This window comes from Physella acuta, unplaced genomic scaffold (genome assembly GCF_028476545.2).
Source record: "Physella acuta isolate Inbredline_101_S28 unplaced genomic scaffold, ASM2847654v3 ptg000607l, whole genome shotgun sequence".
NCBI lineage: Eukaryota > Metazoa > Mollusca > Gastropoda > Physidae > Physella > Physella acuta.
The window spans coordinates 698,547-842,725 of record NW_026732126.1 but is presented as its reverse complement, the minus strand read 5'-3'; the positions used below and the strand labels follow the sequence as shown (position 1 = coordinate 842,725).

The 144,179-nt window shown below is 41.8% G+C and overlaps 8 protein-coding genes across 18 annotated transcripts; 4 read left to right on the top strand and 4 right to left on the bottom strand.

Moving 5' to 3' along the window:
* Positions 1 to 34,380: 34,380 nt before the first annotated feature.
* On the bottom strand, positions 34,381 to 40,381 carry LOC131947786 (uncharacterized). The gene is made up of 4 exons (XM_059309107.1): positions 40,280 to 40,381; positions 39,918 to 40,018; positions 35,214 to 35,342; positions 34,381 to 34,920 (listed from the first exon to the last, which is right to left on the bottom strand). Exons 1-4 carry the CDS (start codon positions 40,332 to 40,334, stop codon positions 34,438 to 34,440), a joined length of 768 nt encoding a protein of 255 aa, XP_059165090.1. The 5' UTR covers positions 40,335 to 40,381; the 3' UTR covers positions 34,381 to 34,437.
* Positions 40,382 to 42,275: 1,894 nt separating this feature from the next.
* Positions 42,276 to 46,293, bottom strand: LOC131947787 (uncharacterized). The gene is made up of 4 exons (XM_059309108.1): positions 46,185 to 46,293; positions 45,405 to 45,493; positions 44,896 to 45,024; positions 42,276 to 42,799 (listed from the first exon to the last, which is right to left on the bottom strand). Exons 1-4 carry the CDS (start codon positions 46,219 to 46,221, stop codon positions 42,320 to 42,322), a joined length of 735 nt encoding a protein of 244 aa, XP_059165091.1. The 5' UTR covers positions 46,222 to 46,293; the 3' UTR covers positions 42,276 to 42,319.
* Positions 46,294 to 50,820: 4,527 nt separating this feature from the next.
* LOC131947798 (uncharacterized) lies at positions 50,821 to 53,194 on the bottom strand. Its single transcript, XM_059309122.1, has 3 exons — positions 53,006 to 53,194; positions 51,551 to 52,035; positions 50,821 to 50,917 (listed from the first exon to the last, which is right to left on the bottom strand). The coding sequence occupies exons 1-3, from the start codon at positions 53,192 to 53,194 to the stop codon at positions 50,821 to 50,823; spliced, it is 771 nt and encodes a 256-aa protein (XP_059165105.1).
* A 1,264-nt stretch (positions 53,195 to 54,458) lies between these two features.
* On the top strand, positions 54,459 to 55,667 carry LOC131947797 (ovarian abundant message protein-like). Its single transcript, XM_059309121.1, has one exon. The coding sequence runs from the start codon at positions 54,459 to 54,461 to the stop codon at positions 55,665 to 55,667; it is 1,209 nt and encodes a 402-aa protein (XP_059165104.1).
* Positions 55,668 to 58,559: 2,892 nt separating this feature from the next.
* LOC131947788 (uncharacterized) lies at positions 58,560 to 69,064 on the bottom strand. The gene is made up of 5 exons (XM_059309109.1): positions 69,020 to 69,064; positions 66,563 to 66,674; positions 65,017 to 65,087; positions 61,607 to 61,732; positions 58,560 to 59,082 (listed from the first exon to the last, which is right to left on the bottom strand). Exons 2-5 carry the CDS (start codon positions 66,588 to 66,590, stop codon positions 58,603 to 58,605), a joined length of 705 nt encoding a protein of 234 aa, XP_059165092.1. The 5' UTR covers positions 66,591 to 66,674; positions 69,020 to 69,064; the 3' UTR covers positions 58,560 to 58,602.
* LOC131947785 (HAUS augmin-like complex subunit 1) lies at positions 62,907 to 74,250 on the top strand. Of its 4 annotated transcripts, none has more exons than XM_059309105.1 (10): positions 62,907 to 62,924; positions 70,670 to 70,736; positions 71,123 to 71,297; positions 71,482 to 71,614; positions 71,978 to 72,112; positions 72,243 to 72,366; positions 72,558 to 72,623; positions 73,145 to 73,216; positions 73,453 to 73,500; positions 73,755 to 74,250. In XM_059309105.1, exons 2-10 carry the CDS (start codon positions 70,710 to 70,712, stop codon positions 73,803 to 73,805), a joined length of 831 nt encoding a protein of 276 aa, XP_059165088.1. In that variant the 5' UTR covers positions 62,907 to 62,924; positions 70,670 to 70,709; the 3' UTR covers positions 73,806 to 74,250. The 4 variants fall into 4 exon arrangements, with proteins under 4 accessions (XP_059165088.1, XP_059165087.1, XP_059165086.1 ...); XM_059309104.1 differs by lacking the exon at positions 62,907 to 62,924 and adding an exon at positions 69,075 to 69,121; XM_059309103.1 differs by lacking the exon at positions 62,907 to 62,924 and adding an exon at positions 69,122 to 69,246.
* Positions 74,251 to 75,421: 1,171 nt separating this feature from the next.
* LOC131947783 (nostrin) lies at positions 75,422 to 109,464 on the top strand. Of its 6 annotated transcripts, XM_059309097.1 has the most exons (17): positions 75,422 to 75,610; positions 78,536 to 78,559; positions 96,182 to 96,267; positions 98,050 to 98,130; positions 99,397 to 99,459; positions 99,881 to 99,962; positions 100,231 to 100,293; positions 100,427 to 100,522; positions 100,642 to 100,758; positions 101,315 to 101,422; positions 101,959 to 102,081; positions 102,663 to 102,771; positions 102,879 to 102,967; positions 103,056 to 103,184; positions 105,125 to 105,251; positions 105,480 to 105,575; positions 106,186 to 109,464. In XM_059309097.1, exons 1-17 carry the CDS (start codon positions 75,584 to 75,586, stop codon positions 106,287 to 106,289), a joined length of 1,524 nt encoding a protein of 507 aa, XP_059165080.1. In that variant the 5' UTR covers positions 75,422 to 75,583; the 3' UTR covers positions 106,290 to 109,464. The 6 variants fall into 6 exon arrangements, with proteins under 6 accessions (XP_059165080.1, XP_059165081.1, XP_059165082.1 ...); XM_059309098.1 differs by lacking the exon at positions 78,536 to 78,559 and having other exon boundaries at positions 75,423 to 75,610; XM_059309099.1 differs by lacking the exons at positions 75,422 to 75,610; positions 78,536 to 78,559 and adding an exon at positions 86,426 to 86,613.
* A 393-nt stretch (positions 109,465 to 109,857) lies between these two features.
* LOC131947782 (ubiquitin carboxyl-terminal hydrolase 40) lies at positions 109,858 to 139,366 on the top strand. Of its 3 annotated transcripts, none has more exons than XM_059309091.1 (34): positions 109,858 to 109,905; positions 112,162 to 112,368; positions 112,508 to 112,575; positions 112,814 to 112,927; positions 113,214 to 113,339; positions 113,484 to 113,522; positions 114,170 to 114,316; positions 114,440 to 114,526; positions 114,694 to 114,750; positions 114,927 to 115,052; positions 118,076 to 118,213; positions 119,087 to 119,155; positions 120,141 to 120,310; positions 120,920 to 121,080; positions 121,434 to 121,515; positions 122,181 to 122,355; positions 122,826 to 122,910; positions 123,304 to 123,374; positions 123,553 to 123,723; positions 123,934 to 124,055; positions 124,851 to 124,953; positions 125,311 to 125,349; positions 125,460 to 125,571; positions 126,339 to 126,448; positions 127,004 to 127,127; positions 127,958 to 128,097; positions 128,562 to 128,682; positions 128,970 to 129,073; positions 129,751 to 129,914; positions 130,834 to 130,899; positions 133,240 to 133,456; positions 134,079 to 134,180; positions 136,409 to 136,515; positions 138,628 to 139,366. In XM_059309091.1, the coding sequence occupies exons 2-34, from the start codon at positions 112,188 to 112,190 to the stop codon at positions 138,722 to 138,724; spliced, it is 3,795 nt and encodes a 1,264-aa protein (XP_059165074.1). In that variant the 5' UTR covers positions 109,858 to 109,905; positions 112,162 to 112,187; the 3' UTR covers positions 138,725 to 139,366. The 3 variants fall into 3 exon arrangements, with proteins under 3 accessions (XP_059165074.1, XP_059165075.1, XP_059165073.1); XM_059309092.1 differs by having other exon boundaries at positions 109,870 to 109,986; positions 126,360 to 126,448; XM_059309090.1 differs by having other exon boundaries at positions 109,870 to 109,986.
* The last annotated feature ends 4,813 nt before the right edge of the window (positions 139,367 to 144,179 follow it).

Below are 144,179 nucleotides of genomic sequence, written 5' to 3'. Positions count from 1 at the left end.
GTAGCTCGAAAACCGTAACCCGCAAACCGTAGCTCGAATACCGTAACCCGCAAACCGTAGCTCGAATACCGTAACCCTCAAACCGAATACCGTAACCCACAAACCGTAGCTCGAATACCGTAACCCGCAAACCGTAGCTCGAATACCGTAACCCGCAAACCGTATCTCGAATACCGTAACCCGCAAACCGTAGCTCGAATACCGTAACCCGCAAACCGTAGCTCGAATACCGTAACCCGCAAACTGAAGCTCGAATACCGTAACCCGCAAACCGTAGCTCGAATACCGTAACCCGCAAACCGTAGCTCGAATACCGTCGCCCGCACACCGTCGCCCGAACACCGTAGCCCGCACTCCGTCGCCCGAACACCGTAGCCCGCACACCGTCGCCCGAACACCGTAGCCCGCACACCGTCGCCCGAACACCGTAGCCCGCACACCGTCGCCCGAACACCGTAGCCCGCACACCGTCGCCCGAACACCGTCGCCCGCACACCGTCGCCCGAACACCGTAGCCCGCACACCGTCGCCCGAACACCGTAGCCCGCACACCGTCGCCCGAACACCGTAGCCCGCACACCGTCGCCCGAACACCGTAGCCCGCACACCGTCGCCCGAACACCGTAGCCCGCACACCGTCGCCCGAACACCGTAGCCCGCACACCGTCGCCCGAACACCGTAGCCCGCACACCGTCGCCCGAACACCGTAGCCCGCACACCGTCGCCCGAACACCGTAGCCCGCACACCGTCGCCCGAACACCGTCGCCCGCACACCGTCGCCCGAACACCGTCGCCCGCACACCGTCGCCCGAACACCGTAGCCCGCACACCGTCGCCCGAACACCGTAGCCCGCACACCGTCGCCCGAACACCGTAGCCCGCACACCGTCGCCCGAACACCGTAGCCCGCACACCGTCGCCCGAACACCGTAGCCCGCACACCGTCGCCCGAACACCGTAGCCCGCACACCGTCGCCCGAACACCGTAGCCCGCACACCGTCGCCCGAACACCGTAGCCCGCACACCGTCGCTCGAACACCGTAGCCCGCACACCGTCGCTCGAACACCGTAGCCCGCACACCGTCGCCCGAACACCGTAGCCCGCACACCGTTGCTCGAACACCGTAGCCCGCACAACGTCGCCCGAACACCGTCGCCAGCACACCGTCGCCCGAACACCGTAGCCCGCACACCGTCGCTCGAACACCGTAGCCCGCACACCGTCGCTCGAACACCGTAGCCCGCACACCGTCGCTCGAACACCGTAGCCCGCACACCGTCGCTCGAACACCGTAGCCCGCACACCGTCGCTCGAACACCGTAGCCCGCACACCGTCGCTCGAACACCGTAGCCCGCACACCGTCGCTCGAACACCGTAGCCCGCACACCGTCGCTCGAACACCGTAGCCCGCACACCGTCGCTCGAACACCGTAGCCCGCACACCGTCGCTCGAACACCGTAGCCCGCACACCGTCGCTCGAACACCGTAGCCCGCACACCGTCGCCAGCATACCGTAGCCCGCACACCGTCGCCCGAACACCGTAGCCCGCACACCGTCGCCCGAACACCGTAGCCCGCACACCGTCGCCCGAACACCGTAGCCCGCACACCGTCGCCCGAACACCGTAGCCCGCACACCGTCGCCCGAACACCGTAGCCCGCACACCGTCGCTCGAACACCGTAGCCCGCACACCGTTGCTCGAACACCGTAGCCCGCAATCCGTCGCCAGCACACCGTAGCCCGCACATCGTCGCCCGAACACCGTAGCCCGTACACCGTCGCCCGAACACCGTAGCCAGCACACCGTCGCCCGAACACCGTAGCCCGCACACCGTTGCTCGAACACCGTAGCCCGCACACCGTCGCCCGAACACCGTCGCCCGCACACCGTCGCCCGAACACCGTAGCCCGCACACCGTCGCCCGAACACCGTAGCCCGCACACCGTCGCCCGAACACCGTAGCCCGCACACCGTCGCCCGAACACCGTAGCCCGCACACCGTCGCCCGAACACCGTAGCCCGCACACCGTCGCCCGAACACCGTAGCCCGCACACCGTCGCTCGAACACCGTAGCCCGCACACCGTCGCCCGAACACCGTAGCCCGCACACCGTCGCCCGAACACCGTAGCCCGCACACCGTCGCCCGAACACCGTAGCCCGCACACCGTCGCCCGAACACCGTAGCCCGCACACCGTCGCCCGAACACCGTAGCCCGCACACCGTCGCCCGAACACCGTAGCCCGCACACCGTCGCTCGAACACCGTAGCCCGCACACCGTCGCCAGCATACCGTAGCCCGCACACCGTCGCCCGAACACCGTAGCCCGCACACCGTCGCCCGAACACCGTAGCCCGCACACCGTCGCCCGAACACCGTAGCCCGCACACCGTCGCCCGAACACCGTAGCCCGCACACCGTCGCCCGAACACCGTAGCCCGCACACCGTCGCTCGAACACCGTAGCCCGCACACCGTTGCTCGAACACCGTAGCCCGCAATCCGTCGCCAGCACACCGTAGCCCGCACACCGTCGCCCGAACACCGTAGCCCGTACACCGTCGCCCGAACACCGTAGCCAGCACACCGTCGCCCGAACACCGTAGCCCGCACACCGTTGCTCGAACACCGTAGCCCGCACACCGTCGCCCGAACACCGTCGCCCGCACACCGTCGCCCGAACACCGTAGCCCGTACACCGTCGCCCGAACACCGTAGCCAGCACACCGTCGCCCGAACACCGTAGCCCGCACACCGTCGCCCGAACACCGTAGCCCGCACACCGTCGCCCTAACACCGTAGCCCGCACACCGTCGCCCGAACAACGTAGCCCGCACACCGTCGCCCGAACACCGTAGCCCGCACACCGTCGCCCGAACACCGTAGCCCGCACACCGTCGCCCGAACACCGTAGCCCGCACACCGTCGCCCGAACACCGTAGCCCGCACACCGTCGCCCGAACACCGTAGCCCGCACACCGTCGCCCGAACACCGTAGCCCGCACACCGTCGCCCGAACACCGTAGCCCGCACACCGTCGCCCGAACACCGTAGCCCGCACACCGTCGCTCGAACACCGTAGCCCGCACACCGTCGCTCGAACACCGTAGCCCGCACACCGTCGCTCGAACACCGTAGCCCGCACACCGTCGCTCGAACACCGTAGCCCGCATACCGTCGCTCGAACACCGTAGCCCGCACACCGTCGCTCGAACACCGTAGCCCGCACACCGTCGCCCGAACACCGTCGCCCGCACACCGTCGCCCGAACACCGTAGCCCGTACACCGTCGCCCGAACACCGTAGCCCGCACACCGTCGCCCGAACACCGTAGCCCGCACACCGTCGCTCGAACACCGTAGCCCGCACACCGTTGCTCGAACACCGTAGCCCGCAATCCGTCGCCAGCACACCGTAGCCCGCACACCGTCGCCCGAACACCGTAGCCCGTACACCGTCGCCCGAACACCGTAGCCAGCACACCGTCGCCCGAACACCGTAGCCCGCACACCGTAGCTCGAACACCGTAGCCCGCACACCGTCGCCCGAACACCGTCGCCCGCACACCGTCGCCCGAACACCGTAGCCCGCACACCGTCGCCCGAACACCGTAGCCCGCACACCGTCGCCCGAACACCGTAGCCCGCACACCGTCGCCCGAACACCGTAGCCCGCACACCGTCGCTCGAACACCGTAGCCCGCACACCGTCGCTCGAACACCGTAGCCCGCACACCGTCGCTCGAACACCGTAGCCCGCACACCGTCGCTCGAACACCGTAGCCCGCATACCGTCGCTCGAACACCGTAGCCCGCACACCGTCGCTCGAACACCGTAGCCCGCACACCGTCGCCCGAACACCGTCGCCCGCACACCGTCGCCCGAACACCGTAGCCCGTACACCGTCGCCCGAACACCGTAGCCCGCACACCGTCGCCCGAACACCGTAGCCCGCACACCGTCGCTCGAACACCGTAGCCCGCACACCGTTGCTCGAACACCGTAGCCCGCAATCCGTCGCCAGCACACCGTAGCCCGCACACCGTCGCCCGAACACCGTAGCCCGTACACCGTCGCCCGAACACCGTAGCCAGCACACCGTCGCCCGAACACCGTAGCCCGCACACCGTAGCTCGAACACCGTAGCCCGCACACCGTCGCCCGAACACCGTCGCCCGCACACCGTCGCCCGAACACCGTAGCCCGCACACCGTCGCCCGAACACCGTAGCCCGCACACCGTCGCCCGAACACCGTAGCCCGCACACCGTCGCCCGAACACCGTAGCCCGCACACCGTCGCTCGAACACCGTAGCCCGCACACCGTCGCTCGAACACCGTAGCCCGCACACCGTCGCTCGAACACCGTAGCCCGCACACCGTCGCTCGAACACCGTAGCCCGCATACCGTCGCTCGAACACCGTAGCCCGCACACCGTCGCTCGAACACCGTAGCCCGCACACCGTCGCCCGAACACCGTCGCCCGCACACCGTCGCCCGAACACCGTAGCCCGTACACCGTCGCCCGAACACCGTAGCCCGCACACCGTCGCCCGAACACCGTAGCCCGCACACCGTCGCTCGAACACCGTAGCCCGCACACCGTTGCTCGAACACCGTAGCCCGCAATCCGTCGCCAGCACACCGTAGCCCGCACACCGTCGCCCGAACACCGTAGCCCGTACACCGTCGCCCGAACACCGTAGCCAGCACACCGTCGCCCGAACACCGTAGCCCGCACACCGTAGCTCGAACACCGTAGCCCGCACACCGTCGCCCGAACACCGTCGCCCGCACACCGTCGCCCGAACACCGTAGCCCGCACACCGTCGCCCGAACACCGTAGCCAGCACACCGTCGCCCGAACACCGTAGCCCGCACACCGTCGCCCGAACACCGTAGCCCGCACACCGTCGCCCGAACACCGTAGCCCGCACACCGTCGCCCGAACACCGTAGCCCGTACACCGTCGCCCGAACACCGTAGCCAGCACACCGTCGCCCGAACACCGTAGCCAGCACACCGTCGCCCGAACACCGTAGCCCGCACACCGTCGCCCGAACACCGTAGCCCGCACACCGTCGCCCGAACACCGTAGCCCGCACACCGTCGCCCGAACACCGTAGCCCGCACACCGTCGCTCGAACACCGTAGCCCGCACACCGTCGCTCGAACACCGTAGCCCGCACACCGTCGCCCGAACACCGTAGCCCGCACACCGTCGCCCGAACACCGTAGCCCGCACACCGTCGCCCGAACACCGTAGCCCGCACACCGTCGCCCGAACACCGTAGCCCGCACACCGTCGCTCGAACACCGTAGCCCGCACACCGTCGCCCGAACACCGTAGCCCGCACACCGTCGCCCGAACACCGTAGCCCGCACACCGTCGCCCGAACACCGTAGCCCGCACACCGTCGCCCGAACACCGTAGCCCGCACACCGTCGCCCGAACACCGTAGCCCGCACACCGTCGCCCGAACACCGTAGCCCGCACACCGTCGCCCGAACACCGTAGCCCGCACACCGTCGCCCGAACATCGTAGCCCGCACACCGTTGCTCGAACACCGTAGCCCGCACACCGTCGCCCGAACACCGTAGCCCGCACACCGTCGCCCGAACACCGTAGCCCGCACACCGTCGCCCGAACACCGTAGCCCGCAGACCGTCGCCCGAACACCGTAGCCCGCACACCGTCGCCCGAACACCGTAGCCCGCACACCGTCGCCCGAACACCGTAGCCCGCACACCGTCGCCCGAACACCGTAGCCCGCACACCGTCGCCCGAACACCGTAGCCCGCACACCGTCGCTCGAACACCGTAGCCCGCACACCGTCGCTCGAACACCGTAGCCCGCACACCGTCGCTCGAACACCGTAGCCCGCACACCGTCGCTCGAACACCGTAGCCCGCATACCGTCGCTCGAACACCGTAGCCCGCACACCGTCGCTCGAACACCGTAGCCCGCACACCGTCGCCCGAACACCGTCGCCCGCACACCGTCGCCCGAACACCGTAGCCCGTACACCGTCGCCCGAACACCGTAGCCAGCACACCGTCGCCCGAACACGTAGCCAGCACACCGTCGCCCGAACACCGTAGCCCGCACACCGTCGCCCGAACACCGTAGCCCGCACACCGTCGCCCGAACACCGTAGCCCGCACACCGTCGCTCGAACACCGTAGCCCGCACACCGTCGCTCGAACACCGTAGCCCGCACACCGTCGCCAGCATACCGTAGCCCGCACACCGTCGCCCGCACACCGTCGCCCGAACACCGTAGCCCGCACACCGTCGCCCGAACACCGTAGCCCGCACACCGTCGCCCGAACACCGTAGCCCGCACACCGTCGCTCGAACACCGTAGCCCGCACACCGTTGCTCGAACACCGTAGCCCGCAATCCGTCGCCAGCACACCGTAGCCCGCACACCGTCGCCCGAACACCGTAGCCCGCACACCGTCAATCGAACACCGTAGCCCGCACACCGTCGCCCGAACACCGTAGCCCGCACACCGTCGCTCGAACACCGTAGCCCGCACACCGTCGCTCGAACACCGTAGCCCGCACACCGTCGCTCGAACACCGTAGCCCGCACACCGTCGCTCGAACACCGTAGCCCGCACACCGTCGCTCGAACACCGTAGCCCGCACACCGTCGCTCGAACACCGTAGCCCGCACACCGTCGCTCGAACACCGTAGCCCGCACACCGTCGCCAGCATACCGTAGCCCGCACACCGTCGCCCGAACACCGTAGCCCGCACACCGTCGCCCGAACACCGTAGCCCGCACACCGTCGCCCGAACACCGTAGCCCGCACACCGTCGCCCGAACACCGTAGCCCGCACACCGTCGCCCGAACACCGTAGCCCGCACACCGTCGCCCGAACACCGTAGCCCGCACACCGTCGCTCGAACACCGTAGCCCGCACACCGTTGCTCGAACACCGTAGCCCGCAATCCGTCGCCAGCACACCGTAGCCCGCACACCGTCGCCCGAACACCGTAGCCCGTACACCGTCGCCCGAACACCGTAGCCAGCACAACGTCGCCCGAACACCGTAGCCCGCACACCGTAGCTCGAACACCGTAGCCCGCACACCGTCGCCCGAACACCGTAGCCCGCACACCGTCGCCCGAACACCGTAGCCAGCACACCGTCGCCCGAACACCGTAGCCCGCACACCGTCGCCCGAACACCGTAGCCCGCACACCGTCGCCCGAACACCGTAGCCCGCACACCGTCGCCCGAACACCGTAGCCCGCACACCGTCGCCCGAACACCGTAGCCCGCACACCGTCGCCCGAACACCGTAGCCCGCACACCGTCGCCCGAACACCGTAGCCCGCACACCGTCGCCCGAACACCGTAGCCCGCACACCGTCGCCCGAACACCGTAGCCCGCACACCGTCGCCCGAACACCGTAGCCCGCACACCGTCGCCCGAACACCGTAGCCCGCACACCGTCGCCCGAACACCGTAGCCCGCACACCGTCGCTCGAACACCGTAGCCCGCACACCGTCGCTCGAACACCGTAGCCCGCACACCGTCGCTCGAACACCGTAGCCCGCACACCGCCGCTCGAACACCGTAGCCCGCACACCGTCGCTCGAACACCGTAGCCCGCACACCGTCGCTCGAACACCGTAGCCCGCACACCGTCGCTCGAACACCGTAGCCCGCACACCGTCGCTCGAACACCGTAGCCCGCACACCGTCGCCAGCATACCGTAGCCCGCACACCGTCGCTCGAACACCGTAGCCCGCACACCGTCGCTCGAACACCGTAGCCCGCACACCGTCGCTCGAACACCGTAGCCCGCACACCGTCGCTCGAACACCGTAGCCCGCACACCGTCGCTCGAACACCGTAGCCCGCACACCGTCGCTCGAACACCGTAGCCCGCACACCGTCGCTCGAACACCATAGCCCGCACACCGTCGCTCGAACACCGTAGCCCGCACACCGTCGCTCGAACACCGTAGCCCGCACACCGTCGCTCGAACACCGTAGCCCGCACACCGTCGCTCGAACACCGTAGCCCGCACACCGTCGCCCGAACACCGTAGCCCGCACACCGTCGCCCGAACACCGTAGCCCGCACACCGTCGCCCGAACACCGTAGCCCGCACACCGTCGCCCGAACACCGTAGCCCGCAATCCGTCGCCCGAACACCGTAGCCCGCACACCGTCGCTCGAACACCGTAGCCCGCACACCGTCGCTCGAACACCGTAGCCCGCACACCGTCGCTCGAACACCGTAGCCCGCACACCGTCGCCCGAACACCGTAGCCCGCACACCGTCGCCCGAACACCGTAGCCCGCACACCGTCGCCCGAACACCGTAGCCCGCACACCGTCGCCCGAACACCGTAGCCCGCACACCGTCGCCCGAACACCGTAGCCCGCACACCGTCGCCCGAACACCGTAGCCCGCACACCGTCGCCCGAACACCGTAGCCCGCACACCGTCGCCCGAACACCGTAGCCCGCACACCGTTGCTCGAACACCGTAGCCCGCACACCGTCGCCCGAACACCGTAGCCCGCACACCGTCGCCCGAACACCGTAGCCCGCACACCGTCGCCCGAACACCGTAGCCCGCACACCGTCGCCCGAACACCGTAGCCCGCACACCGTCGCCCGAACACCGTAGCCCGCACACCGTCGCTCGAACACCGTAGCCCGCACACCGTCGCTCTAACACCGTAGCCCGCACACCGTCGCTCGAACACCGTAGCCCGCACACCGTCGCTCGAACACCGTAGCCCGCACACCGTCGCTCGAACACCGTAGCCCGCACACCGTCGCCAGCATACCGTAGCCCGCACACCAACGCCCGCACATTGTCGCCCGAACACCGTAGCCCGCACACCGCCGCCCGAACACCGTAGCCCGCACACCGTCGCCCGAACACCGTAGCCCGCACACCGTCGCTCGAACACCGTAGCCCGCACACCGTTGCTCGAACACCGTAGCCCGCAATCCGTCGCCAGCACACCGTAGCCCGCACACCGTCGCTCGAACACCGTAGCCCGCACACCGTCGCCAGCATACCGTAGCCCGCACACCGTCGCCCGCACACCGTCGCCCGAACACCGTAGCCCGCACACCGTCGCCCGAACACCGTAGCCCGCACACCGTCGCCCGAACACCGTAGCCCGCACACCGTCGCTCGAACACCGTAGCCCGCACACCGTTGCTCGAACACCGTAGCCCGCAATCCGTCGCCAGCACACCGTAGCCCGCACACCGTCACCCGAACACCGTAGCCCGCACACCGTCAATCGAACACCGTAGCCCGCACACCGTCGCCCGAACACCGTAGCCCGCACACCGTTGCTCGAACACCGTAGCTCGCACACCGTCGCTCTAACACCGTAGCCCGCACACCGTCGCTCGAACACCGTAGCCCGCACACCGTTGCTCGAACACCGTAGCCCGCAATCCGTCGCCAGCACACCGTAGCCCGCACACCGTCGCCCGAACACCGTAGCCCGTACACCGTCGCCCGAACACCGTAGCCCGCACACCGTCGCTCGAACACCGTAGCCCGCACACCGTCGCTCGAACACCGTAGCCCGCACACCGTCGCTCGAACACCGTAGCCCGCACACCGTCGCTCGAACACCGTAGCCCGCACACCGTCGCTCGAACACCGTAGCCCGCACACCGTCGCTCGAACACCGTAGCCCGCACACCGTCGCTCGAACACCGTAGCCCGCACACCGTCGCTCGAACACCGTAGCCCGCACACCGTCGCTCGAACACCGTAGCCCGCACACCGTCGCCAGCATACCGTAGCCCGCACACCGTCGCCCGAACACCGTAGCCCGCACACCGACGCCCGAACACCGTAGCCCGCACACCGTCGCCCGAACACCGTAGCCCGCACACCGTCGCCCGAACACCGTAGCCCGCACACCGTCGCCCGAACACCGTAGCCCGCACACCGTCGCTCGAACACCGTAGCCCGCATACCGTAGCCCGCACACCGTCGCCAGAACACCGTAGCCCGCACACCGTCGCCCGAACACCGTAGCCCGCACACCGTCGCCCGAACACCGTAGCCCGCACACCGTCGCTCGAACACCGTAGCCCGCACACCGTTGCTCGAACACCGTAGCCCGCAATCCGTCGCCAGCACACCGTAGCCCGCACACCGTCGCCCGAACACCGTAGCCCGCACACCGTCAATCGAACACCGTAGCCCGCACACCGTCGCCCGAACACCGTAGCCCGCACACTGTTGCTCGAACACCGTAGCCCGCACACCGTCGCTCTAACACCGTAGCCCGCACACCGTCGCTCGAACACCGTAGCCCGCACACCGTCGCTCGAACACCGTAGCCAGCACACCGTCGCCCGAACACCGTAGCCCGCACACCGTCGCCCGAACACCGTAGCCCGCACACCGTCGCCCGAACACCGTAGCCCGCACACCGTCGCCCGAACACCGTAGCCCGCACACCGTCGCCCGAACACCGTAGCCCGCACACCGTCGCCCGAACACCGTAGCCCGCACACTGTCGCCCGAACACCGTAGCCCGCACACCGTCGCCCGAACACCGTAGCCAGCACACCGTCGCCCGAACACCGTAGCCCGCACACCGTCGCTCGAACACCGTAGCCCGCACACCGTTGCTCGAACACCGTAGCCCGCACACCGTCGCTCGAACACCGTAGCCCGCACACCGTCGCTCGAACACCGTAGCCCGCACACCGTCGCTCGAACACCGTAGCCCGCACACCGTCGCTCGAACACCGTAGCCCGCACACCGTCGCTCGAACACCGTAGCCCGCACACCGTCGCTCGAACACCGTAGCCCGCACACCGTCGCTCGAACACCGTAGCCCGCACACCGTCGCCAGCATACCGTAGCCCGCACACCGTCGCTCGAACACCGTAGCCCGCACACCGTCGCTCGAACACCGTAGCCCGCACACCGTCGCTCGAACACCGTAGCCCGCACACCGTCGCTCGAACACCGTAGCCCGCACACCGTCGCTCGAACACCGTAGCCCGCACACCGTCGCTCGAACACCGTAGCCCGCACACCGTCGCTCGAACACCATAGCCCGCACACCGTCGCTCGAACACCGTAGCCCGCACACCGTCGCTCGAACACCGTAGCCCGCACACCGTCGCTCGAACACCGTAGCCCGCACACCGTCGCTCGAACACCGTAGCCCGCACACCGTCGCCCGAACACCGTAGCCCGCACACCGTCGCCCGAACACCGTAGCCCGCACACCGTCGCCCGAACACCGTAGCCCGCACACCGTCGCCAGCATACCGTAGCCCGCACACCGTCGCCCGAACACCGTAGCCCGCACACCGACGCCCGAACACCGTAGCCCGCACACCGTCGCCCGAACACCGTAGCCCGCACACCGTCGCCCGAACACCGTAGCCCGCACACCGTCGCCCGAACACCGTAGCCCGCACACCGTCGCTCGAACACCGTAGCCCGCATACCGTAGCCCGCACACCGTCGCCAGAACACCGTAGCCCGCACACCGTCGCCCGAACACCGTAGCCCGCACACCGTCGCCCGAACACCGTAGCCCGCACACCGTCGCTCGAACACCGTAGCCCGCACACCGTTGCTCGAACACCGTAGCCCGCAATCCGTCGCCAGCACACCGTAGCCCGCACACCGTCGCCCGAACACCGTAGCCCGCACACCGTCAATCGAACACCGTAGCCCGCACACCGTCGCCCGAACACCGTAGCCCGCACACTGTTGCTCGAACACCGTAGCCCGCACACCGTCGCTCTAACACCGTAGCCCGCACACCGTCGCTCGAACACCGTAGCCCGCACACCGTCGCCCGAACACCGTAGCCCGCACACCGTCGCCCGAACACCGTAGCCCGCACACCGTCGCCCGAACACCGTAGCCCGCACACCGTCGCCCGAACACCGTAGCCCGCACACCGTCGCCCGAACACCGTAGCCCGCACACTGTCGCCCGAACACCGTAGCCCGCACACCGTCGCCCGAACACCGTAGCCAGCACACCGTCGCCCGAACACCGTAGCCCGCACACCGTCGCTCGAACACCGTAGCCCGCACACCGTTGCTCGAACACCGTAGCCCGCACACCGTCGCTCGAACACCGTAGCCCGCACACCGTCGCTCGAACACCGTAGCCCGCACACCGTCGCTCGAACACCGTAGCCCGCACACCGTCGCTCGAACACCGTAGCCCGCACACCGTCGCTCGAACACCGTAGCCCGCACACCGTCGCTCGAACACCGTAGCCCGCACACCGTCGCTCGAACACCGTAGCCCGCACACCGTCGCCAGCATACCGTAGCCCGCACACCGTCGCTCGAACACCGTAGCCCGCACACCGTCGCTCGAACACCGTAGCCCGCACACCGTCGCTCGAACACCGTAGCCCGCACACCGTCGCTCGAACACCGTAGCCCGCACACCGTCGCTCGAACACCGTAGCCCGCACACCGTCGCTCGAACACCGTAGCCCGCACACCGTCGCTCGAACACCATAGCCCGCACACCGTCGCTCGAACACCGTAGCCCGCACACCGTCGCTCGAACACCGTAGCCCGCACACCGTCGCTCGAACACCGTAGCCCGCACACCGTCGCTCGAACACCGTAGCCCGCACACCGTCGCCCGAACACCGTAGCCCGCACACCGTCGCCCGAACACCGTAGCCCGCACACCGTCGCCCGAACACCGTAGCCCGCACACCGTCGCCCGAACACCGTAGCCCGCAATCCGTCGCCCGAACACCGTAGCCCGCACACCGTCGCTCGAACACCGTAGCCCGCACACCGTCGCTCGAACACCGTAGCCCGCACACCGTCGCTCGAACACCGTAGCCCGCACACCGTCGCCCGAACACCGTAGCCCGCACACCGTCGCCCGAACACCGTAGCCCGCACACCGTCGCCCGAACACCGTAGCCCGCACACCGTCGCCCGAACACCGTAGCCCGCACACCGTCGCCCGAACACCGTAGCCCGCACACCGTCGCCCGAACACCGTAGCCCGCACACCGTCGCCCGAACACCGTAGCCCGCACACCGTCGCCCGAACATCGTAGCCCGCACACCGTTGCTCGAACACCGTAGCCCGCACACCGTCGCCCGAACACCGTAGCCCGCACACCGTCGCCCGAACACCGTAGCCCGCACACCGTCGCCCGAACACCGTAGCCCGCAGACCGTCGCCCGAACACCGTAGCCCGCACACCGTCGCCCGAACACCGTAGCCCGCACACCGTCGCTCGAACACCGTAGCCCGCACACCGTCGCTCTAACACCGTAGCCCGCACACCGTCGCTCGAACACCGTAGCCCGCACACCGTCGCTCGAACACCGTAGCCCGCACACCGTCGCTCGAACACCGTAGCCCGCACACCGTCGCCAGCATACCGTAGCCCGCACACCAACGCCCGCACATTGTCGCCCGAACACCGTAGCCCGCACACCGCCGCCCGAACACCGTAGCCCGCACACCGTCGCCCGAACACCGTAGCCCGCACACCGTCGCTCGAACACCGTAGCCCGCACACCGTTGCTCGAACACCGTAGCCCGCAATCCGTCGCCAGCACACCGTAGCCCGCACACCGTCGCTCGAACACCGTAGCCCGCACACCGTCGCCAGCATACCGTAGCCCGCACACCGTCGCCCGCACACCGTCGCCCGAACACCGTAGCCCGCACACCGTCGCCCGAACACCGTAGCCCGCACACCGTCGCCCGAACACCGTAGCCCGCACACCGTCGCTCGAACACCGTAGCCCGCACACCGTTGCTCGAACACCGTAGCCCGCAATCCGTCGCCAGCACACCGTAGCCCGCACACCGTCGCCCGAACACCGTAGCCCGCACACCGTCAATCGAACACCGTAGCCCGCACACCGTCGCCCGAACACCGTAGCCCGCACACCGTTGCTCGAACACCGTAGCTCGCACACCGTCGCTCTAACACCGTAGCCCGCACACCGTCGCTCGAACACCGTAGCCCGCACACCGTTGCTCGAACACCGTAGCCCGCAATCCGTCGCCAGCACACCGTAGCCCGCACACCGTCGCCCGAACACCGTAGCCCGTACACCGTCGCCCGAACACCGTAGCCCGCACACCGTCGCTCGAACACCGTAGCCCGCACACCGTCGCTCGAACACCGTAGCCCGCACACCGTCGCTCGAACACCGTAGCCCGCACACCGTCGCTCGAACACCGTAGCCCGCACACCGTCGCTCGAACACCGTAGCCCGCACACCGTCGCTCGAACACCGTAGCCCGCACACCGTCGCTCGAACACCGTAGCCCGCACACCGTCGCTCGAACACCGTAGCCCGCACACCGTCGCTCGAACACCGTAGCCCGCACACCGTCGCCAGCATACCGTAGCCCGCACACCGTCGCCCGAACACCGTAGCCCGCACACCGTCGCCCGAACACCGTAGCCCGCACACCGTCGCCCGAACACCGTAGCCCGCACACCGTCGCCCGAACACCGTAGCCCGCACACCGTCGCCCGAACACCGTAGCCCGCACACCGTCGCCCGAACACCGTAGCCCGCACACCGTCGCTCGAACACCGTAGCCCGCACACCGTTGCTCGAACACCGTAGCCCGCAATCCGTCGCCAGCACACCGTAGCCCGCACACCGTCGCTCGAACACCGTAGCCCGCACACCGTCGCCAGCATACCGTAGCCCGCACACCGTCGCCCGCACACCGTCGCCCGAACACCGTAGCCCGCACACCGTCGCCCGAACACCGTAGCCCGCACACCGTCGCCCGAACACCGTAGCCCGCACACCGTCGCTCGAACACCGTAGCCCGCACACCGTTGCTCGAACACCGTAGCCCGCAATCCGTCGCCAGCACACCGTAGCCCGCACACCGTCGCCCGAACACCGTAGCCCGCACACCGTCAATCGAACACCGTAGCCCGCACACCGTCGCCCGAACACCGTAGCCCGCACACCGTTGCTCGAACACCGTAGCTCGCACACCGTCGCTCTAACACCGTAGCCCGCACACCGTCGCTCGAACACCGTAGCCCGCACACCGTTGCTCGAACACCGTAGCCCGCAATCCGTCGCCAGCACACCGTAGCCCGCACACCGTCGCCCGAACACCGTAGCCCGTACACCGTCGCCCGAACACCGTAGCCCGCACACCGTCGCTCGAACACCGTAGCCCGCACACCGTCGCTCGAACACCGTAGCCCGCACACCGTCGCTCGAACACCGTAGCCCGCACACCGTCGCTCGAACACCGTAGCCCGCACACCGTCGCTCGAACACCGTAGCCCGCACACCGTCGCTCGAACACCGTAGCCCGCACACCGTCGCTCGAACACCGTAGCCCGCACACCGTCGCTCGAACACCGTAGCCCGCACACCGTCGCTCGAACACCGTAGCCCGCACACCGTCGCCAGCATACCGTAGCCCGCACACCGTCGCCCGAACACCGTAGCCCGCACACCGACGCCCGAACACCGTAGCCCGCACACCGTCGCCCGAACACCGTAGCCCGCACACCGTCGCCCGAACACCGTAGCCCGCACACCGTCGCCCGAACACCGTAGCCCGCACACCGTCGCTCGAACACCGTAGCCCGCACATCGTTGCTCGAACACCGTAGCCCGCAATCCGTCGCCAGCACACCGTAGCCCGCACATCGTCGCCCGAACACCGTAGCCCGTACACCGTCGCCCGAACACCGTAGCCAGCACACCGTCGCCCGAACACCGTAGCCCGCACACCGTTGCTCGAACACCGTAGCCCGCACACCGTCGCCCGAACACCGTCGCCCGCACACCGTCGCCCAAACACCGTAGCCCGTACACCGTCGCCCGAACACCGTAGCCCGCACACCGTCGCCCGAACACCGTAGCCCGCACACCGTCGCCCGAACACCGTAGCCCGCACACCGTTGCTCGAACACCGTAGCCCGCACACCGTCGCTCTAACACCGTAGCCCGCACACCGTCGCTCGAACACCGTAGCCCGCACACCGTCGCTCGAACACCGTAGCCAGCACACCGTCGCCCGAACACCGTAGCCCGCACACCGTCGCCCGAACACCGTAGCCCGCACACCGTCGCCCGAACACCGTAGCCCGCACACCGTCGCCCGAACACCGTAGCCCGCACACCGTCGCCCGAACACCGTCGCCCGCAATCCGTCGCCAGCACACCGTAGCCCGAACACCGTAGCCCGCACACCGTCGCCCGAACACCGTAGCCAGCACACCGTCGCCCGAACACCGTAGCCCGCACACCGTTGCTCGAACACCGTAGCCCGCACACCGTCGCCCGAACACCGTCGCCCGCACACCGTCGCCCAAACACCGTAGCCCGTACACCGTCGCCCGAACACCGTAGCCAGCACACCGTCGCCCGAACACCGTAGCCCGCACACCGTCGCCCGAACACCGTAGCCCGCACACCGTCGCCCGAACACCGTAGCCCGCACACCGTCGCCCGAACACCGTAGCCCGCACACCGTCGCTCGAACACCGTAGCCCGCACACCGTCGCTCGAACACCGTAGCCCGCACACCGTCGCTCGAACACCGTAGCCCGCACACCGTCGCTCGAACACCGTAGCCCGCACACCGTCGCTCGAACACCGTAGCCCGCACACCGTCGCTCGAACACCGTAGCCCGCACACCGTCGCCAGCATACCGTAGCCCGCACACCGTCGCCCGAACACCGTAGCCCGCACACCGTCGCCCGAACACCGTAGCCCGCACACCGTCGCCCGAACACCGTAGCCCGCACACCGTCGCCCGAACACCGTAGCCCGCACACCGTCGCCCGAACACCGTAGCCCGCACACCGTCGCCCGAACACCGTAGCCCGCACACCGTCGCCCGAACACCGTAGCCCGCACACCGTCGCCCGAACACCGTAGCCCGCACACCGTCGCCCGAACACCGTAGCCCGCACACCGTCGCCCGAACACCGTAGCCCGCACACCGTCGCTCGAACACCGTAGCCCGCACACCGTCGCTCGAATACCCTAGCCCGCACACCGTCGCCCGAACACCGTAGCCCGCACACCGTCGCCCGAACACCGTAGCCCGCACACCGTCGCCCGAACACCGTAGCCCGCACACCGTCGCCCGAACACCGTAGCCCGCACACCGTCGCCCGAACACCGTAGCCCGCACACCGTCACCCGAACACCGTAGCCCGCACACCGTCGCTCGAACACCGTAGCCCGCACACCGTCGCCAGCACACCGTAGCCCGCACACCGTCGCCCGAACACCGTAGCCCGCACACCGTCGCCCGAACACCGTAGCCCGCACACCGTCGCTCGAACACCGTAGCCCGCACACCGTCGCTCGAACACCGTAGCCCGCACACCGTCGCTCGAACACCGTAGCCCGCACACCGTCGCTCGAATACCGTAGCCCGCACACCGTCGCCCGAACACCGTAGCCCGCACACCGTCGCCCCAACACCGTAGCCCGCACACCGTCGCCCGAACACCGTAGCCCGCACACCGTCGCTCGAATACCGTAGCCCGCACACCGTCGCCCGAACACCGTAGCCCGCACACCGTCGCCCCAACACCGTAGCCCGCACACCGTCGCCCGAACACCGTAGCCCGCACACCGTCGCCCGAACACCGTAGCCCGCACACCGTCGCCCGAACACCGTAGCCCGCACACCGTCGCCCGAACACCGTAGCCCGCACACCGTCGCCCGAACACCGTAGCCCGCACACCGTCGCCCGAACACCGTAGCCCGCACACCGTCGCTCGAACACCGTAGCCCGCACACCGTCGCTCGAATACCGTAGCCCGCACACCGTCGCTCGAATACCGTAGCCCGCACACCGTCGCTCGAACACCGTAGCCCGCACACCGTCGCTCGAATACCGTAACATGTAACCCGCCAAACGTAAACGGTAACCCGTCACGCGACTGCCATCAGGTGTTAGAGCCTTGTCGTGGCTTGGCAGCTTGTGTATCTCGATGACCCCAAGAGCTATACCAGCGGGAGTGTAAACTCCTGGTAGGTTCAACCAAGCTGGGAAGATCTTCGTGGGTAGGGATCAGACCAAAGCTAGCACACTGGTCCTCCAGGTTGGGGGTTGAAATATAAGGCTTGCAGCCTTATCTCGTTAAAACAAGAACTGCTATAGAAACTGCAAGTACATAAGTACAACATTAGTTCGAATTTTTTTCAAAACGCCAAAGACCAAAAACCTAAAACCTAAATATAAGCACCTAAAGCCTCAAACCTAAATCAATAAACATAAACCATAAAACATTAAAACTAAAACCTGAAATCTAAAACGTTTAAATTGAACCTAAAACGGTAAACCTAAAATGTTAAACCTAAAACGTTAAACCTAAAATCTTAAACCCAAAACCTACAACGTTTAACCTATAATGTTAAACCTAAAAGTTAAACCTATAACGTTAAAACTTAAAATGAAACCCTGAAACGTTAAACCTAAATTAGAAAACCAGAAATCTAAAACCTAAAACCCAACACCTAAACTGCAAAAAACGTAAAACGTAACCTTAAACACGTAACAGACAATTCGTAATTCGTAACCTGTAACGTGCAGTTCGTAACAAGTAACCTGCATCTCGTAACTCGTAACCTGCAATTCATAAACTGCAACCTACAACTCGTAACCCGTAAACTAAAACTTTAAACCTAAAATGTTCACCCTAAAACGTTATACCTAAAACGGACATGAAATCTAAAACATAAAACTTACAGTTTAAGGCGTAACCACTTGACTGCAAAAACCGTAACACGTAAACTGCAACTCGTAACCCGTAACCTAAAAAGTCAAACCTAAAATGATCAACCTAAATCGTAAAACCTAAAACGATAAACCGAAAACGGAAAACCTGAAATCTAAAACCATAATTCTAAAACTTAAAACGGAACCTGTTAGCTGCAAAAATCATAACCTGCAACTCGTAACCTGTAACCTGCAACTCGTAACCCGCAACCTGCAACATGCAACATGTAAACTAAAACGTTAAACCTTAGTTATAAAACCTAAAATGTTAAACCTGCAGCTCATAACTAGTAACCTAAACTTTAAACCTAAAATAATAAACCGAAAACTGAAAGCCTGAAATCTAAAACCTAAAACTTAAAACGTAACACGTAAACTGCAAAAACTGTAAACCGTAACCTGCAACCCGTAACCTGCAACTCGTAACCCGTAACCTAAAAACGTTAAAAACTAAAATATTATACCTAAAAGTTAAACCAAAAATGTTAACCCCTAATCGTTAAACCTAAAACCCACAATATGAAATCTAAAACCTAAAACCTAAATCATAAAGCCTAACTTGTGTCTGAAAATGCTAAACCGTAACCCATAACCGATAATCCGTAACTCATACACCGTAATCCGCAAATCGTAACCCGTAACCAGTACTCAGAAAAACCGTTACCATTAAACCGTACCCGTAAAACGTAACCCTCAACTCTTTACCCGTTACCTGTACACAGTAACCCGTAACCCGCAAAATCTAACCCGTAATCCATTACATTCATATCGTTACTCGAAAACCGTAACCGTCAAACCGTAACCCTTAACTCGCAAACCGTAACCCGAATACCGTAACCCATAACCCACTTACCGTAGCCCTTAACAATTAACTCGAAAAACCTTCAATGTCATGCCGAAACACATAATACGTAATCCGTAACATGTTACCCGTAACCCGTATAAGAAAAATCGTAACCGTCAAACGAGAAACTGTAATCCGTAACCCGATTACGTAACCCCTATTACAAAAAAAAAACGTAACCTCCAAACCGTGACCCGTAATCCGTAACCGTATACCATAACCCTTACATCGTAAGCCGTAACGTTTAACCCGCAACCCGTACAACGTAACCTTTAACGCGCAAACTGTAACCCGTAACACATAATCCGAAAAACATTACCTGTCATACCGTAACTCATAAATCACAAACCGTAAGCAGTAACCAAATACCCGTAAACACGTCACTCAAAAACCGTAACCGTCAAACCGTAATCCGTAACCTGCAACTCTTAACCCGTACCATAAAACATTAAAGCTTAAATATTAAACCTAAAATGTTAACGTAAAACATTACACCTAAAACTTTGAATTTATAACGTTCAAAATAAAACCAAAATTCCGAAATCAGAGAAACCTAAAACCAAAAACTTGAAACGTAACCCTCAAACTGCAAAAACCATGACCTGTCACCTGCAAATCATAAACTGCAACTGGCTGTTCGTAACCTGGAACTAATAACCCTAACTAGAAACCCGTAACCTAAAATATTAAACCTAACCCGTTAAACCCAAAATATTAAACATAAACCTTAAACCTAAAGTTAAACATTAAACTGAAAATGTAAAACATAACCGGTAAGCTGTAAAATCCGTAACCGGTAACCGTGAAACCGTAACCCGTAACCTGCACCTCGTAACCCGTACCTCGCAACCCGTAACATAAAACATTAAACCTAAAATATTAAACCTAAAACTTTAAACTCAAAACGTTAACAGTTAAACCTAAAACTTATAGCGTAATCCCAAAACTGCAAAAACCTCAACCAGTAACCTTTAATCTGCAATTCATAAACCCTAACCTGCAAGTCGTAACCCGTAACACGTAACCTGCAAATAAAAACCCGTAACTCAATACCTACAACTCGTAATTTGCAACCTGCAATCTGCAACTAGTAACCCTTAACTTAAAATAATGTTAAACCTAAAATGTTAATCTTAAAAAGTTAAGCCGAAAACCTGAAATCTAAAATATCAAACTTTAAACTTATAACAGATATTCTGCGAAAACCATAACCCTTAACCTGCGGCTGTTAACCTGCAGCTTGTAATAAAAAAAACCGTAACCTGCAACTCGTAACCCGTAACCTAGATCTTGTAAACTGAAACCTGCAATTCGTCACACGTTATATAAATGGTTAAACCTAACATATTAAACCGAAACGTTAAACCTAAAATGTCGACCTAATACTTTAAATTTAAACGCGACAACATAAAATCTAAAACCTAAAGCTTAAAGCGTAACCACGTGACATAAAAAAACCTAAACCGTAGTTTGAATACCTTAACTCGTAACCCCAAACCATAGCCCGAATACCGTAACCCGCAAGCTGTAAATCACTACACGTAATTAGAAAAACTAACTGTCAAACGGTCACTCGTAAATCACAAACCGTAAACAGTAATCGAATACCCGTAAACACGTTACTCGAAAACCGTAACCGCCAAATCGCGATCCGTAATCCGTAACACGTAACCCGTAACATGTAACCTTTAACCCAAAACCTTAACATGTAAACCGAACCTGTAACCCGTAACCTGCTTACGTAAACTGTAACCCTTAATACGTAATACGTATCCGTTGACCGTATCCCGTATCCCAGAAACCGTAATCTACAAACCGTAACCATTAACCGGTTATCCGTAACCGTATTCCGTAACCCTCACCTCGTAACCCGTAATATGTAATCTCCAACCCGTAACAAGCAACCCGAAAGTCAGTACACCGTTAATCTTTACACGTACCATGTAAGGCATTATCCGTAACACGTAACCCGAAAAACCGTAACTCTCAAACCGTAACCTATTAACCATGAACCGTAACCCGTTATCGATAACCCATTACTTGTAACCCAAAATCAGTAACCGGTAAATTGTAATCCGTAACCCGTTACCCGAAAATAGTAATCGTCATACCGTAACCTGTAACGAGTAACCCGAAAACCTAAACCGACAAACCGTAATCCGCAACTAGTAACCGGTATACCGTAATCTGTAATCGACCAACCGTAAACTGTAAACAGTAACCCGTCACTCGACTGCCATCAGGTGTTAGAAACCTAAGTATAAAATAAACCTAAGTATAAAAACCTAAAACATAAAACATAAAACCTTAAACATTAAACCTAAAACCCAAAACGTTAAACTTTAAACCTAAAACGGTAAGCCTAAAATGTTAAACCTTAACCGTAAAACCAAAACGTTAAACCGAAAAACGAAAATCTGGAATCTAAAACCATAAATCTAAAAATTAAAAAGTAACAGGTAAACTGCAAAAACCATAAACTGCAACCCGTAACCTGCAACTCGCAACCATTAACCTACAACTCGTAAAATAAAATGTTAAACCTAAATTATTAAACCTGAAAATTTAAAACCGAAAACCTTAACCGAAAACCAGAAATCTGAAATCTAAAATCTAAAGTCTAAAACATAAAATGTAAGCGTTAATCTACAAAAACTGTTCCCCGCAACCTACAACACGTAACCAGTAACCTAAACGTCAAACCTAAAAAATAAACCTAAAACGTTAAATTTAAAATTTTCTCTCTGAACCGTTAAACCTAAAATGAACAAAATAATATATAAATTCTAAAATCTTACCCGTATACCAAAAAACCTAAACCGCCAAACCGTAACCGGTAATTCGTGACTCGTACTACGTAACCCGTACATCGTAACCCGTATCCAATAATTCAAAAAACCGTAACCATCAAACCGTACCCGTAAACCGTAGCCCTTACCTTTTTACCCATAACACTTACATCGTAACCCTAACACGATAAATGTAACCCGTAACCCGAAAAACCGTAACCGTCAAACCGTAACCCCTAACCGTAATCCGTAACCCGTACTTTATATCCCGTACGGCATTACCCGTAATTTCCATAAACCGTAACCCGCAACCCGCTACTTGCAAACCGTAGATCGAATTCCGAAACCCTCAATCCGTAGCCCGAATACCGTAACCCGTAACCCAGAAACCGTAACCGTCAAACTGTTTTCCGCATTGTAATCCGTAACCCGTACTTTGTAACCCGTAAACGGTAACCCGTAAACCGTAACACGTTTACCGAAAAACCGTAACTGTCATTCCTTAACTCGTAAACCGTAACCCGTAACTGAATATCCGTAAACACGTAAATTCGAAAACTGTAACCCAATAACCGTAACCCGTAACCCGCAAAACTGTTGCCCGAGAACCGAAACCCAAAAACCGTAACCGTCAATCGGTAACCGTTATAGTTAATCCGTAAGCCGTACTTAGTAAGCCGTACTCCGCAACCCTTAACCCGCAACACGTTTACCGAAGAATCGTCATAACGTAACTTGTAAAACCGTAACCAAATACGCGTTAGCCAGAATACCGTAACCAGTAACCCAGAAACCGTAACCGTCAAACTGTTTTCCGTAAACGGTAATCCGTAACCCGTACTTTGTAACCCGTACACTGTAACCCGTAACACAATTACCGAAAAACCGTAACTGTCATTCCGTAAGTCGTAAACCATTACCCGTAACCGAATCCCTGAAAACATGGAACTTGAAAACCGTAACCAAATAACCGTAACCCGCAACACGCAAACCATAGCCCGAATTCCGTAACCCAGAAACAATAACCGTCAAACTAATTTCCGCAATGGTAATCCGTAAACCCGTACTTTGTAACCCGTACGCCATTACCCGTAACCAGAAACCCGTCACCCAAATTCCGTCACCCGAATTCCGTAACTGTCAAACCGTAGCTCGTAATCCGTAACCGGTAATTCTTTACCCGTATTTCGTAACCCGTACACCGTAACCCGTAAACCGTAACACGTTTACCGAAAAACCGTAACTGTCATTCCATAACTTGTAAACCGTAATCCGTAACAGGCAACACGTTTACCGAAAAACCGTAACTGTCATTCCGTAACTCGTAAACCGTAACCCGTAACCGAATATTCGTAAACACGTAATTCTAAAACTGTAACCCAATATCCGTAACCCGTAACCCGCAAATCTGTAGCCAGAGAACCGTAACCCGTAACCCAAAAACCGTAACCGTCAAACCGCTTTCCGTGAACGGTAATCCGTAAACCCCACCTGCAAACCGTAGATCGAATTCCGGAACCCGCAAACCGTAGCCCGAATACCGTACCCCGAAACCCAAAAACTGTAACCGTCAAACTTTTTTTTGCATGGCAATCCGTAACCCGTACTTTGTATCCCGTACACCGTAACCCGTAACACGTTTACCGAAAAACCGTAACTGTCATTCCGTAACTCGTAAACCGTAACCCGTAAACGAATACCCGTAGCCCGAATAACGTAACACGTCACCCGCAAACCTGTAGCGCCAAAAACCGTAACTGTCATACCGTAACTCGTAAACCGTTACCCGTAACTGAATATCCGTAAACACGTAAACTCGAAAACTGTAACCCAATAACTGTAACCCGTAACCCGCAAAACTGTTGCCCGAGAACCGAAACCCAAAAACCGTAACCGTCAATCGGTAACCCGTTATAGTTAATCCGTAAGCCGTACTTAGTAAGCCGTACTCCGCAACCCTTAACCCGCAACACGTTTACCGAAGAATCGTCATAACGTAACTTGTAAAACCGTAACCAAATACGCGTTAGCCAGAATACCGTAACCAGTAACCCAGAAACCGTAACCGTCAAACTGTTTTCCGTAAACGGTAATCCGTAACCCGTACTTTGTAACCCGTACACTGTAACCCGTAACACAATTACCGAAAAACCGTAACTGTCATTCCGTAAGTCGTAAACCATTACCCGTAACCGAATCCCTGAAAACATGGGACTTGAAAACCGTAACCAAATAGCCGTAACCCGCAACACGCAAACCATAGCCCGAATTCCGTAACCCAGAAACAATAACCGTCAAACTGTTTTCCGCAATGGTAATCCGTAAACCCGTACTTTGTAACCCGTACGCCATTACCCGTAACCAGAAACCCGTCACCCAAATTCCGTCACCCGAATTCCGTAACCGTCAAACCGTAGCTCGTAATCCGTAACCGGTAATTCTTTACCCGTATTTCGTAACCCGAACACCGTAACCAGTAAACCGTAACACGTTTACCGAAAAACCGTAACTGTCATTCCATAACTTGTAAACCGTAATCCGTAACAGGCAACACGTTTACCGAAAAACCGTAACTGTCATTCCGTAACTCGTAAACCGTAACCCGTAACCGAATATTCGTAAACACGTAACTCGAAAACTGTAACCCAATATCCGTAACCCGTAACCCGCAAATCTGTTGCCAGAGAACCGTAACCCGTAACCCAAAAACCGTAACCGTCAAACCGCTTTCCGTGAACGGTAATCCGTAAACCCCACCTGCAAACCGTAGATCGAATTCCGGAACCCGCAAACCGTAGCCCGAATACCGTACCCCGAAACCCAAAAACTGTAACCGTCAAACTTTTTTTCGCTTTGCAATCCGTAAACCGTACTTTGTAACCCGTACACCGTAACCCGTAACACGTTTACCGAAAAACCGTAACTGTCATTCCGTAACTCGTAAACCGTAACCCGTAAACGAATACCCGTAGCCCGAATAACGTAACCCGTCACCCGCAAACCTGTAGCGCCAAAAACCGTAACTGTCATACCGTAACTCATAAACCGTTACCCGTTACCAAATAACCGTAACCCGCAACACGCAAACCATAGCTCGAATTCCGTAACCAAAAAACCGTAACCGTCAAAACTGTTTTCAGCAATGGTAATCCGTAACCCGTATTTCGTAACCGTACACCATAACTCGTAATCCGTAAACCGTAAACCGTAAACCGTCAACCGTCAACCGTCAACCGTCAACCGTCAACCTTCAACCGTCAACCGTCAACCGTCAACCGTCAACCGTCAACCGTCAACCGTCAACCGTCAACCGTCAACCGTCAACCGTCAACCGTCAACCGTCAACCGTCAACCGTCAACCGTCAACCGTCCACCGTCAACCGTCCACCGTCCACCGTCAACCGTCCACCGTCAACCGTCAACCGTCAACCGTCAACCGTCAACCGTCAACCGTCAACCGTCAACCGTCAACCGTCATCCGTCCACCGTCCACCGTCCACCGTCCACCGTCAACCGTCCACCGTCCACCGTCCACCGTCCACCGTCCACCGTCAACCGTCAACCGTAAATCGTAAACCGTAAACCGTAACACGTTTATCGAAAAACCGTAACTGTCATTCCGTAACTTGTAAACCGTAAACCGTAAAAGGCAACACGTTTACCGAAAAACCGTAACTGTCATTCCGTAACTCGTAAACCTTAACCCGAAGCCCGAATACCGTAACCCGTCACATGCAAACCTGTCGCTCGAGAACCTTAATCCGTAACCAAAAAACCGTAACCGTTAAACCGTTTTCCGTGAATGGTAATCCGTTACCCATACTTCGTAACCCGAACACCGTAACCCGTACACTGTAACCCGAAACACGTTTACCGAAACACCGTAACAGTCCTTCCGTAATTCGTTAACCGTAACGCGTAGCCCGAATACCGTAACCTGTCACGCGCAAACCCGTAGCTCGAATACCGTAAACCGTAAACCGTAAACCCTAAACCGTAAACCGTAGCTCGAATACCGTAAACCGTAAACCGTAAACCGTAAACCGTAAACCGTAAACAGTAAACCGTAAACCGTAAACAGTAAACCGTAAACCGTAACCCGCAAACCGTAGCTCGAATACCGTAACCCGAAAACCGAAAACCGTAACCCGCAAACCGTAGCTCGAATACCGTAACCCGCACACCGTAGCTCGAAAACCGTAACCCGCACACCGTAGCTCGAACACCGTAATCCGCACACCGTAGATCGAACACCGTAACCCGCACACCATAGCTCGAACACCGTAACCCGCACACCGTAGCTCGAACACCGTAACCCGCACACCGTAACCCGCACACCGTAGCTCGAACACCGTAACCCGCACACCGTAGCTCGAACACCGTAACCCGCACACCGTAGCTCGAACACCGTAACCCGCACACCGTAGCTCGAACACCGTAACCCGCACACCGTAGCTCAAACACCGTAACCCGCACACCGTAGCTCGAACACCGTAACCCGCACACCGTCGCCCGAACACCGTAGCCCGCACACCGTCGCCCGAACACCGTAGCCCGCACACCGTAGCTCGAATACCGTCACCCGCACACCGTAGCTCAAATACCGTAACCCGCACACCGTAGCTCGAATACCGTAACCCGCACACCGTAGCTCGAATACCGTCGCCCGCACCCCGTAGCTCGAATACCGTCACCCGCACCCCGTAGCTCGAATACCGTCACCCGCACCCCGTAGCTCGAATACCGTCACCCGCACACCGTAGCTCGAATACCGTCACCCGCACCCCTTAGCTCGAATACCATCACCCGCAGCCCGTAGCTCGAATACCGTCACTCGCACACCGTAGCTCGAATACCGTCACCCGCACACCGTAGCTCGAATACCGTCACCCGCACACCGTAGCTCGAATACCGTCGCCCGCACACCGTTGCTCGAATACCGTCACCCGCACACCGTAGCCCCAATACCGTAGCACGCACACCGTCGCCCGAACAACGTAGCCCGCACAACGTCGCCCGAAAACCGTAGCCCGCACACCGTCGCCCGAACACCGTAGCCCGCACACCGTCGCCCGAACACCGTAGCCCGCACACCGTCGCCCGAACACCGTAGCCCGCACACCGTCGCCCGAACACCGTATCCCGCACACCGTCGCCCGAACACCGTAGCCCGCACACCGTCGCCCGAACACCGTAGCCCGCACACCGTCGCCCGAACACCGTAGCCCGCACACCGTCGCCCGAACACCGTAGCCCGCACACCGTCGTCCGAACACCGTAGCCCGCACACCGTCGCCCGAACACCGTAGCCCGCACACCGACGCCCGAACACCGTAGCCCGCACACCGTCGCGCGAACACCGTAGCCCGCACACCGTCGCCCGAACACCGTAGCCCGCACACCGTCGCCCGAACACCGTAGCCCGCACACCATCGCCCGAACACCGTAGCCCGCACACCGTCGCCCGAACACCGTAGCCCGCACACCGTCGCCTGAACACCGTAGCCCGCACACCGTCGCCCGAACACCGTAGCCCGCACACCGTCGCCAGAACACCGTAGCCCGCACACCGTCGCCCGAACACCGTAGCCCGCACACCGTCGCCCGAACACCGTAGCCCGCACACCGTCGCCCGAACACCGTAGCCCGCACACCGTCGCCCGAACACCGTAGCCCGCACACCGTAGCCCGCACACCGTCGCCCGAACACCGTAGCCCGCACACCGTCGCCCGAACACCGTAGCCCGCACACCGTCGCCCGAACACCGTAGCCCGCACACCGTCGCCCGAACACCGTAGCCCGCACACCGTCGCCCGAACACCGTAGCCCGCACACCGTCGCCCGAACACCGTAGCCCGCACACCGTCGCCCGAACACCGTAGCCCGCACACCGTCGCCCGAACACCGTAGCCCGCACACCGTCGCCCGAACACCGTAGCCCGCACACCGTCGCCCGAACACCGTAGCCCGCACACCGTCGCCCGAACACCGTAGCCCGCACACCGTCGCCCGAACACCGTAGCCCGCACACCGTCGCCCGAACACCGTAGCCCGCACACCGTCGCCCGAACACCGTAGCCCGAAAACCGTCGCCCGCACACCGTAGCCCGAAAACCGTCGCCCGCACACCGTCGCCCGAACACCGTAGCCTGCACACCGTCGCCCACACACCGTCGCCCGAACACCGTAGCCCGAAAACCGTCGCCCGCACACCGTCGCCCGAACACCGTAGCCCGCACACCGTGGCCCGCACACCGTCGCCCGAACACCGTAGCCCGTACACCGTCGCCCGAACACCGTAGCCCGCACACCGTCGCCCGAACACCGTAGCCCGCACACCGTCGCCCGAACACCGTAGCCCGCACACCGTCGCCCGAACACCGTAGCCCGCACACCGTCGCCCGAACACCGTAGCCCGCACACCGTCGCCCGAACACCTAAGCTCGCACACCGTCGCCCGAACACCGTAGCCCGCACACCGTCGCCCGAACACCGTAGCCCGCACACCGTCGCCCGAACTCCGTAGCCCGCACACCGTCGCCCGAACACCGTAGCCCGCACACCGTCGCCCGAACACCGTAGCCCGCACACCGTCGCCCGAACACCGTTGCCCGCACACCGTCGCCCGAACACCGTAGCCCGCACACCGTCGCCCGAACACCGTCGCCCGAACACCGTAGCCCGCACACCGTCGCCCGAACACCGTAGCCCGCACACCGTCGCCCGAACACCGTAGCCCGCACACCGTCGCCCGAACACCGTCGCCCGCTCACCGTCGCCCGAACACCGTCGCCCGCACACCGTCGCCCGCACACCGTCGCCCGAACACCGTAGCCCGCACACCGTCGCCCTCACACCGTAGCCCGCACACCGTCGCCCGAACACCGTAGCCCGCATACCTTCGCCCGAACACCGTAGCCCGCACACCGTCGCCCGAACACCGTAGCCCGCACACCGTCGCCCGAACACCGTAGCCCGCACACCGTCGCCCGAACACCGTAGCCCGAAAACCGTCGCCCGCACACCGTCGCCCGAACACCGTAGCCCGCACACCGTCGCCCGCACACCGTCGCCCGAACACCGTCGCCCGCACACCGTCGCCCGAACACCGTCGCCCGCACACCGTCGCCCGAACACCGTCGCCCGCACACCGTCGCCCGAACACCGTAGCCCGAAAACCGTCGCCCGCACACCGTCGCCCGAACACCGTAGCCCGCACACCGTCGCCCGCACACCGTCTCCCGAACACCGTCGCCCGCACACCGTCGCCCGAACACCGTCGCCCGCACACCGTCGCCCGAACACCGTCGCCCGCACACCGTCGCCCGAACACCGTAGCCCGCACACCGTCGCCCGAACACCGTAGCCCGCACACCGTCGCCCGAACATCGTCGCCCGCACACCGTCGCCCGAACACCGTCGCCCGCACACCGTCGCCCGAACACCGTCGCCCGCACACCGTCGCCCGAACACCGTCGCCCGCACACCGTAGCTCGAATACCGTCACCCGCAAACCGTAGCTCGAATACCGTAGCCCGCACACCGTCGCTCGAACACCGTAGCCCGCACACCGTCGCTCGAATACCGTAACATGTAACCCGCCAAACGTAAACGGTAACCCGTCACGCGACTGCCATCAGGTGTTAGAGCCTTGTCGTGGCTTGGCAGCTTGTGTATCTCGATGACCCCAAGAACTATACCAGCGGGAGTGTAAACTCCTGGTAGGTTCAACCAAGCTGGGAAGATTTTCGCGGGTAGGGATCAGACCAAAGCTAGCACACTGGTCCTCCAGGTTGGGGGTTGAAGTATAAGGTCAACAACCTTATCTCGTAAAAAAAAATAATTGCTATAGAAACTGCAAGAACACAAAGCCATTTACTCGAGCGTTAAACTTTAAACGTAAAATGTTAAATCTGAAATGTCAAACCTAAAATCTAAAACCTAAAACTTAAAGCGTAACCCGTAAATTGCAAAAACCATAACCAGTAACATGTAATCCGTAACCCAAAACCTTTAAACGTAACCCCTAACCTGCAACTCGTAAACCCGTAAAATGGAATCAGTAAACCAAATAGTAACCCGTTTATTGTAACCTGATACCCGTAACCGCAACCATGCTACCTGTAAACCGGAAACAGTAATCAGTAACCTATAACGCGTAACATTCAACCTGTAACCTGTAAACCAGAAAAAGTAAACCATAAATTGTAATCAGTAATCTGTAACACGCAAACTTTAAGCCTAAAACTTAAAGAATAACCCGTACATTGCAAAAAACCGCAACCTGCAACCTATAACCGGGTAACCGGAAACAGTAAACCATAAACTGTTTTCAGTAATCTGTAATCTGTAACCTGCAACCCGTAACCCGTAAAATGTAAAACCTGAAACCTAAAACTTAAAGCGTAACCCGTAAATTACAAAAGCAGTAACCTGTAACCGGCAATCTGCATCCTGTAAACTAGAAAAAGTAAACCGTAATTGGTAATCCGTAATCTGTACATCGTAAGCCGTACATCGTAACCCGTAATCGGTAACATGTAACTTGAAAACCGTAACCGTCAAAACGTAACCTGTAACCCGTAACTTGCAAACCGAAACTCGAATACCATAACCGTTAACCGTCAAACCGTAAAAATTAACCCGAAAAATTGTAACTGTCATACCGTAATTCGTAAACCATCAACCTTAACCCGTAACCGTACACCCGTAAACACGTAACTCGAAAACAGAGTTTCTTCCAGGCATCTCTTCGGGGGGAGGCAAAGCCCCCCCCCCCCCCCCCCCCCGAAAAATTTTTACCGCCCCCCCCCCCCCCCCCGAACGAAATGAAATTTATATAATTTATATAGAAAATATATACTTTTAACAGTGTCCGCCCCCCCGAAGAAAGTTTACCGCCCCCCCCCCCCCCGGAGAAAAAAGTCTGGAAGAAACACTGCTCGAAAACCGTAGCCGTCAAACCGCAACCCGTAACCCATATCCCGCAAAACGTAACCCGTTTAGCGTCACCCGTAACCCGCTTAACCTAACCAAAAAAGCGTAACAGTCATACCGTAACACCTAACCCATAATACGTAATCCGTAACCCGTATCTCAGAAACCGTAATCTCCAAACAATAACGGTAACCGGTAATACGTAATCCGTACACCGTAACTCGTACATTGTAACCCGTAACCTGTAACCCGCAAACCCTAACTCGTAACCACGCAAACAGTAATCCGTGATCGGTAACCCGAAAAACCGTAACTGTCAAACCAACATATAATGTGAGGGCTGTCATATGTTTTAACATGATGTGTTTGGGCTGTCATATAATGTGTTATGTATTAGATTGTCATATATTGTGTTAACATTGTTAGGGCTTTGATGTGATGTGTTAACATGTGTTTACACATTTCAGTACATAATTAGGACGTCATTACACATCCCTGCATATAATTAGAACGTCATTACACATTACAGCATACAATTAGGACGTAATTAAAACTCACAGCATTCAATTAGAACGTCATTAAACATTCCAGCATACAATAAGAACGTTATTACACATCCCAGGAGAAATGTAATACGTAATTACACATTCCACTATAACATTAGGACGCCATTACACATCCCAGCATACAATTAGGACGCCATTACACATCCCAGCATACAATTAGGACGTCATTACACATCCCAGCATACAATTAGGACCTCATTACACATTCCAGCATGTAAGTAGGACGTCATTCCATATTCTAGCACATAATTAGGACGTCATTACACATTCCAGCTTACAATCAGGATGTCATTACACATCCCAGAAGGAAATTAGGACGTCGTCATACATTTGCCACTTCTTAGGGATATCTTTCTTGAGAACCTAGAGGAAGACTTGGTTCAGTCGGAACTAGATTCTATATTATGTTATTGTGAGTGGTCCTGTGTGGACTACTGATGTAGTGAGTTGCCCTGAAGTGGACTACTTCTAGACTGTTAATATTTTTTTATTCATGCTTTGTATATACCCTTTTTGTTTCTTTCATTGTTGGCTTAATGATGTTTTGTACCTACCCTTTTGTTTTTATTATCCTTCTCATTTGTGCAATTATCTTTTCAGATTTGTTGTTGTCCTATAGGATGTTTTGTCGCTTTTCGTTTTTTTTTTAAATTGGTTCCATTTTTTAAAATAAATTTTATAAACTGTTTGGTTTTTTGTTTTATTTTAGTTAAGGCTAAGGTTAGTATTTTAACCTGATAGTTTAAATTTAAGCCTAGGGATGTAGATTAAGCACCCTCTCCCCATTAAGGGTTTACATCTATTTTAGAATTTAAAAAAAAAACATTTGAGTGGTGTTAAATTCATTTATATTAGTTTAAATTAAGGTATCTGATTTATCCTAGTTCGGTTAAGGACATGGGCGGGTGTACTTTTCGTCATAAATCCACTAAATCATCGATTTCCCACTTTTACTTGATCTATACAGAATAACCATCGTTGAATCTAAAAATGACATTATGACCTTAAAAACAGTATTTATTTATGAAAAACCGGGTTCAATGTAGTGTGTACAGGGTCTTTTGTTTATTTTTTTTGTAAAAATAGCAAGTTTTCGACCTAGAAAAGTACTATTAGGCTTCGCGGAAACCTAATGTGTTTCATATCAATGGAAAGGCCGTGACCTCCTTTCTTTATTTGTTCTAAAATTAAATGACCAATCAAAATACCTATTTTAATGTGATTATTTTTCTACGTCATAAAGTTGTTTATTTTACTCAGTCGGGTTTTTCCGGTATGCAAATTTTTTACCTCAATTTTTTCATTGGCATACAACTGCGGAAGCTAGTTAGCGATTGGTCGTTTCGCTTCGGAAGTAAACATTCCCTTAGTTTCAGCGCGTTGCTAAGTTTGATCTAGTTTCTCTAAGCTTCTGTGAAATACTTACATTATTTTAATATATAATTATTTCAATTAAATATACTATTAACAGTTTAGACTAGTTTGTGTGAATTATCATAAGCAGAGAGACGATTTAATTTGTTTCTCTTTCGATAATGGGTAGAACAAAACACTCGCTAAAAATAGATACACACATCTAACTAATTTACTAAAGCTAGAGCACGTCCGAATGCAACTGATTGCAGCTACCTCTACTCAATCTAGCACTATTCAGACAAGCACTGGTGCAGATGTAATTTACTAAGAAACTGCGGCAATGTAAGACAGTTTTTACAGACAGAAGAAAGCACTGTTACATCTAGTACTGGTAGTGCTAATTGTAAACCACAGCCATGCAGAATTATTGTCGACTGTGATTTGCTTCTTGATGTAATCAATATATTTCCTCGCCCACTGTGATGTAGTGACTACTATTGATGAAAAAAGTGTAAAGGGTTTGCTTCAAGCATGGTGTGGCAGTAATAAAAATGTTGAAAACCGTAAGTATACAACTGCAAAAGAATCCAGAACAAGGCCTTTCACAATAAACAAAGACATTGTCTTATCATAATTGGCTTTAGACATGAGACCATGCAAAATATACTGCTGTTTCTGCGATAGCATAATTTAATTTTGGGCCCAGGCATGCTATGGCATTGCTGTCAAAAGAAGGAAACCATAGTCGAAGACCCAGTGAAGGACGCCAAAAAAGACGCCATGACAACAGCTTTACTACAGCTCTAGGTAAAACAAACAGCGCCAGAAAAAAAGAAAACTAACTGCTGAACAAGCTCAGAAGGAATATATTCAGCAGCACCATACTTCAGGCTATAAATGTGGTCGATTTTAGTGACATACAGCGATAAATTTTCATTTTTTGCAACTTTTTGTTAGTTTTTTGCGTTTTTCTCAGTTTGATGTTTTTTTGTACAATTGTTGAAATAACTTTGTTAAACAAATTAAATTAAAATCACAGTAGAGAAACACGAAGATGTTAAAAAATGTATAGAAATGTTTTAGACAATAATGTCAAATTTGAAATATTTATTTCAATATGACCAGTTCCAGTGCATTGCCACGATCACATCAAGGCATGTCGTAGTATTTAACAAAGATGGCAAACATGTCAGCTATACCCACATCGCCAGTGGTCCAGTTTTCTGCCTGATTCTGTCTGGCGTATTTGAAGACTGGAAATGTGCTGGTTGTCTCCCAGTCACAACTGTAACTGCTTCCAGCTATATCTATAGCGACGAACCAACCTTTGTCATTGGGACATCCATTGTAAATGCTGTTGACAAAGAAGGTTCTCTGTACTGCTTTTACTGGTATATACCCTTCAATTGAGAAGAAGTTAGTGACGTCTGTCTTAATTTGGTTCCACGTAGAAAACTTGACCCTAGCCTTGTTGAACCAGTCCATGTAGGTTGATCCTGAGCCGTCAAACAAAATTTCTTTGACTTTTGTGTAGTTAGAGTACACGATGAAGGCGACTTTCTCTACACGATCCCAGCTGTCGAACACTTCTTTGTTTCTGTAGTGGTTGGAGCAGGGCAGTGGCTCTGTCACCTGTAGAAGATACACTGCTTAACATAATGTAGCCGTGCGAGTTAGGAAAAATTTCGAAATTAAAAATTTGCTTCGTTGCAGCAAAAGATTTGAAATACTGAAAGATGTTTTATTTTAACTATTCTATCCTCGACGATACCACATTTAAACGTAATTAATTTTCAAAGAAGTAACGAAGTTTGAACTAGGTCTTGATTCGACAAATTTCATATACACATCAACGACCTTATATAATAATTTAATACATGTAAATGATTAACAAGGTGTAATTTCTGAGCCTTTTTTTTTCTTACCTGTTTACATCCCGGCTCTACTTCACTTGGTATCCCAGTACCGTTCCGATAGGCGGCAAAAACAGATTTTCCTACGTTAGCTGTGCCACGAAACGCGAGTGTCCATTCTTCTCCTGAAGCTAATTTGGCCTAAAATTATCATACAACTTCAGTTCAATTAATAAAATACACTCTTATTCAATGAGATTGTGTCTTTGTCAGCCTAATCAAAATACATACAGCTATGCCTCAAATATAATTGCATTTGTATGTGAGCGGCTGGGGTGTATTTTTATTATTTGTAACTTAGAAGGCGAATGTATCGTTTCGTTTCATGTCGTAAATTGTTCGTCGTTTTAGTTGTGTTGTCCCGTATTATGGCGCCGCTGTCTCACTGTTTATGTCCCTGGTTATAGCTAGTTTATATATATTTCCTTTATATTGTTGTCATTGTTTATATTTAGTGTCTTTTTATAATATTCTGTTGCATGTTTCGTCGTGTTTGGTTTGTTATCCGTGAATTAGGGACTATTTGTTTACGAGTAGTGTGTGAGGTGTGTGGAAGTCGGTTTCCGGCTTGTTCAACTCTGTCTTTTGTGTGGAAAGCAGCGGTGAAGAGAGCAGGCAGTCTCTCTGGTCATCCAGTGAAAAGAATAGCAAATTCGCACCATCCAGCCTTATTTATTTTGTGTTTGTGTTCGTCGTAGTCCTGGACGAAGTCCGAAATTGGGTGTTTTGTTTGATGTAAAAAGTTTGTTTCGTTCGGTTCTGTTTTGTGTCAGTTTATCTATTCTTTTTTTTAACTTTTGGGTTCCATATTTTGTTGAATAAATCTATATTAGTCATTCTTGATAAATAAATTTTATTAACTGTAAAAGTTTTTTTGTTTTATTTTAGTAGCTTATTATTTAGACTAAGGTTAGGGTTTAACCACTGTGGGTTCTACCACGGTTGCACTGACCGGACAGATTAGTTAGTTAAGCCTAGAAGGGTAGATATTAGGTATCCCCCCCTAGCAGGGCTTACAAATTGGTAGCACGAGTGGGGTCAGTGCTTTAGTCTAGGTAAATTTTTGTCTTTTTTTGATAGGGCTAGGTGTAGCTTAGTTTAATTTTTGTTCTTGATAGGCCCTTTATGGAACCATTTGTGTTTAGTTTTTGTTTAGTGTAGGAACCGTTTGTTGTTTAAAACACCCAATTCGGACGAGATGGCAGAGGTGGCACCAACCATCATCATCGTTCCACCCAGGGAGATCCTCATCAGGAAGTTTCATGGGGACAGCCATGGCTATGAGGTGGACCGGTTCATCAAAGAGGTCCAGTCCCTCTGGAGGGCCAGGGGAAACCTCTCAGTAGAAGAGAGGAAGGACCTCCTCTGGCAGTACCTGGGGGAAGCGGTGAGAGACGAGCTGAGCTGCAGGGGTGATGACCTGCAGCATGACCCAGAAGCCACCCTCAGGCTCCTCAGAGAGGTGTACGGCGAGAAGAGGAGAGTACCGCAGCTCATGGCCCAGTTTCAGATGGTTGTACAGGGCCAACACGAGTCGGTGAGGGCCTACTCGCACCGACTGCACAGGGCCTTCAAGACCCTGGTTACGAGGCAGAGTGCCCTGCAGGTCCCACAGACTGATGCAGGGTTTCTTCGAGACCAGTTTGTGGAAAACCTGAGCCAGGCCACAGTCAGACGCCATCTGCACGAGCTGATTTTCCGGGACCCCAAGATCCCCTTCCTGGCCATACGTGATGCGGCCATTCGATGGTCTGGAGACGAGGACCCTCTTGCTGAACCTGCCTACGTGGCAGCAATAAATGCCAGGCCCATTGAAAAATGTTCGTTCAGGTCCAAGCTGGAGGACAAAGTCAACAGGCTCACAGAGCAGCTTGCTGCTCTGCTGAAGCACTTTACGCGGGACCCCAAATTTTCCAATGTGCGCCAAGCACCTCGCAAGCGCACGGAGGTCCAATCAAAGGGCTGCTTTAACTGTCACCAGAGGGGTCACCTCGCCCGTCATTGCCATAGGGCAAAGAAATATGTGCCCAAAGGGAATCAAGTGACACCGAAGGTATGGCGAGGGGACAAGGTCCTCCGCCCCCGCGAAAGGACTCTGGTGCCTGCCAAGGGTGTACCAACCATTCAGGCGACGGAAGGAGACTCCAGAATGAAGGACGACAAGGTGGTACAGCCATTAGACCAACCTTTTCACCCAGATCCGTCAGTGGTATCAGGCCCAACATCCTGCCTACGCGCCAGCATAACCAGTGTAAAGGTGGACCAATCTGAGGAACTAGAGGCAATGGTTCCACCTAACCCATCCTTAATTAAGGCACCAGGTGGTGGTGCTGGGGCATGCCCCCAGACAGAGTCAAGCAAGAAGGACAAACAGGTCAAAATGGCACCTGTAGCTGAACTGGCCATAGGCGACCTGGTCCTTCTGAGACAACCCCCACTAGGCAGACGCAAAATGGCAGACCTGGACGGCCCGACAGTTTATGTCGTGGTCGAATTACCTCCGATCACCGGCGGGTGTTACGCCATTAAAAAGAAAGATGGCCCTTCTGGCACCCGCCGGGTGGCCAGCACACAGATTAGGAGATATGTGCCTCCCAAGGCTCAACCACCCTCCCCAAGGCCGGTCAAAGTGATACCGCCGGCTACTCCAGGCTACAGCCACATAATTTATAAGGTCCAATTGCCGGGGACCAGAGCAGCCGGTAACCCCACAGTACCTGACATACCTCTGCGTAGGTCGGTCAGGGAGCGCAGAGTCCCTAGTAGGCTAGACTTGTGATTGTGCCCTGTGGGCTGATTTTTTTGACAATGTTTTTTTGTAAAATTTATGATTGTGCCCTGTGGGCTGATTTTTTTGCAAGTTCTTTTGCAAAGTTTTTTGTTTTTTTGTAACATATATGATTATGCCCTGTGGGCTGATTGTCTGGCAAAGATTGTTTTTTTGTAAAATTTATGATTGTGCCCGGAGGGCTGATTTTTTTTGCAAGTTCTTCCTGCAAAGTTTTGTTTTTTTGTAACATTATGATTATGCCCTGTGGGCTGTTTTTTTCAAGTTTGTTAGCTTGCGGTGACCGCAAGCTTTAAGGGGCGTGTATGTGAGCGGCTGGGGTGTATTTTTATTATTTGTAACTTAGAAGGCGAATGTATCGTTTCGTTTCATGTCGTAAATTGTTCGTCGTTTTAGTTGTGTTGTCCCGTATTATGGCGCCGCTGTCTCACTGTTTATGTCCCTGGTTATAGCTAGTTTATATATATTTCCTTTATATTGTTGTCATTGTTTATATTAAGTGTCTTTTTATAATATTCTGTTGCATGTTTCGTCGTGTTTGGTTTGTTATCCGTGAATTAGGGACTATTTGTTTACGAGTAGTGTGTGAGGTGTGTGGAAGTCGGTTTCCGGCTTGTTCAACTCTGTCTTTTGTGTGGAAAGCAGCGGTGAAGAGAGCAGGCAGTCTCTCTGGTCATCCAGTGAAAAGAATAGCAAATTCGCACCATCCAGCCTTATTTATTTTGTGTTTGTGTTCGTCGTAGTCCTGGACGAAGTCCGAAATTGGGTGTTTTGTTTGATGTAAAAAGTTTATTTCGTTCGGTTCTGTTTTGTGTCAGTTTATCTATTCTTTTTTTTAACTTTTGGGTTCCATATTTTGTTGAATAAATCTATATTAGTCATTCTTGATAAATAAATTTTATTAACTGTAAAAGTTTTTTTGTTTTATTTTAGTAGCTTATTATTTAGACTAAGGTTAGGGTTTAACCACTGTGGGTTCTACCACGGTTGCACTGACCGGACAGATTAGTTAGTTAAGCCTAGAAGGGTAGATATTAGGTATCCCCCCCTAGCAGGGCTTACATGTATAGACAAATTTCATTAAAAAAAACGTTTTAATAACAAGCTTGTATGTACTAATGCACTAAAAAGTAGAAAATAAATTATACACTACTATTTAAATAACTATAAAGAAAAGCGTGGGTCTCTTCCTAAACATTAATAAAGGTATCCAATAGGTACTTAAGTGACCCACGCTTTTCTTTATAGTTATTTAAATAGTAGTGTATAATTTATTTTCTACTTTTTAGTGCATTATTACATAAAAGCTTGTTATTAAAACGTTTTAAATGATTTTTTACAAGCTTTTAATTACATTTTTTGCAGTATTAGGACCTATTGTGAAGCAAGCTATAATAAAATGATTTATTCGGTACAGCATACTAATTTTTTTATCTCTTAAAATTTCGGCAAATAGTATCGCCTTCTACCTATCCGCCCCGACCCTATACTATTTTACTGATCGAATAGCGATACAAGAGTCCGTGATATTTATTTCTCTATAATACAGTTATCCAGGCAAGATGTTAGGCAGTCAAGTAAAAGAATCTGACCTCTCACCTTAAGTCTCGAGTTCGAATCCGGCTTCAGTAGACCGTCCCTGAGTCCACCCAACTCTGATTGGTACCTAACTCACGTTAGGGAAAGTAAAGGCTGCTGGGCATAGTGCTGGCCACACTATCTCTTCATATGCCGAGGTCACAGAAACAAGTGAACTCTACTTCACTTTCCCTTTAGACCATTCAGGTTTGAATGGGAAACTTAGTAAACATAATTTAATTACATTTTAAATATATTATCTGTAAAATAATTATTATTTTATCACGATAAGATACGGAAATAATTAATGCATTTGAATAAAATAGAGATTTATTACATTATTTTTTTACCTCTATGTTTTGAAATTTTGTTGCCAGGTGGTTGATTCTGTCATTTAGCTTTGCCAGTAATGGTAGCAAATCAAAATAGGACGAATCGTCGGAATGCGACCCTATGCGAACAAAGTGGTAAAACCAAAGGATTGAACAAAAAACTAAAAATAAACACACCCTTAAGTCTCGTCAGATCACCACTCCCTAAATAAGAGTAAGCGTAACCTATTCAGTATCATAGCTGGGTGGGTCTGGACTTCCGTTATCCAGTTGATAACTTTGGTCGTATAGTTAAGCATTTATAAACGATTTTAATAGTATAAAGTTTACATCTATCTGACATCATGACAACAACGATACAAGCGAGAGACTGAGTTTACCTTTGCAAAGAAGAAAGTCCGCAAAGATCACGACCAGGAATCTCAACAGCTTCATGGTGAATGTCCTTGTCTTGTATCTCCCCTCTACTACATAGCCAGCTGTTTCGGACACTATTGAAACTCGATGGCTGTTTAAATTCATAAATAATTAATTACTGTTTCTAATTAACCACTTTAGATGAATCTATAACTAATTAGACGAAAGTGGATTGTTTGCACAAATCAATTTATCGGCGATGGTGACCGTAAGTCTTTTGGCTTGAGTAATTTCTTAACACTGTTGCATCAAGTAATTGTTTCGTATATGTTGCTTTATTTTTGGAATGCTTATTGTTGTGATTGTGAATGTTTATCATTTTATTACGTTGTATGTGATAGTTTATAATTTCCTTTTACTTTTGTCATAACGGAATGTGTTGTGTAATTTTCCACCACACTATCTAGAACATAGCCATTTATTCCATACTATTCATTCTTGATTTTGAAAATATCAATCTTTTTATATACGTATTTGCTTGACAAAAAGAAATGAAACAAAAATAAAAGTATTTACTTCAATCTGCACTGTTGTACGCTATTCATCCATTTCGCAAAACCATTTGTTTCTTTTGATCAGCACTTCTTAAAGTATTAATTACAAGAACATGTAATGAAAGTACAGTTACGCTGTTTTACTTTTCCTATTTAGTAAATCAAAACGGAGAAAATCAGAGAAGTGTATCGACATATGAATTTCCCAATGCGCTATCGTACGTCCCAACTTTTTGTCTTTAAATATACAATAATATGATTTTTCTTTGCAAGTCAGCACTGGACTTTGGTGAGATGCTCAATGACAATACTTCTATGTATGTATTAGAGGACATTGTACACACTTGAAAGCCAGCAACAAATTCGTGCCCATTCACTTGTCAACTGGGCAAAAAATGAACAAAATGCGGCTTCATCCCGGTAAAAATCAAAGCAATGCCTATCAATACACAAGAAGAACGTCACTTTCTTCTATCCATTTCAGAACATACTACTGTAGAAAAAAGATCATCGAAATAAGATCAGCTACAAATCCCGAGGGTTAGTTATTGCTCACACAAGATCTTACCTCATAAAATATATTTATCTGAACGTTACTTTCCAGATAGCAAGGTCTTAACGTACTCTTAAATATAAAATAATATAGGTCTGCTACGATGCATACACTTAGTCAAGCATATATTATGTTTCATTAATCTAGAGCGACGGATTCATAACCAAACTGCGTCCTCTCTTAATAAAAATAAATTGAGCCTTTAGACGGGTGCCTGGATTAAGTAGTAGATTCTTCCATTAAAACTAAGGATTTATAAAAAGTTAAAAATAAACCCCACCGAATGACTTTTGTATATTAGAATATTTCACAAGCAAGCCGCGTTTTACTTTCTGACCTATTTTCTTTCAACACAAAACAAAATAGTAGTCTTGCTATACTCAAGCCATTTAAATGTTTTTTTTTGTTTTTTTCTAAAGACATAACTTCACTTATTCTGCTAAACATTTATGGAGAAATTCTTTTACTATAAGATACTCATGACAGTAAATATATTCCAAACAAAAAAAAAAAAGATTTAGTGACCTCCGAAAGAGGGTTTTTACAATGTTATTCATAATATTACTACTTCTACTGCTACTTTTACAATTACTACTACAACTATTATTATTCCTCAACACAATGTAATAATTATAATAAATATCATTACTGTCGTGACATCAGCTATCACGAAGTTGTCTTTCGCTTTACCATGGCGCCAGTCTCTAATAAAATGACGTCTCATCTATTTAAAATGGTAATTTTTAAAAATAATTTGTGTGGTGTTAAATTTATTCACATTTGTTTTTGTTTTAATCGAGCTTTCTGATTTATACTAGTTTGGTTAAACAAAATCAAAACAGGAGAATCAACAGCAACACAAGATGTTAACACATCTATAGAAATGTAATAGACAATCGTTAAACTTTTACAGATTTATTTTAGTCTGAAAAATGTAGGGCATTAACCTCACGATATCAAGGCATGTCGTGGTATTTAACAAAGATCGCAAACATGTCAGCTATACCCACATCGCCAGTGTTCCAGTTTTCTGCCTGATTCTGTCTGGCGTATTTGAAGACTGGAAATGTGCTGGTTTTCTCCCAGTCACAAAAGCCTCCAGCTCTATCTATAGCGACGAACCAACCTTTGTCATTTGGACATCCATCGTAAATGCTGTTGACGAAGAAGGTTCTCATCAATGCAACACCTGGCACTATTTGCCCTTCAATTGAGAAGAAGTTAGTGACGTCTGTTTTAATTTGGTTCCATGTAGAAAACTTGACCCTAGTCTTGTCGAACCAGTCCATGTAGGTTGATCTTGAGCCGTCAAACAAAATTTCATGAACTTTTTTGTAATCGGAGTATACAATGAAGGCGACTTTCTCTACACGGTCCCAGTTGTCGAACACTTCTTTGTTTCTGTAGTGGTTGGTGCAGGGCAGTGGCTCTGTCACCTGTAGAAGATAGACTATTTAACATTCTATGGGAGTGAGTGTTGAAAAAACATTGTCTAAAATAGTTATTTGCTTCGTCGCGGTAAAATATCTGAAATTTTATTTGGGATTTTGCGATCCACGACCGTTATATTTTTTGCGATTTAAGTTTTAAAGTGTGTCGATCATGACGTTATTTTTTTATCAGGTTTGCTTTTCTAAATTTTTTAAAATTTTGTGTTAACGGACAATAAGTATTTTAATTGTGGAAAAACAATCGTCGGTTTACACCTTCCTTAGTCGAAATAGCCGTTTTGCAAAATTTATGTATATATACATGAATGTTTGTGTGCCAGATAACTTCATAAATAATAATTCGATCCAATATATCTATAATATAAGCGGCTAGGTAGTGTGCCATTCATTCCGCCAGTCATCACTATAGATTTTGAAACAATAGTAAAACATTACATGTCGTGTGTTTTACTTACATTGCAGTGCCTTATTATACGTAACAGAGTAGGGTTTGTTTAAACAACTACATAAATTTATTGTATGGTGGCCATAGTTTTAACACATTTTAATAACATGAAAAAATAATAAATACACGCACGTTGCTAAAACGTATTCAACGGATGAATGTCAGATATCATTTTTTGTTTAGATTACTAGAAAAAGTGGATACATTTCTATAACAGTAGGGTCGAAAAAACTAATTAGTTAAAATCTTTTAATAGTTATGTCAGGGGAGGTAATTTGAAAATAAATTCAACTCACGCTAATAAAAAAAATGTGAATGCAAAATCTCCAAGAGGGAATTATTGTTGGAATAATAAAATTAGCAAAATGTGAACGCAAAATCTGCAGACGTGTATGAGGACATTATTGTTGGAATATTGTAATTGACATGGATTGATAAAAGGCAATCTTTCATTTATTTTATTCACTGAACGTACTGTTTACTTATTATAATTTTTAATCAACTATTCTGCACTATTATACACGTGTCATCACGTTCATAAGATGCGCAATGGTTTTAGTCCTGTAACTCTATTTTACATTTTAAAAATTTTAAGTACTGAAAGAAAAAATGCATGTGTTGATAAAGTGCAATATGGTAGGTAAAACACGTATATTTTAAACACTGCCTTTTATTTATTTTCTATCTTTCTGTTTGCGGACAAGCTGGGGTTTTTATAGTCGCTCGGACAGGGTGCGATTTGGCGCCACGGACTGGACTGTGAGCACTATGCGTTTATGTTTGCATTTAAGTTGCGTTTATGTTATGAGTGTTGTGTTTGTGTTTTCGTTTGAGTTTTTTTGCGTTTACATTTGTGTTTGTGTATTCATTTGTGTTTTTATTTTGTTTGTTTTTTCTTTTGTGTTTGTGTGTTGCGTTTGTGTTTTCGTTTTCGTTTGTTTGCATTGTGTTTGTTGGCATTGTGTTTGTGTTTTCTGCTGCGTTTGTGTTGTGTTTGTGTTTTCTTTTATGTTTATGTTTGCGTTGTGTTTGCGTTGTGTTTGTGTTGTGTTTAGTTTTGTTCTGTTTACAAGTTGGGACATTTAAAAAAGATTTACCGTGGAGGAGCACGGGTAAGAAGCTAGTACATCTTTAACACTTTAGAGATTTCTGGTTACTGAAAGTTCAACTTTAAACTGTTTTTATGGGAACTTGAATACCATTTTAGTTAGGTGCACGAAAATTCATACTTATCTATCAAATCATATTCCTGGATTTCTTTCAACTCTTTAGAGTACTATGTTTTATGGTTTGATGATTTTATATCATGTTCTCATAAAGCAGCATAATTAAAGAACATTTTGTCACTGTTCATTTTCTTAATAAATGAGGCAATTTGTCATAAATTTATTTATCATTTCTATCGCCCGATTCTACAGGAAATGATCCCTATCTTTTCCGTCATATACGAATATACGAGAAAATTCAGGGGAACTTACTTAATTTTAATTACAAACGATTCTTTATGTTTGAAAAAGGGCATTTTTCACTTAAACAAAGTACTTGATTCTATGAATACCCTATAAAATATCAACGATCAAATATAATAAATCAATACATATAAATGATTAACAAGGTGTAGGTTATATTTTCTAACCTGTTTACATCCCGGCTCCACTTCACTCGGTATCCCAGTGCCGTCCTTATAGGCTTCATAAACAGATTTCCCTATGTAAGCTGTGCCACGAAATGTAAGCGTCCAATCTTCTCCAGAAGCTGACTTTGTCTGAAAAAAATATATTTCAATTACTATGAATAAAGTAGCAATATTAACAGAAAGTGATATTTCAACGCCAAGGGTAGAAAAAGGTACAGAATATAGTCCAAGTAGAGACAGAGCAGTCAAACGTAAAGGGATCCGAACCTACCTATCCACGTGGCACCAAATCGCCTCGCCGTCCATGCATGAAAATTTCATGGCAGACCACTATCATAACTTGTGTATAGAAGACGCGAGCAGACGTGACCTCTGACCCCGAAGGTTCCGACATCCAGCCTCATAAACACAACTAGGACTAGTTTTCGACCTCACAAACGACACACAAGTACAGGGACGATAGTACAGACAAATAGGAGTAGCTTACTATAGCCTAATGGGTAGATTACCTTCTGACATTGACCCTTTGCTGACAGCTGGTTAATTAGTTCAAATGTTTGTTGACAGTTAAAACAAACTGAAGACTCGTCCCCTAACACTGGGAAACAAAAGTCGTACAATTGTTAGAAAGGTTGTGTATAGAGTCTGATAAGGGAATGCACTAATCCAGAATAATACAATGGCATTATGGTAAACACACTGGAACACTTCCAGAACGTAGATTAACTAATGATAATGTTAGTAACATTAGTAAGGTACATAGCTGTATTAAAATTTGTTAAATGATCAAGCTAGATTGCGGTTCTTGTAAGTCTGCATAGGTCTATGTGTATTGATGCCTCATCTTATGTCTATTTGTCTGTCTGTTGGTTGCAAAACTTTTAAAATAGTTATTTAAAAAGAACTTCAGTATAAAATTTAAAGAAATTTTTTTTTAAAGTTATAGATTATTTAAAAGAATAGTTATTTTAAACGTTATCAATATATTTTTTTTCTGATTTTGATGTATTTTAAAGTTGTTTTTTTTTATCATCAATGTTTTTATGCTTGTCTATAGTTTCTCTTTAAAGTAAAAATTATACGCCTATAAACTCGATTCATTTACCTTATTAACATTTTCTAAAATGTGTTTCAATCTTTTCCTAAATGTGTTAATAATATAACTTATTCTCAAATGATTACACATGTTAAATGAGATATATTTATTTAAAGTCAATAAACATAACAATGATATTTAGCAGACGACCAAGCATAATGAAAGCATTCAAGTTACAAAGAGATGGGTTTACCTGTAACAACCAATGTTAAAAACGTCAACAACTTCATTGTGAGCCTCGTCAGTTTAAATCTTGTCTTGAGTGTTTTGGCTAGTTTGTAGTCATTAATGTACTTCACAAAGTTGTCGGTACTGCCTTTTATTCTGGATCGTGGGAAGCAGTAATTAATTAATCAACAATGGCATAGGCGGATACAACTCGATTGGTGTAAAAACAAACTGTATTCGTGTCTTTCATATTTCGTATTTTGTTATAGTTTATTTAAGCCACAACTTAAAATATACCCTTTGTATATCAACTCCCAAAAAATGGAGATTAATTTTAAGTCAATAGTGGTAAATATTGAGATCGATAGCATAAACATCGAAAAGACAGAACCCAACCAAACTTGGCCACTATCCGCCACCGAGCAGTATTTTTATTAGGGTCTGTGAACACAACATGTCTGTTCAAACATAAGTTTATTTCATCGGTAATGACAGTAACATGATCAGCGTCAAATCTTTTGAGAGTCGTGACGATATCAACATCAAGCCTTATAGTAGTCGTGATGATAACAGCATTGTCTTGTGATCAACATCACAGTGTGTAATTTTCGTGATGGTAGCACTATACGATAAACGTCAAAGTTTGTAACAGTCAGTAGAAGATAAAAATATTTTAAAACAAAGCTGAAATGTAAACAGATCTAATGGAAAGTAGCAAGAAAATAACAAGAAAATCGACAATAGACTAGGGTGATTTTTTTTTTTACATGTACTAACATGTAAGTTCTATTTCGATATGATTTATACTAAAAAATAGTAACATAAAACCAGAAAGAGTAGACGTGAGTGAAGCGAAGACAAAATTAACTATGTGAGTACCGCTGAGGTAAAAAACTTGGGCACTTTGTGTGTGATGGTTCTATGAATATTAGGATACCGAAAGAAAGAAATAGACATAAAACAATATGGTATCTAGTTGTATAAATACATACATGAATACAAGCACACACACACACACACACACACATATATATATATATATATATATATATATATATATATATATATATATATATATATATATATATATATATATATATATATCAACTCAAACCCCCATTACAGTTAAAAAGTAAATATTAATAAGGAAATTAATAAATATCAAATAATATTTTCTAGTATAATTTCATTACAAAATAAAATAGATAACAGATACATTAATTTAAAAAAAAGAGTAGTGTTGAAAATCCACTCTCGCAAATCTAAGCAGACACAAAGGAAGTAAAACTCGATAGACAAAGCAATGTCACGATTTGGGTATGATAGTACATACCAAACGAAAATTGTGCAAACAGGTTTTCTTTAAACAAGGTACAGACAGTGTTACTTCCAGACTTTTTTTCTCCGGGGGAGGGGGGGGGGGCGTTATAATTTTTTCGGGGGGGGGGGGTGGGGAAAGGGGGGACTTCGCCCTCCCCCCCCCCCCCCCCCAAGAGATGCCTGGAAGAAACTCTGGGTACAAGCCGCGGAATTATTCCGCAAATGCAAGCATTCATGTTCTGGAAAGCTGGCAACATCAAGGGAAGTTTCTTCTTTCAGTTCAGGAAGGCAACGCCGCAACTCTTGTTCAAGAGATTCGAGATGCTCAGGAATCTCCTCTTTCAAACTTTTATTTATTTTATATTCGTATTCATCTAACACCCTGCAGTTTCTCAAACATGGCAACATTTCCAGGGTTATCTTTACTTCGCCAATGTTACAGCTTGGATAAAACTGCCCCAAGTTTCAGAGACATTGGTCTGTTAGAAGTGGTCGAAATTTCGCTCAGCAGTTTTTATCAATGACGAAGTAAGCACAACAGACAGACAGAGGACGCAAGTTAAATATAAGCTAATAATAAAAGCTTGTAAAATGAAGATGGTAAAGAAGGTGTAAAACAGAGAGCTTTCTTGTGAAAATCTTTTGATTTTTGTGTACTACTACAAAACTGCCTAAAGTTGTTTCTTTTACGTCCGCATGTTTGAAACGTATATGGTTTAATTTGAATGGTCGTCTGCTACCTGGGTTATGAAATTACGTCAACAGTAATTTGGCCGTGAGTGTTCCACTTTTTTAAGTGTCCACTCGCTCACGACGCATGCCCTTGTTATGGAGCACGTCGTCTACCAAACGATTACCTCTGCATTTAGTTGTGGCTAGAATCTTCTAAAGAGTGCAGTCGTGTCCTTGGTATTGAGCTCGCGAAGTAGCAATGGTAATCGTGTGAGCGTGTGGGCAGAACACACATAGGCGGACGCTGAAGCGTAGTAGCAGCACCCGGGCCATCCTAACGGCTCAGCGCCTTGGCGTGGTGGGATGGCTTGTGTGCCCCAATGACCCCAATTTCTATGCCGGTGGGAGCCTAGTGCTCCTGGCAGGTTTAACCTTTGCCGGACAGATCTTCGTGGGTAGGGGCCAGACAAAATGCTGTGCCCTTGTCCATCCAATATTTAAAAAGTTAATTAAATAGTTTTAAAAGGTCAGAAACAAAACATTTCGCAAAAAAAAAATTAAAAAAAAAGTTACGAGACATACACCTGTCAAATTTTTACACTGGTAATTAGGAATCTACGGCAGCAATTCAACATTCAAATAATTAGGCTTATGTAACAGGCAACATTTTTTTAAAATGTCGCCCATATTTTCTATATTTGTTACGATTTTACAAATCATTTTACAAAACATAAACCCTATTAGAGTTAGTAAGAAATTTTTAAAATATTTTTTTTAATACTCTTTGTTGGGTTATATTTTTTTCAATTCTGAAATATTTAAATTTCATCGTAATATAATTTCTTTAGTTCTGGTTATAAATAATTTTAGCATTTTGCTAATTTTCAGAAAAATCATTTTATATTTTGGAAAACTATACATTTAAAACTTAACTAATTAACTTTTTTAGGAACATTTAATTTTTTTAGCGTCATACATAAGCCTTTTAAAATACTGTTTTACAAGTGTGATCATAATCACTATGGTAAAAAAATGTATTTGTATAATAGGTGTGTTTTTTTTTTTGGCTAATTTTTTGTTAATTTTTCGTTGTTATGGTGATATTGTCCGCTTATTAACAAGCTTTTAAATATGCACAAAAAATAAAACAAAATAAAACCATTTCACTACTAGAATATACCCTTCAGTATCGCTACTAGGATTATTGGACTCCTATTCAAAAGTTATCAGTGGGTCCCATGAAAAATTTGTCAATCGTTAGGCTACAACGGAGTTAAACAAGGGCAGGAAAGAAATCAACTATTACTTAAGAAGGAGGGTTTTAAATAATATAAATACTCTGTACAGTAACACCATATTGATTAAAGATAAAATTGTCAGTTAAACTTTAAAACTAGTAGTAGGGAGTGAATTTCCAAGTCAGTTGAGGTTTGTAGCGTTGTACGGGTGTTCAGTGCCGTATCTCACAAAAAATTCTATGTTCAAGTTTATTTATAGGCTAATTTTCTCAATGTCTTTGCCTACAATGCAACAACATCTACAGTGTTTTTAATGCTGATGGGCCTTGTCTCAACCCTCTCCCCCACCATCACTTAACATAAACTGCCTTTTTTGCTTTTTTGGGAATTTTAAATTATTTCTAGAGCAGAAAAAAAACTGGAATTCCATTTTCTTTTCAAAATTATTTAGATTCTCAAGTCAACTTATTTTATTTAACCTTAGAACATTAGAATGTCTATTTCAGTTCGATTTATACTAAAAATAGTAACAAACAAAAAAACAACAGAAAAAGTAGACGAGAGTGATGCGAGAACAAAATTAACTAAGTGAATACCGCTAAGGTATCTTTGTTATGGTTCTATTGATATTAGGATACCTAAAGAAAGATATAGACGGAAAACAATATGGCATCTAATTGTATACATACATACATGCATAAATGCATACACACATACACGTATACACGTATGTTTGAGTTTATATATATATATAAAATACATATATATATATATATATATATATATACATACATATTATATATATATATATATATATATATATATATATATATATATATATACATATTTTATATATATATATATATATATATATATATATATATATATATATATATATATATATATATATATTATAATATAAACTCAAACACTCCTAACCAAAGCATTTCAGTTTGTTATACAATCACTGTCGCAAGTGTTGGATAATAAAAAAAAATGACTCTCACACGTTTGTAATTGTAAACTATTGATAGTCACACGCTGGTGCTAGGAAAATAAACTACCTGTTTCACACAGTTGTAACAGCTTTTACTGGAGTGTGTGGTGCTCCTGCCCATCTAACTACCCCATCGCCTCGCCGTGACCTCCTCTAGACAGAAGATAAATAAAATAACGAGACAAAGATTTAACTCTTCTTAAAAATAAAAAATTTACAGGTAATACAACATCGCAAATACTCGAGCCCCCCCCCCCCCCTTTCTTTTGAACACCCTTAGAATTTGGATCAGCACCGTTGTAGTAGACAAGCACTAATACAAAATTAATCTTGGCAAGTAAAATTTTGTAATAAAGATGCAATAAACTTGTAGAAATAACTTATGGGTTGGGGGGGGGGGGGGGGGAGAGAAGGAATGATGATGAAAAATTAATCTAGTAACCATTCGGACAGGTGTAGTAATTAGTAATTCGTTTATTTGGTTCCCAGGCTCTAGTCCATTTGATGTCATTGTGTCCACGTATCCCGTGACTGGGAAAATGAAAACACAGTTGTGATCATACACCCTGCTAATATCTCCGCACAGTGAACTCTGTATGTTAGTGTGTTATATAGTGAAGCATTGTTTAAAATTACGTGTATACGTGTATTTTTTTTCTTCTATTCTATAACCATTCATGATACGAAATTAAAAAACACAACTTTAACATTCAAAGTATAAAAAACCAATAACATTTTATTTGACTTAATCTCGTTCGAAACGAGATTATCACGGGACATTAGGGGTCGGCGTGGTCGAGTCGGTAAAGCTCATGGTTGCTAAACCGTAAAGTCTCGAGTTCGAACCCTCGGGCAGATGAGGCTCGTTAGCTGTGGGACAGCCACTCTTCTAGGAGAGACAACTCCAAAATTAAACAACTGCTGCCTTGTAGTTTGTTCTTGGTTGGACAAAGGCTATGGAAGCAAATCCAAAAAGAAAAGCAGGCTGAAATCGGAGTCAATGGCCTCAATGCGCATAACCAGTTGACACGTAACGCTTAATTGTGTTGGATGCGTGGTCGAGTCGGCAAAAAGCTCATGGTTGATAAATTCGAACTCGAAATCTCGAGTTTAAACCCACTGGCAGATAAATCTCGATCCCCTTCAACACTAATAATTAAGAACGAAGAAGAAGAAGAAGACGGGACATTAAAATAACGAACAAAGATGGCGATGTAGTCTGCAGTAGTGGTTGCACTGTTCCAGTTGCTTGCCGTGTCTGTGTAGGAATATTTAAACACGGGGAGGGCCAAGTTATGTTCCCAGGGACAATAGCCGTGCGTGTTGTCAATAGCAACGAACCACCCCACGTCGTTAGGACATCCGCCATAACGCACGTTCATGAACATCGTTCTTCTGAACTGTCCTTCTTGGTGTCCAACTAGACTAAAGTGGTTTGAACCGGAAGTCTTTAGATCTAACCAGGACGAGTCCTTGACCCTGTTCTTGTGAAACCAGTTCATGTACGTTGAACCCGAGCCGTCAAAGATGACTTGTTTCACTTTCTTGTGGTTTTTATAAATAGCGAAAGCCACTTCGGAAATTCCACGCCAGTTATTAATAACCGCGTTGTTTCTGTAGTGATTTGAGCAGGGCGCTATCGAGCCCACCTAAAAATAGAAAGAAAAATGGAAACATCAATATATATTATAATTCTCCTCAAGAAACCAGTCTGGTATTGATTTAAATATGTAAAGACATGGATTATTATTAAGCAATCATATACGTTATTAAGAAAAAACTATATGATCTAATATTTCAAACAACTAATTGATGCCATTGTTCTGATCTGTAGTGTAGGTACAGAATCGAAAAACCCTGCGCTAATAATAAAGTTCACTTTTCGAACCTTACGATTCATGGAGCAAGTTAAGTAGAGTTCACCTGTTTCTGATGAGGTAACCGACATTTTTACTGTTAATATAAACTACCAAAAAATCTTTTAAAAACCTACTTGCAGCCATTTTCCACATAGTATGGGATGCCTGTACCATCTTTATAAGCGAAGTAGACAGATCGTCCTACGCCCGCGGTGCCTCGGAAGGCCAGTGTCCATTCCCTCTTCTGTAGAGTGTCTGGTACTAGGCACTCACTCTGTACAGTCTTGGATGACGAGAAACGAACAGAGAGAACAATTTATGTCTAAAAATATTTAACAGGAAACTAGTAAACTATTAAAAATATGAATGGTGAGCCGGTACTTGAAATTATAATTTGTCAGTTCGGGTTCGTCACTGCTTTGATGTCACACTTCAGTGAGGGAGGGAGGGTACTTACATTTGTGACATAGTGTGACGAGGTATGAGTTAAAATCTATAATTTAACACTTTTGTCTTTTAGCGTGTAATAGTAGTATAGCGTGACATTATTGATAATAGTGCTATTATGGTAATCTTTTTTTTTGTTTTTTAAATTTAAACCATGAAACATTAAATGTTTGATTTTTAAAATGCTAAATAGATATAAGAACGTAAATGATTAGAAAGACGTGTTGTTGAATGATTTCACTTTCATTGCTTATTTCTACATAAAGAGACACGACTTAACCTGACCTTACCCATAAAATAATACGTACGGTACCTTCATGAATCTGTCAACTGATTGGCTGATCTGTTGAGCATTAGAGTTCACTGATTGGCTGATCTGTTGAGCATTAGAGCTCACTGATTGGCTGATCTGTTGAGCATTAGAGCTCACTGATTGGCTGATCTGTTGTGCCGTAGTGCTCAAAGCATTCTGGAAAGTACTTTTCAAGTCAGCAACTGCCATGGTGACGTCATGGCTACATGCATCGTCTGGAACCCTCGCCCGGACTACAGCAATCTCAGATTTTTTGTGACCTTTGAAATCTGAATATCTCAACTCACACAGAAACGCCCCCTTGTCACAGTCCTTCCGGTTCTTCAGCTGTACTGATAACAATGCGATACTTGGCGTAAATTGCCGATCAGTGACCACCACATCGGGATCTTTCGGCGTTTCAGTCAAGAGAAAGGGGGGAACAAAAGTCAGCAGTGAGCCATTTGAGGCCAGGTTTAATATTTGCAGAGCGGAGATTGTCGTTACTCTAGCAGTCACGCGCTGGTAGCATTTCGGCTGAGAGCAGACGAAACCATTTGAAGCAGACGGCACAATTTTCGTCAGGTTAAGCTATAACCCTAAATGATGATTTGATGTTTTAAAATAAAAACAAGTACATTTAACAGCACGAAATATGAACGGTCAATATATAATACAATTTTAGAAGATTATGTTTTCGAAATTTTAAAAAATCTTTGAATAAACGAGTGCAAAAATATCAAGTTATGAGTTTTGTTCTCAGCTTGAGATTGTAGACCGTACCTGGGCAGAACTGCCCCTCACAAGTAAACCTGGTGGGAACATTTAGAAAGTAAGAGAGAGAAAGGAATGGGGAGGGAGAGAGAGATAAGATATTTTAACTGTCGCTCAAATTATTAAACAAAAAAAAACTTTTTTTTTCAAACTGAAAAGTACAGACCTCGAGAGCTTGAGAGAAAGAAAACAATTGTAAACAAGTCCAATCTAAGTCGCAGTTTGTCCATTTTAGTTACATTTTCCTGTTATCTTCAGGTCTAGCTTTTATAGCCTGTCGAAGTTGTTTTGATATCGCTTTATTGCAGTGGCGTCACTAGGTCGTGTGACAGCTGATGTGATAAGTCAGGGTGTCACCCGACTGACTCTGTATGCTGTTGTAGATGGATCGGTGTTTGCTGTTGTAGATGTATTGATGTAACCCGACTGACTCTGTAAGCTGTTGTAGATGGATCGGTGTTTGCTGTTATAGATGTATTGGTGTCACCCCTTTCTAGTCTGAATAATATCATTTTATGTTTTATAAAAATAAGGTACCCTTTCGATCCAGACGCTCAACGAAGTAGAGTTGTTTTAGTGAACTCTGCACTGTTCAACCGCCTTTAATTTCTCTTATGTAAGTAAGGACGGCTACCCATGAGAGCTGGGTGGACTCAGGGACGTCTTACCGACTCGAGCCTGGGAGCCGAAGTGCTCTACCATGCGACCACCCCGCCCCTCATTTTATGTCAAAGGTATACACTGCTTTATTGAGTTGTTAGGTAAACTAGACACAGCAGAATTTCTCCATACATTAGATTTTTTTTTCGTTGGTTGGTGTCGTCTCATTGGTTGTGTCATCCCACTGATTGGTGTCATCCCACTGATTGGTGTCATCCCACTGATTGGTGTCATCCCACTGATTGGTGTCATCCCACTGATTGGTGTCATCCCACTGGTTGGTGTCATCTCACTGATTGGTGTCATCCCACTGATTGGTATCATCTCACTGATTGGTGTCATCCCACTGGTTGGTGTCATCTCACTGATTGGTGTCATCCCACTGATTGGTGTCATCCCACTGATTGGTGTCATCCCACTGGTTGGTGTCATCTCACTGATTGGTGTCATCCCACTGATTGGTGTCATCTCACTGATTGGTGTCATCCCACTGATTGGTGTCATCTCACTGATTGGTGTCATCCCACTGGTTGGTGTCATCTCACTGATTGGTGTCATCCCACTGATTGGTGTCATCTCACTGATTGGTGTCATCTCACTGATTGGTGTCATCCCACTGATTGGTGTCATCCCACTGATTGGTGTCATCCCACTGATTGGTGTCATCTCACTGATTGGTGTCATCCCACTGTTTGGTGTCATCCCACTAATTGGTGTCATCTCACTGATTGGTGTCATCCCACCGATTGGTGTCATCCCACTGATTGGTGTCATCTCACTGATTGGTGTCATCCCACTGATTGGTGTCATCCCACTGATTGGTATCATCCCACTGATTGGTGTCATCCATTTGCTTGGTGTCATCCCACTGGTTGGTGTCATCCCACTGGTTGGTGTCATCTCACTGGTTGGTGTCATCCCACTGGTTGGTGTCATCCCACTGGTTGGTGTCATCCCACTGGTTGGTGTCATCCATTTGGTTGGTGTCATCCCAACGGTTGGTGTCATCCCACTGGTTGGTGTCATCTCACTGGTTGGTGTCATCCCACTGGTTGGTGTCATCCCACTGGTTGGTGTCATCCCACTGGTTGGTGTCATCCCACTGGTTGGTGTCATCCATTTGGTTGGTGTCATCCCACTGGTTGGTGTCATCCATTTGGTTGGTGTCATCCCAACGGTTGGTGTCATCCGTTTGGTTGGTGTCATCCCACTGATTGGTGTCATCCCACTGATTGGTGTCACCAGCTGATTGGTGTCATCCAACTGATTGGTGTCACCAGCTGCAGTCCACATCCCACCTCCCCCTTATGAAGCTCCTATTGTAGTGTTTTATTGCTCTACGCCAGGGGTCTCCAAACTACGGCCCGCGGGCCGGATGCGGCCCACGAGGTCCTCTTATCCGGCCCGCGGAGATCTTTTTGTCCACGGAAAAAACGTTTGTTGGTAATGGCTGAGGAACTTTGCCCAGAAAATCAAAGACATGCCTGAAAGAAACTGGCCCCCGAACTGAAAATTGATAGTTAATGCGGCCCTCTGACTGAAAAGTTTGGAGACCCCTGCTCTACGCAAACATGTTGTCGTTTATCTTGATGAGATTTACTACCTGGCTCATTAATTACGATGTTTTGGTAATGTGAAGGTGGTTACAGCAATATTCAGAGGATGGAGGTAAATATCAAGTTACCACTAGTTGTTTTATCTCGTTGAGGAAAACATACAATAGATAATGTTTTGTAGGTTTTCTTTCCCCAGCGGTGATCAAACTTTAAAAAAACTGATTAAGGACCTTTTTTAAAAGGGATTTTTTCTCGAAAACACCTTCTACTTTAAAACACAAGATTAAATGTTTGGGGCAGGGCGTTCAGCTGATTTCCTATCCATGTTATTGTGTGGGTGGGTAGCAAATCGATACAACAGATCAATGGTGTGCTCAAACAAGTAACTAAAGATATGCACTCTGATATGTACTCTCGACCTGTGCTGTAGTTTGGTAGAGATACCAGTGGTTATTGACATTTACAAGAATAAGTGTTGTCTGAATGAAATATTATGAAAAGAAAGTTAAACAATAATAATTTCGCAATAAGTTAACTTATCACAACACTATACTACCGTTATGCTTTGATAAATAGTATATATGTAGTTATAGTTTTATTCAGCAAAGCCCAGCCACAGTATTATAATCTTAATGTATTACGAATTCTACTTAGAATTACAATTAGATCCAGATCTAGCAGCTAAGTCAGTTGAGTAATGTTCTCTAGTCTTCCCTGGACTAACTGTAAACGACAGACAGACAGACAGACAGACAGACAGACAGACAGACAGACAGACAGTCAGACAGACGGACAGACGGACGGACAGACGGACAGACGGACAGACGGACAGACGGACAGACGGACAGACGGACAGACGCACAGACGGACAGACGGACAGACGGACAGACGGACAGACGGACAGACGGACAGACGGACAGACGGACAGACGGACAGACGGACAGACGGACAGACGGACAGACGGACCGACGGACCGACGGTCCGACGGACCGACGGACCGACGGACCGACGGACGGACGGACGGACGGACGGACAGACGGACGCACAAACGCACAAACGCACAGACGGACGGACACACATTCGGCTAGAATTGCAAAGTCCAGTTTTTCCGACTAGATGACAAGTAAAATGCCGAGATTTTGTGTAATTAGGCTAATAGTGGGAAATGTTAGTACTTTTTGAGCGCGGTCAGAGAAAAGAAAGGTTCTCTGTGTGAGATAGAGTTTAAATTGTCTGTGGCGGTAAATAAAGAAAATGTGTGCTCTATATTTCTGTGTTGCTGGTATTACTGGTAAAGTAGTAAAGTTTTTATTGTACTTTTATTTTCTATATTTCTTCATGACATGGGATAATTCTGTCCATATAAGTTTATAATTTGTTGAAAACTCGAGACTGTTGTAGTTCAGAGGCGTAGCGGGGGGGGGGGGGGACATATCCCCGGGCGCCGACCTTAGGGGCGTCAAAATGGGTTGGAAAAATAAATTGAAAGATTGAGGGGGGTGCATATCGAATATCGAAAATTTGAGGAGGGGGTGCAAATCGAAAGTTTGTCCCCGGGCGCCGGTAAGGGTCGCTACGCCTCTGTTGTAGTTTCAGGCCACGGGGTGGTTTAATGGTCTGGTAGCATACCAATTTATGTAACGTTATAAATTTATTTATATTGTATATACCCATTATATTCCTTATGACCTGTTTACTTTTTAAAGATTTTTACTAGTATGTTGTTATATCTTCAAGTTTTGTGATAATCCTCTTGAGTGTTTTGTACATTTTTTTTTCTACAATTAGTGTATTTTGTATTTCTTTTGTATCAGATTGTAGAATAGTAATGCATTTTTTTTAGAAAGCTTTAAGTTTGGTTCCCCAATTTTTTCAGTAAAAATGTATTAGTAGTTAATCATCTTTTGTTTTCATTTGACTAAGGTTACGGTAAACCACTGAGGCTTTACCACAGTTGCAGTGACGTCCAATAGTTTATAGTCCTTAGGGGTAGATTAGATATAAGCTTTACACTACCCCCCCCAACCCCAACAGGACTTACATCTAATTTTGTTTTATACGCGTTTGGTCTGATATTTTATTACAAAAAAATAAACAACCGTAAAACGTATGTTCTTATGTTGTCCTAAGGGTTTAAATATTTGTTCGATTGAAACTAATTCAAAGGACAGAGGATTTTTTTTCTAAATTTGAGATGTTAAGATCCCTAAAAATATGAGGTCCCAGGCTGCTGCCCGCTAAGCGCCACCTTTAAAACGCCTGTGCCATCACCTTGCCTGCGCCAACTGCAAATCTTAATACATAAGCGAGGTCATCGCTTGAAATTTTCGGGGGGTTGGGGGGGGGGGGGGCGGACTAAAATTTCTGATTCTTTTTCGTTCGGAGGACGGTAGACTTACTTCTTCCCCCCTCTCCCCCCCTCCCCCCACCGAAGAGATGCCTGGAAAAAACTTTGGTGTTTAATATTTAACTTTGATGTACCATAGCTCATACAAGGCTTATAAAGGTATCCTATGTTTAAAGAATGAGCTTTTTTTTTACAAAATATATACAAAATGGTTTGAGAAAAGCTTTAGTGTGTTATTGATTTATAATTTATTTCACTCTGAACTTCGTTAAGCCTCTTTATCAAGGCATGTCGTAGTATTTGACAAAAATGGCAAACACGTCAGCTATACCCACATCGCCAGTGTTCCAGTTTTCTGCCTGATTCTGTCTGGCGTATTTGAAGACTGGAAATGTGCTGGTTTTCTCCCAGTTACAATGGCCTCCAGCTCTATCTATAGCGACGAACCAACCTCTGTCTGCTGGACATCCGCCATAGAAGTTGTTGATGAAGAAGGTTCTCTTTACTGCTTTTACTGGTAATATATTTCCTTCAATTGAGAAGACGTTAGTGACGTCTGTCTTAATTTGGTTCCATGTAGAAAACTTGACCCTAGTCTTGTCGAACCAGTCCATGTAGGTTGATCCTGAGCCGTCAAACAAAATTTCTTTGACTTTTGTGTAATTGGAGTACACGATGAAGGCGACTTTCTCTACACGGTCCCAGTTGTCGAACACTTCTTTATTTCTGTAGTGGTTGGAGCAGGGCAGTGGCTCTGTCACCTGTAGAAGATAGATTGTTAAAATATGTAAGAGATCACACGAGTGAACAGTAGCTTTTATTGAAGAAAGCAAGTTTATTTTATTTTCTTATGTTGATGAATTTTAAAAGCTTGGTATAGGGCTTGTAAGTAAAAGCTATCTTAGGCTAGCAAATACTGTTTTATTTGTTGTAATAAATTTTAAATTTGAGGGCCTAGAGCACAAGTTTAATTTAGTTATAAACTCTATCATCAATTCATTAGCTATTAGATTCGGTAGTTATACTCTCATATCCCGATAGTGGTAACTAGGCCTAGTAGTACATCGAAGCTAGCCAGTTTTGATCTGGGGCCTAACTATAGTTAATTAAATTTTAAATCATACTAAATCTATTGTAGAATCTTGATCTAAAATGTTTTTAAATAATGTAAGAGGTTTAATGGGCGACCAAGGCTTTTTAAAAAAAAATAAGGCAGGTTTGTTTTAGTTTCTTACTTTCAGTGCATGTAAAAGCTTTTCTTAACGGGTTTTAGATTTGTTGTATTTCAAGCTTTTATGTATTAAAGTTATTAGGCTATTTAACTTGATTCATCAGGCGGTTTTTTTATCGTGCCTTTTACTTAGTCCGCCATGGGCCGGAACTTGTGAGCCAAATGTCGACAACTTCTACCAAATCTATTTCTTTCAAACTTGAAACGTTTGTCAAGACTTGGAATATTACTTTTGAAAGTCTGCATTTTGTCTTGGGGGAGATTTCTTCGATCCTCATACTTTTTTGTATGGCTGTAAAGGTTTGTTTGGCTTTAATGTGTGATTTAATTTCAGTTGTGCAGTCTTTTTCATAAGTGACAATGCTGCCTAAATAAGTGAAATCTTTTGCCTTCTCTACTGGTGTGCAGTGCCGGCGCCAGGTAATTTGGCGCCATAGACAAAACTTATCAAAACGCCCCACAGATCCTGCACATTTTTTTCGGGCTACCATATAATATATATAACCTATATATATATATATATATATATATATATATATATATATATATATATATATATATATATATATATATATATATATATATATAATATTATATTATATAAACAAATAAATAACTAAATATATATTTATATATATTAAGTACATCCACAATAAGACAACAAACCACACAGAGATAGGCTGAAACTCATTTCTGGTCTGAAATAATCTAGTTTTAAAATATCGCATTTATGCCCGCCGAAAGTTTATGAATAATGTCATGGAAGTGGTTTAAAAGTTTGCCTATTTTACTTACTTTATTTTGCTTTCTTATTTTTTACCTACGCTACAGTGTGTATTAGTAATTTAGTTACTTTAGAAAAATCGCTTCTGCGGTCTATGTGTTTTTTGCTTTCACAAAACCACTAGTTTATCAAGGTGCGAAAAAAATATTTTTTTATGTATCGGATTTTGCTTCCCCGCCCCCAAAACGGCATGGCACTCTCCCCTTCCTCGACCATTACGGGGTCGGGCGGTATAGTAGTTCCGCCCCTGTAATTAATTTCAATTCTCAAAGACTGCGCTCTCAAAGAAACAGCAACATGTGGTACACTATCTTCCAATTGTGGTTGTACTATAAAGAGAAGCACGTCTGAAGGTGACATATGCTTATGAAGCTACTTTTTGGCATTAAAGGCTTATTTAATTATTTCACCAACTCAAATAACTATCATAGGCCTAATATGAGGCGGAAGCGCGAAATTGATAGTTCGTTCTGGACACTTAAATAGATCGCAACGTTTTTGTATATTACCCTGTCTATAGTTTATATAGTATAATCAAAGCTGTTAATTATTAGGCAATTTTTTAATAATGACAATTACATATTTTTGCGCCCCCTATGGATAGCGCCCTAGGCGACCGCCTAGTTCGCCTTTTGGTAGCTCCGGCCTCGTGTGCTGCTCTTTTTAATTGATCCTTTGCTAGTTTAATTCGGTTTAATATTTTTGGTTTTGATAGTTGTTTTTTTTAATTTGAGTCCAAACCCATTAGCGAAAGAAAATGTCTTTTTTATTTTTCTTGCACATCTTTTTGATGTAATGATAGTAATGTCGTCTCAAAAATCTAGTTTCTTAAGGCTAGTTTTTGTGTCGCACTGATGGCTTTTGCTTTGTCTGAGGTTTGCGTCATCAGCCAGTGTGCACATATCTATCTCTCACCCTCTCTCTGTCAGTCACATATTTTCCGATGCTATACGATCAGTATCTTCAGAAACATATGGAGAACTTAATGACAACAGACTTTTGTTGAACATAATATATTGAATGCACTAAATGTATAAACTAAAATTTTTATTTAAATTGGCAACGGCAGCAGGATAGAAACGAGACACACAACACAAGGAATAAACATCATCACCTCACTCACTTGCTTATATATATAGATTATATAGATTATATAAGTATGAATATATATATATATATATATATATATATATATATATATATATATATATATATATATATATATATATATTCATACTTATATAATCTATTAACATGCTATAACTCCCACCTGTTTACATCCTGGCTCCACTTCACTTGGTATCCCAGTACCGTTCTTATAGGCCGCAAAAACTGATTTTCCTACGTTAGCTGTACCGCGAAACGCGAGTTTCCATTCATTTGTAGTTAGCTTGGTCTGAAAGTATAATGCGATTTCAATGTGGGGGAAAAAAAGCTTATTTTCAAGCTGTATCGCTAATAACTACAAATACTGAATCACTTTATTCAATTACATATTCATGATGAATAAACATGAATTAATTTATGAGATAATTCTGTATAGTCCAAGTTTATAATCAACATCATTTCAAACTATTCTCATGCACAAGAGGAAAACAAATTTTGTGGATTATTATTTTATTTTATTGTGCTCGTAAAGCTCAACAGCTAATGGTTAAGCTTTTTTAGTTGCACAATGAAAATGTATATGTTTTTTTGGGTTTGTGGCATATCTCGTAATTCAGTTTTGACTAACTTCTAATGCAGCGATTTCGTTTCCAGATACGTTCGGTTTTTATGACAGTGCATGCAAATTTAATTTTTATTCTAATTAGATATTAAACTAGCTGTAGGGGTCGGCGTGGTCGAGTCGGTAAAAGCTCATGGTTGCTAAACCGAAAAGTCTCGAGTTCGAACCCCCGGGCAGATGAGGCTCGTTAGCTGGGGACAGCCACTCTTCTAGAAGAGACAACTCCAAAATTAAACAACTGCTGCCTTGTAGTTTGTTCTTGGTTGGACAAAGGCTATGGAAGCAAATCCAAAAAGAAAAGCAGGCTGAAATCGGAGTCAATGGCCTCAATGGCGCATAACCAGTTGACACGTAACGCTTAATTGTGTTGGAGGCGTGGTCGAGTCGGCAAAAAGCTCATGGTTGATAAATTCGAACAAAGTCTCGAGTTCAAACCCACTGAAAAGCACGGGCAGATAAATCTCGATCCCCTTCAACACTAATAATTAAGAACGAAGAAGAAGAAGAAGAAACTAGCTGTAACAATAATATAAACATTACTATATTTTACGAGACGATCCCCGGCTTAGTTTTAAAGTGTTAACAGTTAATAGTAAAGATGTACATCTATTGTCAATTATTAATATAGGTGGATTAACTCTAACTAATCATTAATTAAACATTTCAAAAAGCATATTTTGCAGCTTTTCGCCGTGGTGTCACCCCCCCCCCCCTAAATGGTGTCACCCAGTGCGGTCCGCATCCCTCGCGACGCCTCTGCCCATACAGCAACACCTATTTTACTCGGGAGTTCAACAGGCGCACTTTGGTTGACAAGGAGAGATTACAGGAAGATCAGATGATGCGCTAAAATAAAAAGGTAAAAAGCGGCAAAAACTGTCAAATATTCATGATTTATGTGAACGATTACAATACTTTATTTGCACTCTATATACGAGATAGCCCAAGACGATTTGTATAAGCTTTTATTTAAGTTGCTTTTTCTGTCTATCGTGGGTGGCGCTTAGTGCGCAATTCTTCGTCATGTGTAAAAACTACCGATCGAGATATCAACCACTTCTAACCGACGGACTAGTTTCGAGCTTGACATCACCCTAGGTAGCCGGGTTCAACCCTTGTTTCGTTTCCTTAGAGTAGGTTGCCCTTGGGATTGGTGTCATCCGTACTCGGGGGCATCGGAGGTCGCCCTTGTTCCAGTTTGGCCGTTGAATCAAGTAGTATTCTTGACTCATTAAAGCGAATATATGCGCCTTAGTGCTCACGGGGGAGCTCGAAGCGCACCGGGTCACACGACCTGAGGGGCACCGGCTGATGCGCCTAGTGGAGTTTGACCGTTAAAGCAAGTAGTAACCCCACCCCATGCAATTCGAAATAAAATAAAACTTTAATGGCAGAAAACTTTCCAGGAGTCAGAGGTTCTTTTAGGCATCTTTTTAAAAATGTCTACGAAAAAACACTGCCTAGAGTTTTCTCAACGACATCCTAAAGTTTCTTGTCGGTTGGATGAATAGTATATTAATTCCTAATGGACAAACAATTAAAACTAAAATCTTATAGTTACAGTCTAATTGTCATTAAGGTTAAAACTAGTAGACAAACATTTACAATTGTTGGACTTAGCTTGATGTGAAAACACTGTCCATGGTTGTTAGTGTTATCCAAAAAATTGGTTCAATTTTAATCACAAGGGAGGTGCAGGTCTGTGGGGGTAGGGGTGGGAGGGGCGGGTGGTATAGGGAATTTTCCACTCAGTCGAGGTATGTAAATTTACGAGTGCCGGATACTGTTTCTGACAAAGGATTCACAGTTATAGTTTATTTATAGGCTAATTATCTCAATGGCTTGCTCGGCAATGCAACAGCACCTGTAGTGTTATTAATACGGATGGGCCCTGCCCCCCCCCCCCCCCCACACACACACACGGAATGCCACTACATATACACTTTGAAAGAACTAGGATCTTTTTAATTTAAATTTTAAATTATTTCTAGGGTAGAAAAGAAACTGGATTTCCATTTTCTTTTTAAAATATTTTATACAAAACAAATACTAACATTCAAATGTAAAGTTTTAATTTTCTAAAGAGGAAAATGGCCCGTATGTTCCTTGAGGCCTCTATGCCTTGCTTAAACTAGCTTTACGAAAGCTACGCCAATGGTTCTAATTTTCGTAACCTTTCCTCCGTTTTGGAAAAGTAACGTTTTTTTCTTCTTCTCAAAGCGAATTAATTTTATGACGACGATATATATCCGTTTTCCTTTCACATTAGCTCCATTCACCAATATTTATGCTAAATTTCTCGAGAGCTGTTGGGGTTCATCCATAAATGACGTCACGCTTTTTTTTTGGACGAATTTTTACCTCCCCCCATCCCCTCCGTCACACATCGTCACAAAAAGCCAGACCCCCCTCCATTAAAAAGACGTCGCACCTCAGCCTACAACCCCCCCCCCCCCCCCAAAAAAAAAATTGCAGTTGAATTTCTCTTAAAACATCGATATTTTTCCAAAATCTTATCTGTCAACATAGAGTATTTTAATCAATTCCTATTACAATTTATTAAAACAGTTTTCTAAAACGCGAAATAAAGGCTAAAATTTGTTTTCTAACATTGCTTTTTTATAATGCAACAGTGTGACGTCACACCATCTAACCCCCCCCCCCCCCTTCCCTTCATCACACGCCGTAACAAAATTACGGACCCCCCCCTCCCCCCTATGAGTGTGACGTCATTTATGGACGACCCCTTGGCAGTTGATTCTTCAGCAATACAAAAGTTCTATAACATATTCCACAGTTTAAAATTCACCATCCTACGTATTCGACAACTTCAACGAACGAGATAAGACTAGCAAAGTATTTTTTTTAAAGCCAGAATATTATACTAATAAATGAAATGCTAACGAGTACTGTTAAAATAATTGAATGATATTTTAACTAACTTTATTTACCTCTGGGCATTGAGCATTGGCTGTAAGTTGGTTAATTAGTGCAAGTGTTTGTTGACAATTTTCCCCTATTGCTGGGAATCAAAACAAAAAAAGTCGGTGAAATGTATACAAATAGGTTTATAATTAAGTTAAGTCCAGTGTTTTTTCCAGGGGGCGGACTAAAATTTTCGGGGGGGGGGGGGGGGGCGGACGGCGGACACTGTTAAAAGTATGAATCGTCTATATAAATTCCATTTCGTTTTGGGGGAGGTAGACTTTCTTCGGGGGGAGGGGGGGGGGCGGAGCCACCCCGAAGAGATGCCTGGAAGAAACTCTGGTTTAGTCGGACATTGGAATAAATTAATATAATTATATAAGGACAGAGTGTAAGTAGCCGAATTGAATATTCAACTGGGTCATGGGATCAGGCTTAGCGTTAACAAGAAAGATGGCTGCCCAATAATTATCTAATTCGATAATACAAGAAATAAATAGACGTAAGCTATTTGTTAGGTCTGTTCTGTCGGAGTAACTCAAATCTAGTTTTATTATATAGTCCATATAGGCTAGTTAGTTGCACAAACCAAGAAAATATGACGTCACAGTCTCAAAACCTTTCGTTTACAAAGAAAATAATTACGTCTACAGCCGTCTACGCATAGCGCATCAAACGGCTTTAAAATAGATATCACGTGATTCCGTAACCCGTTTTAACTTTAGTCGGAACGACTTGATGCGGCCGCTTACGGCAGATTAATTTTTTCTTCAAGACCCCTTTTCTATATGTCAAAACAAAAGCCACTTAAAAAGGTAAGTTTTCAAAAATTGTATTAAAATATTTTAACACTCGGACTAGCTCTGTATTTGTTAGGATTATTTTAATAATCCATTTTTCTGCTTAAGTCTAATTTTTTGTAATATTTTACGCTTTAGCAGACTACGAACTTCGTCTCACAAAGCAATCCTCCGAATGACACTATTTAAACGGTATCGATACTTTTTAAACCCCTTTCCGCGCCGATTGATTGATTGTAAAATATAATAAATTTTATGACATTGACGCTTTTAAAAAAAAAGAATACTTACAAAATTGGAGTTTAAATGTTGCTAACGTAATTATCTTGTGTTAAATGTTAATACAAAACACATTTATACAAATATGTAACGTTTTGAAGGCCCGCTCTAGTTGTAACTAATTCGCTGTAATCATGATCGAACTGGGAATCGAGCTATTAAAATAAAATACTGTAAAAAGATACACACTTAAACTAAACATGGATCGAGTGTAATATATTTATCTATTTAATTAAATGCACTAGTAGACTTCCTTTTGTTAATTATTAGCAATGTAGAAAATATTGAAAATGGTCTCACAAAGTAGACCAATACTAGTAATATCGATACCGCTTAACACGCATCTCCGTTCAGCCTTAAATCTAGTATTTAAGCCCCGAACTTACTAGTTAATTAATTAGCTCTAAAGGCTTTATACATGATTAATATTGATAAAATTAAAATTAGTGATTCAATTATTGTTTAAATTGTAATGTTCTTGTTAATAAAACACCATATTTTCTGATGCTGCTGCTACACATGTTGAACGCAAGCAGGGCCACTATCCATATTATTGACACTGCATTTCCTGGTCTCTGACGGTTTTCTTTCTCTTTAGCCCTCTTCTGTGGATAGAAATGAAGGTAGGCTACATCAGCAAGAAATTAAAAAAACAGAGGGACTTCTCCGCCCCCCCCCCCCCCAGACTAATATTATACTACATTGAAAACCATGAATAAAATCAACTTACATTACTGCCTTTAAGACTAATAAGTTACTAACAGTGTATTACTTCAGATTTTGATCTGTAACATATCTTGGAATACCTATTCATTATCATCTTTTTTTATAATTTTTTTTGTATCACATGTAAACTGGAAATCGAATATAAGGCTACTATTATGTGATTAAGTAAATTAGGCTCCTCTTATTAATCTAGTCTAGAATCTAGTACTCTTCTATATTAATTATTTAGGAATAGTACCTAAAGGCGTATTATCATAATTGAATTTAAAAAAACCAAAGACGTTACTTTATTAGTGACGTCACTAATTACCGTACCACTTAACAATAGATTATTTTTCTGTTTTCGAAACTTTAGAAACAGCTACCGCAATATGAAGATTCTAACTGGGATCAGCAACAGATCAGTGTTGAAAAAAATCAAGTTACTAATGAAAAGTTTTAGAATACACTAGCCTATTCTATATAAACAAAGTAAACCCAAACATCGTTAATGTCCAATAAATTATTAATGCAATTGCAATTAAAATTATTCTACATTTCAATAGATAAGATTTCGTAGGTTCTCTTTCCCAGCGGTGATCAAACTTAAAAAAAAAAACCTATTAAGGACTCTATTTTAACATAGGGATTCTTTTTAAAACACCTATTTAAAAACTCAATTTCAAGTAGAGTTTCTTCCAGGCATCTCTTCGGGGGGAGGGGGTGGGGGGTGGGGGGGCACCGCCCCCCTCACCCGAAGAAAGTCCCCGAACAAATGGAATTTATATAGAAAGTATATACTTTTGACAGTGTCCGCCCCCCGCCCCCCCCCCCGGAAATTATTGTCCGCCGCCTCCCCCCCCCCCCCCCCGAAAATTTCAAGTGCACCCCCGGAGAAAAAAGTCTGGAAGAGACACTGATTTCAAGTGTTTAGGGCAAGGCGGTCAGTGGATTTCCTATCCATGTTATTGAATGGTGTGTTTGAACACGTAATTAAAGATTTGCACTCTAACATGCTTTCTCGACCTGTGCTGTAGTTTGGTAGAGACACCAGTGGTTATTGACATTTACAAGAATTAGCGTTGTCTGAATGAAATATTATGAAAAGAAAGTTTGCATTACAAGATAGTCATCTAGACATTGTAAAAGTTCTAAACGGGATCTGTTAAGAAAGCAAAGATTCCAAGGAAAGAAGTGATACTACTGATATGAAACAATACAATCTAGAAAAAAAAAAAAAACTTCGCCATAAGTAAGTTAATTTTTACTAACTTATAGCGATGTTGTTTTTTTCTTCCTAGAAATGTTTACTTAACTTATAGATGTCGCAAGTGTAAATGCGTTGTAAGAATTTAGTCAAACTAACTGTAAAATTCGAAAACGGCGGAAGCTTTTATCAGGTTTGCTGCTTTTACATTGTGTCTATCTTTAAAAAAAAAACAACAACTTTTATTTTCAATTTAAAAGAGGTACATCAACATCAGCCGTCAGGCTACAATGGAGTTGAACGAAGACATATTTTCGGGGGGGGGGGGGTCAACATTTTCCGGGGGGGGGGGGGCGGCCACTAGTAAAGGTATATATTTTCTATATAAATTCCATTTCGTTCGGGGGGCGGTGGAAGAAACTCTTCAAGTAGGAGTCCAGGATTTCAACAAAATTATGAAAGAAAAGAAATAAGGTGACATTTTCAATAATTTTGAAGGACAAAAAACTATTTATAGCAATGCATGATTGTTCTTTGATATTTGCCAAAAACAGAAATTTCTTTAGCAACATTTAATTTTGAGTTTAGGGCAGTGTTTCTTCCAGACTTTTTTCTCCGGGGGGCACTTGAAATCTTCGGGGGGGGGGGGGGGCGGTAAACTTTCTTCGTGGGGGCGGACACTGTTAAAAGTATATATTTTCTATATAAATTATATAAATTTCATTTCGTTCGGGGGGGGGGGGGGGCGGTAAAAAAATTTCCCGAAGAGATGCCTGGAAGAAACTCTGGTTTAGGGTACCTAAATTTGAATTGAAAAAAAAAAGTAAAAAAAAGCGTTAAATCTATTTTTGTGCTTTGTTACTATTCCGTGTAATCTTTGTACTGTCATTCTAGATGGGTTATGCTACAGTGGATGCGTGTATCTTATTGATAGTATCAACCCGGTTAACAATGATTCATTTAATTCAATATTTGCAGAACAAGTCGGCTAATAGCTTTAGCCTACAAATACAACATAACACATAGTCATAAACTAACAGGAAACGTTACTAAAGCTGTCTGTAAAAATAAAATAATACTGCTGTAAACCGGAAGCTAACCTTCCAGCTTGGAGGCGAAAATGTTCATAACAATTTGAAAGTAGAAACAAAACAAAACAAATTTTGAAATTGAATTAACATTAGAATAGAATATGTTTATAGTTAATAGTTAGACTTTACTTTAGACTGATTATACTATTATACTCCACTAGAATCTAGATCTAGGTATTTATCATACTATATATATATATAATTATTATAATTGATCTAGATCTAGTAACAATGAAAAAAAAAGTAAAGTTCCCTTTCATTTCAAACCTGTACTGAACTGTAACCTGGGGCCTGGGAGGCAAGTTGAAGTGAAGTAGAAGAGAATCTAGACTAGATTCTAGAAGAACTCACTTGCTTCTGTGACCTCACCTTCTTGGCATATAATGAAGACAAAGTGTGGTACTGGTCAGCACCATGCCCAGCTGCATTTACTTTCCCAAACGTGAGTTAGGTACCCCTCACTCAGAGCCGGGTGGACTCAGGGACGGTCTACTGACTTGAACCCGGATTCGAACTTGAGACCTATGGCTACGGGTTAGCAGTCCAGCTCTCTACCGCTAGGCCACTCCGCCCCATATCAGTAACAATAAGACGTAATTAAGTATTTAGATATAGTAATACTAATAATACTAGTCTAGTTACTAGTATTATAGTATCTAAAATTGTCCGAGGCTAGTAATGTACGAAAAAGTTACCTCATTGTCAAGGCTTTAATAGAAGTATAACTATATTGTGATATATTTGTGTCAAATATTATAGATAACTGAATAATAAACCAAAATCAATGGCTAAATATATCAATATAGGCTAGAAATTAACTATAAATAGCAGTGTTTGCGAGCAAGATTTGCTATATTATATAAACAGTAGCCATTTGTAAAATAGAGTGGCTTCCCCTGAATCTCCCGCTATAAGTTTTGTCATAGCATAGATAGATAGAATTAGTAGCAGAACGTATACAATACCACCCATCACAGGTTTACCAAAAAAAAAATGTAAACAAGATGGCTGCTATAGTAAATGAACATGGTTGCATCTGATGAAAACATCGCTTGTCTTCATTTATTACTGAAAAGTTTCAATTCAATTGTTTAAAAACCGGAAATTATGAAACATTTTTGTAATTTTCAAAACATAAATCTTCCTAAAAATTATTAAAATTTAAGGAGTCACCTGTTTTTCACATTACTATTCGCGGGCGATTTTACTTATCTAAAGCGACAGATTACCAATATCTTTTATAGTAGATTGTGTGTGACATGCCTTTATGTGTTTTAATAATTTTATTTAAAAAATCATGTTTTTTTCACAAACTTCTCTATTTCTAAATCCTGATTCCATTGGAAATGCCATCCCTACCCATAACGTCAATAAGAATAAATGAGAAAGTTTAGGGTAGTTCACTTTCTCTTTATTAGAATTTATGTTTAGTTTGAAGATTCATTTTAAAAAGTATGTTACGCAAAATTTAGGCTATAAGATTTATTTATTTTTAATTTTGGGCTACATTTTGTACAAATATTACTTAGGCTATATTACACAACTTTCATCGATGTTTGAGTTTGATCCAGTTTAACTATGAATCTTGTAATCTCAGGCTGATATTGCATTCCCCTGCTTCTATCATCATTATCATTATGGATTTGGCTGCTCAGAGACAAGAGGTACACTACTAACTATTGACTACTAATCGTATTTAAAGACTCTAAATTAATTTAAAAGAACATTAGCTAATTGCATTTTATCTGTACAAAAGAATTTAAACTTTAGATTTAGATTTAAAAATACTTTTCTGCTTATGGCTTATAATGAACCCCCATTTACTATCCAGACGGGACTTGAATAGATTTGTATGTAAGATAATGACCACTGTATACGATTACATTACAAGACAAAACCTTCCTCTCCCCAAAACATTACATCATTGAAAAACGTTTAAAAAGTTAAAACTTTCATTTACATAAAATCTTTCTAAAACACCCATACACTCGTATCATTACACTACTATATATTCCCATATTGTAACAATCTAATTTTCATCCAACAACAGGTGGGAATATGGCTTGAAGACCTGTTTGCAGATGAGGTCATTCCTGAGTTTGAGTTAAATGTCAAGACCATTCAACAGCTTCATGACATTTTGTTATTCAATAAAAAACAGGACAAAATGACTCAGTTGGTGGTGGATGATCTTCAACAAAAGGCTGATGAATACAATGCAGAATGTTAGTTTACAATCTTGTCTGTTTACTTTTTAAAAATATTATTGATTTTATTGTAATACAAATAATGTAGAAATTATAAATCCTGCACAATAAATTTTGTAAGAAATTACTATTTTAAACTTTTTTTTTGTACTAGAAATTTTTCATTGATATGGTATCACATTGACACTTTTTCTATTTGCAGCAGAGCGTTTATGTAAAATACTGTGTCGATTAAATCTTTCCCAAAACAATTTGTCCCAGTCTGGTTTGAACAGTCTGAGAAGTTTAGCAAAACTGGGAACCTTACTTGATATCAAGGATGCGTCTGATACTTGGTAGGCACAAGGCTATTTTGCAAGTTTAATCATTGTAATAGTCTTCTACAACAGAAAATTAAAATCGACATATTATTTATTGTTATAAGTATAGTTTGAAAACCTATCATATTGGTAAAGGTTAAAGTAAGTAAGGTACGATTTTGTTTTCATCTATAGTTAGCATATTTTCATTATGAATATTTGCAGCATAAAATATTAACAATCTTATGAGGTAATTCCAAAAAACCAATTTAAATTAGTACTTTTTTTTTAACAAAGTCTATTTTTAATGTTTTTATTTGTTAAGATAAGGTGGCTGGATTAATTCACCTTTTTGTTAAATATTGCATTGAGCCTATTTTAATCATTCTTTTTTATTAGCTATTTCCTAGCTTTACAACATCTTGATATGGAATTGGAACAAGTTGGTCAGAAGAAACAGTCAGAAGCAGATTTACTGCAGCAGGTCACAGCAAAGTCACAAGCAGCTCTACTTAAGTGTAGTGCCCTGAAAAAGTAAATAAATAAAGCTGCATTCATTCACATACCTGAGAGTTAATCAACTCAGCTTTAAAAAATACTGTATGAAAAAGAAATGATTTTGTGTAATTTTACTAAAAATTTTCAACACTTTTTTTATCATCAGAACTTTGGATGGTATCAAACAAAATGCATCCCAGGAACAGCCGGTCAATGATAAAAGAAAAAATGACACAGTTTTTCTTCACAGTAAAGCAAAAAACTATGGAAAGGATATCACTAAATTACAAGTATTTAACATTTTTAACCAGTTTTATGATTTTGTAATGCTAGCAAAAAGTTATGTCCCTTGTGTAAGTTCAGTGCAAATGTATAGAAATTCTTAACTGCGTACAATGTACTGCAACTTTTTACTTCAGATGTTTGTTGTCTGCCTGTACTTATGTCTGTCAGTTAATTTCCTAAATTATTTTCTTCGCAGACACAGTTAGCAAAATCAAGGACAGACAAATCCATCTTTCATGAGGCTTTAGTAAAAAAATCTGAGGTATGTTGAGAATTTACTGGTCAAAAACCCTTTTACTGTTGCTATTACATTCCAGTACATTTCTTCAGAAGACCTGTGTAGATTTAGCCAATTTGAACTTGTTGATTTCTCACTTAAATTTAGAAGTATCAAGTTTTGTTTGTAATTTTGAAGTTGTCCAAACAAAACAAACATTCATTTAAACTGTCAACCTTTCATCATCATTTCCTTTTCAAATTTTCTCTTAAGCAGGCATAACTGTCTCCCGCAATTCTTAAGACCATAACATGATTTCTCATACCCAATCTTCCCATTTATTAGACCCATTAGCTTCCATCAAGCTTTTACTTTATCCTCTGGTGCAACTCCCCATCTTTTTGGTCATGTGGGCAGTTTGGTTTGGCACGACCTACTGTCTTAAGCCCTGGTACTAACTTCTTGTACCGCAGTGCCATGCTTTTATTCTAACTATCCCAGGCAGAACACTTGGATGCAGTTGTAGTATTAGATGTTTTTTACTTTTGTATTGTTTTTCATTCTAGTTCCTGAAGTCTTTACAAGACAAACTGGCACCTTTACGAGCAGAGCTGGAATCATATTCCAGTTTACCACCTGTAAGTTATTTATTTTGTACTAATATCTGTGTTATAAGAGTAACAAAAATACAGCTGAAATTATAATTCTAGTTTACCACCTATAACTATAAATGATTCAAACTTAAACTTTAATCACTGTCTAAATACTAAAAAAATTACTGCCTTCTACTGTCTTCCTCATTTGTAGAATACATGTGCATGTAACGATTATATTTTAAAATATTTTTCTTTATTTGATAAATTGTTTTTCATAGGATCTGAGTGAAACAAAAATTAAAGTAGAGCAACAAAGAAGAGAACTGGTATGATTATTACTTTTAATTTAGACAGTATCTTATTGTTTCTTAAGTAAATTTTGTTAAATAAATGAAAAGATCAGTGAAAAAGTATTACAATTTTAAATTCAGCAAAATAACAAAACACCCAATCCTGTTTACTGTAACCCTTTAATCATATCATTGCTCAAAACAACACTTGAACTTTAACCTTTCTCAGATAACAGGATACATCTAAAAATAAATTGATTAATTAAAATTTAAAATATTTTTTTCTCCAGGCAAAATTAGAGAAGCAAGTTTCTGAGTGCATTGACATTTCATTATTGTAAGAAAATTAACAATTGCTGTCATCAAACTAATTCGCAAAAAATTGGGCATATTGTGCAAAATGTGGATTGATACACCATTCATCTTGAATAAAATGACTTTTGGAAATCTTTGATCTGTGTGATCATAGAGAACATGTTTATCTCTGGCAGTTGTGTTTTATAATATTTAAACCGTATGGTACTTTCATAGCAAGTGCTGGTGTTTAGTTTAAGCAAAGTTTATATTTTTAAGCCAATCGACTTTATATGTGAGTGCTTCTCATCAAAAGATATGAAATATAAATTAACAGTTGTTGTACAGATATTATGACTTTAAAACTAATATGACTACTGTTGTTAAAATTCTTCGATGCCATTTTATATGCATGGTCACATTTATGTAATATTCCTGCTATGATTTGTATTTGTACATTTTTAAAAATGGAACAATAAATATTTTTTAATCTCTTCGTTCTGATACCTAAATTCATATTTTAAGTGCAACTTCATTTCACACACTGGTCTTATGAGAGTCATTAGATGTGAGTTAGACAAAACAAACTTTATCCCAAGTCGCATGTGAGGACTAGCAATGACTCTCCATGTGTGGTATGTTTCTTGTCAAATCACATCTTCTGCTGCCTTAGTTTCCTATTTTCTGTAAGTGAACTTTATTTTTTTCCAATAATCCCTCTTGAAGCTTTTATTCAATCACACTTGATCAGACAGGGTGGGCATGTGAAAGAAATATGTTACCCAAAAAGACCAAGACTGTCTAGAAAGTAGCTTAATCTATTTAATATTTTGGATTTCATTAATAAAAATAGAGCTGTTTGTTAATCTCATGTCTACTTGATGTTGGGAACCAATAGTTTTTCTTAATTCATCTAGCTCATCTTTAGTAATATAGCTTGTGGATAATAAGTCTTGTTTGGCCTGTTATATAGTTGAAACATTGCTCCCTTGGTTTTAAATGGTTAACAGGTTTTTTTTAATGTTAGTAAACAGATTTGCTGTTACCATCATCTTTGCAGAAAAAAGTTGTAATTTGCATAATCTTCATCACTTAGTAATTTTCCATATTTTTTTGATGAGTTAAATATTGGGATATTATTTTAAGTAAAAGATCCTCACTCTATTCCTACCCCCCCCCCCCCCCCCCCTCCGTCCTTCTCCCTCACTCCAATGCAGCGCTTAACATGGGATAATATTGCCAATATGAGGTCATTCATAAATGGCGTACCCGACACCCATTCCTCAGAAGACTCATTCATAATTCATAGTCATACTACTATAAACTAGATCTAAATCTATAATAGTCTATATGGACGGCAACAAGAAATTATATTTATATTATAATCATTTCTAATATGACGACCTGATTAGTCGAGTTTATAGCTCTAGCTCTGGAATTAAACTACTACAAAATTAATATAACATAATAGTCATAATAGGCCTAGATCTAGTCATGATGAAAATAAAACTAACAGAATTAGGGCCTAACAGATATTAGTTTTTTTTTAATGGATCTAGATTCTAGATCTATCTAGAATAGATATAGATCTAGATTTAAATAATGAGAAAAAAATAATGAGCCGACTAGAGCTCTTTACTCCGGAAATAAACTTCCTATGCAGTTCCTGTCTAAATTTCTAGTATCCCGAGACTAAATGTAACAAAGTTGTTATGAGAAAATGTTTGAACAGTTGTGATTTGTTGCTAAAATTAAATTTTAATTTTTTACCAGTCTCCTATGTATTTAAAAATTGGCATTCTAGATCTACAAAGGATATTTAAATATGACAATGTTCAAGGATAGCTTTTGGGTGAGTGGTTAGCTAGAAAATGGAAGTTTTTCAACTTACGTTTTTTTCTCTTGGTTCTTCTGCTGAGTTCATCCTCGGGCTTCCCATCCTCTGTTGTTAGTCTTATAAATTGTACATTTAAAAAGTGCTGTCTATTTACTATTAGGTAGATTTATATCTAGCAATCTAGACTAATTAGTAAGCTAATTTTGGTTGAGTGATTAGGCCTATACTACTATTAGTAGGGTTGTCGGTATCGGCCGAGATCGCGGTAAAAACATGACCCGAAATCGCCCATTACTTTCTGATACCGGGCGCACGAGATTTGGTTTTGCATACTAATAAGTTTTTAATTTATGGTAATTAATTAAGTTTAAAAGGTCATTTCCTAATGTTAAATGAAAAGTAGAATGGTTTTCCCATTGTTTTGATGGCTTAGCGATCTGATTGCACGCTGTCTCTGCTTTGGTCTTCCCCCTGTATGAAGGCTAGTTTCAAATACGTTGGAATCACGATTTTTTAAAAGGTTATTCTAGATGAGTGAAGATTACTGAGCAGACATATCTTATATATGTGGAAATGATATTTGTTTTTGGATATTTTGACTCTGACATTAGATATACTCGTTTAGAGGTGGTCACTGTATGTAGGTCGCGTTGCCACCATTGTTATATTTTTTCATCCCGATCTTCCGGCCTTTAAGTTTGATCAACTAACAACAGCATTCTTATGGAATGTGCAAACAAATCTCCTAATTTTTTATCTCAAAATATATTTACATACCCATCTTTAATTTTTTCAGCTCTAGTTCTAGTTTTGCAGAATGTTTTTCCTAAAATCCAATTTTGTCAGACTAGACTGACAAGAGTCAGACCTAGATCTAGGTTACCTGTCTGTTGCTATACAAACATTGTGCTAACTGTAATTTTAAGTATTCAAGTTCTACTTACCCTTAGATATAGTTATATGCTGAAAATCAGAATCCATACACACACAATTCACACATAAAAACATTGATCTGATAACTTCATTTCACTTATTACAAAATGGCTTATATGGGCTCTACTTCACCTGCCCAAAATAACAAGGCAGTTACATACACATTACAGTGTTCAAGTCATTTAGATTTCTGACTATGTAGTTCTTTCATTCACTGTATTTATATAAAATATTGCTTTAGAAACATTTTCATATTTGCGCAGCAGTTTTATAACAAATTGGCTTAAAGATGGACTCTACTTCACCTGCCCAAAATAATGAGGCAATTATAATATTATATGCACATAACAGTGTTCAAGTCATTTACTTTAGATTTCAAACTTTGTAGTTCTTTCATTTGCTGTATTTATATAAAATATGGCTTTAGAAACATTTTCATATTTGCGCAGCACACAGTTTTTTGGGGTTATGGGAGGAAGCCAACACAAAAATATAAGTTCTGTATTATTTTTATTCATTTTAACAGCATTTACAAGTTCTATATATCATTCTAGCTAAACTCTGCAAATATGAACACAATACAACTGCAATTAAAATAACTATGCTCAATTTATTCAGGTATACCATGACTTGTCACAATTGGCCAATGCAAAAGTAAGGGGATTCCACCCCTCACAAAAAAATTCGCAAAAAAAAAAACTATTTGAGCTAGACAGAAAATCTTTTTTGTTTTGTTTTCATTTTGTTGAGCTCTACAAGAATATGTAATTTTTATTTTTATATGATGATTAGTGCTTTTTTACCAAAATCCCTACACTATACTTACTAGTCAAAGTTACTACTTAGACTACTCACTCTCCACTCTATACTACTTACTACTTGAACTTGATTAGGACCTAGACTAGATCTAGAAGTCCTAGATTCTAGATGATCTAGATCTAGTCTAGATCTAAGTCTTAGGCCTTAGGTTAAGAAGTTTAGTGTTTAGGCTAAAGTTTAAGACTTAAGTATTAAGTAATAAGTAAGAGTAAGACGATTAAGAATCCTCTTATGTCTTATAGTTATTCTTAATCTTACTACTGACACTACTGTCTAATAGTCAAACTAATAGTAATAGAATAGACTCAACAAAGAGTAATAATAATAATCCTAAGTCCTAAATTAATAGCCTACAGTTTAAATTGGTAAAATGTAAAGTTTGTAGGCCTAAAAGTAAAAAAAAGCCCTAAAGCCTACCATTTTATAGTATAGTATTTTTCCATACCATTTTCACCAATACATTTATTTACCTAGGCAAGGCCTAGAGCCTAGTGCTTAATGTTAAATAATAGCCTAATATTCCTAATAATAATAAAATGTATTAGGATTAAATAGTAGGCTAATACTGGCTAATAGCATAATAATAGTAATAAAATAGCCCTACATAGGTAATCTATCGTTTTAGGTACGTAAAATTGTGTGAAGCTAGTAATGTGAAAGAAAGGTGATTCATAAATATGGCCTAAATACAAATTAATTGTTATATCAGATTATGATTTATAATAGAGAAGATGTAGGCCTAACAATAATTAATAGGCCTATTTATAACAATTTAACATCCTCACTAAGAACCAGGAACCAAAATGGACCTTAATTTTTTAAGCCTTTTATCAAACATTCCTTAGTTGTTTTAAAAGTCAGTTATATCATTATCATATTCGCTGGTTATAAATAGATGACTAAGCCTCAACCAGTCATGTCATGACTATATATTGATCTTATTTACATTTTAAAATATAAGTAAGCTCTATTTAAAGGTTAATGCTTTTTAAATAATACAAATTTTGGTTTATTTTATTGGGTGACTTACTTTGTTATAGAAACCAAGTACACATACACTTTTTTCCCCTCTCTTCTGTGTTAATGCTAAATGTGTTGTTTAAATATTTCATTTAGTCCTGTTTGTTGATTAAAACCTACCTGCTTCGAAATTATATATTTTATGCTTTCTTCATTCTTAATTTGCAGAATGGTTCTCGACCCAATTTGCAGGTATATTTATTGTTGCATGATTATGCTGTTTATGTAGTATGCAATTTAGTTTAGTTTTTAAATATTCTGATTTTGAATTAACATTACCAGCTATAGAGCTATAGAAGAAATGAATAATTAACTTATCCTAGTCTCTAAAAGCACTTGAGTATCTGAAATATTTGCTGTTTTTTTTTCTTGTTGTTGTTATTGTTGTCTCAGTTTGTTTTATCCTCAAAACTGTTTGTAGAAATTATGCACCCTTTAAATTTTTAAATCCTGGAATGTATTGTGCAAGTGCATGTTAGTGAGCACACATTATTTTGTTGTTTAGAAAATCTATTTTCTTTCATCAAAAGACTTTCTCGTAATAAAATTAAATGGTGTTTAGGCATTGGTATTTGAGATACGTAATAATATGCTTGTATAAAGACTCTTTGAATATACATCAAGATTCACACTTCTATAATTTATTTTAAACATTTTTTGTTGTCTTTTATCTAGGACACATAAACCATTCCAATTAGGCCTAAGTCTTTGTAATTAAAAACATCCTTTTGTAAGCTTAATAAATATGCTTAATTTAATATTGTAATTAGAGTATAAGGTTGCATGCATATTTGATTATTTAATTTCAGTTACAAATACTTTATGTAGAACCATGAATGTCTTATTGAAAAAAAGATGTGCATGTTTAAAATCTGTTGTCAAATTGTCATGTGCATTTGGTAAAGTGAATGGCTAAAACTACTTCCTCATTCCCTTATAATTTTAATAGAAAATTAAACAAGCTTCTATTTCCCTGTAGGAGGGACTACTAGTGAAGAAAAAAAAGAGTAGCATACACTTTAAAGTGGGGTAGGCCTATGTTGTTTGTTTAAATGTCAAGTTCTCTGCCTTGTTCTAAAAATAACTGGATACAACTCTGTAGCACAGTGACGTGGTTGTCTCACTGGGATGGGTGTGTAACAAGGGCTGGACGTGTGCTCCATCCCTTCACTATCTAACCTACTGTGTTTATTTTATAAGGTGTCGACAGATGAGCAAAGGCTTATGAAGTAGTGGTTCCAACACACTGGCCATTTTTTTTTCTTTTTTTTGGTACAAAGTCTCTCCATAAGTTTAGGCCTAGCTATGCTTGCATTAATTTTGTTTAGAGTGTAATATTAATAGTAATACTAGTAATACACAATAGGCGTTGGATACTATATTCCGTTCTTTATTTCTTTTATCTTTTATTCCCACTTTGATCCTTCACAACAGGCTAAGTGTATAACGTGTTTATTTAACTAACAGAACATTTTCGTCCCAGCCGTAAAGTCGTTAATCTCGATCTACTCTGAAATAATCGACGTCCCTGGCCATGTCTATGCATATTGATTACAAACATTACACTAGGTATTGAATCTAATCATCAAAATAAGAAGAGTAACAACGGGGTTACTCATGGTAAACAATAGCACGAGTTGTTTCCCGTGTTCAATATGTATAGATTTGTTGTACAATAGTAAAAACGTACAAGCTCAGTGTTAAGAAAAGTATTGAGTTTTAAATATTTGTTTATATGTAACACGATGGTGGGGTTTGTGAACTCTAAGGGGACAGAGTAGTAGGCCTAGTCACATCAATGAGTGGAATAGCACAAAACTAGATCTAGCTACCAACATAAATACATAATCGCAGAGCATTTATCCCGGGCAAAAAAAAAAAAATGGGTCATGTTTCGTGTGTGTGTGACGTGGTGAGCAGAGATAAACATGGGCCGTTATGTTCGTTATCTCATATTGATCCCGCTCCTTTAATACGTTCAGAGCTCAGGCTATAGTGAGGGTTGGTTTTAGTGTGGGTTGGTTAACTGTGTGTGTGTGTATATATCTAAGAATCTAAGCTTCTTTTAGTTTCAGTCATTCCCCCCCCCCCCCCCCATAAAGGACGAAAAAAAAAGAAATGTACAGACAACATAAATTACAACCAGTGTCTGGCCCTTAGGAAGTGAGAAAAATGTTTGAAAGAAACCCAGCTAAGAATACGTGTCTGATAATATGTATACTTTATCGTATTCAGTAATTTGTACATATTATCTGTAAAATATCGCGGGGTGCGTAAAAAACATGAGACTATCAATCAATCAGTTAATCATCCACTGCATACACGTCTGTTGTATAAGCCTAATTGATACTTTTCACTTCATAATCGAAGTTTGAGTAGAAAGCCAAAATGTTTTTATCATAAGATGTGTTATTGTCATTATAATAATTCATTTCTGTGCTATTACACTGATTATAACAAGTTGTTACAATTAAAACAATATATTATAGATCTGGAAAGTTAAGCTTGGCGTCTGTGTATGACGGGTCAGGGTATCTCATCTAGTTTGTTGCCGCTACAGTTGTAGTATGATTGGTACAGAGACAGCTATAGGGTAGCCTAATACTATGTCTGATGGGTACAGAGACTGCTATAGGGTAGCCTAATACAGTTGTAGTTCCTGCTATGGCTGATAGGTAGACATCTATAGGGTAGCCTAATACAGTTGTAGTTCCTGCTATGGCTAATACAGTTGTAGTTCCTGCTATGGCTAATACAGTTGTAGTTCCTGCTATGGCTAATACAGGTGTAGTTCCTGCTATGGCTAATACAGTTGTAGTTCCTGCTATGGCTAATACAGTTGTAGTTCCTGCTACATAGAGTGCTATATAGTAGCCTAATACAGCTGTAGTTCCTGCTATGGCTGAGAGGTACAGAGACAGCTATAGGGTAGCCAGCCAGACCGCTGCCGATAAATTTGTTTACCACTTTGGACGGGCTCGCCTGTTTTATTTGGGCCGCTGGCTAGGATCAATACTATCCCCAGCACTCGTGTGTATGGGGGTAATTGACCGGTCTTTGATTTTAATTCTCTAATCGTGGAATACCTGCATGGATTGATACGTGTGTTGGAATGTTGTAGTGGGATTCTGCCAGTAGCCGATGTTTTGTTGTCCTATTAATCTAACATCTAACATTTGTAGCGTGTTGTTCAGTATTGGCTATTGTTGTCTTATGTAGCAGATACGTGGAGGACGTTTATTTCGCCAATATGCAGTTGCCATGGCGGTAGTCCCTGTGGTGTTAGTGGGATGCTGTAGAGATACCATATAGTGTTGTATTACATACAAGTGGTGTTGTCTAGGATCTAGAAAACTTTTTCCTAGTGGTGCTCTAGTTGTCATTAGTGGGATGCTGTAGGGATACCAGACTGTTATATTACATACAAGTGGTGTTGTCTAGCAAACTTTTCTTAGTGGTGCTCTAGTTGTCATTAGTGGGATGCTGTAGATATACCAGACAGTGTTATTTTACATACAAGTGGTGTTGTCTAGCAAACTTTTTCCTAGTGGTGCTCTAGTTGTTATTAGTGGAATGCTGTAGAGATACCAGAAAGTGTTATATTACATACAAGTTCTGTTGTCTAGGATCTAGAAAACGTTTTCCTAGAGGTGCTCTAGTTTTCACAAGGGGAAGATTCGTGTGATAGATATGTCATAGCTAAGTGTAAACAATAGTATTTACTAGCAAAGTTAAGTGTTAGCTGACCTATCATTTGCTTATTAGAATAGTGGAGTGTTAAACTATTGCACAAGGTATCTTGAATACAGCGAATCTTACTATTTATACATCATATATGGAGTCCGTGAACCGACAGCTAAACCGAAGCCGAAGCCGATAGCTTTCTATTAGACCTCACGTCTAGATCATTCGCTTCGACACTTCATCTAAATATAGACTTAAATGAGCAGTGAAGCATATTTGTGTAGTCGCATTAACCATAACTTTATTACAATCATGTTAAAAATACATTAAGTTGTTTACTTTTTGAAAATCACTTGGATGTATGGGTAAATTTTTTTATTGAAAATTGCCTGACCTGGTCCCGATTGTTTCTGCACCGTTTGCTTAAGCCCTCGGGCGATCCTGATTTACACAACGCCTTGGAGAGGTGGGATGTCTTGTACTACCCCCCCCCCCCTGCAGAATTTCTGTCAGGCATCTCTACTCTACCGCACCCCCCCCCCCCCCCAGAACGAAATGGAATTTATATAAATATGTATATACTTTTAACAGTGTTCGCACCAACCCCCGGAAATTGTATTCCACCCCCCCCCCCCCCCCGAAAATTCCAAGTGCCCCCCCCCCCCCCCCCCCCGAGAGAAGAGTCTCAAAGAAACACTGGTGCCCCCGGCGACCACCAGTGCTATGCCGGCATGATTCTGTTGCTTAAACCATGCCGGACAGGTCTGTGTGGGTGGGGACCAGACTAAACGTTATGGCCTGGTGCTCCATGTTAGGAGGGTGTTGGGTAATTGGTTAACAACAGGTCTGTGTGGGTGGGGACCAGACTAAACGTTATGGCCTGGTGCTCCATGTTAGGAGGGTGTTGGGTAATTGGTTAACAACAGGTCTGTGTGGGTTGGGACCAGACTAAACGTTATGGCCTGGTGCTCCATGTTAGGAGGGTGTTGGGTAATTGGTTAACAATAGGTCTGTGTGGGTGGGGACCAGACTAAACGTTATGGCCTGGTGCTCCATGTTAGGAGGGTGTTGGGTAATTGGTTAACAATAGGTCTGTGTGGGTGGGGACCAGACTAAACGTTATGGCCTGGTGCTCCATGTTAGGAGGGTGTTGGGTAATTGGTTAACAACAGGTCTGTGTGGGTGGGGACCAGACTAAACGTTATGGCCTGGTGCTCCAGGTTAAGAGGGTGTTGGGTAATTGGTTAACAACAGGTCTGTGTGGGTGGGGACCAGACTAAACGTTATGGCCTGGTGCTCCATGTTAGGAGGGTGTTGGGTAATTGGTTAACAACAGGTCTGTGTGGGTGGGGACCAGACTAAACGTTATGGCCTGGTGCTCCATGTTAGGAGGGTGTTGGGTAATTGGTTAACAACAGGTCTGTGTGGGTGGGGACCAGACTAAACGTTATGGCCTGGTGCTCCATGTTAGGAGGGTGTTGGGTAATTGGTTAACAATAGGTCTGTGTGGGTGGGGACCAGACTAAACGTTATGGCCTGGTGCTCCATGTTAGGAGGGTGTTGGGTAATTGGTTAACAATAGGTCTGTGTGGGTGGGGACCAGACTAAACGTTATGGCCTGGTGCTCCATGTTAGGAGGGTGTTGGGTAATTGGTTAACAACAGGTCTGTGTGGGTGGGGACCAGACTAAACGTTATGGCCTGGTGCTCCATGTTAGGAGGGTGTTGGGTAATTGGTTAACAACAGGTCTGTGTGGGTGGGGACCAGACTAAACGTTATGGCCTGGTGCTCCATGTTAGGAGGGTGTTGGGTAATTGGTTAACAATAGGTCTGTGTGGGTGGGGACCAGACTAAACGTTATGGCCTGGTGCTCCATGTTAGGAGGGTGTTGAATAATTGGTTAACAACAGGTCTGTGTGGGTGGGGACCAGACTAAACGTTATGGCCTGGTGCTCCATGTTAGGAGGGTGTTGAATAATTGGTTAACAACAGGTCTGTGTGGGTGGGGACCAGACTAAACGTTATGCCCTGGTGCTCCATGTTAGGAGGAAGTTGAGTAATTGGTTAACAACATTGACCCCAGTTTGGTGTAACATGGAACGTCTGAATGGTGTAAGTTGATGACGGGGTGTCAGACCATTGGTGGCCCTTTATTGGTTGTGTCGATCCGTCATAAAGGCAGTACAAATATGGCACCTTTTGCATTGAGGGGCCATCAATGCCTAAAGTAAAATGTCTGTCATTTTCTTTTGTTGGGACAGGCTCTGGTGTGGCTGATCCCACATTCGAGTGGCAGTCTCTACCACAGTTAGCTCAGGTCACAGTTCCATGTACAATGTGCTGTTTTTAATCAATGTTCCCTCTTTGGCATTGAGAGGAGCGCTCTTGCTAGCTTGAGGCTGGAGTGAAGCACTGTTTGATATGAACAGGGTGAACATCGCTAGATCTACTCAGCCTAGTCTAGTGTTTGATTGACTCCCTGCTGGATTTATTAGCGTGTAAAATTTAACTTGAACTGTGGTAGAGCGAGGTGGATCAACCAGGAGTACAATGTTTACATGTACTCCCTCCGATATTGATTTAGCGGATACAATTTGGGCCGGCCTTTGAAAGTGTGAGTTTATGATCGAGGTTTGGCGGTCTAACATAACTGTACCTGTACCTACATTGTTGATCTCTGATGTTAAAAGGGAAGAATACAAAAAATTGCAATAAGCGGATGTGTTGTGTTTTTGGTAGTAAGGAAAACTCAAGTCTAGGGTTAGTGCTACGGTTAGTGTTAACTTAACTTAGAAGTATTACTATTAGATAGATTTGGTAGTTTAACTTAGAACCCAATTTTTGGTACCAATTAATTATTTCGTCAGTAAGTATTGGATATTAATTTTTGCTAGTATCGATGCTTATATTATAACCCTGACCCTATACTAGACCTATCACTTCATCTCTTCATCATAATCCTAACCATAGTTTCTTTCAGGCATCTCTTCGGAGGGGGGGGGGGGGGGTGGAATATATATATATATAGAGAGAGAGAAAACATATACTTTTACCATTGTCGCCCCCCCCCCCCCCCGGAAAATATTAAGTGCACCCCCTGAAGAAAAAAATCTGGAAGAAACACTGATCCTAACGCTAAAATCGATCAAAAGAAGACACTTTTTGTGTCCGTATTTTTATTTGAACCCTCTTTGTTAGGAATGGTAAGTGATATGGCACGTAACACATAGTCAGGGTAGTAATTTGATATCTTATCGGCATAACTAGCATTGTTTGTTGACTTCCCTACTTATGCAACTATCAACACAATTCTAGGCCACCGCACTTTCCTTCTTCAGCCTGCAAACAAAAACTGATGACAACGTTTGAGGCTTACTTAAGGCCCTGTCTGTGTGTATTCATTTAGCTGGAGCGACTTGCTTTGAATCCTAACCAGGATCGTCTGGTTGACTTGTCACGTGACACAGACGTGATGTATTGGTCCGGCCGTCTGACGCATGGATGTGCTAGCCCATCTCTTCTAGTCGGGACACGCGTATAGACTTAGACCCAGAGGCGTAGCGAGGGGGTGCGGACCGCCCCGGGTGACACCATTTAAAGGGGGGGGTGACACCAAGGCAAAAAATAGCAAAATATATAGAGAAAAATATGAGCGGGGGGAGGTGCAAATCGAGTTTGGGGGCTGGGGGTGCAAATTGAAAATTAAAAGTTTGTCCCCGGGAAGGGTCGCTACGCCTCTGGGAGGGGGGGAGGTGACACCATTAAGTGCCGCACCGGGTGACACCCGACCTCGCTACGCCACTGCTCCACGTATGAGTTGCTACACGGCATGACTTGAAACCTAAATGCTGGTGTCCTATGTAACAATGGCTTGGTTTCAGTAGTAGCTAATCTCACAGATGTCCCCCGAACAATGGGTGTTACACAGCCAACAAATGTTCCCGTGATGCGTCGTGACGTCATTAGTTTACCCTAAACCCCGCGATTACCTGCATCCTAGACCTATAACTAAATGCCCCCACCCCCCTCCTGCTAATTATAGATACCCTCTCTGTTTCGGCTCACAGGTAAACTTTAAAGGTCAAATTGTCGATCAAAGTTTAGACCACTCCCCCCTGTGTAACCTTAAAGTTAACAAAATTCTACGGTTTTAAACATGTTTTACGTATATGTATTAACTTGAGCTCACGGGAGTATATTTTCAAATGTAAGCAAAAATGAAGTGTGAGTGGTAGATTCTGGGACGAGTATATATTCATATTGTTCTAGGAATGACGTCTGCCAAAAAACTGGTTTGGTCTAATGCCAGGCGATAGTTCACTTTCGTGGCTAGACCTAGGATCGTGATGGTGGTTTATGAATGTTTGCACAATGTGAGGGGTAGAGCTGGGACTAATTTCAAGTGCATTTGTTTAAGCGAGCGTATTTGAAAGAATGGCGATGTAGGGTTCCTTGTGGTGGTATTTAGACGGCCTGTGTGTGTTATGCTGGGCGTGAGGCAGACTAGTGCTCGTCTAGCCTGTGGATTTACGTTATAGATGCCACGGTTTCGGCGTAGGAAGGTACAGATATGTGTGCATGTTTTGTCTTGGCATGTTTGTGTGCACTAGACTGCTCACTCGGTAGGGATGACTGATGTTAGTCATCCTAGTTGTGTTAATAGATGACTGATGTAAGTCATCCTAGTTGTGTTAATAGATGACTGATGTAAGTCATCTTAGTTGTGTTAATAGATGACTGATGTAAGTCATCTTAGTTGTGTTAATAGATGATTGATGTAAGTCATCTTAGTTGTGTTAATAGACGACTGATGTAAGTCATCCTAGTTGTGTTAATAGACGACTGATGTAAGTCATCCTAGTTGTGTTAATAGACGGCTGATGTAAGTCATCTTAGTTGTGTTAATAGACGACTGATGTAAGTCATCCTAGTTGTGTTAATAGATGGCTGATGTAAGTCATTCTAGTTGCGTTAATAGATGACTGATGTATTGTAAGTCATTCTAGTTGCGTTAATTGATGACTGATGTATTGTAAGTCATCCAAGTGTTATTTAGAGATGACTGCTGTAAGTCATCATAGTTTTCAAGCCATCCTAGTTTTATTTAGGGATGACTACTATAAATAGCCATAGTTTTATGCTTGAGCCAGAAATGTTTGTTTACAATTAACACTACTATTAATTAGATCGATATTACCACTGAGTGTTGACTTAATATTTGTATATTATATTTGTAACACCCACTAAATGGTCTAACGTTGTGCACTACAGTATCCAGCCCTAGCATGAGATAGCCTAATGTTATCTGCCCAGACCTAACGATGGTCCGTGTTTATCTAACCACTTGTTCTATGCTGGCTCACTTCACCTCTAACTCGTGGAGAACAAAATTAACGTGGGCCTGAATTTAACCAACAATTCTAACATTTTATTTTCATCGATGTCTACGTAGACATTTTATTCCTGTGATTTTTGTAGCCGACAACTTTTCAGAGATTTGAAGTGACTCCCCCACCCCCTCCCCCCGTGATTCGTCCACAGTGTTGAGCGATCTTACCGTGTTCTGTGCTGTCAAGGTGATAGGTGGGTGTGTAGGGCGGGACATTTGAACCTATTCTACTGGATGTGCTATTGTTTACTGTCAAACAAGTGTTATGTGTGTGTGAGGTGGGGGAGTGTTTAGATGTGCTATACAATTACAATCCGACTTAACTAACAGAAAGCCATTTGTTAGCTGGTTTGTAAACTGTGGCCTGCCACCCATATAAATAAAGTATAGAGCAAGGGTTTCTCCGTGCAGCTTATATAATTGGTTATTTGAGTCAATTTTCATGTCCTGCCTGTTGAAGTCAGCTTCACCACTGTAGTGCTGTCATATTTTCTTCCTGTTTTATCATAGTCACATAGTCCAGTAGGTTTTTCATACAACTGGAGCTCTCGTTATTTTGTGAAAGGAAACTGCTTACACGTTTAGTGTACTACGTATACTATTCTAGACACAGAGGATTGGTTGTGAGGATTGATAGAGAGAATTCATTGTGAGGATTACACGGATGTTAACACAGGAGGGGTGTACAATGTGAGGATCTGCCCAGGCTGTAAGAAGGTCCAGGGGATGCCTGTAGGTGACGTGGTGCCGCTATGAGCCACCCGTCAACCTGCGGCCGCTGTCACAGGCGAGAGAAGAGCCGCTCCAGCATCCGGCGTCTGTCCGACATCCTGCCCCACTCCGTACAGGGCGCCATCAACACATTCACCTTGCCTATGCCGGCCAGCCTCATAGCCAAGGTTCTCTTCTTATTTCATTGTTTGTGTGTGTGTGATCTTAGATAGACATCTATACTCTAGCAATAGTCAGTTGTGCTTATTTTTTTTGTAGACTCAGATATGAGTATAGGGGCATCCATGAATAATGTCACACTTACAATTTTTGGGGTGGCGGGTGTCTCTGACGTATTACAGGAAGGGAGTGACTATGGAGTAGGGGGAATAAAAAGGGTAACATCTTAAATGATCTATTTCTTCTTTTATGGACGACCCCAGTCGAAGGTTCGCATAATTCTAATTGTGTGTGTTAGCCATTGGACATAATATTGTAATAAATTAGTGGCGTCACAAGGTCGGGTAAACCGGGGTTGTACGGTGACAAAACTTTTGACAATGGCATGTCACCAACACCCTGGGATAGTATCACTTCCTGCCTAATGATGTATTACCGTAACTAAGTTACTAAACTAAAAGGAAAAAAAAACTTTCTCATTAAAACTAGTCTGTATTTCGTTTTTGGTGTTACCCCCTCCCTTCTCACATCTACATTCTTTTTTACTTGCATCTTACGTCAGCATGCCGTGTGTTATATCTCACAGTTAAATGTATTTTTCACTAAATGTATGTTTATTTTTTGACTCCTTCACCTGCATGCGTAGCTCACCTCGATATACACACATGTAAGTTCAGGTGAATCATTCAAATTGTACACACATTAGTAAATCAATTGAAATGGCTCATAAATAAAGGTTATTGAAGTGGATTAGTGAGGTTTAGTCTCGATATAAAACGAATATCGTATGAAGCAATAAACAAGGCTAAACAGGTGCCATATGGTAGGTCTAGGTGTGTTAAGTCATAGGCTGTTATAAGAGTTAACCTTAATAGCATATCCCCCACACATTGGTATGTCTGTGTGGGGTTTAGTATGGCAAATATGCGAGACAAAGTTGACACCGGCGCTAAGTCTTAACCTAACTAGCATACCCCCCACACATTGGTATGTCTGTGTGGGGTGTAGTATGGCAAATATGCGAGACAAAGTTGACACCGGCGCTAAGTCTTAACCTAACTAGTATATCCCCCACACATTGGTATGTCTGTGTGGGGTGTAATATGGCAAATATGTGAGACAAAGTTGATACCGGAGCTAAGCCTTAACCTCACTAGCATATGCCCCACTAGCATACCCCCACTAGCATATCCCCCACACATTGGTATGTCTGTGAGGCCAATTAGACCCAGGTAATTATGACCATGTACTGGAAGTTTATATTTTATCAGTACCGCCCGTTACTGGCTGAAATAACACATGGCTGGGGAGGTAGATATGTGGACACCTGTTGCTGTTGCTCTCTCATGGTCGTGTGGTTTTTTGTTGTGGTGGCGTGTTGTGGCTTAAACTTAGTATCAGACTATTGGGTAGTTGTACTGTCAGGTATTGGGTAGTTGTACTGTCAGGTATTGCGTAGTTGTATTGTCAGACTATTGGGTAGTTGTAATGTTGAAGCAATATTCTCGATTTGATTCTTCTAAGTGATAGTCATAGTTCAAATTGAACACGTACATTTCTAACTACAGTGTTACATTGTATGTTTACTTTTATAATCATATACTTTTGTCACTATATATTTTGCCTCCGTATACTGGAGTATATTGCATATATCTAGTAATCTAATCAATTGTACAAAAGTATATTCGATTCCACTTATAATACGAACCCCCTATAATCAATACTCCAGTAAGGTTTTGTGTTTTCGTGTTGGTTCTTACAGTGTAAGTGTACACTTCTAAGGCACACTGCTAAGGCACACTACTGAAGGAATACAGCCTGTCTGGAGGCCGTGGTAGCGTCCATAGCAACACAGTCTGGGGTCAGACCGTGGCTTTTGTCTGAGACGCGGAATTTACTTCTGGTTTGGGCCGCTATATAACGGCTGGGCTTGTTTACCTCTGTGGTATTGGCCGTGTTCACACACATAGTTGAGGCCCTTGCTGTCCCTCTGTGATCGTGTGTCCGGGGAAATTGTTTTGATCCGTCATTAGGTGCATTGGCCCATCTGTATTGTGTCACAGTTGCTCTGCACAGCTGTGCTTTCATTCACTCGCCGTTTCACATTGGATATTCACAGCTTTAAAAAAATTCTCTTTTCTAACGAAAGGATTACTGATGGTTTTTGTGTCTTGACTTGGCGACATGATTGAGTATAACTCTAGCTGAATACTTGATGTGTTTTGCGTACGATAGCGTAAAGTACACACTAACCACAGGCTGTAGGCTTGAGTGTCCGCGGGTGTTTGAGAGTTTGATAAACGGCGGCCTTAACGCCAGTAGCAGCTGTTGCACGTGTGGCTGCGGTCCATCAAGGCTGGTGTGAGTAAACCTGCATGAGCCACGGTTAGAGCTGGGTGGACCAAACACAACGGATAAACAATAAACCTGCACGAGCCACGGTTAGAGCTGGGTGGACCAAACACAACGGATAAACAATAAACCTGCACGAGCCACGGTTAGAGCTGGGTGGACCTAACTCACCGGATAAACAATGTCCGCAGACTCCAGTGAAACATCGTCCTCTGGTCTAGGGGACGAGGAGCCGACCTCACCTGTGTTTGGACTCTTTGCCGAGCATTTTGCTGTAAGTTTTATAGGTAGTTTACATATCTGTCGACCAAGCATTTTGCTGTAAGTTTTATAGGTAGTTTACATATCTGTCGACCAAGCATTTTGCTGTAAGTTTTATAGGTAGTTTACATATCTGTCGACCGAGCATTTTGCTGTAAGTTTTTATAGGTAGTTTACATATCTGTCGACCGAGCATTTTGCTGTAAGTGTTATAGGTAGTTTACATATCTGTCGACCGAGCATTTTGCTGTAAGTTTTTACAGGTAGTTAACATATCTGTCGACCGAGCATTTTGCTGTAAGTGTTATAGGTAGTTTACATATCTGTCGACCGAGCATTTTGCTGTAAGTGTTATAGGTAGTTTACATATCTGTCGACCGAGCATTTTGCTGTAAGTTTTATAGGTAGTTTACATATCTGTCGACCGAGCATTTTGCTGTAAGTGTTATAGGTAGTTTACATATCTGTCGACCAAGCATTTTGCTGTAAGTTTTATAGGTAGTTTACATATCTGTCGACCGAGCATTTTGCTGTAAGTGTTATAGGTAGTTTACATATCTGTCGACCGAGCATTTTGCTGTAAGTTTTATAGGTAGTTTACATATCTGTCGACCGAGCATTTTGCTGTAAGTGTTATAGGTAGTTTACATACCTGTCGACCGAGCATTTTGCTGCAACTGCAATAAAAAATAATGAAGTTAACATATCCGAACTTTTGAGATCTTTTAGAGTCTATGTAGTTTGGATATTTTCCTAGCACTTTTATCTCTGTACTTGTTAGCAGAGTTTCGATGCTTTCTAGACTGGGATTAGAACTCGGTCTATGATTAGTGCTTTTGGAGACAAGGTGTGTTCGTTTTCAGCGAGTATCCCATGGGTTCAAAGTTTCTCGGTCTTTGGTGAAACAAGAACCCAGTACTGACATGAGTAGTTACACTTAGTAGCACAATGTACTTTCTGTATGGCAGTGTTTAAAGCTCCATAATATCCTAGCTCTGGATCACGCTGAGCATGTCTGCATGTCAAGCGAGGTCTATGCTAAGATTTTCTAACCCTTTCATTACATCGATGCCTTACATTTCACAGTGTACGACAAACTGTGTTCAGTATTCAGGTCAATGGCTATAGGGGCCGACTGCACCATATCAATGCATGACTTGACACTTGAACAAGGTCATTTTTTTTTCTATTGCTGGTGACTTTATACTCTTGGCATAGCTTCAAGTTAACACTAGATTCATAGCTGAGCTTGGCATTAAAATAAACCCGCTTATTAATATAACTAAGATTATCCTAAAATTGTTTCTTTCAGGAGGGGGGGGGGGAAGGTAGTGTCCTCAAAAGCATGTGTGTGTCCCCCCCCCCCCCCCCCCCCATCCTTGGATGAAATAGACACATTAAATTTATTGTGAAAAATATACTCGAACCATTATCCGCTTTGCTGTCGTTTCAAATGCCCTCCACCTCCCGGATTAAAGTGCCTGAAAGAAACCCTGATTGCAAATTGTATGGTAATTACGTGAGAGTACTCCGATTCAACAGGTAGATAGATATGTCAACTTAGTGATGGCAACTAAGCCTATCAAATTACGATCATGGTTAAGCTAAATCCGGATTACCAGTTAACCAGTTATCTTTTATTGAATCTAAACATGGATTATTAAATCTCTTTGATGGGCGGCAAAGTGTAGATTAAATGTATTTTATTCAGTCACTGCTCTGTTCTAAAGATAGATCTAGTAGTGATTTACTGGTGCATGACGGGAAAGTTTCTACTAGCCTCGTTACCACCTGGTTAGCTTGTGACATGTGACGCAGACCCTGATTGGGGAGACACGGGGTTATTCCGATCGTTATCAATAAATACACAGCTGATAAGCCATTCAGTTCCCGCTCTAGTGTTTTGATATGAATGGCTGCAGTTTGTTTCCTATTTCCCGAGGTTTGGTTTGATAAGGAAGTAAATCAACGAGGAAGTTCCTCTGTTGGCTGCATACCTGACGTGATACGTACACATGTATCTGTTTCTTCACGGGGTAACTTATCCTGAACAATACGTGTCGTGTACCCCTAACTACTCTCACAAACATCTATCCCATCTCCCCCCCCCTTCCCCATCTTCAAGTATCGTCACCAAACCCTTTCTATAACTGTAATTCTAACGAAACAATTGACGTTCTCGTAATTTTTATTTAAAATAAAAATAGAATTAGTATATTACGCCCCTCACCGCGCATTGAAGCGGTATTTCCCATATAACCGCCCCCCCCCCCCCCCCCATTACAACAGCAACACTACCTGTGTTAATTTTAGATGAGGCGCTGGTTAACAATTCTGTCAACATGTTTACATTAATGTGAATCTGTTACTGAGTCCTAGGCGCTGGTTAACAATTCTGTCAACATGTTTACATTAATGTGAATCTCTTACTGTGTGAGTCCTAGGCGCTGGTTAACAATTCTGTCAACATGTTTACATTAATGTCACTGTGAATCTGTTACTGTGTGAGTCCTAGGCGCTGGTTAACAATTCTGTCAACATGTTTACATTAATGTGAATCTGTTACTGTGAGTCCTAGGCGCTGGTTAACAATTCTGTCAACATGTTTACATTAATGTGAATCTGTTACTGTGTGAGTCCTAGGTGCTGGTTAACAATACTGTCAACATGTTTACATTAATGTGAATCTGTTACTGTTTGAGTCCTAGGCGCTGGTTAACAATTCTGTCAACATGTTTACATTAATGTGAATCTGTGTGAGTCCTAGGCGCTGGTTAACAATTCTGTCAACATGTTTACATTAATGTGAATCTGTTCCTGTGTGAGTCCTAGGCGCTGGTTAACAATTCTGTCAACATGTTTACATTAATGTGAATCTGTGTGAGTCCTAGGCGCTGGTTAACACTTCTGTCAACATGTTTACATGAATGTGAATCTCTTACTGTGTGAGTCCACCTGATCAACATCAGCTATCGAGGGTCCCATACTCTAAAAGGGCCCATTCTTGATATCATAGCATTGATGCATCTTACCACGGTACTCTGAGTGTATTGAACTATACCCATTTATGATAAATAGGCTTAGATGGATTAACTATCTTAAGAAAATTAACATTGTGGGGGTTTCACAATAATTTGCCACAGGTAGTCTTGACTGGATTACCGCGCTTAGACCCCCACCTGTATTTTTAATTGAATGGAGCTGATCTGTTTGCCCGTCGTGTTTGATGGATGGCTAGCTAGCCCTTCCTACTTCCTCTGGTCGGCCACTGTTTGGCCACCACACACATTACACGCCAGCATGGAAGATATGGGATAGAGATGTGCTTTCTGCAGCATCCAGCTAATCATGTTTTCATCTGGTGGCTATGACCCTGCTACCGGGCAGGAGAAGAGAAAGTTCGGTAGCTTAAGTGGACGTAATATTCTGCACGACTGTAGGCAGTTCTTGTTGGTTCATGGGCAAGGCTTTGTGCAGGAGAAATTTAGTGTGAGTTGATGGGTTGGAACAGTTGAATGAAAATGTGTTACCATATATTAAATTTGTAGATCGCTACCAGTAAATGTTGGCTGTGCAAAAAATCCGTGTCACTGATGATCCAGTTGTACAAAGATCTGTATTATTGATGGTCCAGTTGTACAAAGATCTGTGTTATTGATGGTCCAGTTGTACAAAGATCTGTATTATTGATGGTCCAGTTGTACAAAGATCTGTATTATTGATGGACCCGTTGTACAAAGATCTGTGTTATTGATGGACCCGTTGTACAAAGATCTGTGTTATTGATGGACCAGTTGTACAAAGATCTTTGTCAATGATGGACTGCTTATACAAAGATCTGTGTCACTGATGGACCAGTTGTACAAAGATCTTTGTCAATGATGGACTGCTTATACAAAGATCTGTGTTATTGATGGACCAGTTGTATAAAGATCTGTCTCACTGATGGACCAGTTGTACAAAGATCTGTGTCACTGATGGACCAGTTGTACAAAGATCTGTGTTATTGATGGACCAGTTGTACAAAGATCTGTATTATTGATGGTCCAGTTGTACAAAGATCTGTGTTATTGATGGACCAGTTGTACAAAGATCTTAGTTATTGATGGTCCAGTTGTACAAAGATCTGTGTTATTGATGGACCAGTTGTTCAAAGATCTGTGTTATTGATGGTCCAGTTGTACAAAGATCTGTGTTATTGATGGCCCAGTTGTACAAAGATCTGTGTTATTGATGGACCAGTTGTTCAAAGATCTGTGTTATTGATGGACCAGTTGTACAAAGATCTGTGTTATTGATGGTCCAGTTGTACAAAGATCTGTGTTATTGATGGACCAGTTGTTTAAAGATCTGTGTACTGATGGGCCAGTTTAACAAAGATCTGTGTATTGATGGTCCAGTTGTACAAAGATCTGTGTCACTGATGGACCAGTTTTACAAAGATCTGTGTTACTGATGGACTAGTTGTACAAAGACCAGTTGTACTAAGGCTTGTACTTTTAGTGGGGCATTGTGGCCTATGGGTAGAGCACTAGACTGTTAACCTAAGGGTCTTTAGTTCGAATCCAGATCAAAGTCAGTCAAAAGTCTCTGAGTCCACCCAGCTCTGATGGGTATCTAATTAACATGAGGGAAAATAGAAGGCTGCAAGTCGTAGTGCTGACTGCACTATCCCTTAATATGCAGAAGTCACTAGAACAAGTGAACTCAACTTCACAAAAGGGGAACTTTACTTTTTGTAATTTTAGTGGGTGACTGGTCTTTTTACATTTCCTTTTACTGTAAGATAGTGTTAATGCTAATTTTAAATTGAAAAGTGAAAGAAAACTTTTGACACAAAACTGTACCACACAGGTATTTTCTGTTGCAACATTTTTGTTTCTTTAAAAAAAATCACTTTTTGTTGTTTGTATTTGATATATAAATATTACATGTTCCATGTTATCTATTTGCAAACTTTCACATTTATGTATGTGATAGATGTGTTTTGAACAGAGTCACTTCATGATAGGTTCACTATAGTGACCTTATCACCTCATCTACAACAATTTTCCACAATTCAACTTTTTCATTTAAATACAACCATTTATAATTCTGATGCTATTTTTTTAATTGACCTGTATCTGTTGACACCCACAATTTAAAATGTCTCATAAGTTGAACTTCACCCTTTCAATTTTTAAACTGAACCTTTTTAATTCTAAACTTAACCCTTTCAATTTTGTTCTATTGTTTAGGGCATTGATGGCTTTGAGGAGCTAAGAAAGTTTATTAAGCAAGGGAGTGAATTCAGCAAGGAAATATCTCTTATTTTACAAGAACGGTGAGCATTGTAACAATTTATTCAATTTTTTTTTTAGTATGGGGATTACTGCTTAGTTATAAGATCTATTGCTGCATAGCTTTTATTTTCAACATTATTTGTTGAAGATGGTGCTTATTGTGACACATATTCATGGGCTGTATTTTGATTTTGTCAGGTGACATTTTGGATTAAATTGTGTCACATTAATTTCAGTGAAGTAGAATTTTACCGGAACCAAATATGAATTGCATGAAGTAAAGTAGTGCTATTGATTATGATGTAACAAAATTTAAATCACATTAATCGCCACAAAGTAAAATTTTAACGATGTAAAGTTTTAATAGTGTAGTTAATTTCAAATATGCCGCCTAATGAGTGGATGTTTTAGTGTCAACCATGTGCCTAGTGAAATGAAAATGTGCTCCATCATTTATTTACCAAGTGAAGTCATGTGACCCTCATCAGCTACCTAATTAAACTGATGAATACAGGTAGAGTTGTATGTACACACTGGCCTAAGGTATTGACTTAATGTAGGGCCTAGACATTCTTTTCAATGTCAGTGTTAATTCAACGGGTGTTCATGTTGTTTCTTGGAGTCATGGTCCTGCTAAAGCCTTGTCCTTACAAGGGTCATATGGGTCACTACTGGGGTCATTTGGGTCACTACTGGGGTCATTTGGGTACAGAACATGGTGTATTCATTACCTGTAAGTCATTGAAATCTCAACTGAATTCAGTAACATCTTTGCTCAAAATAGTTAAACCCCTGCTAGTGTTACCAGAGTTAGCTATATCCCTGCTAAAGTTATCTATATCCCTGCTAAAGTTATCTATATCCCTGCTAAAGTTATCTATATCCCTGCTAAAGTTATCTATATCCCTGCTAGAGTTAGCTATATCCCTGCTAGAGTTAGCTATATCCCTGCTAAAGTTATCTATATCCCTGCTAAAGTAATCTATATCCCTGCTAGAGTTAGCTATATCCCTGCTAAAGTTATCTATATCCCTGCTAGAGTTAGCTATATCCCTGCTAGAGTTAGATATATCCTTGCTAGAGTTAGCTATATCCCTGCTAGAGTTAGCTATATCCCTGCTAAAGTTATCTATATCCCTGCTAAAGTTATCTATATCCCTGCTAGAGTTAGCTATATCCCTGCTAGAGTTAGATATATCCTTGCTAGAGTTAGCTATATCCCTGCTAGAGTTAGCTATATCCCTGCTAGAATGTGCTATATCCCTGCTAGAGTTAGCTATATCCCTGCTAAAATGTGCTATATCCCAGCCAGAGTTAGCTATATCCCTGCTAGAGTTAGCTATATCCCTGCTAGAATGTGCTATATCCCAGCCAGAGTTAGCTATATCCCTGCTAGAATGTGCTATATCCCTGCTAGAATGTGCTATATCCCAGCCAGAGTTAGCTATATCCCAGCCAGAGTTAGCTATATCCCAGCCAGAGTTAGCTATATCCCTGCTAGAATATAGCTATATCCCAGCCAGAGTTAGCTGTATCCCTGCTAGAGTTAGCTATATCCCTGCTAGAATGTGCTATATCCCAGCCAGAGTTAGCTATATCCCTGCTAGAATGTGCTATATCCCTGCTAGAATGTGCTATATCCCAGCCAGAGTTAGCTATATCCCAGCCAGAGTTAGCTATATCCCTGCTAGAGTTAGCTATATCCCTTCTGTAGTCACCTTCCAGCCATGTTCCTATATCACCTGTTAAAGCCAGTCTTCAGGTGTTTACCCCAGGTTGCCTAGTGTACTGGAATAATTGACTCATCATTTTGTTCTGGTTAGGTCTGAAGCTGAAACAGTTTATGCTAAAAGTCTTTCAAAGATTGCCACAAAACTTGTCAAGGCAAGTGGGAGCAGCTTAGGGTGAGTTGCACTGTTTGGTTTATTGGCTTGTACTCAATTTTACACACAAGTTTTATTCATGCACAGAGTCATGGAATACAATCATGCTACGCCAATCTACTCAGTGTCATTAAATACTATCATTGCTAGCCAGTCTACGTACCCTAAAACAATGAAATTTGTTACATTCCTAGATACAAGTTTGCTTATTGACCCATACCACCAAGCGTTAGTACCAAGCCTGGTTTTATAATTTTAGTTGGATATAACATTTTACCCTCTACTCCACCCCCCCCCCCCCACCAGCACATATCTTTGCCTGAGTAGGGCTTGGTAAAAAAAAATCTTGAGTCAATAGAAGAGGGGACAGCTGACCACAGAAAAAACTGAAGTAGCTTTTCAATCAGCAGTCTCAAGACATGAGGAGAACCTTCTCAATCTAGTAGTTTCACAACAAGTTGCTCAAGTGACTCACCAAATCAGCTGATTGAGGGGTGGGGGAGGAGAGGGAGACGGTGGATCATAGGGACTACTAGATACTTGTTAGGAAAAATAAAATCAACCCATTTCACAGCTAACAAGCAGAAACTAAAAGATTGGATTCTAAATTTTCTGCCAGAATATACATGATATAGATTTTATAAGGAATTTACATAACATTTTTACAAGGTGTTTGATTTTTTATTTCATTTTCTGCTTGATGCTTTGTTGTCCAATAATCGTAATGGTTGCTATAGTTACAATACATTGTGTCAAGATTTTAAAATAAAAAGAGTTGTCAAAATAGAACAATTATAAAAAATTTACTAATATTTAATAAATGCTAGAATCAAATAAAGTACCAGTAGGCCTAGGGTATTAATATTAATATTGTAACTGTGTTTAGGACAACTTGTTACGGATTCAAAGAAATAATAACAAACTGCATGCTTCTTTAAAAAAAATCACAATTTCACTTAGGCAATTTTTTTCATTAAGCTAACCTACATCTTATAGTCTATAATTAACATTGTTCAGGATTTGGAATAACTTAACAATATCGGAAGGAACTTTTCTATTTTTTATTTTTTTACCAATTTAATTAAAAATATTATTTGATTTGAAATAAACTGGCAGCCAATTATGAGAACGAGAAGTAGGTGACCCACTTACAACTATTACAAGCCCTATTATTTTTAAACCTTATCATCAATATTATAGAAAGAAATAAAACATCCATATGACGTAATTACTTGAAGCTTATCCAGACTACTTTTGCTCAACTGGAATCCTAAATTTATTTCTCAGGTCAGTTTCAGAAGGATGGAAGGCTGTGGGTGTTGCCATGGAGCAAGAGGCGGAGCTACACAAGTATGACATTTTATTTTTATTTTATCAATGGCTTCTCTAGTTTCTCAACAAAAAACAACTTTCATTTAGCTACCAGAATAATCAGGGTAGTAAGTAAAGTTCCCTTTAAAACCTGACGGTCTATAGGGCAAGTGAAGTAGAGTTCACTTGTTTCTGTGACCTCGGCATATAATTAGATAGTGTGGTCAGCACTATGCCCTGCCGCCTTTACTCTCCCTAACGTGAGTCAGGTACCCATCAGAGTTGGGTGGACTCAGGGACCGTGTAATGACTTGAACCCAGATTCGAACTCGAGATTTACGGGTTAGCAGTCCAGCTCTCTACCGCTAGACCACTCCGTCCCCCTATAGACCGTCAGGTTTCAAAAGGGAATAATCAGATAGTCATTGTTAATTTGTGTTGTTGTTCTCTTGTTGTACAGAAATCTGGCAGCTGGTTTGTTGGAAGACATCAGCAAACCTCTCAGAGTTTTTGTGGAAACCCAGATCAAAGCCAGGAAACCGGTAACTACTTTCTTCAAGAACTTGTTGGTTAAGATTAGACAACATATTCTAAACTTTATTGTTTTAGCCATTGTTTGATGATACTTTTATCACAGCAGTGGTCAAAATAAATTAAGGACTAGACAAATTTAGGAAAAATATTAACTGAAGAAAAAGTTTTAAATTTAGAAACAATGTGTTTGTCTTGAATGCTGATTAAATTAAATAACTAGAAGAAATAAACGAAACAGGAAAGAAATTGAATTTGTAACTTTTATATTTTGTATAGCTGGAGGCACAAGTTGATAAATCTTATAAAAATCTTACAGACAGAAGGGCTGAAGAGTTTAAGGTAATTATGTTTAAAATCTCATAGTTAGAATAGAAATGTAAATGATTTATCTGTGGTATTTAAAATAAAAATTGATTTAGGTTTGAAATGTTAACCAAAATGTTTGAATAAATATTGTCTTATGTTGTTGCAGTGCAAGAAACATTCCTTTTCGTGTTGTCGAGATTATGAAAAAGCTGAAGTATCTTTAATTGATGCTAAAGCTGGGAAAGGCAAAGACACAGGCAAGGTTTGTCCAGATTTTTATAATAAATACAGCTGAAAAAAAATAATTTTTTGGCCGTATTGCAGTTTAGTATTGCTGTAAGTTTATAAAGTTTTAAAAAATGTATAAAAATGTGTATGCAGGTGGAGAAGAAAAGCAAACAGTATTTAACCCAGTTGAAGAAAGCAGACAAGGACTACACAGAGTCATGTTATAAAGCTGAGTCATCGCGTCAAGAGTGGGACATGACAGTTGCTAAGGTGACTGTTTTATTGCTGTGACAACAGGAAGTTAAAAAAAAAATGTGCACTTTTCGCCAGTGTGCTATTCTCAGCCTTGCATGAATGTTGTTGATTCAGATATTGAAGAAAAAAATGTTTAATCAATTTGAGTAGCCATAAACTGGAAAAAAAAATCTGCAATAACAGCTTTAAAAATGTAGAATTTAATGAGAAGTTGAAATCTTTTTATTGCTATACAGCTCACATAATAGCATTTTATGTGAAAAAATGTAAATTCTTTGATACACTTGGTTAGAAATACCCTTAAATTTAAGCAAACAAAAATCAAAATGTTTTTATTTTATTTTTGTTAGCAATATCAACACCATTATTATACAGATACATATAATGTGTGCAGTGAAAAAAACTACTCAAACTAAATAGAAAATTTTATTTAAAAACAGCATAAATAAAATTGTATTTAGCAGGACACTTAAGTTAGAATATATACAGCAAATAGCAAAGCCATTTTCTGCTGTGTACATCATTACACTAGCATTGTGTCTAAACAAAATGTACTTTTAAATCTCCCCAGTCAAGCAGTTCCATGCAAGAGCTTGAAGAAGAGAGGTTAAAAAGCATGCAGGATTACTTGAACAAATACAACAGCCATATATCAGTCCTGCCACCCAAGCTTACACAGGCAAGTTGTACTCTTGTCATCATGCTGGCTCATTTTTATCTATACTTTGTACTGACAGAGAATCATTTGCAAACCTAAAAATATCTCATATAGAAATGGGTCATTAATAGAACAATTTGAATGTTGAAAATAAAACTTACAGAATGTTTGTATTATCTGAATGAGGCTAAATCTGAGGTAAACATCTAACATAAAAGTAAAGTACCCTTTTTGAACCTGATGCTCAGCATATGAAGGGATGGCAATTTCAGCACAATGCCAAGTACCTTTATTTTTCCTAACTTGAGTTAGGTACCCATCAGAGCTGGGTTGACTCAGGGATGTCCTACAGACTTAAACCCAGATTAGAACTCGAGACTTTCCGGTTAGCAGTCTATCACTCTTATCGCTAGGTCAAACCATCCATTAACTAACATCACATAATCTAAAATTTAAAAGTGAATTATGAGTAGAACAGTTTAATTTGGTGTGTTAACTATTGTATTCAATAATTGAAATGAAACATGAATATTTTTTATAATGTTGAATACTTCCAGTATTTTGATCGTCTGAATGAGGCTGTGGTTACAGTGGATGTGCCACAGGATATACAAACAATAGTTCAACATAAAGGGATGAAAGGACCACGACTTCCAGAACAGACCCTGGTGGATTGTTATGTAAGGCCTCTTTATACACATGATTATTTGTTATCTTGGTGGATTGTTATGTAAGGCCCCTTTATACACATGATTATTTGTTATCTTGGTGGATTGTTATGTAAGGCCCCTTTATACACATGATAATTTCTTGATTATATTGGTGGATTGTTATGTAAGGCCCCTTTATACACATGATAATTTGTTGATTATACTGATGGATTGTTATGTAAGGCCCCTTTATACACATGATTATTTGTTATCTTGGTGGATTGTTATGTAAGGCCCCTTTATACACATGATAATTTCTTGATTATACTGATGGATTGTTATGTAAGGCCCCTTTATACACATGATAATTTGTTGATTATACTGATGGATTGTTATGTAAGGCCCCTTTATACACACATTTTTTTTTATTATACTGATGGATTGTTATGTAAGGCCCCTTTATACAATTGATTATTTGTAATCTTGGTGGATTTTTAGGTACAGTCCCTTTATATTGAATATAATCTGTTTATTATCTTGGTGGATTGTTAAGGCTCCTTTACTTTTAGATTAACATGGATTTAAATGTTATAATCAATGATTAATTCTAGGCAGAAGATAGCCAGGTATCTTTTAACTGTGAAAGGCGCAAGGATGCACTAAAAAATTATCTCATCCACTTGCAACAATATATTGAAAAGGAGAGGAAAGGAAAAGAAGGTAGATAACTCTTTATTTTAACACTTAACACAATTTTAAAAGTAAACAGAGTAGTCTGTTCTTGTTGGTATTATTTGTTCTAATTGGTGAATACTGCTGTGCCACAGGTGTTCAGAAGCTGGTGGATGTTTACAAAAGTAAGCCAAGTTATGCTAACCCTGACACACAAGAGGACACAAGACAGAAGCTTGAACAAGTGAGTTGACAAATTTTTTCTTGTTGTTTCTGGCCAACTGGGTGACTGTTTGACTGGGATCTCATGGTGCCATTCAATTTCTCCACAGACAATTTTCATGCTCAACTTCCTGGAGGCCAGCCACTACAAAATCAACAGCAACTTGTGTAAATATGAGGGCAAGACTGTCCCACACAGCATGTTCTCACAGTACATTGAGACCGTCAGGGACAAGCAGGTAGGTCTGGTACTTGAAGATCTTTGGGTTGGTACTTGTAGGTCCTTGGGTTGGTAATAGTAGATCCTTGGGTTGGTACTTGTAGGTCCATGGGTTGGTACTTGTAGGTCCTTGGATTGGTACTTGTAGGTCCTTGGATTGGTACTTGTAGGTCCTTGGATTGGTACTTGTAGGTCTTTGGGTTGGTAATAGTAGATCCTTGGGTTGGTACTTGTAGGTCCATGGGTTGGTACTTGTAGGTCCTTGGATTGGTACTTGTAGGTCCTTGGATTGGTACTTGTAGGTCCTTGGGTTGGTAATAGTAGATCCTTGGGTTGGTACTTGTAGGTCCATGGGTTGGTACTTTTAGGTCCTTGGATTGGTACTTGTAGGTCCTTGGATTGGTACTTGTAGGTCCTTGGATTGGTACTTGTAGGTCTTTGGGTTGGTAATAGTAGATCCTTGGGTTGGTACTTGTAGGTCCTTGGGTTGGTACTTGTAGGTCCTTGGATTGGTACTTGTAGGTCCTTGGGTTGGTACTAGTAGGTCCATGGGTTGGTACTTGTAGGTCCATGGGTTGGTACTAGTAGGTCCTTGGGTTGGTACTTGTAGGTCTTTGGGTTGGTACTTGTAGGTCCATGGGTTGGTATTAGTAGGTCCTTGGGTTGGTACTAGTAGGTCTTTGGGTTGGTACTTGTAGGTCTTTGGGTTGGTACTTGTAGGTCCATGGGTTGGTATTAGTAGGTCCTTGGGTTGGTACTAGTAGGTCCTTGGGTTGGTACTTGTAGGTTCTTGGGTTGGTCCTTGTAGGTCCATGGGTTGGTACTAGTAGGTCCTTGGGTTGGTACTTGTAGGTCTTTGGGTTGGTACTTGTAGGTCCATGGGTTGGTATTAGTAGGTCCTTGGGTTGGTATTAGTAGGTCCTTGAATTGGTACTTGTAGGTCCTTGGGTTGGTCCTTGTAGGTCCATGGGTTGGTACTAGTAGGTCCTTGGGTTGGTACTTGTAGGTCCTTGGGTTGGTCCTTGTAGGTCCATGGGTTGGTATTAGTAGGTCCTTGGGTTGGTATTAGTAGGTCCTTGGGTTGGTACTTGTAGGTCATTGGGTTGGTACTAGTAGGTCCTTGGGTTGGTACTTGTAGGTCCTTGGGTTGGTCCTTGTAGGTCCATGGGTTGGTATTAGTAGGTCCTTGGGTTGGTATTAGTAGGTCCTTGGGTTGGTACTTGTAGGTCCTTGGGTTGGTCCTTGTAGGTCCATGGGTTGGTACTAGTAGGTCCTTGGGTTGGTCCTTGTAGGTCCATGGGTTGGTCCTTGTAGGTCCATGGGTTGGTACTAGTAGGTCCTTGGGTTGGTCCTTGTAGGTCCATGGGTTGGTACTAGTAGGTCCATGGGTTGGTACTTGTAGGTCCTTGGGTTGGTACTAGTAGGTCCTTGGGTTGGTCCTTGTAGGTCCATGGGTTGGTATTAGTAGGTCCTTGGGTTGGTACTTGTAGGTCCTTGGATTGGTACTTGTAGGTCTTTAGATTAGTACTTGTAGGTCCTTGGATTGGTGCTAGTAGGTATTTGGATTAGTACTAGTAAGACCCGGGGTTTGTTTAAACAAGTTTATAGGTTTTATCAAGTTCATTGTTTGTTAATTGATTCTGTTGTAGGCTGCTCCTTGTTCAATAATTTGGTTAGTTCACAAGTTGGTCCTTTGTTTGATATGTTGGTTTTTGTTTTAAAAGTTGGTCATTGGTTTGATAGGCTGGTCCTTTGTTTGATAGGATCGTCCTTTGTTTGATAGATTGGTGCTTTGTTTGATAGATTTGTTCTTTGTTTGATAGGTTCGTCCTTTGTTTGATAGGTTGGTCCTTTGTTTGACTGATTGGTTTTTATTTTGAAAGCTAAACAAGTGAGTCTTCTGTATGAATTAGTTTGTAAAAGAAAAAGAATGTAACTGTATGTTGTCTTTTGTTCCAGGGTTTCCTGGTCAGCACTTTGAGGCTCCCACTGAATTTAGCCCTAGAAGGAAATAATGACTACACAGCGTGTACACAGACCAATGACTACTACCAGGATATTAACACATCAGAGCATGAAGAGTTCAGTAAGTTGATTGGCTCAGTGTATAGAACCCAAATTACAAGTGATGGCAATGTCAGTAAAGAACATTAAGTACACAAGATGATATGCAAATATGTGGTCATGTTTTATAATTCTGTGACCATACAACTGAACAACTCTTACATTATTTTTTCTGTTGTCTCTGCCAACATGTTGCAACCATGCTCTTTTAACATCATAGAATAGATTTAAATTTTTTTTAAATTTTCAGGTGATGAAGAGTTCCCTTCTCCGACTGTCATTGGCCATTGTAGAGTGTTGTATGATTATGAAGCTACCAGACCAGATGAGCTTACAATAAGAACAGGTTAGAGCATGGTGAAATTGTGGTTCTGTCTTTAAGCACTCTGTGGAATATTTTACACTTTAGTTTTCTTTGTACATGTGTATTGTCAGGTTTATTTGATTAAATACCCACTGTATGCTCAGTGTAGAGCATCACATTTTTATATTTATTTTGTATTTACTTATCACTAGGCAGTGTGAACCAGACACTTTAGTTCAAGTGCTCATCTTAATGCATAATTTGTTTGTATAAGGGGCATAACTCTACCAAAAACAGGATATTGAACAGATTTTTTTGAAATTCTATACCTTTACCTAATTAAAAGGGACTGCGAAGCCTAGCATTAGAGCACTAGACTGCTAACCCAAAAGTTTTGAGTTCAAATGTGTTCAAGTCAGTAGAAAGTCCTTGAGTCTTCCAGCTCTGATGGGTACCTACTCACATTAGGGAGAATAAAGGGGCATACTGCTGACTACACTATCCCAGAGTTTCAAAGAATAATATATGTCAGTAACAAAGCTAATAACTCTAGTGCTGAGATAGTTAAATTAGCCCTTAAAAAAGCAGGTGCATCTGTTTTGTTAAGTTTTACTATGTTTGCATATTGACAATTTAAAATCACTTTTAACAGGTGATGTGATAAGTGTGTATGAGAAATTACGAGACGGATGGTGGGAAGGAGAACTACACGGCATCAGAGGAATTTTCCCCTCCACGTATGTGCAAGAGTCCTAGTGTTCTGTCTAGAAAAATGCTGGTTAAAATCACTAGCCAATCAGCAGCTAGCTAACAGACTAGACAAATGCTGGCCAAAATCACTAGCCAATCAGCAGCTAGCTAACAGACTAGACAAATGCTGGCAAAATCACTAGCTTAATAGCAGCTAGCCAAAAGCAGCTGGCATGCAGACTATTTGAATGTAACACTGACTACATTTCCACAAGAACAGATAGACAAGTGATAACTGATGTAGATAGAATTGATCTGTATTATAAAAATGCTTTTTCAAAGTTCACCAAGTTAATTTTTTTATTTTTTATAGCCTTTTTGTTTCTTGAACTACTGTACCCATCTGATGCTTTTATAAAGTTCAAAAACTCTATTTTCCTTTTTGTTTTTTCTTTTACTAGATTTTGTTCCTTTAAATTTATTTAATTTCCTATACTATAACAGAAACAAAACAGACTTTTTTAAAAATTTTCTTTATAAATATTTTTGTCACTAAGCAAACAGTTAAATGTGATAAAGATTGTTCTTTAATGCAATATCTTTGGGGTTTTGAATGTTTATTTCATGATGCTGGTTTCTACTAGGTTTCTATCATATAATATGTTGGTTGCTTTAACCCTTAAAGCGCACCACGTGGCCTTATGCGTTTTAAGTTGTGTAACAGCAAAGCCACAATTGTGGCTTGGCGCGCTTTAAGGGTTAAGCAGATTTATACTGGAGTATAAAATTAATTAGTAGTTTTCTCTTTGTAAATCTCTATCAAGTTTTGTTTGTATAAAACAACATTTAAAAAAAATAATGTATGTCCAACAGATATTTGTTATGCAAATAACATTTGATATAATACTCAAGCTTACAAAAGGCCAGGCATTACTTGTCATATTTAACAATTGATCATGTATTGAAAACTTTTTTTTTCCAAAAGCAAGTTACATCATGGAACAGGTCCAATAACTCATCAATTTTTTTGTTTTGTTTTGAAAGTATTCTTTTTTTTTAACAGAATCAAAAAAAAAAAATCAGGTTAATAAATTATAAACTTATTTAAAGAGATTGTTGTTAATATTCCAATGTCTGTGTCTGCAAGCTTATGGGGTGTATATAGATATTAAATAGTGAAATGTTTTCTTATATCATTGCAGTTGCAGATTGGATTATTTTATGTTTAACCAATGACCTTAAATCACATGTAAATAAATTGTAAAATAGTTATTTGGTAAGCAGAAATATAGATATGTTGAATAAATTTTGAACAGAAATAAATTTTTTTGTTAATAAAAAAAATGTCCTACTTGAGCATGTATGTTATATGTGACATTGATTTATTTGTTGCCATCTCTTCGTATAACCCCCACACTACCCCTTGTGACAGCATAATTGTGTTCTGTGTAGTGCTAATAAGACTACCAGTGGAAGCAGCCTCTAATTGTATCCATGTTTTCTGATCCCTGTTTTTATGGTACACTGACATGAAAGTCTATGCAAGTTTAAACTAATCATGTATCTGGTGTCTAGTTTCAGTTTCTTCATTATAAAATAAGTACCTTAACTTATTTGTGTAGGTTGTATTTGAAATGTTTGTATTTTGATCTATTGAGTACCAGCTAATGTTGTAATAAATATACTTTATATTTGTACCTCTGCATGTAGACCTATCATATATTTTTATATAGTTAAAAATCTTTGTGTTTGAATCTCAAAAGCTAAATCCCCTCTAGATTAAGGCCTTGATTCAAGCAGTGTTAAATTTATACTGTGAAATGTGCTAATTTTTGTTGTGTCTATACTTGGTTGCTATTTAAAAAAATATTATTGCATGCAAAGAAAATTAATTTTGTCAAGCTCTGTCAGGAATATCAAATATGGTTGGTGAATTTGGTTTTTTATTCTTCGCTTGCAAACTATTATTTACAACACACTGATATTTCTTTTGCTAATATTTTCCTACTATTTTATCATCTTGTAAGGTTGTGTTCATTTATGTTGATCTCTTCTGTTTATTATTTTCTCAGATATTATGGTTTATGCTAACCTAACACTTCAATATATGCACAAGTGGTGTTTGTACATAGACGTGACACCACTCATTTCATTGCACTGTGAAAATATCAACTTTGTACATACATAGTTTATCTTCACATGTAAATGTTTAATGTGGATACATTGTATGTGTTGTGAATTCATTCCATGCTTCTATAAATAATTATTTTAGTTACATGTCTTAAAAGATGTTGTTTGCTGTAGTTAATAATGAAGTAAACTAAAACTAAAACAATGTATCTAAGGTTTAGCTAACCAGAAATAACCAAAAACATCTTTGGTTTATAAATATTCAGAAATATTGCTAGAGCAACTACTACTAACTTCCTAAGAGAAATCTTCATTAATTAGTTCTGCATTATAGTTACACAAGTAAAGGGCTTAATTTTAAAATTGTCATACTTTTTAAAATATCGTTTCCTCGTTGCTTAAGTGTCTATTTTTTTCTGGGTCTAAATCAAAACATATTTATTATTGCAATAAGCATCATTTCTATCTACAGGGCAGTAATTTTTATTTCAATAGTGCTTATATTTTTGTTGACGTATTGTAATGTAGTTATGACTTTTAAAATGTGCTCTAATTATGGTTCATACTTATGTATAAAAGCTGACTACAGAATATTTAGTTTTAAAAATAACTTTAGCATAGGAGAGAGTGTGGAACATTTTAAAATATTTGGTTTAGTTGTTGGGCTATTTACTATCTATAACAATTATTCTGGTTTTCCAATGTGAGGATTGTGGAAGTGATTTTAAAGTTTAATATAATTAATATTCAGTTAAACATTTATTTATAATAAAAAAATATTCAGTTAAACATTTATTTATAATAAAAAATATTGGATGTCTTTTAAACTTCTATAAATAACTCCTGATAAAAAATTGAATGGCCAGAATTTGTTCCTGCTCAAGTTTCTCAATCGCCGGTGTCAGATTTTTATTTTAGTTCCAGCTCAATATTGTATCTCTGATGTCTTATGTTACTGTAACATATTTCAGATTGAGGAACTGTTATTTTGTGCCATAGAAAAGCTTGTCACAATGTTCGCATTAAAGTTTTGTATTGACTTGCATGTAACCCTGTTTGTTACCATGCTCATTGTAGTATATTACACAAATAAATAAATATGTCACAATCATCTCATTTGTTGTTTCTTTATTTAAAAAAAGTTTAGATCTTTAAAATAAAATGGCAAATTAAACTCAAAATCCAATATCCATACTTAATTTGATGTAACAAACACAACTTAAAACATCATTAAAAATGCCTAGGCCCTATATATAATTTATTTTATAAATAAAACGTTAAAAAATAAGGCCTTAGCCTTAAAAAGTATTTTTAACAAATATCACTAAGTTCAAATACTGAAAAGTTTTTTGTTGATAGCTCATTCGTAGTGAGAGAATATAATATCTGAAATAGACCTAGAATTAAATATTCTTTTATTTTAGGTTTGCGTCCGATTTTAAGGATCCTAATTCAGTATACACCGGAACGGAAACTAAACAAAGTCAGACAACTCTCATTGTTTACAATATTGTGAGACAATTCTCCGAAAGATATGTCAATCTTTTAAAATGTATGGTCTAGCTAGACTAGATGAATAAAATTTACTTTGTTTTTGTTAAATGAAAAAGAGTAATCGTAATAGATATATTTTGTAAGCAAACCGATTTCAGAACGTATTAGTACTATACTGTCATTATTATTTGATGAGCGTTCTTTTATTATTTTCTGCTTGATGTTGTCAAACACTTGAAACAGGCAAACACACGACACACTCGCTCTGCGTGGTTTTCAGTTTTCTATTCCAAATAATGAAATATTGCCAAATAAAATTAATACAGTAGATCTATATTATACTAATATAGATCTAGAAATAGGCCTATTTATTAGTTAATATCTTATTATCTAGGTACTAGGGCAATCTGAATCTAGGTAGATCTATAATCTATAGAAAATTACTGAAAATTAGAAATCCAAATCTGTTTCAGTCAGTTTATCTTTATCTGGTTTTGTGGTTTATCTGGGTTGGGCTCAGAACTGCTGGCTAGATTCTAGGATTGTAGGGGAAAAAAAGATAAAAAGTCACAGGAAAAAAAAAACAGAAAAAAGTCACAGTATTTGTATGGAATTTAATACTTTTATCATATGTTATGTATTAAATATTCAGAAAGTGCGAATCAGCTTATGATGCAAATTTAATGTAAAGATTTTAGATATAAAAATATTTAGTATAAAAAAAGCATGTAGATTTTAATTCCGTTATACTTACAATATTTAATAGAATGTTCCAAACATTTCGTTTTTCATCGTGTGCAAGTGGCATAGAGGCGTAGTTAATGTGACTTGCTGTCCTCAACTTATAGCAACAATAGTTCAACCACCTGTCGTGCCCACATTTATCATGCTCATTACATAACAAAGCACGGGATCAAAACAGAAAGCCGACACGGTTCAAAGGCTGTCAATGATGCGAAACATCAACAACACACAATATTGACGGACAAGACTTACTGAAGAGAAGCCAACAATGGAAAGGCTTGCGGCAGAAAAATGCAAAATACAATGATGTGCCTACATTTCTTTAATAATAAATTTTTCTACCACGTATTCAACTAAATATGTAACAAAAGTGGAGATTGCTGTGCAAAATATTTTTTACTTATTGTTGTAAACCATAATACTTTTAAAGTTTATGATTATGCTACCAAAAACAACGCCCACAGTAATAGATACACAAAATTTTAAAATTCTCTACATTTAAATCAAAATATTTCTTATAAGATTTTTGTGACTTTTTTCTGTGACTTTATTTCTGTGACTTTTTCCGATAAAATATTTCCTCTGTGACTTTTTTCCTAGTAAAAACTGTGTCACGAGGGAGGTGGGAGGTTCAGAAAGTGTGACAGCGCACTTTTTCTATTTAAAAAGAAAAAAAATAGTAACTGAATTTTAGTTTTTTTTTAAGGATGGGATGTTGTAAATACATAATAAATAATGTAGACTTATGGCTATCAAAAATACAATCAGTTCACTTTGTTTCCTGATTCTACTTATTTCATTATGTGGGTTATGTCTATTAAGGTACCTTTCAGGCAAGGAGATCTAAGACAAAGAAGTGTTCATTTATTTCTCTACCTTGGCTTACATAGGGAAAGTGTGGTCAGCATTATACTCTACCATCTATACTTTCCAAGACGTAAGGCTTTCTGGTTAATAATCATGTACTCTACCGTAACCATACCATCACATGTGGTTTACTTTTATGTATAAAGTATTGTAACCTTGAAAAAAATTCTAATTGTTTACACCTTTTTGAGTTTGAAATACCTAATTTTGCAATCGTGCCTTCGTGTGTGAACATGCTAATTCAATAACTGTTTCATTTGAATGAATGAAATCTTGTATATAAATATTAGAGTTATTTCGGGCAACAAAGCAGTACTTTAATCTGTTTCCGGTTTCTCAAAAACTTTCAGAATTTGATAATTTCAAATCATATTCTCATAAGCGGCATATTTTAAGCACTTTTTGTCTATATATGTGTTTTGTCAAAAAGCTAACAGCTTTGTTAAAAACTAACCTTCCACTTTAATAGCTTTACTCCACCAGAAGTGTCATCCCAACCCTTACTCTTATATAAATATATGGAAAAGTTTAGGAGAACTCACTCCCACTTTATTTAAATATCATGCAAAGAAATTTTGTAGATTTTCTTAAAGTTTAGGTTAAATGACTGAGGATTTTTGGAAGGGTCCAGTGTTAAGTGAACAATAATATGAAAAATATCCCCAGTCTACTTGTGGGCCTAATGAAATATTTTGTCCCACAGATCTGTAGCCAGTGTGTTTGTGGGCCATGTTTGGGAACTTGTTTTCTGAGACTGGTTTAGCCGGTGCAACTGTCACTGTTGAGGCTACCGTGCCACCTCCCCCTGGTCACAGACTTGAGTGTAAATTTGCAGGCATTGAGAACCAGGGTGCAACATGCTACTTGAACTCATTGCTGCAAACACTATTTCTTACACCTGAATTCAGAGGTATTTTATTTTTATCTATTTAATCTCATACTACTTTCCCAATTAGGATACCATGTTTGGACATGTTTTGTGTTCATATAGTAAAGTGAATGAGTAACAATATGACATGTATTAAACTTTCCTCTTTTTTTCCTCTTAGACAGACTGTTTGCTTTATCAGAAACTGATCTTGGTTGTCTTCAAGATAAAGATAAGCCAAATGGAAAAGTATGTTGTTAATTAATTAAAGAAACTATCTCATATTATGTTAAATCATTCACTCAGTCAGCATTTTATTTTAGTAAACACAAATATTCTAAATTTAAAATTCACAAATAAAAGCTCAAAGAATGTTCTAATAATTTAAATTCTGAGGTAAAGAACGATAGGAAAAAATCTACAGTTAAAGTTTTGTTTGTAAAGACACGACCAGTCAAAGATATTTAATGCTTGTTTTTTGCAACAGGTTCGTGTCATACCTTTGCAACTCCAGCGTTTGTTTTCTCGGCTGTTGCTCAGTGACCTACAGAGTGTCAGCACAGCTGATCTGACCAACAGCTTTGGGTGGACTAACCAAGAGGTCAGTAGATATTGTTTGTTATTTTCTCGGCTGTTGCTCAGTGACCTACAGAGTGTAAGCACAGCTGATCTGACCAACAGCTTTGGGTGGACTAACCAAGAGGTCAGTAGATATTGTTTGTTATTTTCTCGGCTGTTGCTCAGTGACCTACAGACTGTTAGCACAGCTGATCTGACCAACAGCTTTGGGTGGACCAACCAAGAGGTCAGTAGATATAGTTTGGGGCCCAGTAGCCAGCCTTCATCCACTGAATGGTTCTGCTAACCAGGTTGAACCTGTCTTACAGGAGTTCCAGCAACACGATGTCCAAGAGCTGAACCGCATTCTGTTTAGTGCCATAGAGGAGTCACTGGTGGGAACACCTGGACAAAACATTATCAATGAACTTTATCATGGGACTATTGTCAATCAGGTGGGTTTTAATGCCACACTGAACACTGATTCAAATGTTAAGTTAATATTCAACAATATTTAATTATATATAAATAAAAAAATAAATAAATATATTCTCACAATCACTCTTAAATAAATATCTTTGAATTGTATTATTTGACAGATAATCTGTTCGAAGTGTAAAAAGATTAGTGAACGAGAGGTATGTAACATGTGTAAAACATTGCTATTATCTTCTATACAGAGAAAGCTGTCCTGAGATATTCCTTATTTATCTAGTATGACAGTGATATGTGTTTGTTTTCTTTTAGAAATTATACTTGAAGATATTTTTAAGAACATTGTGGCACAGTTCACATTGTGCCATAGTTCACATTTTGGCATAACTCACATTGTTCTTTACAACTGAGCATAGAAAACCAACAAATGTACTGCACCGCTTTGTGCATGTTTTTTTAAGCATCAACTTTACCATGCTCACAGTATCATTGTATTGTGCTTGTTACTTAGTTTTACTAGGATGTTTAATTAGACTTGACATTATAGGATCATGCATGTTACTTTTGTTTACTATGAAGATTACTTAGACTTGACATTATAGCATTATGCGTGTTACTTTTGTTTACTATGAAGATTACTTAGACTTGACATTATAGTCTTATGCATTTTACTTTTGTTGACTAGGAATATTACTTAGACTTGACATTATAGTCTTATGTGTGTTACTTTTGTTGACTAGGAAGATTACTTAGACTTGACATTATAGTCTTATGTGTGTTACTTTTGTTGACCAGGAAGATTACTTAGACTTGACATTATAGTCTTATGCATGTTACTTTTGTTGACTAGGAAGATTACCTAGACTTGACACTGTCTGTGGCTGGGGTATCTGGCCTAGAAGCTGCTCTAAAACAATGCTACAGTGATGTGGAGACAATGGATGGAAGGAACCAGTACTGGTGTGAGGCTTGCAAGGCTTACACAGATGCTACCAAAGTAAGGAGTTCATTGACCCCTATGGGTTTTAGTTACCCTCTTATGTTAGAAGCTACTGAAAGTTATAGTGTAGATGGACTTTAGTTGTTGTTTACTGATTTTTTAAAAAATTTTCTTTCCCAGGGTGCCAAACTGAGAAATCTGCCAGCTGTGTTAACTCTGTCACTACTGAGATTCAGCTTTGATTTGGTCAACATGACCCGTTACAAAGTAAGTTTTACTTTTGCTGTCGTCACAAGAGCAGATAACTCACCAGTGAGTCAGGTCAGATAGTTTTAACTATTTAAAAAAAAAACTTTTTTTTGTGTTTGGTATGTTTACATTTAAAATATGCTGCAATAAAAATATTTTAATTATTATTGATGATTCTCCACTAGGAAAATGGAAGATTTACCTTTCCTTTAGAGTTGGATATGTCACCTTACTATGAAAAAGTAAGTGGATATTTTACCTTTTTTTTTTCATGTCATCTTTTCAATTCATTCTGTTTTATTAAAGCCTGTAGGTGACTGGTCTGATTGGGCAGTCATTAAATTAAACTAGGCAAAAGAAAAAGACTGCAGTACAAGAAATTGTAATAATTTCCACTTTTGTTTTGTTTTCTTGCCAGGGCATGGAGCCTAAAGATGGGATGTATGAACTGTTTTCTGTTGTAGTACACAGGGGCAGTGCTTTTGGCGGCCATTATTTTGCTTACATCAGGGACATTGACAACATTGGACACTGGACACATCCAGTGAGTCAAGACAATTTTTAGAACTAAAAACTTCATTGTGGTCTGGATTCAATAAAGTATCATGTATATTTAGTAAACTGTATGATTCAGTAGTTGGTATGATATAGTAGGGTTCTTGGTTGAAAAATTATTTTGTTTGATTCATTAGTTTGTACAATACTTTAGCCCCTTTGACACAACACTGTATGATAAAATAGATGTATGGTACAGACGTTTGTTTGACCCATTAAATATTTTGTACAGAAATTTATATGATATGGTAGTTGTTAATTATACACTAGATGACCCAGTTTCCAGTCCGGAAATGGTCTGTTGGCTGCACTTCACAACACAAACCAATATCCCATAATGCCCACCCTTATAGTCTTTTAACCCCAGATGAATCCCTGTTCTTAAACCTGAACTCCTGCCCAATCCCTTTGGGACATTCATTTATGATGCCAATGCAGGGTAGGAGGGGGAGTTCATATTGAAGTCAAGTTCTTATACTTGTTTTTAACTAATTAATTTTCTTTTGGTCTATATCTACTGTTCTCCGACAGCAGCTTAAGCCTTAAACCTATTTTATTGGTAGATCTAGATACATTTTTTTGTATTCTCAAATAAATAAAAAACAGAGGTACTGTTAAACCTGCAGAAAATGTAGCTTTATAATGCTTTAAACTTTTGAATGGGCAAAATTGGTCTTTGTTTGAAGCCATGTTTAGGGTTCTACACATAGTGAAGATGAAGATGCTCTGATCAAGTGGAACCGGCTAACAAAAAAAACAAATAAATAAACAACTTGTCAACATGGCTGAGTTTTAGTAGTATACAGATTAGCCTGTATAATAGTAGTATACAGATTAGCCTGTATAATACTTTCTCAAGATGATTGCTAACAACATGGCTGAGTTTTAGTAGTATACAGATTAGCCTGTATAATACTTTCTCAAGATGATTACTAACAACATGGCTGAGTTTTAGTAGTATACAGATTAGCCTGTATAATACTTTCTCAAGATGATTACTAACAACATGGCTGAGTTTTAGTAGTATACAGATTAGCCTGTATAATACTTTCTCAAGATGATTACTAACAACATGGCTGAGTTTTAGTAGTATACAGATTAGCCCCTATAATAGTAGTATACAGATTAGCCTGTATAATACTTTCTCAAGATGATTACTAACAACATGGCTGAGTTTTAGTAGTATACAGATTAGCCCCTATAATAGTAGTATACAGATTAGCCTGTATAATACTTTCTCAAGATGATTACTAACAACATGGCTGAGTTTTAGTAGTATACAGATTAGCCCCTATAATAGTAGTATACAGATTAGCCTGTATAATACTTTCTCAAGATGATTACTAACAACATGGCTGAGTTTTAGTAGTATACAGATTAGCCTGTATAATACTTTCTCAAGATGATTACTAACAACATGGCTGAGTTTTAGTAGTATACAGATTAGCCTGTATAATACTTTCTCAAGATGATTACTAACAACATGGCTGAGTTTTAGTAGTATACAGATTAGCCCCTATAATAGTAGCATACAGATTAGCCTGTATAATACTTTCTCAAGATGATTACTAACAACATGGCTGAGTTTTAGTAGTATACAGATTAGCCCCTATAATAGTAGTATACAGATTAGCCTGTATAATACTTTCTCAAGATGATTACTAACAACATGGCTGAGTTTTAGTAGTATACAGATTAGCCCCTATAATAGTAGTATACAGATTAGCCTGTATAATACTTTCTCAAGATGATTACTAACAACATGGCTGAGTTTTAGTAGTATACAGATTAGCCTGTATAATACTTTCTCAAGATGATTGCTAACAACATGGCTGAGTTTTAGTAGTATACAGATTAGCCTGTATAATACTTTCTCAAGATGATTGCTAACAACATGGCTGAGTTTTAGTAGTATACAGATTAGCCTGTATAATAGTAGTATACAGATTAGCCTGTATAATACTTTCTCAAGATGATTGCTAACAACATGGCTGAGTTTTAGTAGTATACAGATTAGCCTGTATAATACTTTCTCAAGATGATTACTAACAACATGGCTGAGTTTTAGTAGTATACAGATTAGCCTGTATAATACTTTCTCAAGATGATTACTAACAACATGGCTGAGTTTTAGTAGTATACAGATTAGCCTGTATAATACTTTCTCAAGATGATTACTAACAACATGGCTGAGTTTTAGTAGTATACAGATTAGCCTGTATAATACTTTCTCAAGATGATTACTAACAACATGGCTGAGTTTTAGTAGTATACAGATTAGCCCCTATAATAGTAGTATACAGATTAGCCTGTATAATACTTTCTCAAGATGATTACTAACAACATGGCTGAGTTTTAGTAGTATACAGATTAGCCCCTATAATAGTAGCATACAGATTAGCCTGTATAATACTTTCTCAAGATGATTACTAACAACATGGCTGAGTTTTAGTAGTATACAGATTAGCCTGTATAATAGTAGTATACAGATTAGCCTGTATAATACTTTCTCAAGATGATTGCTAACAACATGGCTGAGTTTTAGTAGTATACAGATTAGCCTGTATAATACTTTCTCAAGATGATTACTAACAACATGGCTGAGTTTTAGTAGTATACAGATTAGCCTGTATAATACTTTCTCAAGATGATTGCTAACAACATGGCTGAGTTTTAGTAGTATACAGATTAGCCCCTATAATAGTAGCATACAGATTAGCCTGTATAATACTTTCTCAAGATGATTACTAACAACATGGCTGAGTTTTAGTAGTATACAGATTAGCCTGTATAATAGTAGTATACAGATTAGCCTGTATAATACTTTCTCAAGATGATTGCTAACAACATGGCTGAGTTTTAGTAGTATACAGATTAGCCCGTATAATACTTTCTCATGATGATTGCTAACAACATGTCTGAGTTTGAGTAGTATACAGATTAGCCCCTATAATAGTAGTATACAGATTAGCCCCTTTAATACATTCTCATGAAGATTGCTAATGTTTTCAGGACAACAGCGCTGAAAGAAAAGTTGACCCCAGCGCCACAGGTCTGGATGTGATTGAGTGCCAGTCCCCCGTGGATCTGATAGAAAATATTCTGGGCAAAGTTTCTCATCACTCCATGTCTATAGACAAGCTCTGTGCTGTAAGTGCTGGTTGGTTAACTTGGGATTGTTTGTTCAACTTGGGATTGTATGTTGAACTTGGGATTATCTGTTCAACTTGGGATTGTATGTTCAACCTGGGATTGTCTGTTCAACTTGGGATTGTCTGTTGAACTTGGGATTATCTGTTCAACTTGGGATTGTATGTTCAACCTGGGATTGTATGTTCAACCTGGGATTGTCTGCTGAACTTGGGATTGTCTGTTGAAATTGGGGTTGTCTGTTCAACTTGGGATTGTCTGTTCAAAATTGGGATTGTCTGTTCAACTTGGGATTGTCTGTTGAACTTGGGATTGTCTGTTCAACTTGGGATTGTCTGTTCAACTTGGGATTGTCTGTTCAACTTGGGATTGTCTGTTCAACTTGGGATTGTCTGTTCAACTTGGGATTGTCTGTTGAACTTGGGATTATCTGTTCAACTTGGGATTGTCTGTTCAACCTGGGATTGTCTGTTCAACTTGGGATTGTCTGTTGAACTTGGGATTATCTGTTCAACTTGGGATTGTCTGTTCAACTTGGAATAGTCTGTTAAACTTGGAATAGTCTGTTGAACTTGGGATTGTCTGTTCAACTTGGTATTGTCTGTTCAACTGTAGATTGTTAAAATTTGGGTTGGTAAACCTGTGTTTGCCTGTTAAACTGTTTTTTTTTATTGTTTTTAACCTGATTTTAATGCTTTGATTTTGTTCAACTTTTAATTTTTCAACTTTTAAAACACTGTAACGTGAAGAAATCACAGACAGTCTTGTGTCTTGTAAACAAATTTGAACAGCACTCATGAGAAGTTGGCACTTGTATGTATTATTTTTAAACTATTGGCATCTTCATTTATGCATAATTAACATTTTTTTTAGGAAATTTCCAAAGTGACAGGAGTGCCGTGGAACAAACGCTTTAGGAAAGTCCATGGCCCAATCAACAAGGTATGTGTAAACAACAAGCTAGCTGTCTAGAAGTCCATGGCCCAATCAACAAGGTATGTGTAAACAATAGGCCAGCTGTATAGAAGTCCATGGCCCAATCAACAAGGTATGTGTAAACAATAGGCCAGCTGTATAGAAGTCCATGGCCCAATCAACAAGGTATGTGTAAACAATAGGCCAGCTGTATAGAAGTCCATGGCCCAATCAACAAGGTATGTGTAAACAATAGGCCAGCTGTATAGAAGTCCATGGCCCAATCAACAAGGTATGTGTAAACAACAGGCTAGCTGTCTAGAAGTCCATGGCCCAATCAACAAGGTATGTGTAAACAACAGGCTAGCTGTCTAGAAGTCCATGGCCCAATCAACAAGGTATGTGTAAACAACAGGCTAGCTGTCTAGAAGTCCATGGCCCAATCAACAAGGTATGTGTAAACAATAGGCTAGCTGTCTAGAAGTCCATGGCCCAATCAACAAGGTATGTGTAAACAATAGGCCAGCTGTATAGAAGTCCATGGCCCAATCAACAAGGTATGTGTAAACAATAGGCCAGCTGTATAGAAGTCCATGGCCCAATCAACAAGGTATGTGTAAACAACAGGCTAGCTGTCTAGAAGTCCATGGCCCAATCAACAAGGTATGTGTAAACAACAGGCTAGCTGTCTAGAAGTCCATGGCCCAATCAACAAGGTATGTGTAAACAACAGGCTAGCTGTCTAGAAGTTCCTTCTCGTTAAAGGTTCATTTCTAATGAATGACGACAGTAGTAACAGATTTGATGAATGACATGTTAATTTCATTGATGGGGTCTTGGTTTTTATGTTGTAGGGGGTACTATACATGATTGCTGATAAATTATACATTTTGAATTAAACTAAAGAAAATTATTGTTTGTAAAAGAAGAGATCCATTTAACCAATTTGAAAATGTAATATGTTGTTAAAATATAAGATAACAAAGTTCTTATATTCATCTGGTTGAAACAGTTCCTAAAATCCTGCGACTCGTTTGATTACAACCCTGACTCCAACTGGGTGAGTCTGAGAGGATCCCAGCCTGCCTCAGGCAACACAAATGTTTTAGCAGACGTAGACAGCAGTGGTGGCTCAACTCAGCCAGACGCCAGTACCAAGCCTATTCCAAAAACAGATGAGAGGTATGGGTACTTTTGTATTTTGATGTTCCTGTTCCTTTCTGTTTCTGGGGAGAAGAGAACATTTCCAGAAAAAATTTTGGTCTTCTAAAATCCTATCCACTCCAAACCATGTTATTCTATCATTCCCAATCTACTTCTCAGCTGATTTTTATCATCATCTGTTGTATATTCCCCTCTAATTTTTGTTTAGTTTTGTTGATGTCTAGTTTTTAAGATGTGCCCTTACAAACATTTCTTGAAATATTTCTTACAATGTGATACATTTATGAATATCAATTTAGGCTCATGTGATTATACCTTTAGAATAACCATACTCATGGTGATGTTTTTTATTTATGCTGATAGAGTCTTACTATTAAAGAGTGGTGATATGTTAACATACTATTATTGTGCACAAAAATTACTAACTTTTTAACACTTAAGTTCCTTATACTAGTCAGCCTGAGTTGCTGAAAATGTCATTTCAAACTTGTACTCAAAGTTTTTATTGAATGTTGTTTGTTTTTGCTGGATTTGATTATTTTTAGATTCAGAGTTTACTCCTACTAGCCCCCTTCCCCCCCACCACCCCCACCCCAAATAAATTTTTCTAAAAAAAATTGTTTACAGTTCCCAGCCCAAACAGACAGAGCCGCAAGAAAGGTGGTTTTGTTTCAATGACTCCCGTGTGGGTCCTATTTATGCAAAAGACATAGCGAAACAGTTTTCAGGAAAAGAGAGTGCCTACATGCTGTTTTATAGGAAAAAAAGTTTACAGAGACCAGTTGAAGGTAAGTGCTTTCATACATAGGAATCAGTTGTCCTTACACCTAATACTTTTAACACAGCAAGTCCTTACACTAAATGCTTTTAAAATTAGCAAGTCCTTACACCTAATACTTTTAAAATCAGCAAGTCCTTAAACCTAATACTTTTAAAATCAGTAAGTCCTTACACCTAATGTTGAAATCAACAAAACTTCACTCCTAATGCTGCTAACATCAGCAAGTCCTTAAAATCAGTGATTCTTTTAACCATTGTTGTTATTTTTTAACTTCTATTGTAAGACAACATTGTGTGATAGATAATATACTAAACCACCATAACATCCATGTATATTCATGATATGTAACTCTATCTACAGCTCATGGTTGTGCCTCCTATAAAGTTCCAGCTCATCTAATGAAGGAGGTGGAGGAACTCAATGATTTGCTGGACAAACAGAGGTACTTATTGTTTCAATCAGGCTCTATGACTAGACTTACTTGACTTAGTCCTCTTTGCTCTTATGGAACATAGGGCCCCGACCATTTCCTTCCATTTTGTCCGATCCCCGGCTTTTAATTTTGCAATCTCCCAAGACATCCCTGTTGGCTTCAGTTCTTTTAGAAGACTCCGCCTCCAGGTCTGTCTTCCACTTTCCCTGGGGTTTCCACTCAAGCACTTGGCGTGTCACATTAGAGTGAGCCTCTCGCAACATGTGTCCCACCCAGTGCTCTAACTAGCTTAAAAAATGTTTTATCCATGGTTAGGCTGTTGTAGCTTGAACTACGTTGTTTTAAAATGCTCTATGCGTACCTGTTTTTTAAACACATTAGAGTGAGCCTCTCGCAACATGTGTCCCACCCAGTGCTCTAACTAGCTTAAAAAATGTTTTATCCATGGTTAGGCTGTTGTAGCTTGAACTACGTTGTTTTAAAATGCTCTATGCGTACCTGTTTTTTAAATAATTTCATTGTATCTGTTGTGTACTATATATTTTTATATTCATCTTATTTTTTTTCTCAGTTATATCTTTTTTTAAAATAAAATGTTCTATGTATTTTAAAAAAAAATAGTTTTTGTCTTTTTTTTGTTGTTGACCAATTTCCTACCTAACATTGTATTTCAGAAAAGAGTATGAGATTACAACGAACAGCATTAAACTCCGGGTGTTCTCCTCACAGCATTTCAACTATGACACCTTGCTACTGCTCAAACCTGAAGTTTCCATGGAAACAGCTTCTGTGGTCATAGAGATGGACAGAAGAAAAACTGTTGGGGATTTAAAAACTGAGATTCAGAAAGTAAGTGAATCTAATAACATTATTTTAAAACATGTTAGCTTGGTTTTGTGAATGCTACAAATGTTTTTAAAAGAAATGTATCATGCTATTGATCTTCACCAGCACTATACTGATTTATTGCATGTTAATTACCAGTAAAAATGGGAAAAATTAAGCTAACCTCACCTTAATAAATTATTTTATAGTGACACAAATACAGGGTTTGTTGTGCTGTGCTGTAAAATGTATGTCTGTTTGTTGCTTGAAATTTGATATCTTAGCTCACTGTAAAATGTATGTCTGTTTGTTGCTTGAAATTTGATATCTTAGCTCACTGTAAAATGTATGTCTGTTTTTTGCTAGAAATTTGATATCATATCTCACTGTAAAATGTATGTTTGTTGCTTGAAAGTTTATATCATATCGCACTGTAAAATGTATGTCTGTTGCTTGAAATTTGATATCATATCTCATTGTAAAGTGTATGTTAGGTCCTAGATCAAGAAAGAAGTGACTTCATTTTATACCGTATGAAGGCAAGGATTGGTGGCTATCATCTGTATGATCAGTTTGTCAGTGAGTTTCAGTTGCTTTATCACTTTAATTTGATTGCAACTTGTTTTCAAAGTTGAAGAAAAATTTTCAATTATTGAAATGGTTTTAAGAAAAATTTAAGTGAACTTTTTTTTTAAACTTAAAAAAAATATATTGATTGATTGTTTTTAAATTTAAAGAAAATATAGCTGAACACTTTTTTTTTTTAAATTAAAAGATAATTATAACTTAAATTGTTTTTAAATTTAAAGAAAAGCATTACTGAAATTGTTTTTAAATTTAAAGAACAAAGAAAATTATAATAGAAACTCTTTTTAAATTTAAAGTATAAAGAAAAGCATAACTGAAATTGTTATTACATTTAAAAAAAAAAATTACTGTATGACAGTTAGAGAAACTGTGTATTTCTGTTAGATGATGACAGTATCCTACAAGACGTTGGCCTCAACACAGATGCTTTACTGTTTATATGGGATGGAACTTCAGTAAGTGATTTCTCATATTCCAACTTCTGGCAGTCTTTAGCCTGGGTTTGGCTTTTTCATTCATGCTGTCAAACAAAGACAGATAAAAATATAAAATATTTGCTACAATGGATAACTTGTTATAGTGGGTTATAAACATGCACCTACCATGTACATATAAACTGGACGTTGTCTGCAGGCGGGGAGCAAGGTCCCAGGTGTGGGGGAGGCGTGTGAACCTCTACAGGTGCTAGTCAAGACGGAAGATGACCATGTGTTGTGTAGTCCCATCCTGCCCAAAAATCTGACAGTGTCTCACCTGTACCAGGCTGTAGCTGAGGCCACAGATATACAGCAGTTTCAGCTAGAGGTATGGCTTAAACACTTTCAGCTAGAGGTATGGCTTAAACACTTTCAGCTAGAGGTATGGCTTAAACACTTTCAGCTAGAGGTATGGCTTAAGCACTTTCAGCTAGGTTGTGGCTTAAACACCTTCAGTCTAAAACAATAGAAGATATGACTTAGCTGCTTATAGCTAGAGATATGGCTTAAAGACTTATAGCTGTGTTTATTTTCCCAGCTACTTGAAAATGTTGAGTACCCAAAGAGAATGGTCCTACAGTCTTCCCCAACAAGTATTGTTGATGCAGGAATTAAAGATGGTGACATCATCGTTCTCTCAGGAGCAGTTAGCAATAACAGGTAACAATAAGCTATATTGGAAACATTTGACATTTTTTGCCTCTGGAGACACTGTACGTACCCTGAGAATTGGAATCCTCTCTTAGGCTCTTATGTGGCCATACATCATGATTCCTCTCTTTGTCAGTGAAGTCTAAAGGAATGGTGAGCATTACATTTTAAACCAACTCATTTGCAGGATCTACCAAAAGGAAACCAAAATTTGTAATCCCATGGGAGATAGACGTGAGGCTAATACCTACAAAGATAATTACAAAAACCAACAACTATTAAGGTCACTAAAATATTTAAATTATGAACCAAAAACATTTGTAGCCTCTACTACAGTATGTTACATGTAATTTTCTGCCCCCAGTATTCACAAATGTAATTTTCTGCCCCCAGTATTCACAAATGTAATTTTCTGCCCCCAGTATTCACAAATGTAATTTTCTGCCCCCAGTATTCACAAATGTGAGGTCCATACCAACACGACCCAACCTACCACAGTATTTTACATGTAATTTTCTGCCCCCAGTATTCACAAATGTAATTTTCTGCCCCCAGTATTCACAAATGTAATTTTCTGCCCCCAGTATTCACAAATGTAATTTTCTGCCCCCAGTATTCACAAATGTGAGGTCCATACCAACACGACCCAACCTACCACAGTATTTTACATGTAATTTTCTGCCCCCAGTATTCACAAATGTAATTTTCTGCCCCCAGTATTCACAAATGTAATTTTCTGCCCCCAGTATTCACAAATGTAATTTTCTGCCCCCAGTATTCACAAATGTAATTTTCTGCCTCCAGTATTCACAAATGTGAGGTCCATACCAACACGACCCAACCTACCATAGGTCCAGAGAACAATGAACCTTTGTGGTCTATAACTTTACATGCTAGATTGCTGGAGGTACAGTGCTAGAGTTTTTGTTGTCATACTTACTAGAGCTGTTCTTACTAGAGTTGGCATACTTACTAGAGCTGTTCTTACTACATTTGTCATACTTACTGGAGCTGTTCTTACTACATTTGTCATACTTACTAGAGCTGTTCTTACTACATTTGTCATACTTACTAGAGCTGTTCTGACTACATTTGTCATACTAGCTTTTTTTTTACTACAAATGTCATACTTACTGGTTTTATTGTTTATGTACCTTTTATCTATATAAACCATGTGAGCTTCATTATCTCACCTATTAGTTCTTACTATTTTGTATTCATTCCTGCACATTAAGTTCACACAATATAAAATTAATTTTTCAAGGATTCAAAACCATTACTATTTCAAGCAAGGCCATCTGAGGTAGGTATTTTTCTATTGTAGTTAAATTCTCCCAACTATTCATGAATGATTCTTTATAAATAGTGTGTCTGTTTTTAAGAGTTGTTTTGATGAGACATGTCAACTTGCAGATGGTGCGAGATCTGAAAAGGAGAGTTCTAGAAGTTGTACAGCTAGACAACACATTGTTTGACACTGTCAGGCTGAGGGAAGAACATAGGACAATGGGGCTCCAACCTCCTTGTAGGTTTCATGTCTTTGTAGTTTTGTTTGTACAGGGAAGAACATAGGACAATGGGGCTCCAACCTCCTTGTAGGTTTCATGTCTTTGTAGTTTTGTTTGTACACTAACATATTTGTACATTATCTGTTTGTACACTAGTAAGTCTATATTCAGGGATGGACTGGGACATTGCGAAAAATAATCCTGGTGGGCCGCCAGGACCCATGATAGAATGGGCCTATCAGTGCTTTGATTTTAAGAAAACTGTTTACTTGATTAATCTTTCCAATATGCTATTTTGATATATTTTGACAATTCAATTTGTAAAGTGACCTGTGACTTTGTAGACATCAGTCCTCTGGCTTGGATAAAAAAGTGAACTTTGAAAATTTTAAGTCTGGAGGTGGCTGCCTTAATTTATTTCTCTGGCCATTTAGATACAGCCAGTCCTGCCTAACCTGTTTATTGTATCAATCTAAGAGCCATAATACTTTTTGTTTGTCTTTATAATCTTTTTTATCTTAAATGATTAATTTAAAGAAATAGGATTAATTTAATCCTGTTTCTCTTTAATGATTAATTAATCCTGTTTCTCTTTAATGATTAATTAATTATGTTTCACTTCAATGATTAATTAACCATTGTTCTATCAAACCCTGTTTTTGTTCAGTGATAAATCTTTGTTGCATCAGATCATTAATGAAATCAGGTTGTTTTCAATGATTAATTCAACCTGGTTCTGTTAAATGATTAATTTAAGCCGATTCTATTCAATGATTAGTTATAGTATTATCTAACCCATTTTCAGTACGTGAAGGTTTGAGCTTAGCAGATGCTGGATTATCTAGTGGTGCCGTTTTAGTGCTAGAGAGGGGAAGATGTCTTCAAGATGCTGAAGTGAGTTGGGGCATTTTTTTAATCTACATTTCATCCTCCTATATGAAACCATTTTGTTATTGTTAAAGAAGGTTTAACTCGGTTAATATTTGAAAGAAAATTTTAAATTCTTTTTGTTAAAGAATTTGAGCCTATAGCAACTAGTTAGATCTGTATAAAAATTCCTCAAACTGGAATTAGAAAAATTAAAAGGATAAAATTGACCAGATGACCACTTTAAAAAAAAATAAAGTTGAACTGATCACATCTTTTGTAAAATAAGCCATAACAATACTCATCTGTAATCAGTTTGATGATGTCTGATGTGTTTTCATGATGTCTGATGTTTTGATCATGTCTGATGTTTTGATCATGTCTGATGTTTTGATCATGTCTGATGTTTTGATCATGTCTGATGTTTTGATCATGTCTGATGTTTTGATCATGTCTGATGTTTTGATCATGTCAGATGTTTTGATCATGTTTGATGTTTTGATCATGTCAGATGTTTTGATCATGTCTGATGTTTTGATCATGTCTTATGTTTTGATCATGTCTGATCCCTGTCTCCTCCAGATGATGATCAGTGTCATCAAGGTAGAGACAGGCAAACTGTTGTCAAAGAGAGAATTTATTGTAGACAGACAGATGACAGGGGCGGAGATGTTACAGGTGGCCTGTCAGCTCATGGACTGTCAAGGTAACAACAGCTACACCTGGTAGATCTTAATCCAGGGAACTTGGCCTCTCAGGAGCTAAAGCCTGAGTGCAGTTTGCATGTGGTGTACTGAAGTGTCTGTACAGGGTTGTTTGTGTTTTACAAAATGACTAGAAGGTTTACTGTACAACTTCTGTGTGGCACAGTGAGCTTGTAGCTAGAGGGAACTTACTCATTAGCATTGGTATCACCCCACTCCCCGTCCAACAATTTTACATTTGGTGTCACCCTCTGTCCTACTTTTTGTTGTATTAACTGGATAAAGCATTATTTTGACAACGAATTTCAAATATTTTTCAATTTGGCGTCACCCTTAATTGGATTTGCCTCTGCCTTGTGACAATACTGCTCGCGAGTCGGTATGCTGCTTCTTACTTACATGTGTGCAGTTTATTTACATATGTACAGTTTATTGACATGAGTACAAACAGCTCTACTTACATGTGTACAAACAGCCCTACCTACATGTTTACAAGCAGCCCTGCTTACATGTGTACAAACAGCCCTGCTTACAGGTGTACAAACAGCCCTACCTACATGTTTACAAGCAGCCCTGCTTACATGTGTACAAACAGCCCTGCTTACATGTGTACAAACAGCCCTACCTACATGTTTACAAGCAGCCCTGCTTACAGAACCTACTTAAATGAGTACAAACATTCCAGTTATAAAATTGTGTAAATAGAGTCCACTTACAGATCAAATAGCTACAATCTGCTTACATATTTGCTTACACATCTACTTACACATCTACTTATACATCTGCTTATATATCTGCTTATACATCTGCTTACATCTGTCCCCCCACCAAGGCAACCAGTGGTACCTGAGTAAAACAGACATGTATGGAGACGCAGCGGAGCCTCTTGACGACCTGTCCTGTACACTCATGGACCTGCTCATCAATGATGGGGACATCATCATCTTACAGAAAGGTTTTTTTGTCAAGAAGGTAAACCTGCAGGTTGATCAGTGTGTTATAACAAGAAGGTAAACCTACAGGTTGATCAGTGTAAAACTTGTGTTCATTTCTTTACATACACCACTGGTGGACTTATATTTTGTAATACAGTTTAGCTACTCATTAGTTTTGGATTAAGGTCACTAAAACATTGTTGAACAATCTATTTTGTGAGTGAAAATAAAGTTCACTTTTCAAACCTGATGGTCCATGGGGCAAGTGAAGTAGAGGTCACCTGTTTCTGTGACCTCAGCATATGAAATGAAGGGTTAGTGTGATCATCACTACGCCCAGCCAACTTTACTTTCCCTAATGTGTGTTATGTACCCATCATAGCTGGGTGGACTCAGTGACGTCCTAATTTTGTAATTGAAAGTAATGAATAAAATAGTGTCATCTGTTAAGTAAAAGTTGAGATGACATACTTGACCTTGACCCATTTCTCTCACCTACAGGACCAGGTGTGCTTGTCTCTGTGGCTGGCACCTGTACCCCCAGCACAAACCCAGATCTCACCTGAGATAAATGGCGGAGGGGATATTCTACATCATCAGGAGGCGGAGGATAAAGTCATGTGTTAGTTCATGTTTACTTTCATTGATGTAACATTGATCCCAATGTTGATGTAACATTGATCTAAATGTTGATGTAACTTTGATCTAAATGTTGATGTAACTTTGATCCCAATGTTGATGTAATGTTGATCCAAACATTGATTCAAATGTTGATGTAATGTTGATCCAAATGTGGATGTAACGTCGATCCAAATGTTGATGTAATGTTGATCTTAATGTTGATATAACGTTGATCCTAATGTTGATATAATGTTGATATAATGTTGATCCAAACATTGATTTGTACAGTGGAACTGGCTGCGAAGCTGTCCCTCAATGACCACCTCCCATCAAAAGATCTGAACCCACTGAGTGAAACTCTCTACCCACCCCTCGAGCCGCTCTTAGATTCTGTAAGTCTTCACACCTTATATCACCACATCTTTCTATTTGCTTATCCAGTACTTCAGTTTACTTTTTGATGAAGTTCTTTGGTCCAAACCACAAAATTATTTAATTTGTTTTTTCTTGCTCTACTAATTCATTAAGAGATAGTGTTTTGATATGGTAGATAACTTGAACATACTATTGTAGCATTAAACACTCTTATCTTGTTTCTCTCTGTTGAACTTGCCTCTTCCTTGTCTCACTTAAACTTGTTACTTGCTTGTCTCTGTTGAACTTGTTACTTGCTTGTCTCTGTTGAACTTGTTAATTGCTTGTCTCTGTTGAACTTGTTATTTATTATGTTAAACTTGTTACTTGCTTGTCTCTGTTGAACTTGTTACTTGCTTTGCTCTGTTGAACTTGTTATTTATTATGTTAAACTTGTTGCTTGTCTCTGTGGAACTTGTTACTTGCATATCTCTGTTGAGCTTGTTACTTGATTGTCTCTGTTGAACTTGTTATTTAATATGTTGAACTTGTTGCTTGTCTCTGTTGAACTTGTTAATTGCTTGTCTCTGTTGAACTTGTTACTTTATTGTCTCTGTTGAACTTGTTACTTGATTGTCTCTGTTGAACTTGTTATTTAATATGTTGAACTTGCTACTGTAACATTGACCGACTCATCTCGCTTGTCTCTGGTCAGCTGGTTATATCAAAGTCTATGGGGGTGGGAGACTTCAAGGAAGCTCTGCTAGGTGAAGACAAGTTCCAGACTTTAAGAATTCCTACCTGCAACTTTATGAGACTCAGGCACTTAGAAAATTCCAGGCTCAAGGCTGTCTTAAGGAATAATTCACAGATCTTCAAGTAAGTGCCATTTAATTGCACTTTCTGGTTTGTTTCTTATAGCATTGCTAGTTTTTAATTATTTATGCTTATTAAACTCTAACCTAAGAGAGTCATATCAATACTATTTATAAAACTTTGTTTTTTTTTTGCTTTAAAAATAGTACTCCAGTTTGTAGTCTAGAGTAAAGACATAAGAAACAAGTTAATAAAAAGTCTAGTGGCAAGTTAAGCGCAATTTCCTTATGTTATCCATAACAGTTTTTAATTTTTTGTGACCGAACGAAAGGATATTTTTGAAAACTTTCTTTGCCAATATTGTTCTAAATTATGGCAGGAATAGATTGGTAAATGTTTCAAGTCACTAAGTGGTCTGGTTGCCGAGATATGGGCCAAAAACTGCATTTTTTCGAGGTTTTTTGGCTTTTCCGGGAAATCCAGGAAGGAATTCCGGGAATTTTTTTGGTTCACAATCATCCTCGGAACTTGCTTAACATATTTGATTTTGGAACTAGTCCTCGATATTGCTTCGTTGAGGAGGAGATACTACTTAAAGCTGCGGACACACATCCATCCACCCATTCATTCATTCATCCATCCAGAAATGACGAGTTAATAATCACAATTGTCCATATGGAAATTGCGCTAAAAATGTGCTCTGTAACTTTGTCGTTTTCCACTTTTTTAATTTGAAGAAATATGGATGTGAAAGTTATATGTTCTTGCTACTTGTTTAATTAGTTTTTTTAATTTATGGATTTTAATGAATGAATTAAAAATATAGCTATTTCAAACTTAATTATTTTATGGCATCACATTCTTTTTGTTGTAAAGCTATGTCAGTGAAGGTTTATAAATACCTGTCTCTGTCATTCAGCTGGTTTAACTCATTAGCTCATTCTGCAACAGCTCATTAATATTTGACCTTGACATTATCCAGGCATACAACCTCCCAACAGACGTTGGCTGTTGCTGTTCAAATCCTCAACTCAGAGGAGAACCTTGGGTAGGTTGTAATAAACTGAGACTTGGGTAGGTTGTAATAAACTGAACCTTGGGTAGGTTGTAATAAACTGAACCTTGGGTAGGTTGTAATAAACTGAACCTTGGGTAGGTTGTAATAAACTGAACCTTGGGTAGGTTGTAATAAACTGAACCTTGGGTAGGTTGTAATAAACTGAACCTTGGGTAGGTTGTAATAAACTGAACCTTGGGTAGGTTGTAATAAACTGAACCTTGGGTAGGTTGTAATAAACTGAACCTTGGGTAGGTTGTAATAAACTGAACCTTGGGTAGGTTGTAATAAACTGAAACTTGGGTAGGTTGTAATAAACTGAACCTTGGGTAGGTTGTATAAACTGAAACTTGGGTAGGTTGTAATAAACTGAAACTTGGGTAGGTTGTAATAAACTGAACCTTGGGTAGGTTGTATAAACTGAAACTTGGGTAGGTTGTAATAAACTGAACCTTGGGTAGGTTGTAATAAACTGAACCTTGGGTAGGTTGTAATAAACTGAACCTTGGGTAGGTTGTAATAAACTGAACCTTGGGTAGGTTGTAATAAACTGAACCTTGGGTAGGTTGTAATAAACTGAACCTTGGGTAGGTTGTAATAAACTGAACCTTGGGTAGGTTGTAATAAACTGAAACTTGGGTAGGTTGTAATAAACTGAACCTTGGGTAGGTTGTAATAAACTGAACCTTGGGTAGGTTGTAATAAACTGAACCTTGGGTAGGTTGTAATAAACTGAAACTTGGGTAGGTTGTAATAAACTGAAACTTGGGTAGGTTGTAATAAACTGAACCTTGGGTAGGTTGTAATAAACTGAACCTTGGGTCGGTTTTAGTAAACTGAATCTTGGGTAGGTTTTAATAAACTGAACCTTGGGTAGGTTTTAATAAACTGAACCTTGGGTAGGTTGTAATAAACTGAACCTTGGGTAGGTTGTAATAAACTGAATCTTTGGTAGGTTGTAATAAACTGCATCTTGGGTAGGTTTTAATAAACTGAAACTTGGGTAGGTTTTAATAAACTGAAACTTGGGTAGGTTTTAATAAACTGAATCTTGGGTAGGTTTTAATAAACTGAATCTTGGGTAGGTTTTAATAAACTGAATCTTGGGTAGGTTTTAATAAACTGAACCTTGGGTAGGTTTTAATAAACTGAACCTTGGGTAGGTTTTAGTAAACTGAACCGTGGGTAGGTTTTAATAAACTGAATCTTGGGTAGGTTTTAATAAACTGAATCTTGGGTAGGTTGTAATAAACTGAACCTTGGGTCGGTTTTAGTAAACTGAATCTTGGGTAGGTTTTAATAAACTGAATCTTGGGTAGGTTTTAATAAACTGAACCGTGGGTAGGTTTTAATAAACTGAACCTTGAGTAGGTTTTAATAAACTGAATCTTGGGTAGGTTGTAATAAACTGAAACTTGGGTAGGTTGTAATAAACTGAAACTTGGGTAGGTTGTAATAAAATATATCTTGGGTAGGTTGTAATAAACTGAACCTTGGGTAGGTTGTAATAAACTGAACCTTGGGTAGGTTTTAGTAAACTGAACCTTGGGTAGGTTGTAATAAACTGAACCCTGGGTAGGTTGTAATAAACTGAACCTTGGGTAGGTTTTAGTAAACTGAACCTTGGGTAGGTTGTAATAAACTGAACCCTGGGTAGGTTGTAATAAACTGAACCTTGGTTAGGTTGTAATAAACTGAACCTTGGGTAGGTTTTAGTAAACTGAACCTTGGGTAGGTTGTAATAAACTGAACCCTGGGTAGGTTGTAATAAACTGAAACTTGGGTAGGTTGTAATAAAATGAATCTTGGGTACGTTATAATAAACTGAACCTTGGGTAGGTTGTAATAAACTGAACCTTGGGTAGGTTTTAGTAAACTGAACCTTGGGTAGGTTGTAATAAACTGAACCCTGGGTAGGTTGTAATAAACTGAACCTTGGGTAGGTTTTAATAAACTGAACCTTGGGTAGGTTTTAATAAACTGAACCTTGAGTAGGTTTTAATAAACTGAACCTTGGGTAGGTTGTAATAAACTGAAACTTGGGTAGGTTGTAATAAACTGAATCTTGGGTAGTTTTAATAGGCTTAAAGTAGAACTCTTCTATGTGCACACATTATAAAACTTGTTTACCAAAAATTAATACCTTAATTGGGCAGGTTCTAATTTTTCTTTTGGAAGTCTAAAACATTACCTAACACATTTTAAAATTATTTATTGGCCAGATTTTTAAAATGCAATTTTGGTAGGATAAAATAGTTGTAGCACAAATTCCCAATGTTCTGTTAGCCGGCATATTTGATCAGTCATCTGATGTAATTAACCTATGTCTAGTGTCCATGAAATCCTGCTGATGGTGTCCCAGAAGATTGGAGGCACCAGGATCTACATGCCAGCCAGGGAGTTCCTGTGGAACACCTCAGGTGGGCTGGGGGCTGGGGACCTCAAGAAGGCCATCGCCACACGCCTGTCCCTGCCCTTGCATGATGTCTTGATAGCCAAGTACAACGCTGAGAGCTGGTCCTGGACTGTGCTCAAAGATCAGGTTCAGGTAGAGTTATCTAACTTGAATGTTAATCATTTAGTCCATGTAGAGTTATCTAACTTGAATGTAAGTCTTTCAGTCCAGGAAGAGTTATCTAACTTGAATGTAAATCATTTAGTCCATGTAGAGTTATCTAACTTGAATGTAAATCTTTCAGTCTAGGTAGAGTTATCTAACTTGAATGTAAATCTTTTAGTCCAGGTAGAGTTATCTAACTTGAATGTAAATCTTTTAGTCCAGGTAGAGTTATCTAACTTGAATGTAAATCATTCAGTCTAGATAGAGTTATCTAACTTGAATGTAAGTCTTTCAGTCCAGGTAGAGTTATCTAACTTGAATGTAAATCATTTAGTCCATGTAGAGTTATCTAACTTGAATGTGAATCATTCTGTCCAGTTAGAGTTATCTAACTTGAATGTAAATTCTTTAGGCTAGGTAGTTTGTAAATCCCTGAGTCTGTGTAGAGTTATCTAACTTGACCAGAGCCTGAAAACTTTAAGCTGTTAAAACAGCACTAGATCAATTTTTGTCATGGCCCAGAAATAAAATCTAAATTTTAAAAAAACTGCAATGAAACTTTAATAGTTCTGGTTAGTTTTCAATCAGGCTTTTAACATTTCTTTCTTAGAAATCTAACAAAAACAAGGGCAAGAAAAAATCTGGTGGTCACAAGAGCAACATTCGTCAGGCTCCATACTATGTTCAAGATGGCGACCTTATAGGGGTCAAGGTTAGTAGTGTTAAACATGTGCTGGTACAGTTATGGAATCAAACGTTTTATTTTTAAATTTTCTTTGCCTTGGTCTATGTGTTAGTTTTTTTTTTTTTAAAAAGTTTTCATTAATAGAATATTAACCATTAATGTCCCATTCATTCTACCAAAACTCCACCCATGACGGCCCAATGTAAGGAGCATAACTCTGTATGATCAAGTGAATAGTTTCACAAAATATTTGTTTTTGTCTAAATGAAATTGAAAATTAAGATAAAAAGTACTGCTTAATGTTGGGAATAAACCTGGCTTTCCAACAGTATTAAATAGAATATATTATATTCGGTAAAAGTACAGTATAAAAATAAAAAATGTCTGAGAAAATTCAAAACAGGTCATTTTCGGTAGTCAACTTTATTTTTGTCTTAACAACTATGCATCGAATTTAACAGTTAAATATCAATTTGGTTATGTTTAACATATATAATTCATAAAATACATGCCTAGATACGTTTAGAGGCATTAATTTTTTTTATTTTTAATATTAAATCTACTAAAAATACGACAGATGAGTCGAAAATTTCGAGATAGAAAGGAACTATTATTTTTTATCTTTCAAAAGCGCCATTGAAATTACAAGACCGGAAAAGGATGCTGAAACCATCCGACTTCCTGTTTAGTTAAAAATTAGGATTTGTAGGCCAAATTTTAATGAAACAAATTTAATTTTTCTATGCTTATTGTAAGCGGGCGGCAGCGGGCGTTACGGGACATTAACGGTGTCGGGCGGCAGCGGGCGTTACGGGACATTAATGGTTAATGTCCCTGTAATATCTGTTGTCCCAATGTCCCTGTAATGTCAGTTGTCCTAATGTCCCTGTAATATCTGTTGTCCCAATGTCCCTGTAATATCTGTTGTCCCAATGTCCCTGTAATATCTGTTGTCCCAATGTCCCTGTAATATCTGTTGTCCCAATGTCCCTGTAATATCTGTTGTCCCAATGTCCCTGTAATATCTGTTGTCCCAATGTCCCTGTAATATCTGTTGTCCCAATGTCCCTGTAATATCTCTTGTCCCAATGTCCCTGTAATATCTGTTGTCCCAATGTCCCTGTAATATCTGTTGTCCCAATGTCCCTGTAATATCTGTTGTCCCAATGTCCCTGTAATATCTGTTGTCCCAATGTCCCTGTAATATCTGTTGTCCCAATGTCCCTATAATATCTGTTGTCCCAATGTCCCTGTAATATCTGTTGTCCCAATGTCCCTGTAATATCTGTTGTCCCAATGTCCCTGTAATTTCTGTTGTCCCAATGTCCCTGTAATATCTGTTGTCCCAATGTCCCTGTAATATCTGTTGTCCCAATGTCCCTGTAATATCTGTTGTCCCAATGTCCCTGTAATATCTGTTGTCCCAATGTCCCTGTAATATCTGTTGTCCCAATGTCCCTGTAATTTCTCTCACCCAATGTCCCTGTAATTCCTGTTGTCCCAATGTCCCTGTAATATCTGTTGTCCCAATGTCCCTGTAATATCTGTTGTCCCAATGTCCCTGTAATATCTGTTGTCCCAATGTCCCTGTAATTTCTCTTACCCAATGTCCCTGTAATTCCTGTTGTCCCAATGTCCCTGTAATATCTGTTGTCCCAATGTCCCTGTAATATCTGTTGTCCCAATGTCCCTGTAATATCTGTTGTCCCAATGTCCCTGTAATTTCTCTCACCCAATGTCCCTGTAATTCCTGTTGTCCCAATGTCCCTGTAATATCTGTTGTCCCAATGTCCCTGTAATATCTGTTGTCCCAATGTCCCTGTAATATCTGTTGTCCCAATGTCCTTGTTTTATCTGTTGTCCCAATGTCCCTGTAATATCTGTTGTCCCAATGTCCCTGTAATATCTGTTGTCCCAATGTCCCTGTAATTTCTGTTGTCCCAATGTCCCTATAATATCTGTTGTCCCAATGTCCCTATAATATCTGTAGTCCCAATGTCCCTGTAATTTCTGTTGTCCCAATGTCCCTGTAATATATGTTGTCCCAATGTCCCTGTAATATCTGTTGTCCCAATGTCCCTGTAATTTCTGCTGTCCCAATGTCACTGTAATATCTGTTGTCCCAATGTCCCTGTAATATCTGTAGTCCCAATGTCCCTGTAATTTCTGTTGTCCCAATGTCCCTGTAATATCTGTTGTCCCAATGTCCCTGTAATTTCTGTTGTCCCAATGTCCCTGTAATTTCTCTCGCCCAGCTCCTGTCAGCAGACAAAGGTCTGCTTGAACCTGAGGACTTTTCCACACAAGAGGATGTAGAGAAACAACAACAGCTGATGGCACTGATAGAGGAGAAGAAAAAATTGTGAGTAGTCTAGCTCTTCTGCTCTAGGAGATACAGATGTATGTAGCTCTTCTGCTGTAGGAGGTACCAATGTATGTAGCTCTTCTGTTCTAGGAGATACCAATGTATGTAGCTCTTCTGTTGTAGGAGGTACCAATTTGAGTAGCTCTTCTGCTGTAGGAGGTACCAATGTATGTAGCTCTTCTGTTCTATGAGGTACCAATGTATGTAGCTCTTCTGCTGTAGGAGGTACTTATGTAAGTAGCTCTTCTGCTGTAGGAGGTACCAATGTAAGTAGCTCTTCTGCTGTAGGAGGTACCAATGTATGTAGCTCTTCTGTTCTATGAGGTACCAATGTATGTAGCTCTTCTGTTGTAGGAGGTACCAATTTGAGTAGCTCTTCTACTGTAGTAGGTACCAATGTAAGTAGCTCTTCTGCTGTAGGAGGTACCAATGTATGTAGCTCTTCTGCTGTAGGAGGTACTTATGTAAGTAGCTCTTCTGCTGTAGGAGGTATCAATGTATGTAGCTCTTCTGTTCTATGAGGTACCAATGTATGTAGCTCTTCTGCTGTAGGAGGTACTTATGTAAGTAGCTCTTCTGCTGTAGGAGGTACCAATGTATGTAGCTCTTCTGCTGTAGGAGGTACCAATGTATGTAGCTCTTCTGTTCTATGAGGTACCAATGTATGTAGCTCTTCTGCTGTAGGAGATACCAATGTATGTAGCTCTTGTGTTGTAGGAGGTACCAATGTATGTAGCTCTTCTGCTCTATGAGGTACCAATGTATGTAGCTCTTCTGCTGTAGGAGATACCAATGTATGTAGCTCTTCTGTTGTAGGAGGTACCAATGTATGTAGCTCTTCTATTATAGGAGGTACCAATGTATGTAGCTCTTCTGCTGTAGGAGGTACCAATGTATGTAGCTCTTCTGCTGTAGGAGGTACCAATGTATGTAGCTCTTCTGTTGTAGGAGGTACCAATGTATGTAGCTCTTGTGTTGTAGGAGGTACCAATGTATGTAGCTCTTCTGTTGTAGGAGGTACCAATGTATGTAGCTCTTCTGTTGTAGGAGGTACCAATGTATGTAGCTCTTCTGTTCTATGAGGTACCAATGTATGTAGCTCTTCTGCTGTAGGAGGTACTTATGTAAGTAGCTCTTCTGCTGTAGGAGGTACCAATGTAAGTAGCTCTTCTGCTTTAGGAGGTACCAATGTATGTAGCTCTTCTGTTGTAGGAGGTACCAATTTGAGTAGCTCTTCTACTGTAGTAGGTACCAATGTAAGTAGCTCTTCTGCTGTAAGAGGTACCAATGTATGTAGCTCTTCTGCTGTAGGAGGTACCAATGTATGTAGCTCTTCTGCTTTAGGAGGTACCAATGTATGTAGCTCTTCTGTTGTAGGAGGTACCAATGTATGTAGCTCTTCTGCTGTAGGAGGTACCAATGTATGTAGCTCTTCTGCTGTAGGAGGTACCAATGTATGTAGCTCTTCTGCTGTAGGAGGTACTTATGTAAGTAGCTCTTCTGCTGTAGGAGGTACCAATGTATGTAGCTCTTCTGTTCTATGAGGTACCAATGTATGTAGCTCTTCTGCTGTAGGAGATACCAATGTATGTAGCTCTTCTGCTGTAGGAGGTACTTATGTAAGTAGCTCTTCTGCTGTAGGAGGTACCAATGTATGTAGCTCATTCTGCTGTAGGAGATACCAATGTATGTAGCTCTTCTGCTGTAGGAGGTACTTATGTAAGTAGCTCTTCTGCTGTAGGAGGTACCAATGTAAGTAGCTCTTCTGCTCTAGGAACTACATACAATTTTACCTAATAGACAACCATACAACACCTCAATTAAACCCCCATCCATCCATCTGTCACCACCATATAAGACAAACAACAATATCCTGTCCACACCATAATAAAACAAGTGTACGACATTCTGTCAGTGAATAGTTTGACATGATGCGACCAACCAGCTGAAGAGATTCACTTGTGTAGCAGTGGACATTACTAGCCCACTTGTTTGTATATGAAAGTTTTGGTCAAGTTTAACTTGAAATGGAAATTATGTTTTAGCTTATAAGTTTTAACAACAGCTACTAGTTCATTTTAAAATTCTTCCTATAAATATTTCTTCCAGAAGAGAAGAAAGAAAGAAGGATCAGGCGTTGGATAGATTTCCTGCACCTCGACGTCATGAAGCAGCGCTCACCATCAAAGTTGACAAGTTCTCTTAATGTTAACATTGGGTTAGAGGCTAAATGTCACCTGGTGTCATGGACGGTTTCATGAATAGCCACTAGCAATGTCATGGTTAACCAGCTGGTTATATCATGGGTCACTGTCTGTTTTTGTTGTGGGTAACTGTTTTTATTGTGGGTAACTGTTTTTATTGTGGGTAACCGCCTGGGTATGTTGTGGGTAAGTCTATATATGTCATGGGTAACTGGTTATGCCGTGGATAACTGGTTATGTTGTGGATAACTGTCTGGTTATGTCATGGGTAACTGGTTATGTCATGGATAACTGGTTATGTTGTGGGTAAATGTCTGGTTATGATATTGTTACTCACTTGGTTTGTACCAAACAATTATCTTCCAACTACTTTCAACCAGCAGCTGTACCAATCTGCTCAAAGATGGTAAATTTTTTTATTTCTTTAAGAAAAATGTGATGAATGTTTGCCATAAATAGATGCCACGTTGTTCGTGATTATAATTAAAAATATGACTGAAATATATGACTGATATATCCGAATAAAAAATATGACTAAAAATCAAGATAATATATGATTCAAGAAAAATTTGAATAATTCATTTTATTGCTACTAGTGTTGATTCATAATTTTTTTTACTGTTTTAAATCAATAAAATGTTAAGAAACAAGAATTTTTTGATTTTGTACAGAATAACAGTCGTTATTTTCACTAAGCTCCAGAGGCGTATCCAGGTTTTCGTTGTAGGGGGAGCGAAAAGAGCAAAAAAAGGCGCCGAATTTTAAAAACGTTCTATATACGTGTATTATATATATATATATATATGTATATATATATAAATATATATATATATATATATATATATATATATATATATATATATATATATATAATTACTAGCTGTATGTCATTACTTTGCTATGATATAAAATAAATTGAAAGTAGCACCCTGAAGAAATAAGAAAAAACACACAATGTAGGCCGACAAAACAAAAATTGTATCAATCTAAACAAAATAAATAAATATATATATAATATATATATATATATATACACACACTACATCCAAAAACAATGAACGTAACACAATCTGTTTTGTAAAAAAAAATGTCTTACATAATAATTCCTAAGAAATTATTTAAGACAAGTGAAATAGGGGAAATAATCACTCTCTTAATATAAATATGTATATATCTACATATTAAATTATAAATGTCAAAACAAATCAATAATTACTTTAGAATATAATGAAATTATTTAACACTATTCGTGTTTACAAAATGTTTTTGACTATAATCAGAATTTAATATATCGTTAAATAAATGCTAAAGTATCACAGCAAAATGAAAGCTTCTAAAATCAGAGTTGGTATAAAACCACGCTTTTCGATATAATACAAAAACATTCGGAATAACAGCTTATATTTAACTAAATAACGGTCTTTTAGTTCAGATCATATATTTTTAATTAACTACTGCTTCTTTGTGTTCTTTAAAGATCATTTTTTAACATAGTGATAGGTATGGGATAGATCACTGTATTGATCACAAACCTTTTTACTGGTAATTGCAAAAACAATATTCACAGAGTTTTACGTTTAAAAAGCTAATTTTCTGGCGGCATAGTACTTTGGTACATCATTACGCGTTTTTGGGTTCAACTTCATTCATTACTGTCCGGTCACTTTAGGTCAATTATCCAACCCAGTGTATGCCTAGGTGTAACATTAATGTCGCTCTACACAATTGTGCTGGTGAGGTGTGTGTGTGTGGGGGGGGGGCGGAGAGATAACCAACTCAGAGTGAACATAGCGTCAGTTTTTAGGTGACTGTTCTAAACATACAAATATACTACACAAATATATATTACACAAATATATATTACAGAAATAGATTTAAATAAGTAGCAGTGGTATTATGACTATATTTTTTACAGAGGGGTCCATGGGGGAGGGGGGTTGTAACTGTTTCATATAATTTGTAATCGTAATCACTATCGCCCAAACTGTAAGAATACTACTACTTCATCGTGATGACGTTGTTGACCTTGTCAAAATTTCCCCACCACTACGCAGTTTCCTCATGTGTAAATTAAAATAGAGGTGCCACATCAGTTGTATTTGTTTCTGTATTGTAATTTAAAAAAAAATTAATCACACGATTCAAACTGTATATATAAAGTAATTATGTGTGAAGTTTTATGTATCACATTTTCTAGTTCAATTATTCGTAAGCAAATACATTATACAGTTACTTAAACTTAACATCCCTCTTGCCAAGTGGTACTACCCGTAGAGGTTTTTTAAACATTGCAATGCATCATAATGGTTATTTTTAGAATGGCAAACTGATGAAGCTGTTAATACGTGTTGTAAATGTAGACACTACTAGACTAGTACAATAATGCTTAATTGCTGCATGAAAAGAAATCTTGTGATTTACATAGATGTGCCGACCAAAAATATTTTTTTAACAAATATCATTGTTTAAAACTTAGAGTTTAAAAAGTTTTTAAAAAGGCGCCACTTTGCTGAAAATGGCCAGAGGGGGAGCGGCCGCTCCCCCTGCTCCCCCCCCCCCCCTGCGTACGCTACTGCTAAGCTCTATAAGTTGAGACAACTCTATGAACAGTACGAGTTCTGTCCCGTGTCATGTCACGCATCACTGCTGCAGACAACTAGTCACTTGACCTGGTTATTTAATCCAATAAACATAACCACTAATGTGCTAACCATAGATCTTGATAATGGTTAAAGTCTTCCCAATCTTAATCAGTCCTTTGATCACCTAAAACAACAGGACCATTGAGCACCTAAAACAACATAGGACCATTGAGCACCTAAAACAACATAGGACCATTGACCACCTAAAACAACATAGGACCATTGATCACCTAAAACAACATAGGACCATTGAGCACCTAAAACAACATAGGACCATTGAGCACCTAAAACAACATAGGACCATTGAGCACCTAAAACAACATAGGACCATTGAGCACCTAAAACATAGGACCATTGATCACCTAAAACAACATAGGACCATTGAGCACCTAAAACATATGACCATTGAGCACCTAAAACAACATAGGACCATTGAGCACCTAAAACAACATAGGGCCATTGAGCACCTAAAACAACATAGGACCATTGAGCACCTAAAACAACATAGGACCATTGATCACCTAAAACAACATAGGACCATTGAGCACCTAAAACAACATAGGACCATTGAGCACCTAAAACAACATAGGACCATTAAGCACCTAAAACAACATAGGACCATTGAGCACCTAAAACATAGGACCATTGAGCACCTAAAACAACATAGGACCATTGAGCACCTAAAACAACATAGGACCATTGATCAACTAAAACACTAAAACAACATAGGACCATTGATCACCTAAAACAACAGGACCATTGAGCACCTAAAAAAACATAGGACCATTGATCAACTAAAACACTAAAACAACATAGGACCATTGAGCACCTAAAACAACATAGGACCATTGAGCACCTAAAACAACATAGGACCATTGAGCACCTAAAACAACATAGGACCATTGAGCACCTAAAACAACATAGGACCATTGAGCACCTAAAACATAGGACCATTGAGCACCTAAAACAACATAGGACCATTGAGCACCTAAAACAACATAGGACCATTGAGCACCTAAAACATAGGACCATTGATCACCTAAAACAACATAGGACCATTGAGCGCCTAAAACAACATAGAACCATTGAGCACCTAAAACAACATAGGACCATTGAGCACCTAAAACAACATAGGACCATTGAGCACCTAAAACAACATAGGACCATTGAGCACCTAAAACAACATAGGACCATTGAGCACCTAAAACAACATAGGACCATTGAGCACCTAAAACAACATAGGACCATTGAGCACCTAAAACAACATAGGGCCATTGAGCACCTAAAACAACATAGGACCATTGAGCACCTAAAACAACATAGGACCATTGATCACCTAAAACAACATAGGACCATTGAGCACCTTAACATAGGACCATTGATCACCTAAAACAACATAGGACCATTGAGCACCTTAACATAGGACCATTGAGCACCTAAAACAACATAGGACCATTGATCACCTAAAACAACATAGGACCATTGAGCACCTTAACATAGGACCATTGATCACCTAAAACAACATAGGACCATTGAGCACCTTAACATAGGACCATTGAGCACCTAAAACAACATAGGACCATTGAGCACCTAAAACAACATAGGACCATTGAGCACCTTAACATAGGACCATTGAGCACCTAAAACAACATAGGACCATTGATCACCTAAAACAACATAGGACCATTGATCACCTAAAACAACATAGGACCATTGAGCACCTAAAACAACATAGGACCATTGAGCACCTAAAACAACATAGGACCATTGAGCACCTAAAACAACATAGGACCATTGAGCACCTAAAACAACATAGGACCATTGATCACCTAAAACAACATAGGACCATTGAGCACCTTAACATAGGACCATTGAGCACCTAAAACAACATAGGACCATTGATCACCTAAAACAACATAGGACCATTGAGCACCTTAACATAGGACCATTGATCACCTAAAACAACATAGGACCATTGAGCACCTTAACATAGGACCATTGAGCACCTAAAACAACATAGGACCATTGATCACCTAAAACAACATAGGACCATTGAGCACCTTAACATAGGACCATTGATCACCTAAAACAACATAGGACCATTGAGCACCTTAACATAGGACCATTGAGCACCTAAAACAACATAGGACCATTGAGCACCTAAAACAACATAGGACCATTGAGCACCTTAACATAGGACCATTGATCACCTAAAACAACATAGGACCATTGATCACCTAAAACAACATAGGACCATTGATCACCTAAAACAACATAGGACCATTGATCACCTAAAACAACATAGGACCATTGAGCACCTAAAACAACATAGGACCATTGAGCACCTAAAACAACATAGGACCATTGATCACCTAAAACAACATAGGACCATTGATCACCTAAAACAACATAGGACCATTGAGCACCTAAAACAACATAGGACCATTGAGCACCTAAAACAACATAGGACCCATGTTTGTCACCTCCACTGCCCCATTTGTTCCAGCCTGACACAACAAACAAGCTGAGGCGCCATGTTTTCTTGGGACATCTTGCTCAACAAGTCAACTGAATGCAGATTTATAATTCAATGAGTTCAATAGAGAAAATGTTGGGTTTGTTTGTATATCACATAGTGACACTTTTCTCTGACTGTACAGGTGACTGACAATAAGTTTAGCTCTAAAACTTTCAGGTGAAAAGTAACCAGCATGTTGACCTTTTGTCTATGTTAGGCGTTTGTCAATGTTGGGCTTTTTAAAAATGTTGTGATTTTGAAAGCCATCTTTTGTAAGTAGATGGTTTCGTTAAAGGG

Bases quoted from the DNA above. Each gene is read 5' to 3' on its own strand.
- LOC131947786 (XM_059309107.1), bottom strand. From the start codon at position 40,334: ATGAAGCTGTTGAGATTCCTGGTCGTGATCTTTGCGGACTTTCTTCTT. The intron at 40,019-40,279 runs GTAAACTCAGTC...TTGTTCGCATAG, and splicing joins GGACTTTCTTCTTTGCAAAG to GGTCGCATTCCGACGATTCG. The intron at 34,921-35,213 runs GTAAGAAAAAAA...TATCTTCTACAG, and splicing joins TAGAGCCGGGATGTAAACAG to GTGACAGAGCCACTGCCCTG.
- LOC131947787 (XM_059309108.1), bottom strand. From the start codon at position 46,221: ATGAAGTTGTTGACGTTTTTAACATTGGTTGTTACAG. The intron at 45,494-46,184 runs GTAAACCCATCT...TTTGTTTCCCAG, and splicing joins TTTAACATTGGTTGTTACAG to TGTTAGGGGACGAGTCTTCA. The intron at 42,800-44,895 runs GTTAGAAAATAT...TATCTTCTACAG, and splicing joins TGGAGCCGGGATGTAAACAG to GTGACAGAGCCACTGCCCTG.
- LOC131947798 (XM_059309122.1), bottom strand. From the start codon at position 53,194: ATGGCAGTTGCTGACTTGAAAAGTACTTTCCAGAATGCTTTGAGCACT. The intron at 52,036-53,005 runs GTACCGTACGTA...TTCTATTTTTAG, and splicing joins CAGTTGACAGATTCATGAAG to GTGGGCTCGATAGCGCCCTG. The intron at 50,918-51,550 runs GTTCTTAATTAT...TCATTTTCCCAG, and splicing joins CCGTCTTCTTCTTCTTCTTC to TCACGGGATACGTGGACACA.
- LOC131947797 (XM_059309121.1), top strand. From the start codon at position 54,459: ATGCGACCACCCCGCCCCTCATTTTATGTCAAAGGTATACACTGCTTT.
- LOC131947788 (XM_059309109.1), bottom strand. From the start codon at position 66,590: ATGTGTAGCAGCAGCATCAGAAAATATG. The intron at 65,088-66,562 runs GTGTTTTATTAA...TTTGATTCCCAG, and splicing joins CAGCAGCATCAGAAAATATG to CAATAGGGGAAAATTGTCAA. The intron at 59,083-61,606 runs GTGGGAGTTATA...TATCTTCTACAG, and splicing joins TGGAGCCAGGATGTAAACAG to GTGACAGAGCCACTGCCCTG.
- LOC131947785 (XM_059309105.1), top strand. From the start codon at position 70,710: ATGGATTTGGCTGCTCAGAGACAAGAG. The intron at 71,298-71,481 runs GTTAGTTTACAA...TTCTATTTGCAG, and splicing joins TGATGAATACAATGCAGAAT to CAGAGCGTTTATGTAAAATA. The intron at 73,501-73,754 runs GTATGATTATTA...TTTTTTCTCCAG, and splicing joins AGCAACAAAGAAGAGAACTG to GCAAAATTAGAGAAGCAAGT.
- LOC131947783 (XM_059309093.1), top strand. From the start codon at position 88,193: ATGAGCCACCCGTCAACCTGCGGCCGCTGTCACAGGCGAGAGAAGAGC. The intron at 88,340-96,181 runs GTTCTCTTCTTA...TCTATTGTTTAG, and splicing joins CGGCCAGCCTCATAGCCAAG to GGCATTGATGGCTTTGAGGA. The intron at 99,963-100,230 runs GTAACTACTTTC...TATTTTGTATAG, and splicing joins AGATCAAAGCCAGGAAACCG to CTGGAGGCACAAGTTGATAA.
- LOC131947782 (XM_059309091.1), top strand. From the start codon at position 112,188: ATGTTTGGGAACTTGTTTTCTGAGACTGGTTTAGCCGGTGCAACTGTC. The intron at 124,056-124,850 runs GTAACAATAAGC...TTCTGCCTCCAG, and splicing joins GGAGCAGTTAGCAATAACAG to TATTCACAAATGTGAGGTCC. The intron at 126,449-127,003 runs GTGAGTTGGGGC...TGTCTCCTCCAG, and splicing joins GATGTCTTCAAGATGCTGAA to ATGATGATCAGTGTCATCAA.